General features: G+C 38.5%; 1 protein-coding gene across 1 annotated transcript; it reads right to left on the reverse strand.

Annotated features, from left to right (window-relative positions):
* Nucleotides 1-27373: 27373 nt before the first annotated feature.
* Nucleotides 27374-92166, reverse strand: TMEM26 (transmembrane protein 26). The gene is made up of 6 exons (XM_006045501.4): nt 91645-92166; nt 68978-69056; nt 62705-62818; nt 51155-51375; nt 32661-32737; nt 27374-29690 (listed from the first exon to the last, which is right to left on the reverse strand). The coding sequence occupies exons 1-6, from the start codon at nt 91833-91835 to the stop codon at nt 29266-29268; spliced, it is 1107 nt and encodes a 368-aa protein (XP_006045563.1). The 5' UTR covers nt 91836-92166; the 3' UTR covers nt 27374-29265.
* Nucleotides 92167-144179: the final 52013 nt, after the last annotated feature.

Here is a 144179-nt window from a genome sequence, read left to right on the forward strand (position 1 = left end):
GTCCCTTGGACTGCAAGGAGATCCAACCAGTCCATTCTGAAGGAGATCAGCCCTGGGATTTCTTTGGAAGGAATGATGCTAAAGCTGAAACTCCAGTACTTTGGCCACCTGATGCAAAGAGTTGACTCATTGGAAAAGACTCTGATGCTGGGAGGGATTGGGGGCAGGAGGAGAAGGGGACGACAGAGGATGAGATGGCTGGATGGCATCACTGACTCGATGGACGTGAGTCTGAGAGAACTCCTGGAGTTGGTGATGGACAGGGAGGCCTGGCGTGCTGCAATTCATGGGGTCGCAGAGAGTCGGACATGACTGAGCAACTGAACTGAACTGAAACAAATGCAATCACAGATATATCACTTTATAAAATCATAAGAAGACACTATAGGGAAAAGTTTTAAAATTTGAAAACTTGGATTTAGTATAAAAATTTATAGAGAAATGAACTATAGCTGTACATATCACGGTTAAGTTTTTAAAAAAGGGTAGAATAATACAATATGGTTTCTAATTTATGAAACATTCATATTCATATTTTAAATTTCTCAGGGTATTTTTGTCTTAGATGGATTTTGTTTTTTAGAGCTAATTTAATAAATCATGATCTTTTGTTAATTGTTAGCTTTGTTACATGTAAATCTATTATGTTTATTTTATTTTTCATCTGTTTAGTCTTAGTCCCATCATCTCATTTTGTGTTTTCTGTTCACATTCTTTTCCTTTGTTCCTTTTTCCTCCTATTTTCTTTTGAATCAATAAAAAATTTTAATCTATTTTTTTTTTCTTTGCAGGCCTAGAAGCTCAGTTATATTATTATTTCACTAGGAATTCTGGAATATTTTAACACATATAAAGTTAATTTTGTTTTCTAACAAATTCTGTAGTTATGCAACATTTTTTCCCTGCTCTCATACATAGTACAGAACCTCTCACATTAAAACTATACACTAATTGTTTTAGTCTGTCACCTCATTATTGTTAATTAGAGTTACATCTCACATTTTAAAATATATAAATTGTTTTTGCCGTCAATGAATAATTAAATTCATTGACACATTTTTTTGACTTCTGAGTTTACCCCTCTGCATGATGACAGTCTTTAATTTTTTTAAGTTCAGAGTGGTAGTTAACAGTTTTAATGTCTATATATATGAAAATCTCATTTTCATTCTTTTAGTTTAACTGGGTATAAAATTCTAGGTCACAGGTATTGACCTCAGCATTTTAAATAACACCACTGTCTTCTGGGATTTCTTATTGCTAAAGAGAAATCTCCTGACAGTTTAAATGTCATTTTCTGCAAATAGTGTTTGCCTCCTACTTTAAGATTATTTTTAATATCTTCAGTGCTTTAGTTCTAACTTTATGGTTTATCTTGCACACTTTGCAGAATTCAGTAATTTGTTATGAACATTTTTGTCTTTCTTCACTTTTAGGAAATTTATAGCTATATCTGTTCAGATATTGTTTCTTCACCATTTCTTCTAGTCTCTGATTCTGGAGCCTCTCGGATCAGTCATCAATATTTCTTTGATGTGTTTCCTTATCCCTTAGAAATTTATTTTGCTCTTTGTGATGAATTCTTTGTCAATTCCTCAGTATAGTCATATATTTCATTAATTCTCTCTTTTCTATCATGTTGCTTCATCTTTAGAATTGTTTCACCTAATGGGTGTTTTATTTTTTCTTTCATTTCAATGACTGTATTTTTCCCTTCAGAGCCTGTGATTCAGTCTGTTTCATCTCCCCCTTTAATCTATGTATGTGTTAACATACCTATATTTTATTAACATTGTATTTATGTTTTGTTTACATTTTATGGATTTTTTTCTAATTTATTTATTTGGCTGCACCAGATATTAGTTGTGGCACACAGGCTCTTTGATCCTCTTGCTGCACGTGGTATCTTTATTTGTGACATGTGGGATCTAGTTGCCTGACCAGGGCTCAAACTCCAGCCTCCTGTATGGGGAACATGGAAGCTTAGCCACTGGACCACCAGGGAAGTCCCATGTCATAGATTCTTGCTCTTGGTAAATAGGAATTATTCTTTCATTTGAGACTGCTGTTGCCTTCCCCCATCCCTGCAGTGCCCTAGCTCTAGGTAGCAAGATGGCAGTAGTTTTGTTTTGTTTGTCCCCAGCTTTATTTTCTCATGAGCGGGAGAACACCTTGCCGCCTGTTTTCAGTCAGTGGCTCTAGCTTTGGTCCTAATATCATCTAGTACTCTGAATTGCTCATCAGTAGCTGCTACAGCCTGAATCTGGACTCATGGATTCAGTCTGGCTTACTGTTTTCTATTCTATCTCTCATTTGTCCAAGAGTTTATCTTGATTAGCCTCATTGACAGATATAATCCCTAATATTGTATTTTACCTATTATTGCTGTGCATGTGGTAAAAATGTGAGTTCTGCTCCATTTTGTGTGTGCTTGTAAATTTGTTATTAGATTGAAAATTATAAATATAATCCTACTGGTACGATGTGTGTTATTCCTCCAGATAAATTAGTAGGGAAAAAATTCAGGCAAGTAACCAAGAATTCTTTCTAACAATGAGATGATCTGATATGGAAATAAGGAAACTTTATTTGCCACTTACAGTTCTGCATGCAGGAGTCAGGCAACCCTGGAATGATATTTGTATCCCTCTACTTATCTGTCAAATGGGATTTGTTATAGATATATAAAAGGAATAAATTTTGAACAACTGTGGCCTCCAAAATTCTGATTTAATAGGTATCACTTACAACATTGTGGAATTCCATGGAGTAATACCATATTTTATAAGAAAAACAACCTTCCTTGATCAGATAAGCTTGATAATTCTGTTTAAATGAAGGAAAACATTTATTTACTGCTAGAATCCCAGAAACTTTAATGTACTCATGACTGGGAGTCTTCCTGAATGAGTCATCCATGCACCATTTTACAAGGTCAATATGAAACAAGCAGGTTTCACGTTGGAACCTGCATGGAATAGGTTAGACTTGGAGCCTCCCTTCATTTGATTTTTAAGGAATACTTTTTTTTTTTTTTTTTGAGAGTTTGTGTTCTACAAAGCAAATGTTTAAAATTCAGTGTTTGATTTTTTAGTTAGAATGTACTTTCTAGAAGATAACATATTGGTATAAACTACGACTGATTGTCATCTTAATTTTGATGGAACTAACAGGGTCGAGGTATAAACTCAAAGAACAATAATAATAACAACAACAAAAATCTGCCTAGGTCTTCAGCCCACTATTTAACCTTATTAGCATCCTACTCTAACCACGTACAGGATTAAAGGTAAAAGGAGACTTGAATGGGACCTACCACAAATTCAGTGTCAGGATCTTACATTTGGAAAGAGAGGAATCAGCCAGTTAAGGAGAACAATTTCATGGGGCTATACTAATAGGCCCTCAGGTGCTAGCTTCTGTTCTTATGGATGGCTGCTCTAACCACTTAATTAGGTTAGATGAAGCCAGGACTTCTGTTTCTTAAAAGGGAGCAGATGTCATTTGCCTGTTTTTATCCAACATGATGATAAGTAACCTGGACTACAAAGAGTTTTCAAATAGCACTGGTCAGCAATTTCAGTAATTATAGAATTTGGGGGATGATTTTTAAAATGAAAGTGTACTAGATCTAAAATATATGTATTAGTAGCTATATTTTTAGTCATTGAGTCAGGCATATGTCATAAAAAGCAATATTTAGATATCAGATCAGATCAGTCACTCAGTCGTGTCTGACTCTTTGTGACCCCATGAATCCCAGCACGCCAGGTCTCCCTGTCCATCACCAACTCCCGGAGTTCACTCAGACTCACGTCCATCAAGTCGGTGATGCCATCCAGCCATCTCATCCTAGTTTGTATATTTACACCTATATCCCTATATACCTATAGTAAGCTTAATTTGCTCTATTATTGGAATTAATATTTTTATACATTTGTATCTTTCTTATCAGCTTCTGTCTGGCTACTCTCTTGAGTTCTTATATTGTACTTTCTTGAAATTTGAAATCATTTCTGAGAAACCCTTGGTGAATATCCTCATTGTTTGTGATGAATCGAGATGTGAGAACAGAGAGAGATTGCAACACAAGCTGAGACTGAGTTCTTAATTCCTTTTTCAGAGATACTTCCCCTCTGGCAATTCCTCAGACAAGAGCAAAAAAAAAAGTGAGGTTATAATTTTGGAATTTTAGAATCATTTTAAGGGACCCCAGAGGTCATTGACTTAATATTGCTGCTTTCTGATGGTAATCTGTAATAATCATTTAAAAGATGCTTGTAGCCTGTATCATTATTTCTGATGACTCTTAAATATAGCAAGCAATACCCTAATTAATTAATTTCCATAATATTTATTTCCTTACCTTTGCCTCATTTATCCCCAGGCATCATAAGAACATAAAAGAAAAAACTTCTATAGTTGAATAAAGTCATTTATTTCATTCTTAGTTGCTTAATATGCTCTGCCCACCCTCACCTCCCTTGTCTCCAAAAAAAGAAGGATTTGAGTTGGCTTAGGGAAGAATGGCTCCCTAGCAAAAGCAGAACTAAGTTGAGACATCAAATGCCCTCGTGATCTGACTCTAACTTAGCCCTCCAGTTGCAGCTATGACTCTGTCTTGAAGTTTATATTCTATCAGCACTTAATCTCACGCAACTGAGTCATGTTTGAGTCTGATTTCTCCATCTGCAGGAGTGGTCTCTCTTCCTACCCATGGCCAGCTTGTCTCTTAGCCTGGTGAACTCCCACTTGTTCTCTAAAGCTCCCTAAGCACGACTAGGGATTTCCCTGATGGTCCAGTGGTTACAACTCCACGCTTCCACTACAGGGGGCATGGGTTCAACCCCAGGTTGGGGAACTAAGATCCTACATGCCATGAGGCCAAAAAATAAGTATACAATGAAAATAAAACTGCCTAAGTGAGGTCTTGCTGAAGCTCTTGGGTTGATAAGTGCCCTTTTCTGAACTCTCATAATATCTCATGCAAAGGCCTACCTTGGCACATTCTGTAATGTATTATGTTTATGTGTTTTGTTCCTCCTTGCTTGAAAAGAACAGATACATCTCATTCTTCATGTCACCAGTGGATAGCACAGTAGGTGCCCAGGTCATGTTTACTGGGCTCATGAGTGCCATGTGGTGTAATTGCACAATAAAATATTTTGGAGTTAGGTAGGTAAACTCCACTAAAATGAAGATTAAAACACAAAGCTTTTTAAACCACGAAGAAGGTTCAAAAGATTGGAGATAGAAATTTCTGAAGACTTTAGTGAAGGATAATTGCTCTCTTGTATCACTGAGGTATTGATGTGTTCAATATAAATGAATTTATTGCATGTGCCCCAGTGGGTAAGTGACATGCTGAGTAGGATTTAGAAGCTGACTCTATCCTGGCCCTGAAATGGCTCTATTCTTACACCAAACTGCACTGCCTTCATGGTTCTCTGCTCTATTCCACAACTCCAAATAGGTTCTTTTTCTTTGGATGTATTTTCAGAGTACCTGGCACAGTACAATCTCTCTGGCTTACAGACTGGCTTGAAAAATGGATTTGCTATTGCTGTTGTTGAGTCACTCATTCGTGTTTGACTGTTTGCGATCCCTGGACTGCAGCATGCCAGGCTTTGCTGTCTTTCACTGTCTCTCTGAGTGTGCTCAAATTCATGTCCATTGAATCAATGATGCCATCCAACAATCTCATGCTCTGTTGCCCCCTTCTCCTCTTGTCCTTAGTATTTTCCAGCATCCGGATCTTTTCTAGTGAGTTGGCTTTTCACATCAGGTGGCTAAATTATTGGAGCTTCAACTTCAACATTAGTCCTTCTAATGAATATTCAGGGTTGATTTCCTTTAGGATTGACTGATCTCCTTGCAGTCCAAGGGACTCTCAAGAGTTTTCTCCAGCACCACAGTTCAAAAGCATCAATTCTTCTGCTCTCAGCCTTTTTTATGGTCCAATTCTCACATCCATATGTGACTACTGGAAAAACCATGGCTTTGACTATTTGGACCTTTGTTGGCAAAGTGATGTCTCTGCTTTTTAATATGCTGTCTAGGTTGGTCATACTTTTTCTTCCAAGGATTTGCTATAGGATAAGTTAAATTCTGAATATGGTGGTAGAAAAGGACCCAAGAGATTTTTCAAATTTACCATTTGCTGTGAGTTGACCTTGGGATTATATGAGATTTCAGGCTCTCTGCTCTCAGCCCCTGAAGACAGTGACTGGGTTTTATTAGCATTAGCTGTTAGGCTGTTTAGAACAGTTTTGGATGTTCTCAGCAGCACAAAGTCCATGCTCAATAAATGTTCAATGCCTGACATGCTCATCCAACAATTTGTGCATCAAAGAATAATTTGTTAATTATTATTACAGTGATCTCTATATTTGTTTTCTGACTCAGAATACCCAGTGTTTCCCATAAATATAGATATGAGATGCTTTGCTACTGATAGTATTTTGTTCAAAGATAAAAGATATGTTGACCTAAATTAACTACAGAAAGCCAAAAATGTCAATTGGGGCTTTAAAAAATTATCTTGCTTCCCTTACAGACACTTTGATCTTAAAGTATCATGCTGTCTGTAATCTCCTTACTTCTTAATCCCACTGACTGGAAATATCAATATTCTAGCAGGCTCAAGTGGGATCTTTCTGTGGAGGTGAAAGGGGGTCAGGGGAAGGGAAGGAAAAAGGCAGGAATAGAAACCAGATCTGTCAAAACTTTCAGATATGAATTCCCACTTGACTTTTCTCTTTGGATGTCTAATTGTTGTTTGAAATTTACCATATCTAAAAGTGAAATTTTTTGTTTTCCCCACTCCAATGACTTCTGATCCTGCCATTTCCCACTATCTCATCAGCACAAGCTTCATCTTCCTCTCTGACCTCCAATATTTACTCTTTCTTTACTGCTACCTTCTCTCAAATCCATCTCTAAACCATCTGCAACCTCAATAGCTTTTGCCTTCAATTTAAATGAGAATCTGACGTTTCCTTGTCCGTCTACAGCCACCATTCTAATCTAAGCAACCCAAATCCCTCACCTGGACCACACACTAGCTGACCAACAGATTCGCTTATTTTACCTTTGTTGCCTATTTTTAATGGCATCTCAATAATCCTTTTCAAGTTTAAGTCAAGTTATGTCTTGTCTCTGCTCAGAAGCCTCCAAGAGTTTCCTATCTCTTCCAGAGTAAAATTCAAAGTCTGTCCTATAGGAGACCAGCCACTGGAGGATCTCATTTTCTGTGCTGTCTCTCTGGTCTTCTTCAAGCACATCACATCCCCTCCTTTCTCAGGGCTTTTGCATTGGCCTCCCTCTGCTAGAATGCTGTTCTCCAGGTGTCCTCGTATCCCACTCCCTGATCTCCATCCTGTCCAGATGTTATTGCATTATTGAGGCTTTTTTTTTTAACCTGTCTACCTAAAATAATGACCCCCTCACATCCATCACTCCATGACTCCCTCCATTACACTGCTTTTTTATTCCCTTTATTATCTGTCATACAACATATTTACTTGCTGTATTTGTTTTACCTTCTGTTTCTCTTCATTAGAGCATAAATTCCACTTGGTGATAATTTCTTTTCCTCTGTGCTTTGTCCTCACATTCCGAGCATTGGACATAGCAAACACCAAGTAAACATTCATTGACAAAATGAATTTGCTTGAAAATGATTAACAAAGAATGTCCTTGTCCATTGACTCATTTGCCCCTCACAAGGAGCCCGTGATAATAATGGGTCAGGAATTCTTACTTCTGTGGTGGAAAAATTAAAAATTAAAAAAAAAAAAAGACTTCAAGATTGTCTTTAGAATTCTTGACAAAGACCCACAAAAATCTAGAAAAACAATAGAGAGCACTCCCAAGACTATGACATAGAGTGTCTCACAAAACCGGAATGCAGCAACATGTCAATAGGGTCTCAGTAGAGGCTGGAGGTGGGAACACTGTCAAGGTGATTCTGGCTTCTTTCTTAGGAAGGCATAAGAATACACAACACTCAGTCTCCTTTTCCGGTATTGCCTCCTCTCTTCTTTCTACATTATTTTCTCCCTGCAAATTAGCTTTTTCTGTTACTTTGTCCATATGACAGTATGATACTTTCCATAGCTTACCTTTTATCAACCCTGTTGGGGGAGAAAATCTGATGAATAAGGTCTAATTTGCTGTGGGTAAGGAGTATGCAGACGAGACGGACATTGCTTCTCAGAAAAATGGGAATCATTTCAAATTGGTCATATGCCCCTAAAAATATCTGTTTAGAAGTGGAAAAAGCATATCCCCAAAGTAACACATTGAAGGAGGGTAGATGCTGGACGTGAAGTGGGGTCTTCTCTTCCTAATCTCATGCTTTTCAGACTTCTCCATATGTACTCTTTAGTGAGCTACCTGTGAAACTTCTATATGCCTTTGATGACCATTAGCAAGATTGGCTAGTTAAAAAGACAAAATAAAAAGGGCCTAATTTAACATTTAAATTCAAATTAAAATTTAAGGAGGAGAAAAAAAATCGCATATAGGAAGGGGAACTTTGATATTCTGAGACCCCAACCCCAATGACCGTGCTGCTGGAAAAATGACTGCAACAGTCAGACCGTTTGCTCAGGCTGCTCTTCATATCCAGGGTGCTGGAGAGTGTGGGGGTAGGAAGTACTTGCTTCTTTTGTGTGCCCAGTGGAGCATCAAGGGCATTGGTCTGGCATAATTCCAGTACTGGTGAGCATAATCCTGCTCTGTAAAATATTTATTTTATCAAATTTATTTCAACTTCATTCCTTTCTGAGAAAGCAATGGAGGCAGCTCAGTGCTACTATTGCTTTATAAAAAATGTAATTTACTTTCCTTTCTGCCCAGAGTTAATTTAGCCCCATTGTGTCCTTGCCCCAAGTTCATGGGAATGTGACTTCACTAGGGAAGAATCCACATAAAGACTGTACATTATACTTTAATGTCAGAAAGGTGGATGAGTTGACATCTTAGAATGGAGAGTGTATCACCCTTTTACTAAGAGATGTAATAGCAGAAACAGTCTTGACTGTGGAAACTGCCATAATAACTGCTCTGCTCATTTTTTATTGATGATGGATAAAAATTCTCATAATACTGAAGCACAGTAACTTGCTGGAATATAGCTTCAGGCTGCCCCTAGGGCAGACTTTATTTATGCATCCCTACCTTCACTATTTGTAATGATAATGATGATAATAATATTAACAATAATAATAATAAATATAAGTACTTTCTGAATTACAATAGGAACTAGAAGTTTCAGCTATTTTCATCTTGACCTACTCTGCTGTATCTTCTTTTTAAAGATGTAATGCAAGAAACACCATTATAATCCTCACCATTGTTCTGGTTGCTAATAGACCTGTGCTAGCAATTTGGAACAGAAAGTGAAATCTGCCCACTGTGGGTTTTGCTGGTTTTGCAACTCTTAGTGTAGCCTTTTTAAAAATTATTAATTTATAAAGTGCCCTGAGCCTTACGGAATATAAGCAACTGAGCAGGCTGAGGGAATAAAGTTATATAAATCACTATTAAGTTAGTAGCATAAACCATAGTGGCCCTACGATGGCTCAATACAGTAGTTTTGGAGAATAGGCACAACCATAAAGTTTCAAAAATCTAAAAAAGAAGTATATTTTAAAATATGTAGATTTGTATCATAATTTATAAAAACAGTTTAAAATGGGGATTAATGGAGAACCCAAAGAATCAACAAAAACCAATAAGATCAGAATAATGTTTAAAATTCTTATATGATTTGATATTTTGAGGACTTCAGAAGTGTTATGAGTGATCAAATTGTAATCAGGATAACAAGGACAAATCACAAGTGATAATCATGCTTTCCTTGAATTGGGCTTGCAGCCCACCCAGACTTATGAAACTCATCACCGCATTTATTTGTTTGGTTGTTTTTATTGGAATATAACTGCTTAACAATATTGTGTTCATTTCTGCTGTACAAAAGCATGAATCAGCTATACGTATACATATATCCCCTCCACCTTGGCCCGCCACCTTCCCCGACCCCACCACGCTAGGTCGTAACAGAGCTCCAAGTTGAGCTTTCTGTGCTTCACAGCAGCTTCCCACTAGCTAGCTATTTCACACGTGGTAGTGTATAAATGTCAATCCTGACCTCCCCGTTCATCCCACCCTCTGCTTCCTCCACTGTGTGTCACATGTTCATTCTCTATGTCTGTGTCTCTATTCCAGCCTTGGAAATAGGTTCATTTGTACCATTTTTTCTAGATTCTACATGTATGCATTAATAGACAATATTTATTTTTCTCTTTCTGACTTACTTCACTCTGTATGACAGACTCTAGGTCCATCTGCATATCTACAAATGACCGAATTTTTTTCCCTTTTTATGGCTGAATAATATTCCATTATCTTGATGTACCACATCTTCTTTATCCATTCATCTGTTGATAGATATTTAGATTGTTTCCATGTTCTGGCTATGGTAAGTAGTGCTGCAATGAACATTGGGGTACATGTCTCCTTTTGAATTACAGTTTTCCCAGGAGTGGGGTTGCTGGGTCATATGGTAGTTCTATGTGTAGTTTTTAAGGAACGTCCATACTGTTCTCTGTAGGCAATATCAATTTACATTCCTACCAACAGTGCAAGAGGGTTTGCTTTTCTGCACACCCTCTCCACCATTTATTATTTGTAGATTTTTTCTTTTTTATGATGGTCATTCTGACTGGTGTGAGGTGATAGACTTATGAAACTCATCACCGCATTTATTTGTTTGGTTGTTTTTATTGGAATATAACTGCTTAACAATATTGTGTTCATTTCTGCTGTACAAAAGCATGAATCAGCTATACGTATACATATATCCCCTCCACCTTGGCCCGCCACCTTCCCCGACCCCATTGTAATGCCTCATTGTAGTTTTGCTGTCCAGAACACTGTGTATATAGTATAACTTTGTCAGGTGCAATGGGAGGAATTTCTGTCTAATCTTAGTACCAGCAACAGTAGTACTTCTGAGTAATGGGTTCATTTAGTATTTAATGGTCTCTGGGAGCTATCTAATTGACCACATTTCCCTTTTCAAACTGGTAATAAGAGAGAAAAATTCTCATTTACATCCTTCCCAAAGCAGTGTATAGATCCATATAGTAATGGATTGTCATTGTCATTTCTGAATTCACTTTATGTTCCTCTAACATGTTTTTATTATGTTTAGTTAGCTTTATACATCTGGTTAACTGCCTTACTTAAATCATTTCTGGAATGAATGTGGGAGTTCGGGAGGAAGAGAAAAGGGGAGAAATTTGAAAATTTTAGACTTCGACATAAATATAATTTTCTATTACAAATTGTAAAATCTATTTTTCCTGTATTTACAAAAGAGGTAACTAAATTCCCCTTAAGGGATTCATATCCTTAATGCTAAATACCTTTGATAGTAAATATCAGTTTTAGCTTGTATCATGTTCATGGATATAACCGTATTAATCCACATTGAATATTACTGTGGGGTTTAATACTGTGGGATAGTTTCTTAATAGGTTTCTTGCCTCTGTTCCAATTTATTCCTTTATAAAATGGCAGTAATTGCATGTACCTTGAAGGCTTGTGAAAATTAAAGATAATCTCTATGAAGAACAAATCTTAACCTTCTTGTCCCTAAATGTTCTAATCTGTGAAATGGGTATAAAATAGTACCTATGTCACAAGTAGGTTTGCGAAGATTAAATAAGAAGGCATAGTAACAAACGTAGGAAAATTTCCAATACAGTATAACTGCTATTCTTATTATTTCTCATATTTTTAATTTATAAAAAATTTATAAATACCCCAAATTAATTGCTCCAACTTAAAGGTTGGAAATAGAGGTTTACTGAAATAATCCATAGTAGGCTTCTTAAATGGTCTTAAAATGTCCAGGTTTTAAAAGTCACTTAGTCTACCAGTGCCTCCTTGGACTTCTCTTTTTGCATTGATCCTAAATAACACAAGCTCAGCTACGGTGGAACTGTAGTTCTCAGCTGGGTGATTTTGACCCCTCCCCACCCACTCCCTAATGCCAAATAACTTTGATCATAAATATCAACTTTAATTTGTACCATGTTCAGGGTACATTTGACAATGACTGGAGTCATTTTTCATTGTCATAGCTGGAGAGGATATGCTCATGGCATCTAGTGAGTAGAGACCAGAGAGGCAGCTGAACATCCCAGAATACACAGGATTGGCCTGACACCAAAAAGTGATCTAGCCCTGACTGTCGACCGTGCCATGGTTGAAAAATCCCGGTGTAGATTTTTTTTTCTTGGCCAAAAGGTGAGTAACAGAAGGAACTGTTAGAAAACTGGCGGAAATTAAAATCTTTTTTGTTCAGTCACTGCTGTTTCTGCATTTCCACCCAGATTTTAGTTTTCAGTTTAGTTGGCTCAGAGATTAAAGCATCTGCCTCTAATGCGGGAGACCTGGGTTCGATCCCTGGGTCAGGAAGATCCCCTGGAGAAGGAAATGGCAACCCACTCCAGTATTCTTGCCTGGAGAATCCCATGGACGGAGGAGCCTGGTGGGCTACAGTCCATGGGGTCGCAAAGAATTGGACACGACTGAGCGACTTAACTAACTAACTAGTTTAATCACAAGCTTAACAAATACAGTAAGAAAATTAGGAAATGTAGCATGGTATAGTTTAAAAATTTCTGACAACTGTCATTACCCACTTGCCTCTAAATATACAAACAGTTCTATCTTCAAAAAGTCACTTAGACCCAAATGAAGAATCTCAGAAAGAGCTGTCAGAGTCTACCTCTAGCACACATCCTAGAGGAACTCGCATGCATGTGAGTCCATGGGGCTATGCAGAACAATATTTTGGTAATGATGAAAAGTTTCTAAGGGCCCATTAAAAGGAAATGAATAGAGAAAATAAATTTAAAAATAAGTGAACTAGATATGTTTCAAAATGGATAGAGGTCAAACATGATCTGAGTGAAAAAAGTAAGTTATAAAACAGCTTGTTAGTGTACCACCATTTCTATCAGAATCTTTTTTGGTGGGGAGTGAGGAAGGCCATGGAACTTTCCTGACCAGGGATAGAATCTGTGCCTCCTGCATCAGAAGTGCAGAGTTTTAGCCACTAGACCACCAGGGAAGTCCAAGAGTCTTAAAAGAAAAAACAAAACAAAAAAACAAATATCAGCAGCTAGGACTGTGTTTAGCTATGTTTGCAGAAATTTAGTGGCAGTGGCTTAACCAAATCAAGGTTTACGATTTTATCTTGTAAGAGTTCAACTGAAGGAGATTCAGATGAAGGTAGCTCCAAGAAGCCATCAGTCAGGTCCCACAAAGTGCAGGGATGGGATGCTTATACAGTTAATCAGGTCTGGTGGTCCAGAAAGGGGACAGTGTATATGATGATCACTTGTAAATATGTTTAATTAGTCCATTTCTGATGGAGAGCTTGACAGTAGTTTTCTGGGGTCCTCAAACCTGCAACCAGAGTTCCTTCCCTAAAGCTCATTCTATCTTTCTTTTATCTTCAAAATGGTGAGAGCTCCCATGCCACACAGTGCATTCATGCATCAGGTCCACAGAGAGGGAGGGTCGAAGGTGACTCTGAATCTGAATCTGAATATATGCACTCTTACCAAGAAAATGATGGTTTTTTTCCAGAAGCTTCATCTTCTGAAATTCTGCTTCCACCTCCTTGACCAAAACTAGGTCACATCCTCTCCTCTGCTTCCCTCCCCTCCCCTCTTTAGCTTCACAAGAGCCAGGAGGGGATGATGAATGGCCTTCCTGGACCCTGCAAGACCAAGGTCCTGATAGAAGGGAAGAGGGGAATGACAATGATTAGGTGGACAAACAGAATCATCTGCCTCGAATATTACAAAATGTTTAAAGATGGGTAGTGAAGATATAAAAACATGGGCTGGGAGAATATATCCCAGATTTATGAGAGTGTGTGCCTCTAGGGAGGGAGAGAGAATCCCATTGAGTAGGCATACAAAGCGGATTTTCCCTTCTTTCCTATTTTATTTATGTGTTTAATATGAAGATTTCTGAAGCAGATATGATAGAATATTAAATTTTAAAAATCTACATCTTTAATATATTAAATGTATACTCTGTTCTATTATGTAAGTTTTCTAAGTTAAGGAAAAATCTCATAACTTTTGTTAACCTGCAAATTACTTGGGGTGGTGGTATGTATTCTTTTGTCTCAAGAGAAAGACAGACATGAGTGAATCTACCCAGATAATGAGACAAGTGAGGACTGGGATAAAAATTGGAGGGAGCAGCAGCCTCACTGGCTACAGAGCTGGTCAGTCCTTGGAAGCGCCAACCCCCAAACCCATATTGCATATGGCTTCCCCCAGGTGGATACTCTGAAACAATTAACTAGGATTTCAGCAGAACCATGGGGAAAATTTTTTAAGTATTCATGATTCATCTCGTTCTCAGTGAAAGTCAGCATAAAAGCTTGCACGTACAATGTTTCCAAATAGCTGACTATCCTAACATTTTCTTTCATATGAGGTAGGTCACACGGGATACTCATACAAGAGGTGCTTTTATGAAAGGCACTTTATCCACCCCACCACCACCACCAAAAAAAAAAAAAGTGTAATGAATTATTTTCTAAAGCTGATGATTTCGGAGCACTCATTTTCATGAAAGTCAAAGTCACCCCCACTCAGTAATGAATTCCTTTTGGATGCAATTCAGACTTTCCAAGGTTACCAATTCATATTTTACAGAAAAAAAATTATTACCAGTCTTCAAGAGACATGCATGAGAAGTTGAGGAACAAAAAGTTGAGGAAGCCAAAGTCCCAGGATGAGGTGACTGGGCATTTCCTGAGCACTTGAAGAGCTTATTTTCATGCCAAGGAAGAAGCCAGTTTAGAATAGGTTTTAATTTATGTAAATGAAGAAGTCAGAGAAAGAATAAAAAGGAAGACTTAGTGATTTTCTTTCACTTTCACCTGCTGCAGACTCATGGCCCTGTGACCTAAAGTGCTTCTACAAAAGAGGAAGAGCTTGGAAGGGAGAAGGAGGGAAAAATTCTGTGTCAGGGAAACTCAAAAGGCCCTCTGGAAAACAATCCCACACCTTCCCTGTCAGAGTGTCTTTTATTAATTCGTCTAAGGAAATATGGTAGGGGTTTCAGTATGGTAAGGAAGAAAAATGAGTTTTATTTTTTCTAACTCCATTAAATACCGAAAAGGAGACAATAAAAAGAAAACACGATATGGCATAATTAATCCCAGGACCACAGAAACAACAGCAGCAATTTCCTTTGAACAAATGTGGACAACACGAAACTCTCTTTGGGAAGAAGCAGGCAAATTATTGGGCTGTCTAAAAAGCTAATCTGGGTTTTTCTACAGCATCCTGGCTGAACAAACTTTTTGGCCAACCCAATACTTTAATATTCCTGAAGATCAGAGTTCTTGGGAGCAAATCAGTTTAGGGCCCAAAGAACTAAAGTGGTAATTTTGTCCCGTTCTGATGACGCTGACAGGTGTTCTTGTCATCTTATGGAAGAGGCTTGGACCCACTTCCAGGGACAGCAGGACAATTTTGCTGGTCAAAACTCAGTTTGGAAAATTTCAGGTCAATGGGAAAAGAGAATCTATTTAGATTGTGAAGTAGGTTTGTGCTCACTGCTGCTCATTGATGGATAGAATCATTTTGTAATGTGTTCCTGCCTGTGGAGCTGAACCTTTGGACTCAGCTGTCATTTAGACCCAAAGATATGACCTTTGCTAGCCTTTTGGCCACCCTGAGTGCTCATTTCCTCAGTTGTTTAAGAAAACAAAAAAACAAACCTTGCATCCAGAATGGTTGTGAGGATTAAAATAATTTGTGTGAAAGCTTTAGGTAAACTCTGAAATGTTGAGCAAAGAAGATTGTCTTCAGGGTGTTATAGATGCTATGTTATTAGCCGAAAACTAAACCTGCTTAATTTTTTGTTCTGTTGTATGCATTTTGCTTTTGTGCACAACTCATTTGATCTTGAATGTGCCATTCATGAGAATAAAGCTAGGATGCCCCTTCCCTTCTCCCAGCTTTCATTTCTTCGCCTTCAAAGAGGTAAGGAGATCTAACATCCCTTCAAGCTCAAAGGCTCCAAAGGTATGTGACTCAAAGTACAAACACAGACCAGAATCTGTCTTGAGTAAAATCCTTGTGTGAGCCCATTGGAAAGGAAATCAACAGGTTGACATGAGTAAAAAGCATCGTTAAGGCAACTGAAGCTAAAACATAGAAACTGGTTGATATTTGCTTTGGCTTCTCCATGAAGTTAGAGAAATGAGGTCTGTATCCTTTGGAAGATTTTGATTGAAAAGAAGATTTTTATTAAGTTTTAGAAAAGTCATGAGGCAAGGTTGAATTCCCTGATAGCTGCTCAGATAGTTCCTGAACATTCTCCCTTTAAGGGACTGGAGCTTTGATGAATGTGGCTGTCACCCCCAGAGGTGTCATGCACAGGATAACAAATGGCTCAGCACTGGGATGTTCAATCTTCTATGGAAGAACACAGAACACACAGATTCGAGGGGAAGCTGATTTTGCTTGGTGCTGAGTTTACATCTGGGCTGGTAGGTGTGCAGTTTTCAAATATGAATTACCAGCATGCTGTAGATCACTGGCACTCAGGCTATGAAGAGGGGTGTGCGTGCCGCAGATCCAGGGATGTCTGAGAGCTCAGTCAGGTCTGACTCAACAGCCTTGAGAGTAGAAGCAACAGCAGATCCAGAAATACCAGCCGCAGCAGCTCAGGCTGCTAACTCTCAAGCCAAAATAAACCGGGCTGAATGAACTTTTTTGTCACATCTGATTCAACAGCATGCAGCTTAATGGACTGCTTCCCCCGAGAGAAGTGGTGGACATCTGCTCTTAAATATGACTGACATTTTCCCCAGCTAGCGTTTTCTCTAAAGTTTTTGTGTCCTAGATTGCTGAAGTTTAATCTTAAACTTTTTGCAGAGTTAATGAAAGAGGTTGTAATCTGCAAGTATAGACCCTGTGCGTCTTCCTTTTCTGAGATTGTTTTTGCTGTGATGGAGATTGCTAGAATGTGATGTGCCCACTAAGTCTTCCTTTCAGCCCACTGAATCTGTAAAAATAAATGTCACTGCTCCCTCACATGTGACAAATGAGCATCTTTTGTCCTAGACATGTACTAAGAAACACTTTAGATGATTCTGAAGGTCTGAATAGTGCTTTCGAGTCTTCCATGGTGCTTTTGCATGAGCAGTGTCCCACCACTTTGAGCCTGGAAATATGGCTGAGTTCAGACAAATCCTCTCCAGAACAGCTACATCCTTTGAAAAGAAGAGAAAAGATAATCTCCAAAATCATTCCAGGTCCACGATGAGCTCTTGCAATGTTTGAGGGGTCCTACAATGACTGTCTCACAGTGATTAAGAGCCATCACCTACAAAACATGTTTTCAAAAAATAAACAACTTTCATTTCTTTTAAATCGGCCCTCTCAGATCTCCTTTCTTTTTTTGCATCCCCTCTTATATTTCCAAGTATATGTTGGGAGCTTGGCTGAAAACGTAGGTCCTACACAAAACCCAGAGAGAACTAAAATGAACCCTTCACAGGCATGAAGACAGGTGGTAGGACATGAATTTTTGGCAAGGTATAGTACCATTTGTGTGTGTGTGTGTGTGTAAAAGCCATAGATATAAATTTCCTCAAAAGCAAGGGTGATGACTTATTCATTTGTATGTCCCTCGCATAGCTGGCAATGGCTTATATATGATAGACTTTAAAAGAGATTTGTTGAGGCCATTGATCAGTCATAGGGCAAAATATTATTCTACAGATACCGTTTCTGCAGGGTTAGGTTCCAGGCTTCAAATTCCCAAAAACCTTAAAACAGGTACTCTTCATTTCTCCACATGAGGTTTTGTGTTCCTTCATAGAGGTAATACTGACAAGATTGAGAGCTGAAGTTGTTCATCATAAAAATATAAATTAACCCACAGTTTTTACAACTCTTTGGGTTTTTTTTTTTTATCTTTAAAGATTTAATTAGTATATTATCCCATTTATATGAACTCATCTAGCTAGCTAGTTGTCATCTATGTCTATCCATCTATCTATCCATCTATCATTTTTCATCGGAAATAAAATATTCATGAAAGAATGATTATTATTTTTAATGATTAATGATGAACATTGCAGTAAAGGGGGATCCCATGTGATTTTTACCCTCTTACATTTCCATATGTTTGAAATCATTGCATTGAACACGTATGGCTTGTATAATCAGAGAAAAGCAGCAAAATTATATTCATTATGCAAAAAAAGAAATAGGATTCAGCAAATACGTGAATGAGGCGAGTCAAAGATGACAACTAAGACTGAGCCAAAATAACTGGAAGGTTGGTGGTTTTGTTAACAAGCATTGTGTGTTCAAGAAAAGGGCTGATTTCCCTGATGGTTCAGTGGGTTAAGAATCTGCCTGCAATGCAGGAGACATGGGTTCTACCCCTGGATTGGAAAGCTATCCTGGAGGAGGAAATGGCAATCCACTCTAGTATTCTTACCTGAAAATGGACAGAGGAGACTGGCAGACTGCAGTCCAAGGGGTTACAAAGAGTCAGAATCAACTGAGCATGCATGCATACATACATACATACATTGGGAGAGGACACATTTTGCATCCAGCTGTGGACATGGTGGGCTGGGAGCAGCAGGAGATCATTGCCATGGAAACATGATAAAGATGCTTGGGAAGCAACTAGTGCTGTAGACCTAAGGTGTCGCTGATGGAAGTGGGATTGCAAAGGGAGAGATTAGCCAGATGGACGAGTTGGAACTTCCACATTTAGAAAGTGAAGGAGTAGACAGACCCATGGAAAGAAGGAACCAGTAATGAAAACAGATGAGCAATGGGAGGTGAGGATTCTCACATCACCAGGGGAGTGGCCACAAAGAAAAGGCATTCCAGGAACCCAAGGCCCAGTGCTGAGGAGGAGGATGGCTGGAAAAGCCTGTGGTGTTTGGTGAGGAGGTCTCCTTTTTAATTAATTTTATTGAAGTATAGTTGATTTACAATGTGTTAGTTTCAGGTGTACAGTTGAGTGAATCAGTTATACATATATCCGGTTTTTTAGATTCTATCCCTATATGTCATTAGAGAATATTGAGTAGAATTCCCTGTGTGAAACACGAATATCATATGATATTGCTTATATGTGGAATCTTAAAAAAAAATGGTGATTAGGTCTTTTTCTACATTCATGCAGAAGAATTTCTTGGCGTTATATTATCAAAGAATAATTAACATTAGGAAAAGCTCAAAATGATAAATGAACAAAGCAGAGTATATATATAAATATGTTTTATGTAAAAACATATTTCAATTTTATAAAAAACTATAGATGTAAATAAGCACAGAGAAGTAATGTACTCACAAGTAGTTTTTTAGCAGCTATTATGTGCCACCCACCGGGGATCCAGAGATGAACAAGATGGGTACTCTTGACCTTTAGGTTTTCATTATAGGTAGGATAGACAATAAACAAATAAATTTATAAAGCAGAGATAATTTCCCCTAGTGATAAAATCTAGGAGTAAAATAAAGATAGAGTTGATGGAGATTATTCAGAAAGGGAAAACGTGATGTTCTCTCTGAGGACCCTGCACTTAAGCTGGAATCCAAATGAAAAGAAGGATCCAGCTCTGGGGGAATGGGAGAAGGGGTGGGAGCTGTCCCAGGTAAAAGCACCAATAGAACAAAGACTCCCAAATAGAAAGAAGCTTGGTGAATTCTGTAAACAGGCAAACTTTCAGTGTGTCTGGAGCAGCGAAGTGGTTATAATAGAGTCTAAGACATGGCCCATGGCCTCGGACAGCTCACAGAGACATAAACAAGTCATTACATATATCATGATAACCGCTGGGAAAGAGACAAGTGCAAAGTGCTGCCAGTACACAGTAAAGGCGAGTGGCTTGGTCCAGGAAGCAGGCAGATGTGGTCTTCGTGCTAAGCCTTCTGAAGCTTTTGTGGGGGTTTCTACCAGAGCTGGAGATCATTGCTGGGTGAGATGTAATGCTAGAAGGGGGACGCTTCATAATTAGCAGGGAAAAACATCACTAACACAGTTTAAAGAGAAGCTGTAAGATTACAGCTACCTGTAATAAAGGAGAAACTGCCTCATTCAGCCAGATCTGAGAAGAGGGGAAGACTTCTGGGGACCATTGACCTGTCTCTTCTCCTGTAGATTATTTTCCATGACCATGATAAGTGACAAAGCCCACAGCTCTACATCCACGTTGTCTTACCTGAAGTTTTCATCAGCACTGCTGCTTCAAAGGAAACTCTAGAAACCAGGGACCCCAGACTGGATGATGTCTCTGCTTCTAGAAGATGCCTGTGCTCACTCTCTTGGGTGCCCTTAGGATGCAGAATAATCTTTGCTGATGGGGTTGTTCTTCCTCCCCTAAAAATCAACTCTGAGTGGGAAAATAGGGCACCCACAAGAGCTGAGGGGTGAGTAGACAAGGAATTAATAATGGAGTGGTTGCAATAGCATTGTTACATTGAAGAAAAGAAATAGCAAAGTACACAAACACACAGCAATGTAAAAAAGCTCGCTCAGTTGTGTCAGACTCTTTGTGACCCCATGGACTGTAGCCCTCCAGGCTCCTCTGTCCATGGAGTTCTCCAGGCAAGAATACTGGAGTGGGTTGCCATTTCTTCCTCCAGGGGATCTTCCCGACCCAGGGATCGAAACTGCAGCTCCTGCTTTGGCAGGTGAATTCACCACCTCTGCACTACCTGAGAAGCCCCAGCAAAGTAAAGCATAACAGCAAATTTAGGAGATCATGAGTAGCGTGTTATAGTGGCAGCTGCATGCATAAGTGTGTGTGTTTTTGTGTGTGTGTGAGAGAGAGAGAGAAAAAAAAAAGTGATGGGAAACAAGATTGAAAAGTCAGTTTGGGGCCAACTTGTGATAGGTCTTAAATGATTTCCTTCAGACTTTATGCTTGATCTTGTTGAAAGCGAGAAATCATCAAAGTGTTAGATAGAAGAGACATGTGATAAATTGTGCCTTTTAGGATGGTTCTGAATGCAGTTTGGAATATTTTTATGGGGGATTAAAGCAGGAAGTTGAATGACCATTTGAGAAATGACTGTGGTCAGCGAGGTAAGAAGTGATGAGACACTAAATTAGGATGGTAGCAATTGGACTAGAGAGGCAGGTTATACATTGAAAGGAATGATAAGCAATAAAACTGAAAGAATTTGGAGATCACTTATGTAGGAAGGATAAGAAAGAAGATCCAAGGGTCAAGGGTATCTCCAGTTTTAGCATGGGTACCTGAGGGGCTAGTGGCTACAGGCCATTAAGTGGAACACAGGGAGGGGGTATAATGCAATTTGAGTGTGGTACAATATGTATTCTATGTATACTGAGTGTGTGATGCTTGCAGAATATCTGGGGTCGGGGGAGGAGATGCAAATCTAGGCACAGAGTCCAGGAAAGAGGTTGAAGTTAGAGACGGATAACTAGGTATTGATAGGAGTTAGTTGAAACCAAGAGAGCTGATGTAATAATTACAGCTTTTAACTCAGCTGTTAGCTGTCACTCGGGTCATATGGGAACCCTTGAATACTAGAAAGAACACTCTTTGCCAGAAGGTAGAAACAACCCCCAAGATCCCAGAACCACAACCATCCAAATTCTCCAGCCATATACTTGGCAGAAACTGAACAACTGCCTCCACGGAGAAAACATATTTTGTCTCATAAATCCAGTTTTCCTTGCCTGAAATATCTTAGTTTAGATACAAAGACTGTATGATACCTGACATATGGTTGGTTTAGGGATTTTTGTTTTCCACAGTGATTTGATCAGACTTGCATACAATCACTTCACCACCATCCATTGTAAATTTAGTTAATATTTAACCAAAATTTAAAGAAGTTTATATAAACAAATTAGATGGGCTATGAATATGAACTTGGAAACAGATGCATAGATTCCTTCTGAAGTTTTCTCTTTTAGGGTTCCTTTAGTTGATTCTCTCTCTCCTGGGGAAATCAGCTTGACTTTCTAATTCAATGTGAAATTCCACTATGGTTTGTCTTGCCTGTATGAATGTCAGGGAGTGCGAAAGTGTCAGACTGGCCCTTGCAAAGTGTTCATCAAGTTCATCAAGACCCAATGAGTTATCTTGGTCAGTTTGACTTTTCTGACTTCTTTTAGATATATTCATTCTTTCATTTCCCAAGGTTTAACAATTCATGAAGCAAGCAGAATTTGACGTGTCTTAAACCTTCGATTTATCTAAGGCATCTAAAATAATCCTTTGTTGGGTGAAGACTATCAGTGTGCTTTCCTTTTAATTGCAAAATAATATTGGCAGCAGGCGCAGTTGGTGAGATTTTTTTTTTTTTTGTGAATAATAGCCTTTAAAATTGCGAAAGTAGTGCATAATTAAGGTGTTCAAACTATAGAAAGCATTAAGGTTCAAAAAAAAAATGAGGGGCTGCCCATGAGCATTGGAAGCTTGAGCATCATTTCATCCATGTACTAGCTACCAGTAAAGGCATGGATACCGTTTTATAAAGAGTTTGCTCATGGTTTTCTCCCTTACGTTTATGTAATAAAATATCTAAGTGATTGTTCCTTATTAGCATTTATGGATCTACTCCATTCTCTTTAAAACCTACATAGTAGTATGTAGTGTGAAAGTAAAACTGTCACTCCCTCAGTCGTGTCCAACTCTTTGAACTCTGCAGTTGCTAGGTATTTGGCATTTAGGTGTTTATTTCTATATAGGTATCATTGTGTATATATGTGTGTGCTCAGTTGTGTTCGACTCTTTGCGACCCCATGGATTGCAGCCCACCAGATTCCTCAGCCCATAGAATTTTCCAGGCGTGAATACTGCAGTGGGTTGCCATTCCCTTCCCCAGGCGATCTTCCCTACCCAGAGATCGAACTCATGTCTCCTGCATTGGCAGACAGATTCTATACCACTAGTGCCAATTGGGAAGCCTGCTATGTAGTATATATGTTCCCCAATTTAATAATAACCCTATTAATGGGCACTCTGCTGCTGTTATAGAAAATCCTACTCTGAACAGGCTTGTGTATATATTTTTGCACACATTTATCCGCAGGATACATTCTTAGAAGTTGACTTTGCTGGTCAAATGATAAATGTATTTTAAATTCTGACCGATACTGCCAAATTGTCTTCCAAAGGAGTTGTACCAATTTGCGTCCTCACCGGCAATGAAAAAGATGCCTCTTCCCTTAATCCCTTCCAATAGAGCATTTGATAAATTTTTTTTTGGATCTTCACCAAACTGCTCACTGAAAAATGGTATCTTGTAGTTTAGTCTGCATTTGAAAACGGGTATTTCACTGTGGTTTGATTTGCATTTTCTTTTTTTTTTTTTTTTAATTATATGTATGTATTTTTTGGCTGTGCTGACTCTCCATTGCTACTCAGACTTTTCTCTAGTTGTCTGGAGCAGGGCCTACTCTCCAGTCGCCGTGTGCGGGCTTCTGGTTGCAGTGACTTCTCCTGTTGCAAAGCACAGGCTTTAGTGTGCGAACTTCACTTGTGTGGCACGTGGGCTCAGCAGTTGCAGCTCGCAGGTTCTAGAGCGCAGACTCAATAGTTGTGGCGTGTGGGCTTTGTTGCTCCATGGCCTCTGGGATCTTCTTGGATCAGGGATCCAACTTGCATCTTCTGCATTGGCAGGCAGATTCTTGACCACAGAGCCACCAGGGAAGCCTGATTTGCATTTTCTTAATAATATCTTTTGCAGTGAACCATGTACTTAACATCTTTTGTTCATTTTTGCAATGGGGTTCTTTTTCTTTTGCTTATTTGTGAGAGCTGTTTGCTCATTAAGAAAACTAATGCTTTGTTACATTTGTTGCAAAAATATTTACCCAGTTTTTTGTTTAACCTTTAAACTCACTTATGGTATATTTATGATATAAAATGTTTAGGTTTACAAGTTGAAATATATGTATCATCTATGGTTACTTAATTTCATATCTTGCTTTGAAAACATCCTCACCATTACAATTGTAAAAACATAGTTCTCTGTTTTTGATTTTTAATGTTTAATTCTTTGATCCATCTGGAAATGTTTTAGATATAAGGATTGAGGTAGGGATCCAATTTAATATTTTTCAAACCTTAAACCTCTATAAGAGTCATTCACTATTTATCTTTTATTAAAGTCCTTGTGTATTTCAGTTAATTTCTTGAACTTGTTCTGTTTCATTTTTCTTCTTGACAGAATCAGATTATCTTGCTTACTGTAGCTCTTTAATAAGTCTAATGAAAGCACACTCTCTAATTTTTTCTCCCTTTTAGTATTTCCCAGCTATTATTTCATGTTTATTTAATCATAATATTTTAGAATCAATTTGTGTAGTCATTAGAATTAAAATCTTGATTTATTCTGGAGATTATATTAAATTTATAGATCAATTTAGGAGAAATTGATACTTTCTAAAATATCAAGACTTCTTACCATTCCCCAGTAGAATATATCTTTCTATTTGTTAAATTATTTGTTTAAGTTCCTCAAAGTCATTTTAAAATTTTCTTCACATGAATCTGGTACATTTCTTATTCAGTTTATTCCTATGTAGTTCATGGTTCTAGATCGTATTATTAATGGAAATCTCTTCTTCAAATTTATGTTCTATGTGATGTTTGTATATAAAAAAGCTATTGATTATTGTATAATTTCAGATTATTTGTAATAGTTTCTTTAGTTTTTTTTGTGCTTTTCCTGGCTATTCAGGACACAATCATCTATAAGTATATGATCAATTTGGCTCTTCCATTCTGATTTCTCCACCTGTCATTTCTCTCCTCTGAGTACACTGATACCCTTCTCCATAAAAGAAGGTATTAGTGATGTATTGATGATACCTTTTGCCATTTAGAAATTTTAAATCTTTGCATAGGAAAATCTGTCATTCTTTTCTTTCATAGCTTCGGGGGTTCCTAACTTGCCTTGGAAGGTATTTCCCACTCCCCAAATGCTAAAGATACATTCCATATTTTCTTCTAATATTTTAGAGTTTTCACTTTTACACTTAGATCTTCAGTCCATCTGGAATTTATTTCTATATATTGCATGAGATAAAAAATTAACTTTATTTTTTCCAGATGGTTTGCAGAATTTCCCAACATCATTTATAAAATTGGTCAATCTTTCCTCATTAGTTTGAAATGCCACTTTCATCACATTCTAAATAAGTCAGTTTTCTTTTTAAGCCAGAGCTTAAAAACTAAATGAAATGAATTACAGTAGAGAACAAAGATAGGAAATGGAGGCAAAAAAACAGATATCGATAGAGTTCTACACAAACTATTTAATGTATATAATACAATACAAATGTCATTCATAACAAAATAGTAAAAATATAAATAATTCAGAGCGAATATTCTTATAAAATATTCTAGTAAGAAAGATTCAGAGGATGGACACCCATGAAATATAAGTGTGCAGGAGTTATTTAAACATTGTTTACAGTTACTCCCATCATGTGGATTGTTATTTAAAGCCTCAAAACTATAAACATCCTCAAGCTGCCTAGTTTAACTCCAAATCAGATGTTACTGAGAGAGGATCAGAATGTACATTAAGTAAAAAAACAAAGCCTAAAATTAGGGGTGGGGGGAAGTAATGGTCTCTTCTGTTTTAATATTTCTAGATGGTTTGGCTTTTCATTGACATATCTAAGGCTCTAGATGTATGTCAGTGTGTATGTCATACATATATGTAGAGTGAAGGTAGAACAGTGGTTCTGTGCAATCCTTTTTCTCTTTTAACAGAAGAGTTAATTATGAGTCATTGAGATCAACTGCCGAAGATAACAAGAGTCAGTGTGAACTCTGAATCCTTGGTGGAAATACCAAAATATGTGTACTAAAATGCATGCCTTCCCAAGGCTTTGAAAGATCTGTGAAATAACAAGTTAACAATTACTATTATGATCCTGAATCCTGATAGTTCTCAGCTACATCCTTTTAGTCTTCAAAAGCCTCAAGTGCTCCTACCCTTCTCTTTGTTAGTGGAACTACAACAGAGCTAACAGAGGCATTTGTGAAACTATCTTCACTTTGGAAGATTAGAAAGAATATTATTGGCCAACAAAAATTGCCATTTCCTCATGTTATCTGTTCCAGCTTAAATAAAAATGAACAGAGTAGTCAGAAGAGAAAGACAGTTCACTAATCTTGCAGTGGCAAGTCATGTCCTCTAGGAAGTAAAGAAAAGCCAGAAGATGATTGTGAGGCATGTTTCTACACAGCGCCACTCTGTTTTCTCACAAATGAAATGGCAGGTTTTTAGGAAGGACATTCAGTTGAGTTCATCCAGCAATTAAATAGCAGCAACAGTAATAATAACAACAGCACCAACAACCACAAATAAGCCACTTTGTTCAGTGGTGAAGATATGGATGTTCTGTGTCTGTGAGGGGTTGGTAGAGAGGTATGGCCTGTTTTGCATTATATGAATGGTATAAGTCAGTTATGTTGCACAGATAAAGCAGAAGCCAGTCCCAGAATGTCAGCCTCTGGGAAGTAACTGCTGTCCAGGGCACTTTACAGCAAATACTATAAATGTTTTAATAATTTAAAAAACATCCATAATACTATAAATGGATGTTTTCAAACATTACAATATTTAGCAAACTACAATAAAAACATGCAATTAACTAAGTCAAGTTTTAAGTTTTCATCAAGGGTCCTAAGCATAGAACCTGAACTCAGGTTTTATTTTTCAATAAGCTAAATGAATATAGATTTTCTTGACTATGGAAAACGGTCCAAGAGAGTGGCTGTTCTGGCAGTCAGGTTAACAGATGTTTCCCTTAATAGTCTTTCCTGGAAACTCTTGCAGAGCATGTGTCTCTTTTGCCACCTCTACTTGTTGAGACAGCTTCCCAGGCGGCGCTAGTGGTAAAGAACCTGCCTGCCAATGCAGGAGACAGGAGATATGGATTCAATCTCTGGGTCAGGAAGATCCCCTGGAGAAGGAAATGGCAACCCACTCCAGTATCCTTGCCTGGAGAATCCCACAGACAGAGGAGCCTGGCGGGCTGCAGTCCATAGGGTCGCATGAAGTCGGAAATGACTAAAGTGACTTAGCATGCACGTACTTGCTAAGATTGTTTTGGGTGTTCTCTGCCTTCCTGGCAGTGGGGTAAAGCTAGACTCTGGACTTTCTTTTTCCCAGGCCTTTGGAGGACTGCTAATTACAAAATACTTAAGTACTAGAAACTCATTCACTGAGCCAAGCCAAGTCTCAGAGTCAAAAGCATTTTAAAAATATCTGCAGAACAGCCATACTTCTTCATACTTCATCTATTTTTAGAGGCCCAATATTTGTTTTGCTGGAAAAGAAAAATTAAAACATAAAAAGCATGCCCATGAGCAAATCTGAAATAATAAGCGGCACATACATGTTGTAGAGGAAAACATTCAACATAAGACAGTCAACATAAAAACACATTCAGCTGAGTATCTTTATAAATAGAAGTTATTATTTTGTGTTCAACTGCTAAACGTTTTAAATAACATGCCCTTAAAAGTTATCAAGTTCTTTATATAAATATAATTTCCTGATGTTAACTTTTCATAAAATTATTATGGAAAATTATAAATGTACTCTATTATTTTCATGTGTAATTTTGCAATCATCATATTGTTAAAATTAGAAACATGAGGAAGAAAATAAACAGAAACATTATCAAGCACCAAAGAAACTATTAACTGAAAAATATTAATTTTTCTGTATAAAAACAGTTTGTCTATGCAACTATTAAATAGTTTGAACAGATATCATGTCACACAGATTTATAGATAAAATTTGTCCCAATTGGGTGTCCCTAGGTTATATCCAATTTAAGTTCACACCCTGCCTTATCTTTAATGTCCCTTTCAATTCCTGAGCATAATAACAAGGTGGAATTATGCTTTGAACCCTAAAGGAACAGTTTTGGAGTTGTTTGCCTTATATAATTACTGCTATAAAGCCAGGTAAGTTTTCACACTGTATCTTTAAAAGCAAAAATCATTTTAAAAGGTTCTGAATCGCCTCCAACTGGAACGTACAGAGGCATATGAAAGGAAAGCTTTTTCAGTACTGGGGAAATGCAGTCCTAATGCGGGGAAGAAAAGCAAATTTCCTGATCTCCACAATGCTGTGGCATTTTCTGACCCCCGTCACTCATCAAGGGCTGTTGGTGGTGAGGAGGGCTAATGCGAGCCTCCGTCACCACCGTCTTCCCGAGACCAAAGGCTGGCTTCAGCAGTGGCAGTTCAGAGGCGCTCCCGGGACTGCAGGCGGACACCAGCGATTGTGGTAACACTTAAAGGGCCTGAAATACCTTTATTCACTGCTTCAGCGCTTTCTTGCATCAACCCACATAATTCGACTTGGCAATATAGAAAATGGTAAAGTGGAGTTCAGGGAAATCCTGACGAAGACTGCAAATCAGGTTCAAAGTGGAAACTGGGACTGTCAGCATTACCAGTATTTCCTGCCCCACAACCAGTAGATCTGTAACCAAAATGGCTTGCTGTGAATTTTGCAGCACCCAAGCCAAAGCAATAACATTTCCAGAAGAGCATATGCACCATGACAGAAGACCACAGCAGCCCAGAAAAATGCTTTTCCTGGGAAGGTCCATGCAGTGATGAATAGGGCTCTTGATGCTATGGCAGCTGGGCAGAGATTTTCACTGTTTCCAGCCCACAGTGAGGTAATTTTAAAGGCACTTTTCCCTTCATTTGTTCTACATTCACTGAATGTACATTTTTTGATGTCAGAGGGACACTGCAGAAAAGATCAGATGAGATAGTCTGACAATAGAGCCAAAGTTCAAAGATGCTCTATTTTCAGGTAACAGCCGCGACAGTTTGTCTGCATTAAATCTCTTGAGGGCATGTCACTCTAACCCTGTCCACAGCTTTTCAAACAGTTCAAAACAAACAAATCACTTAGTCGTTGAACAACTCTAACATCTGATACCATCACACAGAAGTTGTAGCGATAGCCACTAATCAAAGTTCTTTTCATTCCGTTCAAAAAAGAAATTTTTTCAGCTTTGGTTTAAGATCACTTTTTATGTTGTTCTTTTGAAAATTATTATATGCCAAAGCTAAAAAAAAGAAGATTCTGTCTGAAAGACGAACCAGAAAGTCAAGCTGTCTAGCTGCACGTTGCTGTCAGCGACTAACTATGGTGTGGGGTGGGAGTCGTCGGAGGTGACCGGCGAGCCCTGTAAAGGAATAGCCAAGGCCTCCATGGAACTGCCTGGCCAGGCCTCAGGTGAGACCCCACGCTCAGCAGGTGCATCCGGGCATCTGTCCTCTCCTTTCAGGCGTTTCCGCTGACTTTGCAAGGAAGCGCGTACATCCAAGGCCAACACCACCAGGCGGTAGAACTGTAACACCACCACCAGGAAATTCTTGGCAGCAAAGAACACTAGCATCTGGTTGATCACTTCGAAATAGGTCATGAGTATGAGCCGCACAACAAGGAAAGGACCATCTTGTATGAAGATACTGATTCCAATGTTCCATAGGTCGGCACTGTATTGGCAGAAGAACCGGCTGGAGAACCCCCTCGTTGTCATGGACACTGGGCACACGACATTCTGTACTGGAAACACAAGACAGGCCAATTAACGCAGGTCTCTGAAATGCACAAAAGAATGGAGGGGGTAAAAGCCATCAAACACTGGGGCTACGCTAGTTCACGATTGGGACTGAGCCTGTAATTTCATTCTGCGGGGCAGGGGCATAGAAACAGCTGCAACCACCCTGCCATTGGACATCCTTCATCACTTTATATTCAAAATGCATCATCTGTTTTAACTCCAATCAAACACATGAAAGAAAACCAGCCTCTACTTTCTATCCATGTTAAAAAAATTCAGCTCACCTTCAAGTCCTCACACCGGGGAAAGCACCATTAACTAGCTAGATAAAGAACAGAAGAAACTGCCCTGTCTGTCTTTGAAGTCTGCAGCATAGGGAGGCAGCAGGGCGGCAGGTTACTCTGGGCGTCAAGTCAGGGAGTCTGGCTGCTGCTTCTGGCTTCCTTACATTCTAACAGCAAGATGCTGGCCGCGTTACTTAGGCTGCCTGGGCCTCAGTTTCCTCCTTTGAAAACTGTAGAACAATGATGCCTTTGAGGAGAGGGGCCCCTATTCCCTGACTCTTTTTGTTTCCATTAGACTAACACCCTGGCAACTCTCCTTTCTCCCTGTCCGTCTTTCCCTTAAGATAATGTATGACTTACCTGGCTGCTAAATTTGGAAGATGAACCAGAGTATGCGTGGCCAAGATCCTTCTGCATCCTTTCTTTGGTACCTACCTATTTACTGGCTGACTCACTCAGGCCTCTATGTAAATTGTGTTTCGAAAATTCAAAGTGCTTCTTCAAATTCAAACTTAAGTCATGTTAAACATATTTCTCTAATGGTAGTGGGAAAAAAAGCCCAAATAACTGCCATTGTTATTATATTTTGTCTAATTCCTTATGGTTTTGTTTCACAGTTTACAGGAAAGACTGGATATAATTACTGATTTTCCAGTTGAACAAAAGGAGGTCCAATCAACAATGGAACCTTATTTGCTTTAATTTTTAAAATGTAAATTTAATTCAGGGTCAAGGGCAGAAAATAGTCCTTTTATAATAATACAGCCTTCCACGTGGAGTTTTCAAACAAAGAATGCCTTCGTCTATTGGAGCCTGCAAATACTATGAAGCCGCTTTGATATGGGTGCACATAATGTACTGTTTGTTGGAAAATACAATAGTGATTTAGTCAGAAGTAACATTTGGTCTTTGTTTTTCAAACAGCTGCATAACATTATCACCCATGAAAGTTTACAAAATTTCTTTCTTAAATAAAAATTTTCTAAGTGAGGCTATAAACCACAAGATATGGGAGGGTGAGGACGAGCAGAGGGAATGACAAAAGAAAAAACAAAATAAGATCAATAATAGCCTTTCCTAAGATGTTAGGGTCAGGAAATGTCTCCCAGAGGATCTCCTAAGGGTATCATTCAACATCTAAACTGATAGTGCCTAATATTCTGGCAAAGGACACCAGCTGATCGATGGGTATAGAGCACGTTTGTGTGTATGTGTGTGTGTGTGTGTGTGTACTTATTTGTACACATTTGTTTGCAGTTATTAACTCGTAAATAGGTTCTGAGCATTTCCAAAAAGCCATAGCCATGCTTTCCATCTATTCTGTTGACAATTTTGTTTTGCAAAAGTGGATGCTAAAGTCTAAAATGGCCTCTGAAACTTCTGTGCTTATCGGAGTGGACTGAAAAAGGATGCAGAAAAATTAAATATCTTTGTACAAAGATTCATTCTACCCCTGAGGTCATTAGGTAGGGTTCCATAAGAGAGGAATCAGACTTGAGGAAAATATAACTATTCAATCCAAGAACTTATTCAGAGTGAAATGGTATCCAGGAGAATTGCCACATCAAAATTCTAGGGCTCCTAGAATTTATAGGCTCACTCCAGGTCAATGCAGTACAATAAAACCATCTGTATTAATAAAAAAAATATATACATTCTATATCTGTGCTGACAACACAGCCATGTATGACCACTGAGCAGGCTGGTGTGACTGAGGAACTGAACTTTTAATTTGATTTAATTTTAATAACTTTAAATAGCCACATGTGGCTAGTGGGTACTGTACTGGATAACGTAGCACTAGATCATCAGTATGAAATGCCTGAGAAACAGTTTACTTCTGGCAAAGTCTTAGGAGGTTTATGTTTTTATTAAAATAAGCCCAGTGGGAGTATAAGACCCACTACTGAGGAAAAAAATCCAGTTTTCCACGTGGCCCTGAAACTGCTCTTATTCCTTTCGAAGTTCTAATACAAAGGTCTGACAAAAGAATGAAAAAGTGAAAGTGAAAGTGAAAGTGAAGTCGCTTAGTCGTGTCTGACTCTTTGCAACCTCATGGACTACAGTCCACCAGGCTCCTCTGTCCATGGGATTTTCCAGGCAAGAATACTGGGTGGGTTGCCATTTCTTTCTCCAGGGAATCTTCCCGACCCAGGGATCGCAGGGAATCTTCCCGACCCAGGGATCGAACCCAGGTCTCCTGCATTGCAGGTGGACGCTTTAACCTCTGAGCTACCAGGGAAGCCCCCAAAATATCAAGAGATAGCATGTATATGCCAGTAACTATGCTAATAAGCACAATCATTACAAACTACATCTTATTTTTGTCACCACAAGAACACTCAACCCTCACTACAACAATTATCAACCCTATTTAAAGGATGAAAAGCTGAGGCTCCTAACTAATTTGCAGAAGTGATGGAACTGTATGAAATGGACATAAGGCTGTGCTCTTATCCTCTCAACTATCTCAGGTTCACCAGGTACCCGAAGGGGACCTTCTTGTGGCTCTCCCGAGTTTCAACCCACTTTTCTTCTAAACTGACCTGGAACTAACACTGAGATATCAAAGTGATAAAAAAAAAAAAAAAAAAAGATAGTCCTCTTAAATGACTCCTTAGCTTCATTACAGTTTCATAATCAAGAATTGTTATTTTCTGTTTCTCTGAGCAAACATCAGATAATTACCAGCCAGGTCAAGTGGAAATTGTAGCATGCTCCAGGTCCATATAACAAGGATGGAATAAACCAGGGCAGGGCTATTCCTGGAATGTAGAAGAGATTTTAAATTAGCGATGAAAAATATGATCACATGCAGAAAAATATTTCCTCCTTTTTCTCCTTTTTGACTATACCCTAATAAACGAGAGTTGTCAAAATATCTTGGTTATCACCAAGATATTTGTGAAAAATCCATGCATGATTAAAATGAAATAATGAAAAAGAAGTTTTAAAAAATATGAAACTTAAAACCCAACTTCCACATGTAGCAACATCTATGTGAATCATGGCAAAACCTCTTGGTCCCATATTGCTGTATTTCATTTTACAAAATCACAGAAGCATTATAGGACAAAAGTTAGATATTAACCTGAAAATTTGGAGGGGTTATTTCAAGAAATTTCAAGGATAGAAAGTGAAAATTGTCCTAGGTTCCCAAGACTCTGACTTAAAAATCCCTCTCAAAAGGGCTGGATAAGGCTCAACAATTAAGAGCTTAGCATGTAAAAGAAACTCCATCCTCAGCTGGAGAAAAAGTGGGAAGATAAATCCAATAATCAAAGATTTACAGTGGACACTAGGAGGTAAATTATTTCATCCACAATTGAAGCTGTTTCAGTTGTGAATCAAGGAATATGATTGTTTCATTCACCGCTGGATTCTCAGTGCCTACAACAGTGCCTGGGAAATAAGAGTCACTCAGAAATATTTATGGAAGGAATTGTTGCATGTACAAAAGGATCCATACCTGGAAAATGTACAGATGTCATAGACCGAGGAGAATGGTCTCGAAGACTAAAGTCAGAAAGAATAGAGGTTACAAAAATATGAAGGATACGAAAGAAGAATCAAAGTCACTCTTTTACAGCAAAAACCCAAAGGAAGTTATCAATTTGAGGTTAGTGATGTAATAACAGATTTTGTTGCCAACTTCTCTGTCAAGAGGGATTTCCAGAATGGAGAGGGATAGAAAAACATCAGGGAAGAGTAATTGAAACCAAATTCAATGAGGTGATTGTAAGGGATGTTTTTAAATGTTCCAAGTATTGACGTCCTGAAAAATTAGATCTCAAAACTCTGAGAGAATTTGTAAATGAGATTTCTAAGCCATCATTATCTATCCTGGCAGTTGATGGTGCAGACAAGGTTGGTGACAAAAAAATGAGGTCTTAACTTTCAAAACGAAGCAAAAGTATATCTTGAACTATAAAGGCGCATTTACTCTTAATCCCTGGTTAGATTATAAAACTGGTTATTTGAAAGATTTCTGAGAGCCTGTATTGAAGAGAACAGTAATTACTAGGAATCATCACAGGTTTCCTGAGAACAAAAGCACTCATCTAAGATTATTTTCTCTCTCTCTTTCCTTTTCTTTAAAAATAGAGTTAGGATTACTAAGCAGGTAATGATATATAAATTAATAATAGACATTTGGATTTAAACAAGGCTCATGAAAAAGCCTCCCATGGTGTTCTTATTAGCAAGATGAAGAAATGTTCTGGGTGTGAGTACAGTTAGGTGAATTCCTAACTGCGTAAATGACTTCCCAAAGGAAGCTTTCTGCTGGGTCGCTGCAGGCTCTGCTTTTGATTCTGTTGCACTTCACATTTCATCCCTGAATTGGTTGCTGACGCTGATGGAAGGCTTCTCCTATGCACATATGACACCGGAGGTTGGATCGGAAACCAATACCTCAGAAGACACAACCAGGATCCCCAGAGATCTTGACAGAGTGTAACTGGGTGACCTTTAATAGGATAGAAGAGGTGGCACTTCATGGCAGCCATTCAAAAGGCTCAAGGATTTTCCCTTCCTATTATCTAATTATGAGTCCGCAGTGTGACATAATTTTTGATTTTCCAAAATCAAATGCAATCATAGATCACTTCCCAAGAAGTATAAGTCAAGAATTTTAAATGAAAATGCCGGGGGAATGTGGTCTATAATTTTCCCTTTGCAGTTTCAATGTCTATATTTAGCACACCTTCAATAAGTGCCTGGATTTTTAAATAATCTTACCTGCAGTTTCTGAGCTCGTACTATGTGCCAGGGAGTTTTCTAAGTATTTAGCTCTGCAGTCACACTTAATCCTCATACCGGCTCAACAAATGGGTACACTTATGATCCCTATTTGGCCAGTGATTTCAGCATCCACCCTTTTAACCTTTACATGATAGTATTTCCATGAAGAAAATGGAAAGTTTTAGCCCTGCTCTGTTCTACAGTGTTCAGAGTATATCTGAAATATTATGTGCTGCCTTCATGTTTTAGGAGGAACGTTTAAAATGTCTTTGGTCCAAAGGAGAGAGTCTAGGATGGTGAAAGACCTCAGAGCCATGTTAGAGGTGGCATAGTTCATGAAACTAAAAACCAGAGATGATTTCTTAAAAACTGAAAGGGTTATCATCTGGAAAATGAATTAAACTTATTTCTTGTGACTTCAGAGAACCAATTCAGGTTCAAAGGATTTTAGCTGCACCTATAAGAATCCAAATTTCATCACAATAGAGGAAAGTACTTTCTTATAATATTAACTCAAAATAGAATGAGTTGCCCCTGGGGTTAGTATATTCTCTATTAGTGAAAATGTTCAAAGAAAGTCTGGACAAAAACTTATTGAGAACATTTTGGAAAGGATTTTGCAAGAGATGTAAAATAGATTTCTCCATAGATGGTCACATTTGAAGTTTCTTCTCATCTCAGACTTCAATAATTCTACCAAAAACCTCATGTGCAATTTTGTCTGCAAGGCAGCAGAAAGAAATGGTGAGGCTGGGTTGCCAGAATTCAAACATCAGCTCTAACCCTCACCAGAAAGACAGGGCATGGGCCTCCAATCCCAGGCTAATCATTTACCAGCTATATGAATATGGACAAATAATTTAATACCTATGTGCTTTAGTTTGGTGTTTTAGTTGCTAAGTCAAGTCACGTCTGACTATTTGTGACCCCATGGACTATAACCTGCCAGGCTCCTCTGTCCTTGAGATTCTCCAGGCCAGAATACTGGAGTGGGTTGCCATTTTCTTCTCCAAGGGATCTTCTCCTGCTTTAGTTCACCCACTTTGAATGACAATAATAATAGCTACTGGATTTTATTTCATAGTTGTATTACATGTTGTTTAAATATGTTAAACATATAAAATCAGCTCTCAAAACAGCACATGATACAGACTAAGCATAGTTGAGTCCTACAAGTTATATATATATATATTACTAGGTAACCTTGAGACTGTCACAACTTCTCTTGACTACCACTGTTAAACTTATAAAATCCTGATATTGATAGTCTCTACTTAATGGTATTATTGTAAAGACTAAATAACTTATCACAACTAAAACCCTTAAAGCAGTGCTTGGAACACAGCAAGAGATAAATATTATCCACCACTACGATTAGTAGTAGTAATAGTATTTTTATTATGGGAACATACTTCTTAAATACTTTGTGTTTTAACTTCATTATTATACAAAATAGGGATAAATAATAAGCTGACCTTGACCCTAAATAAGGTTCTAACTCTATGATACTGAATATATATTTTTTGCAAGTATTCTCTGAGCACATGCAATATGGGAGAATGTGGGTATTGACAAATGTATTAGTAAAGTTATCAAACATGAATTTTGAAAAGATGATCAGAAAATCTTTGGAGCAAATTTGCATTATGAATTCAGGCAGTAAAATTTACTCAAGAAGGTTAAACGCTGGAATGTAATTAAATCACTAAGCTTAAATGGCAAACACTCCAAATTTATGAAGGAATTTTGGAATGAATTTATCCAACATTGTCTCTATTGTGTAATTGTCTCCCCCACTTGTCTTGCCCCATTTTCTCATGTGCAATCTATCTTCATAAATGTCAGCTGAGAAGCATGTAAGCAGACAATGGACTCTATTCATAGACAGACAAAAGATCTTTTGAAGTATAATTATAGATGTGAGTATCACTTCTCTAGCTGGAAAACTTAGGAGGATAAAAGACATTTGGTAGATCAGTGCACCAAAACTATTGAGTGAAAAACTAAAAATAAAGTCATGCACTGCTAGTTTTTTTAAGTTTATTGATTTACAATGTTGTGTTAATTTCGCTGGACAGCAAAATGACTCAGTTATACATATATATATATGTTCTTTTTTATATTCCTTTCCATATGGTTTATCCCAGGACATTGAATATAGTTCCCCATGCTATACAGTAGGACCAGTTGTCTCTCCATTCTATATGTAATAGTTTGCATCTACTGAGCCCAAACTCCAACTTCCATCACTTCTCCACCCCCCTTCTTGGCAACGATGTTTGTTCTCTATGTTGGTGAGTCTGTTTCTGCTTTGTAGGTAGGTTCATTTGTGTCATACTTTAGATTCCACATATAAGTGGTGTCATATGATATGCCTTTTTCTGACTTACTTCATTTAGTATGATAATCTCTAGTTGCATCCATGTTCCTGAAAATGGCATTATTTCATTCATCTTTAATGACTGAGTAATATCCATTGTATGCATGTACCACATCTTTTTTATTAATTCAACTGTCAATAGATATTGAGGTCATTTCCCTGTCTTGGCTATTGGAAATAATGCTGCTATGAACGTAGGAGTGCATTGTATCTTTTTGAATTATAATTTTGTCTGGATATATGCCCAGGAGTGAGATTGCTGGATCATCCTGTGCTGTGCTGTGCTTAGTCATTCAGTCATGTCTGATTCTTTGTGATCCCATGGACTATAGCCCACAAGGCTCCTCTGTCCATGGAGATTCTCCAGGCAGGAATACTGGAGTGGGTTGCCATGCCTTCCTCCAGGTTGCTAGTTCATAGGGCAATCCTATTTTTAATTTTCTGAGGCTCCCCATACTGTTTTCCATAGTGGCTGTACCAATTTACATTCCCACCACAGTGTAGGAAGGTTCCCTTTTCTCCATATCCTCTCCAGCATTTGTTATTTTAGACTTTTTAATGATGGCTATTCTGACCACTGAGAGAAGATACTTCATTGTAGTTTTGATTTGCATTCTCCAATAATTAGTGATGCTGAGCATCTTTTCATGTGCCTATTGGCCATCTGTATGTCTTCTTTGGAGAAATGTTTATTTAGGTTCTTCTGCTCATTTTTTTATTTTTTTTTTTTTTTTTTTTTTTTTTTTTTTATGTTGTTGAGTTGTGTGAGCCATTTGTATACTTTGGAAATTAAACCCGATTGGTCACATTGTTTGCAGATATTTTCTCTCATTCCATAGGTTGTCATTTCATTTTGTTTATGGCTTCCTTTGCTATAAAAAAGCTTGTAAGCTTGATTAGCTCCCATTTGTTTATTTTTGTCTTTATTTCTATTGCCTTGGGAGATTGACCTGAGAAAACATTGGTATGATTTATGTTGCAGAGCATTTTGCCTATGTTCTCTTCTAGGAGTTTTATTGTGTCTTGTCTTATAGTTGTCTTTATGGCATTTTGAGTTCATTTTTTATGCACGTGTAAGGGTGTGTTTTCATGCATTGCTAATTTGCTTAACTATGTCTTTTTGGAAGTGTAAATTCATCCATAAATAACAGATAATCAGTGGATAGACTTGCTCTAGCTTTTTAAAAAGCATCCAATAAGCTCTTCAGAGGAGGGCGAAAATTAAGGGGAGAGAGAGAGAAGGAATGAAAGGAAATGAAGTATTAATCTAACTTGGAAGAAATGTTTCACCAAGCAAAAAGAGCTAAATTAAAAGAACACACAGTGTGAACATAGAAAAACTCTCCTTGGTTTGGTCAAATATTCACAGTGAAGTTGCAATAAGGCTACAGGAACATTTTACCAAATGTGTTTCTTCTTTTCAACAAATGATCTATGTTCAAAAAAAGACTGCAGAGTGATCTCCAAAGGTGTAAATAACCACTTAACCAGTTCTGGCAACTATATGGAAATTTAGACTTGTTAAAATGTTGGAGGGTGGCTGTAGCAGAATGAAATGATCAGCAAACGCTATTCCCAGCAAACATACATAACAATGGAAAAATTATCAAAAAACAACTACTTCATATCTCTGGAAATAAACCAAAGGCAAATAATAAATTGAGTCATTTATTCATGAAAAGCTGGTAGAACTTTAGTTAAGAAGAGTGAGTATCTAAGACATTCTTGCCCATGGGATATTCCCTTATCCCTCCAGCATTGTATGTAAAGGAAAAATTGCATCAGACAATTAAATAAGAAATGAAGACTTCATTGAAGGCCATTGCAGTAAGGGAGAGAGACTGAATTCACCTCCACTGAAACAAAAGGCAGAAGAGTTTTTAAACAGGGGGGTAAACTAGTGGAACGGAGAAGGCAATGGCACCCCACTCCAGTACTCTTGCCTGGAAAATCCCATGGACAGAGGAGCCTGGAAGGCTGCAGTCCATGGGGTAGCTGAGGGCTGGACACGACTGAGCGACTTCACTTTCACTTTTCACTTTCATGCATTGGAGAAGGAAATGGCAACCCACTCCAGTGTTCTTGCCTGGAGAATCCCAGGGACGGGGGAGCCTGGTGGGCTGCCGTCTATGGGGTTGCACAGAGTCGGACACGACTGAAGTGATTTAGCAGCAGTAGCAGCAAACTAGTGGAAAAGTACTAGAGAACACTAAAGAGGGAAGTTGGTCGATGTGATTAGGCCATCTGTATTTGCTTATTGGCACTGATCTAAGTTAGGTTCCTATCATCCCAAAGAGTCTAGGAGACAGAAGTGCTATCTTTCTTGATGATCAAATTTCAAAGGGATAGCTCTTACATCCTTAAGAAAGATATTCCTGGATCATGTTATAAAACTGGAAAGAGGCTGAGAAAAGACTTGCATCTCAAAGGGACTTAGGAAGAATTTGGAGCCACAAGTTTTTTTAAAATAAATGCTTTAAGGAAAGGAAAATCAGAGGCCTATATGCAGGAATAAACCTTTTTAAAGTTTAGTCAAGATGAGGGAAATGTTAAGATTGTCTTGGTCAGTCGGAGTAGTGGTGTTTACTACAGGGAGAGCTTGACAATGAAAACCAGAAGCTCCTTGTAATCAGAGTATACTGACTTGATTTGGAGTAGAGTGTGAAATCCCATGGTTAAAGGTGTGGTCAGTGAAGGTAACAAATTTGGTTGGAAATGAATGGGGAAGTCCAAAACTTTGCTACTTTGAGGTTGCAATCCCAGTGGGGGTGAGTGGTTGACTAACTTGAAATTTAATGGAGAAACTCTGAAAACAAGAGAGCCAGAGAAGTGCTAGGTAACATCTCCATGTATGCCAGACATATGCAGAGATGATCCAAGAAGGGTCAGTAAAGATTTGAAACTGGATAAATATGAAAACTTTGATGTGATTTCCAGTTCATACAAAGATCCATTTGTTCACGGAAGGTGGAAATCAAAAAGGCTCGACGTATTTGATCACAATTGCTGCTCAAATCATTGACTGATCATAAGCTGTGCAGTTATAGGTGTGACTCTAATAGCCACACTAAAGACAAAAATAAATAAAAAGAAACAAAACAAGATCAAGCAGAGACATCAGTGACTGTAATCCAAGGGAAGATAGAATCCTCAGAATAAATTCAGGCAGTTTATTGAGACAACAAAAACAAGAAGATGCCTGAGGCATATGGGGAAGCCTGAGGATAATATATTGCAACACAATATAAAATGTCTAGTTTTTAGCCAAAAAAGTATGAGACATGCAAAGAAACAGGAATGTGTGGTTCAGCTCAGGAGAAAACAACAACAATCAATCACTCACTCACTAGAAACTAACTCCAATGGGGTCCAGATGTTGGGTTTAGCAGATAAAGACATCAGAGCAACTATAATAAATATCCTCAAACAATGAAAGAAAACTATGTTCCATAAACTAAAGAAGTATGACAATTATTCAACAAATAAATAACTGAACTATGAAATATAAGCTAAAAAGAGACTTAAATAGAAATTCTGAAGTTGAAGATATGGGAACTGAAATGAAAATTTCACTAGGTGAACTCTGCAATTTGACTATATATATATATATATATATATAGGAGATGGTAGACAAATCAGTGACCTGAAAGATAAATCCGTGAAAACTATCCAGTCTAAAGACTAGAGAGTAAAACAGATAGGAGAAAAAGAATAGAGTCTCAGAGACCCACAGAATGCAATTAAGCATATCTATTTGTGATAGAAGTCCCAGAAAGAAGAAGAGACAATGGAGGAGAAAACATGAAGAAATTACGGCTGAAAATTCCTCTGTTTGAGGAAAAATATTAATTTACATATACTAGATCAACAGATCACAATAAACTGGAAAATTCTGAAAGAGATGGGAATACCAGACCACCTGACCTGCCTCTTGAGAAACCTGTATGCAGCTCAGGAAGCAACAGTTAGAACTGGACATGGGACAACTGACTGGTTCCAGATAGGAAAAGGAATACATCAAGGCTGTATATTGTCATCTTGCTTATTTAACTTATATGCAGAGTACATCATGAGAAACCCTGGGCTGAGGGAGCACAAGCTGGAATCAAGGTTGCTGGGAGAAAAATCAATAACTTCAGATATGCAGATGACACCACCCTTATGGCAGAAAGTGAAGAGGAACTAAAGAGCCTCTTGATGAAAGTGAAAGAGGAGAGTGAAAAAGTTGGCTTAAAACTCAACATTCAGAAAAGTAAGATCATGGCATCTGGTCCCATCACTTCATGGCAAATAGATGGGGAAACAGTGGCTGACTTTATTTTGGGGGGCTCCAAAATCACTGCAGATGGTGATTGCAGCCATGAAATTAAAAGACACTCCTTGGGAGGAAAGTTATGACCAACCTAGACAGCATATTAAAAAGCAGAGACAATCCTAAGGTCCATCTAGTCAAGGCTATGGTTTTTCCAGTAATCATGTATGGATGTGAGAGTTGGACTATAAAGAAAGTTGAGCGCAGAAGAATTGATACTTTTGAACTGTGGTGTTGGAGAAGACTCTTGACAGTCCCTTTCACAGCAAGGAGATCCAACCAGTCCATCCTAAAGGAGATCAGACCTGGGTGTTCATTGGAAGGACTGATGTTGAAGCTGAAACTCCAATACTTTGGCCACCTGATGCAAAGAGCTGACTCATTGGAAAAGACCCTGATGCTGGGAAAGATTGAGGGCAGGAGGAGAATGGGATGACAGAGGATGAGATGGTTGGATGGCATCACTGAATCAATGGACTTGAGTTTGGGTAAACTCCGGGAGTTGGTGATGGACAGGGAGGCCTGGTGTGTTGCGGTTCATGGGGTTGCAAAGAGTCGGACACGACTGAGCGACTGAACTGAACTGAACTGACATCAACAGAGTCATAGTAAGATTAAAGACAAAGCTATCCAAACCTAGACACATCACAGTGAAACTTTCAAAAGACAAAGAGAAAAAGCAACTCTTGAAAACAGCAAAATAAATAAATAAATAAAAGATCATTTGTGCAGGGTAACAACAAAACAATGGCTAACATCTCATTAGAAAACAGAAATAATGAAGGTCAGCAGAAAGTGGAATGATACATGTAAAATGCTAAAGTAAAAACTATTGACCAAGAATACTGTACACAATGAAACTATTTTTCCAACATGAAGGAAAAATACATACATTTCTGCCAAAGATGAGAAGAATGTGTTGCTAACAGATTTGCCTTAGATGAAACAATAAAGGAAGTCTTTCAGGTTGAAAGAACAATGACAGTGAAAGTAACCCAACTCCACAAGACAGAATGGAGAACATCTTCAAATATGTGGGTAAATATAAGTGAACATAAATATATAATTATATCTTAATTTCTTTAAAAATTAATCTATATAACAGTAATGATAAAACTGTACTCTTTGGTTTATAACATATAAAGATGTGACTCATATATAACAATAATAGTAAAAAAGAAGGGGAGGAAATGGAACTATTAGAATGTGAAGATTTAAATATATACATTGTCTTCCCTACTTACATCAATAGAAAATCAATAGAGGAACTGAAATTGTTCATTGAATATATTTTTAAAGTAGTAAATAACATAAGAACAAAAAGGAAATGAGACGTAGAGAAAAATGAATTGCAAAATAGCAGATATAAATTCAACCACATCAGTAATTACATTAAATATTAATGGACTGAACACCTTTTAAAACCTTAGAAAGTGTCCACCCAAATTCATGTCTACCTAGGCTTCAGAATGTGATCTTACTTGGGGGTAGGGATTTTGCAGATGTAATGAAAATAAGATGAGGTCGTATTAGATTAGCATGGGTCCTAATCCAATGACTGGTTTCCCTAGAAAAAAGAGGAAAAATTGGAGACACAGACAGACACACTGGAAAGAAAGCCATGTGAAGACAGAGGCCAGAATACAAGTTTCTGTTAGATTAAGCCACTGAGTTTGTGGTATTTTGTTATGGCAGCCTTGGGAAATTAATATACACTCCAATTAGAGGACAAAGATTGTCTAACTGAGAGGAAAATACAAGATTCGAGTATGCTGCGGCTGCTGCTGCTAAGTTGCTTCAGTTGTGTCCGACTCTCTGCGACCCCACAGACGGCAGCCTGCCAGGCTCCCCAGTCCCTGGGATTCTCCAGGCAAGAACACTGGAGTGGGTTGCCTTTTCCTTCTCCAGTGCATGAAAGTGAAAAGTGAAAGTGAAGTCGCTCAGTCGTGTCTGACTCTTAGCGACCCCATGGACTGCAGCCCACCAGGCTCCTCTGTCCATGGGATTTTCCAGGCAAGAGTACCGGAGTGGGGTTCCATTGCCTTCTCCGAGCATATGTGGTATATAAAGAACACAGTTTAGATGTAAACATACAGAGTTTGAAAAAAAAAAATCCATGTCAATAGCCATAAAATAGAGTGCCTAGATTCATGAGAGACAAAATAGACTTTCAGACAAGAAATATTACTAGAGAAAAAGAGTGACATGTCATTATGAAAAACAACTACTACATCAGGAAGAACTTTTAAAAACTGCACATCTTAAAACAGGACCTCAAAATACATGAAGCAAAACTGACAATACTGAAAAAACAAACAGACAATTCAACAATTAGAGTTGAAGATTTCAGTGCCCCACTCAATAATTAATAGAACAACTAGGCAGAAATTCAGTAAGGATATAGAAGACCTGAAGAAATCAATCAGCCAATTTGACATTACTTAAATTTATAAAACAATCAAGCAATGTGTTCTTTTCAAGCACATATGGAATATTCTCCAGGATAGGCTGTATGTTAGGCCACAAGATAAGTCTCAGTATCTTAAAAGAGTTAATTTTGTATATTCTCAGACTACAGCAGAATTAAGATTAAAAAAAAAAATGCAGGAAGAAATTCGGGCAATCCCCATATGGAAATTAAATAGCTTTGCTTCTAAACAATTCAGAAGTCAAAGGAGAATTCACAGGAGAAATTGGAAAATAATTTGAATTGTATTAAACAAAAAAAGATAACATATCAAAGCTTATGAGATGCAGATAAACCAGTGCTTAGAGGGAAATTTATAACTTTGAATACCATACTAGAAAAGGGGAAAGAGTTCAAATCAATAAGCTTCCATCTTAAGAAACTAGAAAACAGAAGTGCAAATTAAATCCAAAGCAAGCAGAAGGAAGGAAAAATTAAATATCAGAACACAAACCAATTAAATAGAAAACAGAATAATAATAGAAAAAAATCAGTGAAACCAAAAATTAGTTATTTTAAAAGACTGAGGAAACTGAGAAGTCTAAGGAAAAATAGAGAAGACACAAATGACCAACTCAGAACAAAAAGGGCAGGACCATAATAAGTGACTCTACAGGAATAGACACAAGTATAAATGAATAACAGAATGTTCAGCTTCATATGAAAAATAAACTTAGATAAAATGGAAGAAATCCTAAAATATAAAATATAATAAAACTTGACCCAAGAGGAAACAGAATAACAGAGTAGACTTATAAGAAATAATGATATTGAGTTGGTAATAAATATCGTCCCACAAAGAAAAGCATAGGCTTAGACAGCTTCTTAAGTGAATTCTATAAAATATTTAAAGAAGAAATAACACCAGTCTTATACAGAGTCTTTCAGAAAATAAAGAGGGAATGATTCTTGAGATATTCACTGAGGGAGTATTACCCTGATAGCAAAGCCAGAAAAAATGCCATTTGAAAATATTACTAATACAGTTATGTAAAGTTTAAAAATAAAATAAAATTAAAAAAAAGAATTAAAAAAATAAAAAAAAGAAAAAAGAATAGAAAAAGAAAAAAAAAGAAAAAAGAATAGAAAAATTTAAAAAAAAAGAAAATATTACTAAAAGACAGTGTGTTTTGTGAATATAGATGTAAAATGATTAACAAAGTGTTAGCAAACCAAATTCAACAGCATACAGAAAGGATTATACACCATAACCAAGTGATATTTATCCTAGGGAGCCAAGGTTGATTTACCATCTGAAAATTAGTTAATGCAATATACTATATTAATAGAATAAAGAACAGCCACCACATAACAATCATAAGAAAAACAGGAACATATTTGACAAAATTAAATGTCCATAGAAAGGAGAGAGAAAGAGAGAGAACGGAAGAAATAAAGAACTCTCAGTAACCTAGATAGGGATTTCCTCTAACTGATCAAGGGCATCTAATAAAAATATCTGTGCAAAACCTACAGCTAGCAACATCCTTAAGTGAAAGACAGAATGCTCATCCTTTGAGACTTAAAAGTTCACTCATATTTATTTATTTATTTATTTATTTTGGCCATGCCTCATGGCATGTGGAATCTCAGTTCCCCAGCCAGGGATCAAACCTGCATCCCCTGCAGTGGAAGCATTGAGTCTTAAGAACTGGACGACCAGGGAAGTCTCCACTCATACTTCTGTTCAACACCGTATAAGAAATTTTAGCTGGAGCAATAAGGCAAGAAAAAGAAATAAAAGGCATATAGATTAGTAAGAATCAAAACTATCTTTGCTTTCAAATGATATTCTCCTATATGTAAAAAGCCCTAAGGAGTCTACAAGACTAATAAGCATGATTGATGGGTACAAGATTACTACACAGAAGTCAACTGTATTTCTATGTAGTGGTAATAAAACCATGAAAATGATATTAAGAAATTAAGAAAACATTTCTATCAAAAAGAAAAAACATTTAGGAATAAATTTAGGAAAAGTGGTGTAAGACCTATATGTTGAAAATTATGAAACATTGCTAAGAGAAATCAAGGAAAATCTGAATAAATGATGACATAGTTAACATTCATGGGTTGGAAGACTTAATATTATACAGATGCTGCTTCTTCATAAACTGATAGTAGTCATGGTGTTAGTTGCTCTGTCATGTCCAACACTGTGATGCCTCAGACTGTCGCTTATCAGGCTCCTCTGTTCATGGAATTCTCCAGGCCAGAATACTGGAGTAGGTAGCCATTCTGTTCTCCAGGGGGTCTTCCCAATCCAGGGATTGAACCTGGGTCTCTTGTATTGCAGGCAGATTCTTTACTGTTGGAGCTACCAGAGAAGCCTGAGGCTTAGATTTAATACAATCCTTATTAAAACTCCAGCAGGATTTTTTTTTTTTTTAGAGTCTGACAAGCTAATAATAAAACTTATATGAAATTGCAAAGCATCTAGAAAAATCAGAACAATTTTTTTAAAGAATAATGCTTGAGAGCTTAAGAGTATCTAGTTTCAAAACTGATCATAAAATGTCAGTAATCACAGTAGCGTGGTACTGGCATAAGGACAGACACACAGAACAGACAGACACACGATAGAAAGTCCTGGAAACTCCTTACATATGTGGTCAATTGATTTTTGACAAGGAGTGCCAAGTCATTTTAATAGGGAAGGGATAATGTTTTCAACAAATGGTGCTGAGACAGTTGGCCCAAGCTGGGACAAAAATTAGAGCTGGGACAATGCCAAAACACAAAATGAAATAAGACAAAATATGAACTTAGACTCTTACTCAAGGTACACAAAAATTAAGTCAAAATATTAGAGAAAAATATTTCTAATTTTTGGTGAGGAAAATATTTATTTTTAATTTTTTTTATTATTATTATTTTTACTTTACACCAAAGCCCTACATAGAAAAAAAAATGATAAATAGGATTTTATCAAAATTAAAAAAAAACTGTTCTTCAAATGACAGCATTAAAAAATAAAAAATTATATACTGGGAAAAATATTTACATTTATGTATCTAATAACAGACTTGTAACCAGAATATATAGACAACTCAGTAAAAATTTAATCCAGTGAAACATGGGCAAAAATTTGAACAGATGCTTTACCAAGGAAGATATATAAAAAGCTAATCAGCACATGAAAGATGCTCCATTTCATTAATCATTAAGAAAATGCAAATTAAAAACACAATACAATACTACTATGAGCCCACTAGAATGGTTATAATCATTAACACTGAAAAAAATGTGTTGGTGAAGATGTTGAGAAAATGGAACTCTCACACCTTGCTGGTGGGAGTGTTTTTACATAGGTATAGCCACTTTGGGGGGCATCCCTGGTGGCTCAGTGGAAAAGAATCCATCTGCCAGTGCAGGAGATGTGAGTCCGATCCCTGGATTGGGAAGATCCCCTGGAGAAGGAAATGGCAACTCATTCCAGATTTCTTGTCTGGGAAATCCCATGGACAGAGGAGCCTGGTGGGCTAGTTCCAGGGGATCGCAAAGAGTTGGACACGACTTAGCAACTAAACAGCAACAACAGCAATAACAAATAGCCATTTTGCAAAACAGTTTGGCAGTTTCTTAAAAAGTTAAACATGTACTTAACATAAAATTGAGTCATTCTACTCCCACGTATCTATACAAGAGAAATGAAAACAGATGCATACAAAGGCTTGTAACTGAATGTTCCTAGCAATATAATTTTCAATAGCAAGAAAACTGACTACAGAATGGATACATAAAATGTGGTATATGCATAGGATACTAGTCAGCTATTAAAACAGAGCTAGACAACCCACACAATGAACAATGGGAATGAACCACTGAAACATTATGCTATGTGAAAAAGCCAGACACGAAGACCATACACTTTATGATCCCATTTACATGAAATTTCTAGAAAAGGAATTTCTACAGCGATATAAAGCATATCAGTGGTTGCCTAGAGTTGACAGTGGGAGTGAGAACTGACTGCAAACAGACACAAGGAATATGGATTCTGGTGATAGTTACACGAATCTATAAATTTCAAAATATCACTGAACCATAGAATTACAATAGATGCATTTGTGTTGTATAAAGTGGAGTTGTTATGAAAAACTTGCAATATCTCATGAGTCCATGCAAATTCATAAGAATCAGAAAGATGAACTTTGTGTAGGTATGTGGAAGGGAACTGATTTAGATTAAAAAAAAACAAACAAACTGGATTTGAAGTATTACCCAGGATGCAGGAAAGAGAGATAGACATCATTGTGATGTAGACATCATCTCAGGTTTTCTCGTAAACCTGTCAGCTCAAATTACAGAATAAAATAAAAAAGAAAAGAAAATGTTGTAATAATAAGTGATGCTAAGTAGGTTATAATGAAGTAACCCTCTTTTCTACATTACATGGGAACATCCTTTACATGTATATTAAATTTATGCTTTATGATTGTCTTTTTGAGGCCAAAAGGGAAAGCTATGCTCCAGTGAGAGAATTTAAGTCTTTCCTTTGAAAACATGGCAATCTGCAGTGTTTATTCTTACAGTATGGAACCTGAGATGAAGTCAGAACTTGGGAGGTGGGCCTTAGGTGGGAATAAAAGCTCTGTTCTTTCTGGGCCTTGATTTTGGAGGCCTTGGGTTGTGATGGAGATATGCAGGAGTGCCGTGGAAACCACAGACGGTCTCTGACACAATGCAATTACATTAAAAATAAAATGATTTCATTTGAGATCATGAAACCCAAAAAGAAATTGAAAAATAATAACCCGAACAGAGTTGATTCAGTTCCATTCTCAGGACTGGTGTACGTTTAGAATGAGTAAAAAGATTTATAAAACACTCAGATGAATGTGCAGGTGGGAGAAGAAAATGCTGAATTGAAATTACCTGGGTGAGGACAGGATTGTGTATCCTTTCGCTCATCACTTGCTCCCTATTAGCTCCCCAATCTCCAGTAGCACTCTTTTGGCCCGCACTACATAATCAGTCAAGAGTTGGTGAATGAATGATCTCTCATGACTTTCAGAGTGTTTTTTAAATTGCCTTGGACAATTGACATTTTAGCCATTAACTTACTTAATATTCAACATCTATTTGCAAACTGATCTATAAAATGCCTCTTGCCATCACTTGTGGATGGGCCTAAAACACTGAGCATTAAAATAGCCATAAAACCATAAAGATGTGAGAAAGATCAGATGAGTCTGTCAGAACATATTCCTCCCCGAAGCCCCACCCCCGCCTTCTACCTTATATCCCTTGGATCTCACTAGATATTTGGCATTTATGTGTTTATTTCTATATAGGTATAGGTGTGTGTGTGTGTGTGTGTGTGTGTGTGTGTGTGTGTGTGCGCGCGCGCGCGCGCACGCGCATGCTCAGTCGTGTTTGACTCTTTGCAACCTCATGGACTGTAGCCCGCCAGGTTCCTCTGTCCATGGGATTTTCCAGGCAGGAATACTGGAGTGGGTTGCCCCTTCTTCCTGCAGGGGATCTTCCCAACCCAGAGATCGAACCTGTGTCTCTTGCATCTCCTGCACTGGCAGGTGGGTTCTTTCCCACTGTGCCACCTGGGAAGCCCCATAGGTATAGTCAGCTGTGTGGTGCCTGTAGTTATTTGTTTTTATATGCTTGGTCATGATTTTTTAATGTTTTTCTTGTAACCTCACTGTATTATAAGTATTCTAATGTGTCTGAAAATATGTTACACAATGTAAAGCACTGGCCACGTGTAAGGTATTAAAGCCACAAAGCTAAAATCAACATTCTGGGGACTTCTCTGGTGGTCCAGTGGGTAAGACACCTTGCTCGCAATGCAGGGGGCCTGGTTCAATCACTAGTCAGGGAACTAAGTCCCATATGCTGCAACTAACACCCTGCACAGCAAAGTAAGTAAATATTCTTTAAAAAATAAAATTGGCATTGTGAGGACAATGGATCAACTTAGACTAGATTCTTTTTAAAATTCTATATCTACTTAAGATATGAGAAAGCAGTATAAATGGAACAGGAAATGATCGTATAAAGGTAGCCTATGATAATGATACACTTTGTACTATAATTGGGATATTAAGTTTACTCAGTAGGTTAGTGTATTTTGCTCAGCTTTATGTTTCGTTATTTGAGAAACATAGCATAAAGTAAACGGTAGCATTAAAAGCCAGACTCATTGCAATTTATTTTTATAGCATAGTGCATAACAACCTGAGCTGAAAGTACATTCAGGCACTGAGACTTAAATCCCTAAAGGTAAGAAAGTAGTTCCATAAACAGATGTGATCATGGATTCTGGGTTTATCTGCTTGTGGCAAAAATAAAAGTACCAACTCAATAAGTTTTAATTTATAGGCATCTACACCAGATAGCCTTTGGGCACTTCAAACAAAACTGATTAAAAATAAAATTTAGGAAAATAAAACCTAATCTGCCCCATTCTCCATTCACACCAGGGAATATAAATTCCTCAGTCAGCTAGGGGAGAGAGTCCTCCATGCCTCCTCAAAGTACTTTCCTGAAATAGCAGCTCTGCTCTGCAAGAGACACTTAAGATTGCCTGCATTCCTGGACACTTGAGAATGTGAAAGAGGAGCCAGGGACAGTTTTCAGGTAACCATGGCTTCACCTAACCTGTGGTCATGCAAACAGGCAGAGCTTCTCTGTTCTTACCCATGGAAAATATTATCTGCCTTTTTTCTGTAGCAGCAACGTCCTTTACAGATTCAGTCAGACACGACTGAGTGACTAACACACACACACAACTTTCTTTACATATTCATATACAACTACTATATATATGCATAGCACATATATATGGTACATACATATATATATATGTATGTATGTATATGCATGTGTGCATGCTGTATCCCTTCAGTCATGTACAACTCTTTACAACCCGATGGACTAGAGCCTGCCATGCTCCTCTGTCCATGGGATTCTCCAGGCAAGAAGACTGGAGTGGATTGCTGTGTCCTTCTCCAGGGGATCTTCCCCACCAAAGGATCGAACGGACATCTGTTATGTCTCCTGTATTGGTAGGTGTCTTCTTTACCACTAGAGCCATATAGGAAACCCAGATATGTGCATACATGTATATGTGTGTGTGTGTGTGCATGTTGGGGTACTGGTACCTAATGTATACCTGAACAGCAACAAATTCTATTATTCTACCACTGGACATATGATATATGGAAAAAGCTTTATTAATGCAAATATAAATAATAGAAAAAAAAGCAGGTGTGTGGGCCTGACCTTGAAAAGTAGGTCTTTTCATTGCAGGGCCTACTTACCTCACATTTTCTTCTTCCAGGGTCTCACTTGTGAATTCCAATATGTCAGCAGCTGTCCCCACAAACATAAGGAGAAGTTGAGAGAGTTGATCCCGAGTGATCCCACTTCCAATGGGGAGAAGCCATCTTCCAATTATTAGCATTAGAAGGAATGTCTGATGGAGTCCCAAAGTCCAGACTTTCTCACATACTGTAGATAAGTTATTTACAAAAACTTTGGCCTGTTTAACAGAAATGTTATACAGACAGAGGAATTATGAACTAGAACCTTAGAAAGGCCTTTTTCACCATGGTTTTCAATGAAGAGTCAGCTTTTGTGGAAGAGCATTTCCAGAAAATGATTCTTCATTTACTAAAGAAAGTAAAACTCTTTTTAGCTGAACAATCTTATAAAAAAGAAAAAATGCTAATGTCTCTTTAAATGGGGCAGCCTTATAACTGAAAGTAAGTTAAATGTTTTACTTACTAGTGAGGTTGTACTTATATTTTAAATGCTAATTTTGCAACTTTTCACAGACAGTTTCTCATATTATTTCATTAGTCTCTGTAATAAGTATAACACATAGCAACATTTTTTAAATTCCATATTAAAAATTTTAAATTCCTATATTTTTATAGATTTCAAATTTGAATTTACAAATCTGGTAATATTTTCAGCATGGTACAGATCTTCTCCTTTGATTTTTATTGCTTTAAAATACTATCAAAGGAGAAACATATATAATGTTTATTACCTAAAAGAAACAGAATAATTATAAGGTTATTTGTATTCTGAACATTTATTATTAAAAAATCTATAAGCAAGCAACCAAATTTCTTCTGCCCTTATTCTTGGACTCTGGAGAAAATTTCCATCCCATTAATGTATTCCAAATACTATCTCTTGCCCACTTAACGTCTAGTGTTCAATATCTTATTGGCCTAATAGGTTATGATCTTCTAAAGACTACAGGGGTGTAGATCTCCAGTGGATGGACAGTGATTCCAACTGATTTATACAAGTGACTTAACTATATTTCTACAAATTTATTTACCCCTCTTGATCACGTGCTGAGGCCTGTGGCGGATTCATTTTGATATTTGGCAAAACTAATACAATTATGTAAAGTTTAAAAATAAAATAAAATTAAAAAAAAAATAAAGGTGATGGGAGAGAAAGATATGTCAGTATGCTAACCTGATTGAAACCATGCAAGAAGATCAATAATCTTTCATTTGCACATTGCATTATATGTCTTCTACGACTCCTCCCATTGCTGTTGTTAGTCACTAAGTCATGTCTGACGCTCTTGCGACTCCATGGGCTCTAGTCCTCCAGCCTCCTTGATCCATGGGATTTTCCAGGCAAGAATACCGGAGTGGCTTACCATTTTCTCCTCCAGGGCATCTTCCCCACCCAGAGATCAAACCCATGGCTCCTGCATTGGCAGGAGGACTCTCTACCACTGCGCCACCAGGGAAACACTCATGAGTCTTTCCAAACATCTTATTTGATTCTTACAGGATGTGTGTTGTAGTAGTTGCTGTTGAGTTGCTAAGTCATGTCTGACTCTTTCACAACCCCATGGAATGTAGACCACCAGGTTCCTCTGTCCATGGAATTTCCTAAGCAAGAATACTGGAGTGGGTTGCCATTTCCTTCTCCAGGGGATCTTCCTGACCCAGGGATTGAACCTGTGCCTCCTGTTTGGCACTCCTCTCTACCACTGAGCCACCTAGGATATAGGAATGTATGCTAGCAAGGTAAATACGAATGTTTTCAATTACCAGATGATAAACTGAGAGACAGTGAGGTTGATTTGTTCAAAGTGACATGAGTAAGCTGTGACTGAAGGTTGAATTAGAACCCAAAACTAGTTCTGTTAAGCTCAATAGAATCAATAGCCTATCTTACTATTGAAAACATGGTTCAGTGAAAGGGGCCTTAGTCTTGAGTGTCTCATAGGCCATAGTTAGTTTGCCAAATATCAAACATGGGAAGAACAAAGAACAGAATCTATTTTGGCTGAAAACCTTCCCTATTGTTAATATAAGCACCTAAAAATATAAAGGGCAGAGGACATCAAGAAGGCAGAGGAATAAGTGGACAGTACATCTTTCTCCACAGCTGCATCAGGAATACACTTTCAGACACAGAAGTGCATGCAGAACACTGGCTGAGAGCAGACAGGAGTATGTGACCAGTGGAAAAGAATATACAGAACCACGCAAAACTCAGTAGGATGAAGGAACTAGGGGGAGAAACAGGAGTGTTAATAGGACGGGACCTGCCCTCAGAGGGTGGGGGAACTGAAGCAGGGGTCACCCAATCCCCACATTGGGGCAATCGTCTGAGTCAGAGGAGAAACATTTAAGGCTGAGAGTGAAACAGCTGATCTGTGGCAGCCTAAATGGAAAGAGAATCAGACAGTCCTTGTTGCAGCCTACATACCCCAGACAGGAATGCTGGTCCCTCCAAATGTGCAGCAGCTGGGAGCTGGAGTTTAGGGATTGTGGAGCAATCCCAGGGCAAGGACTGCTGTTGACTGAGAAGGACGGAGTGAGGGGATGTGAGGTAGGAGATTGTGATGGGAAATGCCGGTAGAGGAAAGCCAGGCAGCCATGTAAGCAAGGGGATGCTGCTGAGTCATGCACAGTGGGTGCAGCCATCACCGTAGCCTCTCTCTCCCCACAAGCCAGCATCCGCAGCTGAACAATAGAGATGCTGGCCCATTCTAAAGCCTAATGCACTGAACTGCAGAGTAGGACCCCACCGAGGGTGCTCCTTTAAGTGACTGATGCATCAGTCTACAGAGTAGGACTCCAGCCAGGGGCCCCCCCCTCTATGTGCCTGATGCACTGAACTACAGAATAGGACCCCAGGCAAGGGAGCTTTCTAAGTACCTCAATGAGTGGAGCTACAGAGAAAGACTGGCCAAAGAGGCCTTCTGATCGCCAGCTGCAAGAGGCTTGAAAAAAGACTCTGATAGGGCCATAACTCCTGTGGCCGAGGCAGTCCGTGTTCCCGCACCCTTGGCACCGCCAGGGTCCCCACAAGACAAGCAGTGATGCCACCTTCATGCTCAACTCTCACTGGGGCAGAGCTGCCACAGGCAAAAAAAGTCTTACGTCTATGCACACAGGTTCACTTTAGTTGTGTCCGACTCTTTGCAACCCTGTAGACTGGGCTGCCAGGCTTCTCTGTCAGAGAGGGAGGTGTCCAGGCAAGAATACTGGAGCGTATTGGCCAATACTGGTTGCCATACCCTTCCAGAGTACTGTATTTCCTGCTCCCATAGCCACCAACTCCCCTGAGTACCTGGTGCTGCCAGAACCCCTCTAACTCAAGCAGCTGCCACCTCCACACCTGACCCTCACAGGGGCAAACCCGAGTCCTCCAGGGCAGCCTCAGGAGCAAACCCCAGTGGACGGCCCACATGTAGAGGTGGAAATAAAACCACAATCGAAACCCAGGGGCAGTGTGGCTAAGGAAGAAGACCCAAAACCTCCCCACCAGTTGTACAAGCTGCAGATTAAATCCACATGATCAACTAGGCAGACTGTGTGTCTATGGAATATATAAAAGGTCATTGAGAGCTCCCGCAAAAGAAAACGCACTAGTTCTGATAGCTGTGGACACTGGAGACAAGAACCCACTGGAATAGGACCAGATTAGAATCTGAGCTGCCCCCACAGCAGGTCCAGAGATCAGCAAGCACAGTGTTGGAGGGCATCCTAGGGAGGTAAGGTGGACTGTGTCTCCCAGCGAGGGAAAGAACTCTGACTTCAGTGACTCAAGAAAAACATATATTATTCTTATTTTTTGACTTGTTCTATAGATTCTTTTAGATTTTTCCCCCCTTTCCCCACTCTGTTGTAGTTGTCAATATTATTGGCACTATGAAATCCAATTAGGCTTTTGAGCTTTTTTTTTTCCCTCAGTCACATTTTTTATTGTTGTTATAAACCTCTGCCTCTATGTAGGTCTTTTGCAGTTTTGTGGAGTTTTCCTTTTTTATTTTTTGTTTCTATTTTTTTTATTTTTAATTTTTAGTTTTTTAAACTTATTATTATTTCTACATTTATTCTTTTGTTGGCTTTTCCTGCTGTTCTTTTCCCCTTGCAGTTAATCTTTAACAAATATAAATCTTCCTTATCTACTTCTGTCTAACTTTGCATATATATTCTTTCATTCTTTTCTTTCTCTCCTTTCCTCTCAACATATTTGTTAGTTTTATTTTCATTGCTTTATTCCACAGTTTGCATCTTGCTTTAGTTTTGTTTTCCAGTTTGTGCTTTAGTTAGTTTTGTTCTGGTAGATATAATTTTTGGTTTCTTAGTTTGCCAGGTCAATCTGTTGTACTTTATTTTTGCTGGGCTGTTTTGATTTTGCTTATGGGTATATATGTATATTCAGTCACACTTTTTATTGTTGTTATAAACCTCTCCCTCTACATGGGGCTTTTGCAGTTTTGATGAGTTTCCTTTTATTTTCTCTATTTTCTCTCTTTTCTTTTTTTCCTTGTCTCTTTTTTATAATTGCAATTTTTAATTTTTTAAAACTGTATTTTTTCTATATATTCCTTTGTTTGCCTTTCCTACTATTCTCTTCGCCTTGCAGTTAATCTTTAAAGTATATAAATCTTCTGCATCTACGTCTATTTAAATTTGTATATCTATTCTTTCTTTTTTTTCTTTCATTCCTTTCCTCTCAACATATTTGTTAGTTTTGCTTTCATTGCTTTATTCCCACTTGGTACCTTGCTTTAGTTTTGCTTTCCAGTTTGTGCTTTAGTTAGTTTTTTTCTTAAGTAGTAAATATAATTTTTGATTTTCTTTGTTTGCTGGGTCAATCTACTGTAGTTTATTTTTGTTGGACTGTTTAGACTTTTCTCACAGGTGTATATGTATATTCCATTATTTTAATTATTATTTGCCTGATTTTGTAACTACCATTTGTCTGGGGTTCATCTCTGGTTTCTCATTTTGGGATATTTGTTTTAATCTTACTTAATGCCATAACAAACCACTTGTGGAGTCTTCATTCCTGACCAGAGATCGAGCTCTGAGCCTTTGGAGTGGGAGAACTCACTCCAAGACCCTAGACTACCAGAGAACTAACCCTAGGGAGTATCAGATAGTGAGAACTCACACAAACGAAACCACTTGAATATCAGACCCAGCATCACCCAACCACCAGTAGCACCCTGTGCAGGATGCCTCATCTAAACAATGAAAAAACCAACAATACAAACCCAATCATCAGCAGACAGGAGTACCACCTCACTCAGCCTTGCCCATCAGAGGGAAAATAAACAAAAACTCAACACAAATCTCACCCTATATGAAGCTTACACAAACCACTGGACCAATGTTAGGAGAGCAGAAACCAAAAGGAAGATAGAATCCAACTTTCTTCTAGGAAGGAATTCAACTTTCCTGGAAGCCTGGGAAAAGGAGACCTCAAACACAAAAAGTTAAAATAATAAATAATGAGAAGGCAGAGAAATACTACACAAATGAAGGAAAAAACTAGAAACACAAAGTCCAAATAAATGAAGAGGAAACAGGAAAACTACCTTTAAAAGAATTCAGAATAATGAAAATAAAGATGATCAAGAATAATGAAAATAAAGATGATCAAAACCCTTAAAACAAAATGGAGAAAATGGAAGTACCAATTAACAAAGACCTAGAAGAATTAAAGAAAAAACATAAGAGACAAACAACACAATAACTGAAATTAAAAATACTCTAGAAGGAATCACCAGCAGAATATCTGAAACAGAAGCTGGAAGATAAAATGGTGGAAATAACGTCTGAAGAGCAGAACAAAGTAAAAGGAATGGAAAGAACTGAGGATAGTCTCAGACCTCTGGGACAATACCAAACACACCAACATTCGAATTATAGGGTTCCCAGAAGAAGAACTCTTGCCTGGAAAATCCCATGGACGGAGGAGCCTGGAAGACTGCAGTCCATGGGGTTGCTGAAGGTCAGACAGACTGAGCGACTTCACTTTCACTTTTCACTTTCCTGCATTGGAGAAGGAAATGGCAACCCACTCCAGCGTTCTTGCCTGGAGAATCCCAGGGATGGGGGAGCCTGGTGGGCTGCCGTCTATGGGGTTGCACAGAGTCAGACATGACTTAAGTGACTTAGCAGCAGCAGCAGCAGAAGAAGAAAAAAGAAAGGGTTTGAGAAATTTTTTGAAGAGATTATAGTTGAAATTTTCCCCAACATGGAAAAGGAAATAGCCAAGAGGCACAAAGAGTCCCATACAGGATAAACCCAAGGAGAAACATGCCAAGACACATACTAATCAAACTAACAAAGACTAAACACAAAGAAAGTATGTTAAAAACAGCAAGGGAGAAGCAACCAGTAACATACAAGGGAAACCCCATATGCTTAACAGCTAATCTTTCAGCAGACTCTGCAAGCCAGAAGGGAATGGCAGGATATATTTAAAGCACTGAAAGGGAAAAATCTCCAACCAAGATAACTGTACCCAGCAAGGATCTCATTCAAAATTGATGGAGAAATAAAAAGCTTTTCAGATAAGCAAAAGTTAAGAGAATTCAGTACCAGGAAACCAGCTTTACAACAAATGTTAAATGGAATTATATAGTCAAGAAATACAAGAGAAGAAAAAAGATCCACAAAATCAACCCCAAAGAATTAAGAAAATGGCAATAGGAACATATATATCAATAACTACTTTAAATATAAATGGATTAAATGCTCCAAGCAAAAGACACAGACTGGTTAAATGGATACAAAAACAAGACCCATATATATTCTGTCTACAAGAAACCCACATCAGACCTAAAGACACATATAGACTGAAAGTGAGAGGCTGGAAAAATATATTCCATGCAAACAGGAGGCAAAGGAAAGCTGGAGTAGCAATCCTCATATCAGACAAAATAGATCTTAAAATAAAGATTACAAGCTACAAGGAAGGACACTACATAGTGATTAAAGGATCAATCCAAGAGGAAGACAGAACATTTGTAAATATCTATACACTCAACATAGGAGCACCTTAATACATAAGACAAACACTAACAGACATAAAAGGAGAAATTGACAGTAACACAATAAAATAGTAGGAGATTTTAACATCCCACTCACACCAATGGACAGATCATCAAAACAGAAAATTAATAAGGAAACACAAGTCTTAAATGATACATTAGATGAGATGGATCTCATTGATATCTTTAAGACGTTCCATCAAAATGCAGAATACCTTCTCAAGTGCACATGGAACATTCTCCAGGATAGACCACATCTTGAGTCACAAATCAAACCTCAGTTATTTAAAAAAATTGAAATCATATCAAGCATCTTCTCCAACCACAGTGCTATGAAGCTAGATATCAATTATAAGAAAAAAGCTGTAAGAAACACAAACACATGGAGATTAAATAACACATTAAAAAATAATGAACAGGTTACAGAAGAAATCAAAAGGGAAATCAAAAAATTTCTAGAAACAAATTACAATAAAACATGACAACTCAAAACCTATGGGATGCAGCAAAATCAGTTCTAAGAGGAAGTTTATAGCAACATAATCCTACCTCAAGAAACAAGAAAAACATTGAATAGCCAACCTAACTTTACACCTAAAACAACTGGAAAAAGAAGAGCAACAAAAAAGAAAAACAAAAACACAAAATTAGTAGAAGGAAAGAAATGATAAAGATCTGAGCAGAAATAAATGAAAAATAAAGAATGAAACACTATTAAAGGTTAATAAAACTTAAAGATGGCTCTTTGAGAAGATAAACACAATTGACAAATCTTTAGCCAGACTCATCAAGAAGAGAAGAGAGAAGAATCAAATCAACAAAATTAGAAATGAAAAAGGAGAGGTTACAACAGATAATGCAGAAATCCAAAGGATTATAAAAGACTTATGAACAACTATATGGCAATATAATGGATAACCTGGAAGAAATGGACAGAGTGTTAGAAAAGTGCAATCTTCCAAGACTGAACCAGGAAGAAATAGAAATTATGAACAACCCAATTGCAAGCACTGCAATGGAAGCTTTGATAAAAAATCTGCCAAAAAAACAAAAGCCCAGGACCAGAGGGCTTCACAGGAGAATTCTATCAAATATTTAGAGAAGAGCAAATGCCTATACTTCTAAAACTCTTTCAAAAATTTACAGAGGAAAGAACACTTCCGAACTCATTCTATGAGGCCACCATCACCCTGATACCAAAACCAGATAAAGACAACACACAAAAAGAAAACTACAGGCCAATATCACTGATGAACATAGATGCAAAAATCCTCAACAAAAGTTTAGCAAACAGAATTCAGCAACACATCAGAAGGCTCATACACTATGATCAAATTGGGTTTATTCTGGGGATGCAAGGATTCTTCAATATACAGAATTCAATCAATGTGATACACCATATTAACAAATTGAAAGATAAAAACCATATGATCATCTCAATAGATGCAGAAAAAGCCTTTGACAAAATTCAGCACCCATTTATGATTAAAACTCTTCAAAAAATGGGCATAGAAGGAACCTACCTCAACATAGTAAAGGCCATATATGATAAGCCTATAGCAAACATTATTCTCAATGGTGAAAAACTGAAAGTATTCTTCCTAAGATCAGGAACAAGACAAGGGTGTACACTTTCGCCACTATTATTCAACATAGTTCTGGGAAGTCCTAGCTTACAGCAACCAGAGAAGGAAAAAAAATAAAAGGAATCCAGATTGGAAAATAAGTAAAGCTCTCACTGTTTGTAAATGACATGATACTGTACATAGAAAACCCTAAAGATAGTATCAGAAAATTACTAGAGCTAATCAGTGCATTTAGCAAAGTTTCAGGATACAAAATCAATACACAGAAATTACTTGCATTTCTATATGCTAACAATGAAAAATCAGAAAGAAAAATGAAGGAATCAATCCCATTCACCATTGCAACAAAAAGAATTAAATATCTAGGAATAAACTTATCTAAGGACACAAAAGAACTGTACACAGAAAATTATAAAACACTAATGAAAGATATCAAAGATGACATAAACAGATGGAGAGATACTCCATGTTCCTGGGTAGGAAAAATCAATATTGTGAAAATCACTATACTACCAAATGCAATCTACAGATTCAATGTGATCCCTATTAAATTACCAATGGTGTTTTTCACAGAAGTAGAACAAAAATTTCACAATTCATATGGAAACATAAAAGACCCCAAATAGCCAAAGTAGTCTTGAGAAAGAATAATGGAGCTGGAGGAATCAACCTTCCTGATTTCAGGTTATACTACAAAGCTACAGTCATCAAGACAGCATGGTCCTGGCACAAAAACAGAAATATAGACCAATGGGATAAGAAAGAAAGCCCATAAATAAACCCATGCACCTATGGGTACCTTATTTTTGACAAAGGAGGCAAGAATATACAATGGGGCAAAGATAGCCTCTTCAATAAATGGTGCTGTTTAGGTCTTTTTTTTTTAGCACAATAAATGGTGCTGGGAAAACTGGATAGCTGCATATAAAAGAATGAAATTTGAACACTTTCTAACACCATCCACAAAGATAAACTTAAAAGGGATTAAAGATCTAAACGTGAGACCAGAAACTATAAAAACTATAAAAACTCTTAGAGGAAAACATAGGCAGAACACTCGATGACATAAATCAAATCAAGATCCTCTATGACCCACCTCCTAGAGTAACGGAAATAAAAACTAAAGTAGACAAGTGGGACCTGATTAAACTTGAAAACTTTTGCACAGCAGAGGAAACTAAGCAAGGTGAAAAGACAACCCTCAGAATGGGAGTAAATAATAGCAAATGAAACAACTGACAAAGGATTAATTTCCAAAGTATACAACTCAATCCCAGAAATACAAACAACCCAAGCAAAAAGTGGGAAAAAGACCTAAACAGACATTTCTCCAAAGAAGACATACAGATAGCTAACAAACACATGAAAAGATGCTCAACATCCCTCATTATTAGAGAAATGCAAATCAAAACTATAATGAGGTATCACCTCACACCGGTCAGAATGGCCATCATCAAAAAGTCTACAAACAATAAATGCTGGAGAGGGTGTGGAGAAAAAGGAACACTCTTGCACTGTTGGTGGGAATGTAAATTGATACAGCCACTATGGAAGATGGTATGGAGATTCCTTAAAAAGCTAGGAATAAAGCCACCATATGACCCAGCAATCTCACTCCTAGGCATATACCCTGAGGAGGCCAAAACTGAAAAATACACATGTTCATTGCAGCACTGTTTACAGTAGCTAGAACATGGAAGCAACCAAGATGTCCATGGACAGATAAAGAAGTTGTGGTACATATACACTGTGGAATATTACTCAGCCATAAAAGGAACACATTTGAGTCAGTTATGAGGTAGATGAATCTGGAACCTATTATACAGAGTGAAGTAAGTCAGAAAGAGAAAGATAAATATCGCTCAGTTCAGTTCAGTCGCTCAGTCGTGTCCGACTCTTTGCGACCCCATGAATTGCAGTACACCAGGACTCCTTGTCCATCACCAACTCCCAGAGTTCACTCAGACTCACGTCCATCGAGTCAGTGATGCCATCCAGCCATCTCATCCTCTGTTGTCCCCTTCTCCTCCTGCCCCCAACCCCTCCCAGCATCAGAGTCTTTTCCAATGAGTCAACTCTTCGCATGAGGTGGCCAAAGTACTGGAGTTTCAGCTTTAGCATCATTCCTTCCAAAGAAATCCCAGGGCTGATCTCCTTCAGAATGGACTGGTTGGATCTCCTTGCAGTCCAAGGGACTCTCAAGAGTCTTCTCCAACACCACAGTATTCTAATACATATATATGGAATCTAGAAAAATGGTACTGAAGAATTTATTTACAGGATAGCAATGGAGAAACAGATATAGAGAATAGAGTTATGGACATAGGGAGAGGGGAGGTGAGGGTGAGATGTATGGAAAGAGTAACACAGAAACTTACATTATCATATTTAAAATAGATGGCCAAGGAGAATTTGCTGAATGGCTCAGGAAACTCAGTCAGGGCCTCTGTATCAATCTAAAGAGGTGGATTGGGGAGGAAGATGGGAGGGAGTTTCAGAAGGGAGGGTATATATGTATTCCTCTGGCTGATTCATGTTGAGATTTGATAGAAAACAACAAAATTCTGTAAAGCAATTATCCTTCATTAAAAACTAAATTAATTTAAAAAATATATATAGGGCAGATCCCAATCTTTTCATTATATCATTCCTTCAGAATTGTCTGTATCTCTCTTGGTACATAGGTCATCTGATCTAAGTGTTAAAGGTTCCTTAATACTGCAAGTTAAATATATTTATTAATGCATATAAGATATATATGCCCATTAGGCTTGTTAAATATGTTCAATAATAGTGCAAAATACAATTTTCTTGTGACTTTCTGAGCCAAACAATTGGTGAATTTCCCTAGGGAAGAATGAGCTGAAAGGTATAGAAAGTGGTATTCTCACCAAGTGAAAAGGTGATTTGTTAGATCCCTTAACATACAATGAGAAAGCACTCACCGTCTCAATGAGATCATCTGCTCTGTTGGTACGTTCAGCTGACAACAGAGTTTGATTGAAGTCTTCTTTTCTGCTGGTATTCTGTGACAATCCTCCAAATTGGCTACTGCAATACTAAGAAAATATCACAGTAGGCAACATTTAAGATGGCTTCAGTGTATCTAAGAGATTATGAGCAAAGATGTGAAGTTTCTGTAGTAAAGCATAAACATTTTCAAAAATCAGAATATAGCCTTGAGATAGAAACCATTTTCAGTTAATATGAGGAAAGAATCAACTATACATGTCTCATTTTCCCACAAGTCTATGAGGCTGTAGATGCTCTAAGTTCATTGTGGAGAGCTATAGAATTTATGAATTGATCTCTGGGGTCCCTTTCTTAAATCATGAAACAATTATAAAACAAACCAACAACCAATGAAAGCATCTATGATCTTGGTCAAAGCATTCATTCTATGATTTTATTACTTGTTCAGAGCCTCTTTATCTAAAATACCATTTTGCTAATGTAGGTAATTCAGTTACTTTCAATCATGTCTGTTAAACATTGTAACAATCCCCCCAAAATGATAATAATAAATTAACATATCTACCCATCAACATATACATTTTACATCACTCTAGAAGCCAATTTAGATTTATAGAAAAGTTAACAATAGACCTAAAATAAATGGCATTTCCCCTTCCTTATTCTTTCATTTTGCATGTAAATTTCTTTATATGAACTATGTGTGATTTTTAATCCAACCAGAAGCTGAGAATCTGAGGTAGAGAAAGAAAAGAGAAAAGTACATAAGAGAGGAAAGGTGTTGTACTTGAAAATGTAAGTGTAGCCAATGATTATTTCACAAACTCATTAAGAAAAAAAACAGACTGATTAAAAAAAAAAAACTGCAGAGCTAACATACATTTGAAGTGCACACAAACACACCCACACACACACACACAAACACAACCACCACTGCACATCCATGATCACACATTTGGATTTAGAGAGAATTTTTTTTAATGCTATCACTGAGAATTATATTTTTCTTAATTAATTCTGGATACTTCATTGATCATTCTATGAGCTACTTGGAAAAGTAGAAAGGAAAGTCTGTCAAGAAGCTATTTTTTTCCCCTTCCATCAAGACAACTAGTGTTATGGATGGGGGAAGGAAAAAAAAAAAAAAAAAACTAGTGTTATGGGTGAAATGACAAGAATAATTAAGAAAAATGGCCATGTGCCATATCTCTAAGAGCAAAAATGTAGTTGTTTGCACACTTTTTTTCTATATAGCTAAGGCTCCAGGAAAAGATAATGAAGATAACAAATTAAATCTTTGAACCAAGCAACAAATCCTCATTGCAGGAGTTCTGTGACTCTAAGAACCTAATGTTCAATAGGAAACATATTTGAACACTTCTTGGCAGGCATGAAAGCAGATTGTATATTAAAAGTGGTGACCTTGATATGTTTTTCGCATTCTTATCACTAAAATTCCATAGACATCTTGTTATTTTTTAAAAATAGTCATCCGTACTGCAGCATAAGATAACATCATGGCAAATGGCTTTATAGCTCATATTATGGTATAAAGACCCGAGTCCCTGTTCATTCTTAGAATTCTGTTTGTTATAAATTGATGCAACTTTATTTTAAGTGGCAGTTGTATTAGATTGCACAGAACAAACTCCTAAGATTTAACCTGACTTATATTGGTTTTATGGTAATACTGTTTACAATCAGCATTATATAAGTGAGTTACATGGATGATCTGGGTGCCAAAAGTCACTTTTTCATGGCCTAGTCTGAAAAGCTTTAGAAACATTCCTTTGGTTCAAACCAGACATCTTCAAGACCAGAATATTTCCATTGCTTTAATTGTGCCAATTCATAAATAGACTTGACTAAGAGTTAAGGTCATAATTGTCACAAACATTTTCTTCCCATTCATGTAGACCCAGTCAGATTCAGAAGTGAAGGTACAAAATCGATCATCTAAGAGAAATGCTGTCATGAAATAGATCAGGATGTTTTTCGAATGCCAAGTCATAGGTTAGAATGTTTAGGGTGTAGAGTAAATGGAAAATGTGAAAGCAAATTAAATTATCCTTTTCCATCATGAAACATTCAGATGATTTTGATGTAAATTCCTGTAAAACATAAAACACATTATTGAAAAAGGCAGTGTGATTTAATGAACTAGAGGTTAAGACCCAGGTTCTGAACCCCAGAACTGCTGTTGATTAGCTGTGTGGCCTTGGGAAGATTACTTAACCTTGCTGAATTTCAGGTTCCTATTCTCTAACATAGAAATCTACATACCATGTCTAACTTAAGGAGTTGCTGGGTATACGAATGAGAAAATGAGAAAAGTATCTGAAAATAGTTTGAAATAAAGAACTATATGAAAATGTATGATATGATTATTATCATAACCAAGATTTCCTACATGAATAGACTAAGAATTTCTGTACCTTCCTTTATTCTGCCATTTTTTATTTCTTTAAATGCAATTCCAATCCTTTTTTGTCTCTCTCTCACTTTTTTCTACTTCCAACTCTGCCCACCCTGCCCAATTCACAATCTGGGCATCCATTTTAATTTTCAGTGTCAAAATGAGTCAGATCCATCAGTGCTAAAGGTCCAATTTCTTTTGTAGTGTGAAAATTAGAGAGGTACTTCCCGGGGCCCAAACATCTTTTTTTTTTTTTTAATTTTATTAAAAAGAGAGTTTTTGGTTGCATGCTATTTGTTGTAATGGGATTTGACCTGTATATCAATTAACTGTGCAAAGCTTTATACTATAAAAGCATTTGGGTAAATGAATTGTTATTGTGGATGATAACCATGTCATAGAATTGGATGTGAAAAAAAAAAGCGATTCAAGTCACCAGAGCTTATTCCCATACTGCTGAAAGTAGTAAGTAGTAAGGAAATTAAAACAGTCCCTTGATATCCTAAAAGCTATGGTAACTTGAACCAACCAATCTACTGTGACAAAATTTCTTTTGCTATAAACATAGAGATAGCCTTTGACATTAATATTCTTTAGACAGGAGATTTAGGCAGACAGATGTCTTCTTCATGCCTACATTATTGGTACATGCTTGTGGAATTCTGCAAAACTAGTCCACAGAACTAAACTCCCCTCTGTGTGCCTAAAATGTTAAGCAAGCATTTTCCAGATAAGGTTTGAATATCTGAAACATGTATCAGAGGCTTAACTTTGCTATAAAGTGACCTTCTGTAGCAAAGAAATCTGTGACAGTCTCACAGATTTTACCAGTAAAGATACTACAATATTATTATATCATAACTACAGTTCATCTATAAAACATAATCCTGTAACCTGACCCCTGAAGATGTGAAGTCCAGGCTGCAGTTTAATGGACTGGACTAACTGCCCCCCCTCCAGTGTCATATAGGAGCATTGATGACAATCAGCAGCTGAATCCAGCCTAGATCCTGCTACCTAGGGTTGCCCATATAAGAAGTAATTCAGTGAAAAATCAGCACCTCTCTCTAGAGCAGGATGGGGAGAGGCATGGGAGGGAGATTCAGGAGGGAGGGGATATAAGTCTGCTGCTGCTAAGTTACTTCAGTTGTGTCTGACTCTGTGCGACCCCATAGATGGCAGCCCACCAGGCTCCTCCGTCCCTGGGATTCTCCAGGCAAGAACACTGGGGTGGGTTGCCATTTCCTTCTCCAATGCATGAAAGTGAAAAGTGAAAGTGAAGTCATGTCCGACCCTCAGTGACCCCACGGACTACAGCCTTCCAGGCTCCTCCTTCCATGGGATTTTCCAGGCAAGAGTACTGGAGTGGGGTGCCATTGCCTTCTCCGGATATAAGTCTACTTATCAGATCAGATCAGTCGCTCAGTCGTGTCCGACTCTTCGCGACCCCATGAATCGCAGCACGCCAGGCCTCCCTGTTCATCATCAACTCTTGGAGTTCACTGAGACTCACGTCCATCGAGTCAGTGTTTATTCATATTGTTGTACAAAATAAACTAGCACAACACTGTAAAGCAATTATCCTCCAATTAAAGAAATTTAAAAAATTAAATCAGTGAATCTATTTATAGATTAGGGACTCATATTGGAAGCCACTGTTTCTTTTCTAGGTCAGTGTGGTCTTAATATATATAGCCTACCCTTCCTGATCGTGGGTTCCCTGGTTCCTCTCCTTTACACTTATTTTGGGGCTGCTGCTGCTGCTGCTGCTAAGTGGCTTCAGTTGTGTCCGACTCTGTGCGACCCCACAGACGGAAGCCCACCAGGCTCCCCCGTCCCTGGGATTCTCCAGCAAGAATACTGGAGTGGGTTGCCATTTCCTTCTCCAATGCGTGAAAATGAAAAGTGAAAGTGAAGTCGCTCAGTTGTGTCCGACTCTTAGCAACCCCATGGACTGCAGCCTACCAGGCTCCGCCATCCATGGGATTTTCCAAGCAAGAATACTGGAGTGGGGTGCCATCGCCTTCTTCATATTTTGGGGCACTTGAATGAAATTCATATTTTACTAAGACAGCTCTTAGGACCTCAGAAGTGAATCTCCTGTGACCTGCAAAGCCTGTATTTTAAACAGACTATTTCAAATAGCCCTTCCAAGATTGACAGTATTTGTACGGCAGAGTACAGATGATGGAGTTTTGTTTTTGTTTTTGTTGTTCCTGTGCACGTGTGCTAAGTTGCTTCAGTCGTGTTTGACTCTTTGTGACCCTATGAACTATTGCCCACCTGGCTCCTCTGTCCATGGGATTCTCCAGGCAAGAATACTGCGGTGGATTGTCATACCTTCCTCCAGGGGTCTTCCCAACCCAGGGATCGAACCTATATCTCCTGCAGCTCCTGCATTGCAGACTTATTCTTTACCCCTGGGCCAAAGGGGAAAACATCATTTTATAGGATGCTAGATGATTGAGCCTTGCCCATTCTTTTTTTTTTTTTTTTCATAATTTTTATTTTTTTTAATTTTATTTTATTTTTAAACTTTACAAAATTGTATTAGTTTTGCCAAATATCAAAATGAATATGCCACAGGTATACATGTGTTCCCCATCCTGAACCCTCCTCCCTCCTCCCTCCCCATACCATCCCTCTGGGTCGTCCCAGAGCACCAGCCCCAAGCATCCAGTATCGTGCATCGAACCTGGACTGGCGACTCGTTTCATACATGATATTATACATGTTTCAATGCCATTCTCCCAAATCTCCCCATCCTCTCCCTCTCTCACAGAGTCCATAAGACTGTTCTATACATCAGTGTCTCTTTTGCTGTCTCGTACACAGTGTTATTGTTACCATTGGAGTATAGTTGCTTTACAATATTTTATTAGTTTCTACTGTACAGCAAAGTGAATCAGCTATATGTATACATATACATACAGCTCTTTTGAATTCCTTTCCCATGTAGGTTACCATAGAGCACTGAGTAGGGTTCCCTGAGTTATACAGTAAGTTCTCATTAGTGATCCATTAGTTATCTATTTTGTACATAGTATCAATAGTGTATATACAACAATCTCAATTTCCCAATTCATCCCACCCACCCTCCGTTCCCTTGGTATCCATATGTTTGTTCTCTATGTCTGTGTCTCTATTTCTGCTTTGTAAATAAGATCATCTATACTAATGTTTTTTTTTCAAATTCCACATATATACATTAATATATGATATTTTTCCTCTCTTTCTGATTCACTTCACTCTAAGATACTGTCATGGGGCTTCCCAGGTGGCTCAGTGGTAAAGAATCCACCTGTCAGTGCAGGAGATGCAAGAGACATGGGTTCAATGCCTGGGTCCAGAAGATTCCCTGGAGTTGGAAATGGCAACTCACTGCAGTATTCTTGCCTGAAAAATTCCATAGACGGAGGAGCCTGGCAGGCTAGGATCCATGGGGTCACAGAGTCCAACACGACTGAGCAACTAAGAACCACAGTCTGTCATACAGAGCCCTGCCCATTCTTGGTACAGTCAGTCACTGAAGCTGCAAGGGATAAAACCAGAATTGTATACCCCCATGTAAACTGTAGCATATTGGCAGGGAAGGGTTAGGAACAAGACCTCTAACCCAGATTATTAATGAATACTCTTAAATCTTAAATGAAGGCAACACTTATATTAGTTTAGACAGATCATGGATTCATTTCCTTTTTGCTGAGGGCTCTTATGTAGTCAATTCTTGATACCTCCAGTTCCTTAGAAAAGTGCATTTCTGACAGAAATTGGATTATAATAGGAATGTAGTTTATTGCTGAGTATTCAACTTTCCAAAAGTACATACCTGGGTTTCATGGTGCATTTCAAGAAGCCATAATGATGGAACAATGCTAATCAGATATAAAAATATGGCTGGTGAAAACCTGTGAATGAGGGGAAAAAAATAGTTCAGCTTTTATAATTTTTTTTAAAAGAAAGAAAACAAGTACACATACCCTGACCACACTGAGTCAAACCTTTTAATCTCCAGTATTTATTTCAAAGGGGAAAATGCATTATGTGATTCCTGCCATATGGATTATAGAGAAACGGAGCAACTGTAAAAGGCACTAGCAGCTGTCATTCTCACTGCATTTCTAATCCAATTAATAGATGTTAATTTTAATACGGTTTAATGGGACACTGCCAATTAGTCTCAGGCACAAAACGGGGTATTTTGTGTTTAATACGAAAGCAAATACAGCAACAGTAAATCTTGATTTCTGAACACTGTAATTTCGGGAAGGTTGCCTACATTTTTTAACATTAACCGGAAATTCTGAGAGCTCAAAAAATAACATTCTGCTAGAAGACAAAAATCAGTTGATAAGGAACAGGACTAAACAAAATCAACTGGCTTGGGGTGTTTCTGCTACACCCAGGAAAAATAAAAATACAGGCACACCTCATTTTATTGTGCTTTGCTTTACTGAGCTTCACAGATACTGTGTTTTTCTTTACAAATTGAAGGTTGGTAGCAACCTTGCGTGAAGCAAGTTTGCCAGTACCATTTCTCCAACAGCATTTGCTCACTTTGTGTCACATATTTCAAATTTTCTTATTATTATTGTGTTCTGTGATCAGTAATCTTGGATGTTACTTCTAAGATTCACTGAAGACTCAGATATAGCTGGCTATTTTTAACAATAAAGCATTGTTTAATTAAGCTTTGTTCATTGTTTTTTAAGACATAATGCGCACTTAATAGACTATGGCCTATTGTAAGTATACTTTTAAAGGCACAGGGAAACCAGAAAATTCACGTGACTCTCTGTATTTCAGTGGTATGGAAATGAACGTCCATCTCCAAGGTATGCGTATACAAACAAACCACAGATGAAGGGTTTGGTATTTCTTTGAGGGCTATCTATAGTCATTATTTTCAGACTCAAATTCAGAAGGCAGTCCATAGAGAGGACTCTCATTTGTACTTGGACACATCAAATTTAAATGTTAGTTTTGCCACTGACCTCTCAGTTTGCTTCCTAATCGACAAAATGGGAACAGCCACGTATTTGTCGGCTCAGGCTGCCATAACAAAAACCATAGAACTGGGTGGATTAAACAACAGAAATTTATTTTCTCACAGTTCTAGAGGTTGGAAGTTCAAAATCAGGCTTCCAGAATGGTTGGGATTTAGTAAGAGCTCTCTTCCTGGTTTTTAGACAGCACCTCCCACTGTGAACTCACATGGCCTTTCCTGAGTGCATACACTTCACAAGAAGAGAAAGAGATTTCTCTCTTCTCTTCTTATGAAGCCACCAGTCTTAGTGAATTAGGACCCCATCCTTATGACCTCAATTAACTCTACTGACTTCCTAAAAGCTGTCTCTAAGTATAGTTACCCTGGGACTTAGGGCTTCAACATATGAATTTTGAGGCAACACAGTTCAGTCCACAGCAGTCACATTTATCTCACAGGAATTTTTATTATTTAGTTGACCCTAGAACAACATGGAGATTAGGACTCTCTGTGTAGTTGAAAATCCACACATAACTCTGAGATCGACCCTCTATATGCACAGTTCCACATCCACAGATTCAACCAACCATGGGTCATGTGGTACTGTAGTATGTATTTATTGAAAATAAGATGCATATAAGTGGACTTGCACAGTTTCAACCCATGTTGGAACTTTCTATAAAGCAGTGTCTGGCAGAGTTGTACATTCTATAACAAGTAGCTGTTACATAATTATGGGATGTCATGCAATGAAAACACATCCTTCAAAATTTGAACTAAGATAAAAATTACATACTTTACAAATTTATTTCTTCCAATTGCATTTTATTTTAGATTGGACTCTTGCTTTATAAATCATCTTAAAACTGTAAGTCAGTGTAATTTTATTAAAATACTTTTAGTACATTCATGCGATGGTTTAAGATGACCTGAAAAATAGAAATGTTAATTGCTCAAAAACAGAATTTGAGATGAAATTCTACTAAAATCGTATGCTTATAATCCGGGGGAGGAGAAAGGGAGTGAACAAACCTAAATAGAGGAAAACATTTAGAATGGACTGTTTAAAGGCTGTTAACCTTTTCACTAATATCTCCTTTCAACTTCTGGGAAGAGAAAGAGAAAGGGCAAGTGAAAGCAACTCTTAAGAAAATCAGTATTTAAATAGACATTACCCTACCATCAATTTCCTGCAGAAATTAATTTGAAATAAAGGGTTATGGGTCATGATATTATTAGAATCTCACTTAGACAATGGTTGGGCTGCAGAAAGATATCCAAGGCCCCCATGTCAAACATGTTTTTAGAAAGAAAAGGAACACTTAATTCTTTGACCTCCCATATCAACGGAAACATCAGGAGAGAATATTTCCTTTGTGAAATTGGGGAAGGATATGAATTCTGGTTGGAAGGACAGTTGGAATATGTAAATCTTTTTTTTTATATGTCAAATGTTGGCTGGACTGCAATTTTGTTGACTCTCTCAGGATTAATTTTAGGATTAACTCTCCTGGCAATACTGTTAAAATAATAATCTAGGGAAACTATATACTGAATATATCATAGTTCTTGGAAAAGTTCAAGAATAAAATAAACAATCAATCACCCTTAATATCTTCTGTGCATAAAATTTATTTCTATAATTGGAAAAAAGACTATCCTGTTTCAATATGTTTCCTCTAATTAGGAATCTAGTTATATATTTTAAAAAACATTCAAAATCCAGGATTTTCTCTGTTGCCTATTACAAAGACTCTAAATTCCCTAATCAGATACATATTCAAAGCCTCCTCCATTCCTCATCTTATCTCTACTTCCCTTTCCTCTACCACATCCTATCAAGCTGAGCAACTCAGGAGTTTCAACCTGCTGTGTATTTAAAACGAAACAAAACAAAATGTTTTGGAAACTTTCCCTTGTTCCATTCCTCTTCGTCAGACCTATTTGACGTCTGTGAAAGGGGGTGGGAATCCCATTAAGCACCTGAGAATTAATCATATTCAAGTCAAGAGCATGTGAGTCCATTGTCTTCCTCCTCCCCCACCCCTGTTCCTGACCCTCTTAACCCTATACCTAAGAGGATTTGCTGGAATTCCCAAAGGCTTCCACGTAGAATTACTAAGGAAATGCCTAGTCCACAAAGTGATGAATAGCAATTCAGAATTAGGAACTTCCTCTCCTAGCCCCTCTCTCTCTCTCTCCAGTAGCAGGCTATGCTAGTTGTTCAACTGATTTTTTTTTTTTTTTTTAATTATAGAGAAAATAAAAGTCTGTTATCTAGAGAAGTATTGAAATGTATAGATACATTGCATTTTTTACATGAAGGGTACATTTCAGCTGTATGTTTTATTGGGCCATGGGTCCCTGTTAAGAGCAAAGGACTCTATTGTCCCTTCAGGTTGGTCCATCTGAGAAGAGAGGTTCTGATGTGGATTTTGGAGCAGATGTCCTTCAAATTATGTCTACTTGTTTCAGAAAGCCCTGCTCTTATATCTCTATCTATCAGTACCCTTCCTATATTTTGCAATACAGGAATTCACTGCAGTAATTAACTTTAACTTGTACTTCTCTTGTGACCCAGCACATTCTCCATTGTTTTCTTGTTGTGTGTATTTATAATACGATTCGGCAGATCCTGAGTCTCTAATTTATGTCCTTTCCCTCTTCCATCTCCTTCATCTTTTCTTCTCCTCAGTAGTCTCAGGTACCTGTCTTTTTAAATCTCTGTTGTTCAGTTGCTAAGTCATGTCTGACTCTTTGCGAACCCATGGACTGCAGCATGCCATACTTCCCTATCCCTCACTATCTCCCAGAGTTTGCCCAAGTTCATGTCCATTGAATCGATGATGGTTTCCAACCATCTCATCCTCTGCTGCCCTCTTCTCCTTTTGCCTTTAATCTTTCCCAGCATCAGGGTCTTTTGTAATGACGTGGTTCTTAACATCAGGTAGCCAAAGTATTGGAGCTTCAGCTTCAGCATCAGTCCTTCTAGTGAATATTCAGGGTTGATTTTCTATAGGATTGACTGGTTTGACCTCCTTGCTATCCAAGGGACTCTCAAGAGTCTTTCCAGCACCACAGTTCAAAAGCATCAATTTTTCACACTCAGACTTCTTTATGGTCTAACTGTCACATCCGTACATGACTACTGGGAAGACAATAGCTTTAACTATACACACACTTTGTTAGCAAAGTGATGTCTTTGCTTTTTAATATGCTGTCTAGGCTTGTCACAGCTTTCCTTCCAAGAAACAAGTGTCTTATAATTTCATGGCTGCAGTCACCCTCCACAGTGATTTTCGAGCCCACAGAAGAGAGAATAGGTCACTGCTTCAACTTTTTCCCCTTCTATTTGCCATGAAGTGATGGGACTGGATGCCATGACCTTAGCTTTTTCAATGTTGAATTTTAAGCCAGCTTTTTTCACTCTCCTCTTTCACCTTCATCAAGGGGCTCTTTAGTTCCTCTTTGTTTTCTGCCATTAGAGTGGGGTCATCTGCATATCTGAGGTTGTTAATAATCTCCCCGCAATCTTGAATCCAGCTTATAACTCATGCAGCTCAGCATTTTGGATGATATACTCTGCATATAAGTTAAATAAGCAGAATGACAATATACAGCCTGTTGTACTCCTTTCCCAATTTTGAACCAGTCATTTTTTTCCATGTAAAGTTCTAACTGTTGCTTCTTGACTTGCATACAGGTTTCTCAGGAGACAGATATTCCCATCTCTTTAAGAATTAATGCTTATTTATGAATGCTTAGAGTTAATACTTATTAAGCAAATGCTTAAATGTTTGAATGACTAAATTTATAAAGGGAAGACTGAGAAAGCAAAACAAGTGATGGCTGCTGGCATCTACAATGACCTTTTATTCATATTTCAGCAGGCCTGGTAGCAGGTACAGTTTCTTAGTTGTTTCTTTTGAGGAATTGTTACACTGCCATAGCAATTTCAGAAACTTGAGAGACCCAAATTTGAATCTTGCCTCTCCCATTCATTCATCTTTGGAAATTCATTACTTTTTCTGAAACTCAAGATCCTTGTCTATGAAATAGGTTATATCAACCTCATAGGGTGGTTATGAGGAGTAGAGAAGACAATGTTATAGGCTTGATATTGTACTGAAAAAAGAGAAGAAAGCTAAGTGGGTTTCTAACTCAAACCTTCACATATGCATTTCTCCCCCTTGAAATACCTCTCTCCCTCACTTTTCACCTTATCATCTCCTTTTCAAGGTTCATATCAGCTCTATAGGACTGCACAGAAAAACTTTCCTTGTCCTTCCAAGCTTCAATTGGGTCTCCTTGTGCAATTGGGTCTCCTGCTTATCCTAGAGCACTCTTCACTCTTACTCCATGGGTGTTAAAAGAGTTTCAACATTTATAATTATATGCATGCATACGGGTGTGTGTCGGTGTGTGTCTTTGTGGTCACTTGTCTCCCAGCAATTCTAAGTGACATAAGCACAAGAACTGTACCTGACTGCGTCTATCTGTGCATCATGCCCTCAGCTCCTTCCACAGTACCTGGTGCGTGATGGTCCATCCCAAGTATTAATAGTGATCTCATAAGGTCTAGTTGATTTACAGTTCTGACTTTCTTGACACTCTGTTGCTGGTCTGACTGGAAATCTCCTTTTGAAATATCATAAATTGATTCCTATCAAAAGTTTTCCTGAAGGAAACATTATTCTGTGCCTGGATGAATTTGATATTTTTCCTACTGTGCAGGATTTAATATTTCAAGGTGACATTGAGCCATTACATATTATTTTGAAGGTTTACCATATTCCTGATAGTGCTTTATCAGTGCAGTTCATTTCTGGAACCAAGGAGAATGTGAATCCTAAAAATTAAAAACTAAGCCTGATCCTACCTTTTTCTGTATAATGAACCAAACTGCATACCCTTTCTTAGGGGCTTCAGATCATTTTACTCTAGTTTTCATGTCTTAATTGTATTGAAAGTAAGTAGATGCCAACCATAAGCCCTAATATCAGAGACGGGTCTAGCCATCTCAGAAATACATGAAATCAGGTTTCTTGATGATTGTTTATAAAAAATAAGTTACACCAATCATAGACTGACAAAAACTGATAAATATATGAGTAAATGATTAAGATACATCCAAGTGGGATATTTTTACAAAATTGCTATTACCCTATTACTAATGAGCTATCTGCCCTTGGAAACTCAGATTTATTACAATTCTAATTACCATTACCTTATCACAATACAGAATATGCCCAACATTAATACTTTAATGCCAAATTGCTTTCCTTTTGGTCAGCTATTTTTTCTAAATTTACCTTCCTAAAGATAATTTTTCTCCACAGAAATTTTCATTTGTTTGTTTATTCACAGCCCTTAGCCAGTATGCCAGTTCTCCCTAAATATACAGCAGGAACACCATTCTTATTTTCCTTTATTTGTTATATACTTACTTGTTGACTAATATGTTTTCAGGTCTTGCTACATGCTAGATACTACTCTGAGCTCTTAAAGAACTATACTCATTGTCTTATTTTCAGTTCACTTCTTCCAAAAATAAAATATTATTTACCCTACAAAGTTGTCATTTCAACATGACATAATGTTTTTCACAAAATGATTGTGTCATGATATTTAGCAATTTAGCTCTGCAGTGGATTATATTTACTTCAATTCACCATTAGTCTAAAAGTAAGATTCCATTTTCCTCTTCCCCAAAATGGTATGTATTATTGTTTTCTTATTGAAAAAGTAACATTTGTTCATTTTAGAAATGTATAACAATAGAAATAAGTAAATGGAAGAAAATTAACCATAATATCACCTAATACCCTGCATAGCTTTTCTCTCTGCATACAATAAGGATTCTAATCTTCAAATTATATGCATAAATCTGAAGATAGATAATATTTAAATGAAGCAAAAATAATGTTCCAAATTACTCTGAGGTGAACTGCAATTTATTTTGTATTTCACTTCTCAGTATTTCCTACTCTACAAAGGCAGAGTGGAATTGTCAAGATATACTAGACCCAAGTTTCAAAATCTCATGTTAAACCGCCTCAAGGGTCCTCAAAATTTCTGGAGCATTTTTTAATAATACATTTATTTTCAAGGAAATTAAAAAACTAGGTCAAGATATCCTTTCATGCACCCCTAAATCCTATCTAACAACTTAAGGACTGTCCTCCTTACATGTAGACTGGTTTCTTGAAGTGGGCCTTAACATCCAGCGTTTGCATCTGGGCTGTTCAGGAGGCCTCCCTGTTAGCACAGGGGGAGAGGGCAACCGAGAGGATGGCCTCTAGCTACCATCTGTATCTCTGCCACCCCTCAGAATGCACCGAGTGCTCCTGCAGAACACATAGCCCCCGGATGCCTAGGAAGCCTCTTATCTGCACCTCCCACCTAGAGCCCTTTGCCTGTGTCTGCCCATGAGAGGAAGGAGTTGGGGGGAGGAGGAGGGGCCACAACCAAATGGCCATAAGCTGGTGAGAATGCCTCACAAATGGAGATCTGAATACGAAATGTGTATGTTTCAATAGGTACCAAGACCACATGATGGGTTTGTTTTGTCCATGATCTTTAGCGGGGAGGTGGCTCAAATGGTCAAAAATCTGCTTGGAATGCAGGAGACGCGGGTTGAATCCCCAGGTCAGGAAGATCCCCTTGGAGAAGAGAATGACAACCCGCTCCAGTTTTCTTGCCTGGAGAATCTCATGGACAGAAGAACCTGGTAGGCTATAGTCCATAGGGTTGCAAAGAGACACAACTGAGCAAGAAAACAACAGACTAATAATGAGAACAAAAAAGACAGGATTTCAAATCGGTCAGGAATACCTATTGTAATGGAATTTTTAAGCATTTGAAAAATGCCCACATTTAGGTTTTATAAAAAGGATTCATTTTGATATTTGGCAAAACTAATACAATTATGTAAAGTTTAAAAATAAAATAAAATTAAAAAAAAAAAGGAGAATACTTGTGAAGGTGAATACTAGCACTCTTAAATAGAGCTTTTGTGATTTGTTGTTGCTGACTTTTGTTTTTTATTATTTTTTTTTTTTAAGTTCATTTGGCTGTGCTGAGTCTTAGTTGTGGCATGCGAGATCTTCCATCTTCATTGAGGCATGTGAAATCTTTAGTTGTGGCACACGGGATCTTTAGTTGCACCATGGGAACTCTTAGTTGAGCCACGGGGGATCTAGTTCCTTACCCAGGGATCAAACTCAGCCCCCCTGCATTGGAAGTGAGGAGGCTTAGCCACTGGACCACCAGGGAAGACTGTGAATGTTTTCTTTCATAAGGGAATATTCTCAAACTATAATATCAACCACCAGCAAAATTAATATTATATACTTCACTTAAAAATTTCCAAGTGGATATCTAAGGCAAGAACAAACTCTATTAAAATTGAAGTTGCTCACATTCAAAGCTCAGGAAAATGCCTCACAATGACTAAATGAGCTGCTGCTGCTAAGTCACTTCAGTTGTGTGTGACCCCATAGACGGCAGCCCACCAGGCTTCCCCGTCTATGGGATTTTCCAGGCTAGAGTACTGGAGTGGGGTGCCATTGCCTTCTCTGACTAAATGAGCTATAGGGACAAAATATGTATATGCATTTACGATCTACATTACTATTTTTTCTCATAAAAATTCTGATCCAGAGAACATCATGGCCTCTTCCTAAATGAACTGGTTCCAGCTGAAACCCTAACTATCGCCACCATTCCCTCAACCTGAAAAGCCCTGCTCTCTTTTCTTCTCTTCACTCTTGTAAAACCACCAGCCACTTCAAAGGCCAGGACCTAAAGCACATACCTGAGAAATTTTCCTTGTCTAACAAGCCTATTGCACAGACTCTATCTTTATTCTGCAGCCTTTCTGCTCTTTTGGACTTAATTTGTCAAAAATTATTTGGTACTCAGGGTATTGTTTTGTCTTGTCCTCATATAACTGCATATGTTTTATGTTCCTTCAAGAACACCATCATAGTGCCTAGTATAATAAATGAATGTTTAATGAACAAGTGAACTTAAGTGCTAATGACCAAAGGAATTTTAATGGTCTCTCAGGGGATTCAATGGATTATGGATGTTATTTATGTGAACTTTAATTTATTTCACTCTATAAAAGACAGTGGTATTTATTTCTGTTCTGTGGAAGAGTTTGGTTGTTCACTTTAGGACCCATAAAGACAGTCTAGAATTTTTCCCCATTTCTATCTTCTTTTGCATATGCTTTGATTTTAGAGAGATGTCTGCTTATGCAAGAGTGTCTCTGAGCTGTGGCCATGTCTAGTCTAAAATTTTATTCTTTTTAAAAAAATACTTAAAGAACGAAAGAAAAAAAAGAGAGATCCTGCATGCCGCAAGTAAGACCCACATTATTTGGCTACGTGGGTCTTACTTGCAGCACGCAGGATCTTTTTTTCTTTCTTTCTTTCTTTTTTTAAGTTGCAGCATGTGGGATCTTTAGTTAGAGCATGCAAACTCTTCTTAGGAATCTAGTTCCCTGACCAGTGATTAAACACAGGTCCCCTACATTGGGAGCACAGAAGAGTGAAAGTCCCTTAAATTTTCTACATTCTCTTCTAAGCAAAACCATTCTAGTGTTCATTTAGCAAATCACCTGGGATTTACCTGCCCAATTTTGGAACACAGAAAATACTTTGACCCTTTCTGTACCAAAGAGAATCCTTGACCCCAAAAATGTCTATAGTTGTACTGTCCACAGCAAAACCCAGTTTGGTTGCTGAATGTAGAGTACAGCAACTAGGTGACAGAGTTCAATTCTGGCATGGGAATACTTCTCTGAGTTTGGCTTCCTCATTTGCAAGCAGGAACTAGCACCAGGGCTTTTGTGAGGAGTGAATGAGGGAATCCGTTCAATGCAAAGTCTGGCTCAATAAAAGTGAGGGTTCACAGATGCTAGGATTGTTTTTATGATTCATTATTGCTAGATCCCCTGGAGAAGGAAATGGCAACCCACTCCAGTGTGTTGCCTGGAAAATCCTGTGGACAGAGGAGCCTGATAGACTACAGTCCATGGGGTTGCAAAGAGTCGGACACGACTGAGCGACTTCACTCACTCATTGCTATTTGTGACCTTTGATGAGTGATCTAGCCTTGCTATGCAGCAGCATCCTCATCTTAAAATGGTAATAAAGATGAAAATGAATTCATCAGGTCATTGTGAGGATTACGTGAGATAATGGATAGAAAGCAGGCTTGGAGCAGCATCAGTTCTCCGTATCTCAGTAACTGTTACCATCTCCACGATCAGCATCACCATCATTTTCATCGTTATCCTCATCCCCATTATTAACAGACTGTCAGAAAATGGCACAGCCAATTTATTAAGAGGCTTTTCCTAATAATAAAATAGGTGTGTGGAACAGGAAACTGAGTCAGGGAGATAAGAAAGCAAAGGACCGCTACAGGACCCAACTAGGGCTGGCAAGGGCATGCATCATAGAGAGGACTTCTTTTTTCCCCAAGGTTACTCATTTTTATTCTAATAAGCATACAACATTAAGTCAGTGTTACACCAGCTACCTCTTGGACAGCCCAAAGGTAAAATATAACCCCCTTCCCTGAACAACTATGGATGGTAAGTTTATATTCAGAGAAAATAAAATCAACTCCACCTTGGCATTTTATATTAATAGTAGTGAATTGTTAATAACCATTAGTGTGACTTTGAAAGAAGGTTCATTTTTTCAAAAACTGCATGTCAAAAACCTATTTTCAAAAAAACACTGATTTTCTTTAGCAAAATGATTTATATACCCCACATCTGACACAATGATATCAGTATTTTAGAGGAATTTCTGAAATAGGGAGGGACATGCACATGGGGAAAATAAACCTGGAAGTAAAGGTGAATCTTCCTTTGATGGAATAGTGAAGGTATTCAGATGTGTCCTGATGCTGTATGGATAATAATGCTGCTGCTATGAGAAGCAGAAATACGTGAAATTTAAAATTAGATAGATATTAGATATATACGTGTGTGTTAGTCACTCAGTCAGGTCTGACTCTTTGCAAGCCTGTGGACTATACCCTGCCAAGCTCCTCTGTTCATGAAATTTTCCCGGTAAAAATACTAGAGTGGGTTGCCATTTCCTTCTCCAGGGATCTTCTTCATCCAGGGATTGAACCGGGGTCTCCTGCACTGCAGGCCGATTCTTTACTGTTTGAGCCACCAGGGAAGCCCTTAGATACATATCTAATTCTAAATTAGATATATATACTGATTCATGGGAGCTGCCCATAATAATTTGCACTTTGATTTTCTCCCAAACAAGTACAAGAAATTATAAACTATTATAACCTTAACTTTCAGCTCTGAATATATCAGGTGAACATAGTATGTGGAGAAAAACATGGGTATCATTCAGTGGTTCAGCTACAACATGGGTATCAACAGTGGTATCATTCAGTGGACTCCTAGGAGTCCCATTCTAAATGTAGGCATAATTATTGTTTTGATCCCAAGTCCCAAGTCCCCAGTTTCCCCCTCAGTCAGGCTCTCCTATCAGCAAGTTTCCATAAGCCTCTTATCGTTCTCCATCAGAGGGCAGACAGACTGAAAACCACAATCATGGAAAACTAACCAATCTGATCACATGGACCATAGCCTTGCCTAACTCAATGAAACTATGAGCCATGCTGTGTAGGGCCACCCAAGATGGATGGGTCATGGTGGAGAATTCTGACAAAACATGGTCCACTGGAGAACGGAATGGCAAACCACTTCAGTATTCTTGCTTGAGAAGCCCATGAACAGTATGAAAAGGCAAAAAGATAGGACACTGAAAGATGAACTCCCCAGGTCGGTAGGTGCCCAATATGCTACTGGAGATCAGTGGAGAAATAACTCCAGAAAGAATGACGGGATGGAGCCAAAGAAACAACAATACCCAGTTGTGGATATGACTGGTGATGGAAGTAAAGTCTGATGCTGTAAAGAGCAATATAGCATAGGAACCTGGAATGTTAGGTCCATGAATCAAGGCAAATTGGAAGTGGTCAAACAGGAGATAGCAAGAGTGATCATCGACATTTTTAGGAATCAACAAACTAAAATGGATGGAATGGGTGAATTTAACTCAGATGACAATTATATCTACGAGTGTGGGCAGAAATCCCTTAGAAGAAATGAAGAAATGAAGTAGCTATCATAGTTAACAAAAGAGTCTGAAATGCAGTACTTGGATGAAATCTCAAAAATTACAGAATGATCTCTGTTTGTTTCCAAGGCAAACCATTCAATATCATAGTAAGCCAAGACTATGCCCCAACCAGTAATGCTGAAGAAGCTGAAGTTGAACGATTTTATGAAAACCTACAAGACCTGGAATTAACACCCCAAAAATATGACCTTTTCATTATAGGGAACTGGAATGCAAAAGTAGGAAGTCAAGAAATACCTGGAGTAACAGGCAAATTTGGCCTTGGAATATGGAAAGAAGCAGGGCAAAGGCTAATAGAGTTTTGCCAAGAGAACACACTGGTCATAGCAAACACCATCTTCCAACAACACAAGAGAAGACTATACACATGGACATCACCAGATGGTCAACACCCAAATCAGACTGATTATATTCTTTGCAGCCAAAGATGGAGAAGCTCTATAGCAAAAACAAGACTAGGAGCTGACTGTGGCTCAGATCATGAACTCCTTATTGCCAAATTCAGACTTAAATTGAAGAAAGTAGGGAAAACCATTAGACCATTCAGGTATGACCTAAAACATAACTCTTATGATTATACAGTGGAAGTAACAAATAGATTCAAGGGATTAGATCTAATAAACAGAGTGCCTGAAGAACTATGGACGGAAGTTCGTGACATTGTACAGGAGGCAGGGATCAAGACCATCCCCAAGAAAAAGAAATGCAAAAAGGCAAAATGGTTGTCTGAGGAGGCCTTACAAATAGCTGTGAAAAGAAGAGAAGCAAAAAGCAAAGGAGAAAAGGAAAGATATAAGCATCTGAATGCAGAGTTCCAAAGAATAGCAAGGAGAGATAAGAAAGCCTTCCTCAGCGATCAATGCAAAGAAATAGAGGAAAAGAACAGAATGGGGAAGACTAGAGATCTCTTCAAGAAAATTAGAGATACCAAAGGAACATTTCATGCAAAGATGGGCACAATAAAAGACAGAAATGGTATGGACCAAACAGAAGCAGAAAATTTTAAGAAGAGGTGGCAAGAATACACAAAGAACTGTACCAAAAAGATCTTCAGTACCCAGATAATCATGATGGTATGATCACTCACCTAGTGTCAGACACCCTGGATTACAAAGTCAATTGGGCCTTAGGAAGCATCACTATGAACAAAGCTAGTGGAGGTGATGGAATTTCAGTTGAGCTATTTCAAAACTTAAAAGATGATGCTGTTAAAGTGCTGCACTCAATATGCCAGCAAATTTGGAATACTCAGCAGTGGCCACAGGAATGGAAAAATTTCAGTTTTCATTCCAATCCCAAAGAAAGGCAATGCCAAAGAATGCTCAAACTACCGCACAATTGCACTCATCTCACAGGCTAGCAAAGTAATGCTCAAAATTCTTCAAGCCAGTCTTCAACTGTACATGAACCATGAACTTCCAGATGTTCAAGCTGGATTTAGAAAAGGTATAGGAACCAGAGATTAAATTGCCAACTTCCGTTGGATCATTAAAAAACCAAGAGAGTTCCAGAAAACATCTACTTCTGCTTATTGACTATACCAAAGCTTTTGCTGTGTGAACTGTGGAAAATTCTGAAATAGGTGGGAATACAAGATCACCTGACCTGCCTCTTGAGAAACCTGAATGCAGCTCAGGAAGCAACAGTTAGAACTGGACATGGAACAACAGATTGGTTCCAAATAGGGAAAGGAGTACATCAAGGCTGTGTATTGTCACCCTGCTTGTTTAACTTATATGCAGAGTACATCATGAGAAACGCTGGGCTGGATGAAGCACAAGCTGGAATCAAGATTGCTGGAAGAAATATCAATAACCTCAGATATGCAGATGACACCACCCTTATGGCAGAAAGTGAAGAAGAACTAAAGAGCCTCTTGATGAAAGTGAAAGAAGACAGTGAAAAAGTTGGCTTAAAGCTCAACATTCAGAAAACTAAGATCATGGCATCTTGTCCCATCATTCATGGCAAATAGATGGGCAAACAGTAGAAACAGTGGCTGACTTTTTTATTTTGGGGGGCTCCAAAATCACTGCAGATGGTGACTGCAGCCATGAAATTAAAAGACACTTGCTCCTTGGAAGAAAAGTTATGACCAACCAAGACAGCATATTAAAAAGCAGAGACATTACTTTGCCAACAAAGGTCCATCTAGTCAAAATTCTAGTTTTTCCAGTAGTCATATATGGATGTGAGAGTTGGACTATAAAGAAAGCTGAGCACCAAAGAATTGATGCTTTTGAACTGTGGTGCTGGAGAAAACTCTTGAGAGTCCCATGGCCTGCAAGGAGATCCAACCAGTCCATCCTAAAGGAAATCAGTCCTGAATATTCATTGGAAGGACTGATGCTGAAGCTGAAACTCCAGTACTTTGGCCACCTCATGAGAAGAACTGACTCATTTGAGAAGACCCTGATGCTGGGAAAGATTGATGGCGGGAGGATAAGGGGATGACAGAGGATGAGATGGTTGAATGGCATCACCAACTCAATAGACATGAGTTCAAGTAAACTCTGGGAGTTGGTGATAGACAGGGAGGCCTGGTGTGCTGCAATCCATGGGGTCACAAAGAGTCGGACATGACTGAGTGACTGAACTGAACTGAACAAGTCCCTTGTGAAACAAAATAAGAAAATATGACTTTTTCTTGAAAATATAGCATAGTGCTAAGTCAAGAGAACATAAGAGTCTTCTTCCTAAACCATGACTCAGAAACCTGAAAACAAAGTCATTTACTGGTAGCATTCAGTACATGCCTACAAAAATGATGCAATTTTAAGTCACTCTTTTGCATTGGAAAAGTCCCTGATGCTGGGAAAGGTTGAGAGCAGGAGGAGAAGAGGGTGACAGATAATGAGTTGATTGGTTGGCATCACCTACTCAATGGACGTGAGTTTGAGCAAACTCCAGGAGATGGTGAAGGACAGGCAAGCCTGGCATTCTGCAGTCCGTGGGGTTGCAAAGAGTCAGACAGGACTGAGTGACTGAACAATAACAGCAAGGCTCAGGATAGAAAATGCCTACACACAAACCACATAAACACGAAGATAATGAGTATTGTAAAACTCTATATGCTGATAAATCCAGTGCACAGTGGAAACTGTTAGTATCATTAACTAAAAAAGTTAAGGAGAGCTATCAGGCAGTCCGTATGAATTCGCTATTTGGGCAGCAAATGTAAGCAAAGAAATAGTTTATCTCCTGGGAGAATTTCTAGTGCCCATGTTGGCCACATGGAAATCATAGGGTCTCCTTCTTTACACCTGCATTTCATCCTCTCTGATACCCCGTAAGATGGGTGGAAGAGTACTTGTATTCCTCAACTTTCTCTGTGGCATTTTTGTAAGCACTCTTAGTAGAGGGAGATACATACTATCAAATACTACAGAATTACATCTGACAAAGCTCTTCTCTGCTACTCAGAACTTGTTCATGATCAGACTTCATATGATATCTGTCAAATCTAGGTTTTTCATTTCTCCCTTTGAACCCTCTAAATATTGTACAGTTGAGTAATCAAAACATTTCATTGAGTTTTTTTTTACGGAATTGAATTGAATTTGCAATGAAATTAGGACAGAATCTCTTTTGATTCCTAATTTATCTTTCCTGTGTTTAGTTGGAGGCCACCCAGACATTTTCTAACATATGATGTTTCAAATGAGATATGGTAACAGTTACACACTAGTGTGTATAAAATAGGTAAACTATAAGGACCTATTATATAGCGCAGGGAACTATATTCAATATCTTGTAATAACCTATACTGGGAAAGAATCTGAAAAGACTATATATAGTCATATATATATACATATATATGCTCCTTCTATATATATATATAGTCTTTCTGTAGTGATTCAGTTATACATACATATAACTGAATTATGTGTTGTACACCTAAAACATTATAAATCAACTATGCTTCCATTTTTTAATAAAATGAGATATGGTAAAATATAAAATTTAGAAGGAATTTTTCACCCAGATGAATGGGACATGGTAAGAAGAGACAAAGAAGAGTTGAAGAGAAAGTCAGTACTTCTCTGTCTTCTGGGAGGGTGTCAGAAGTGACCCAGGGCACGCTTAGCTCTTCCTTCTCTCAGTCCTTTTTTTGCCTCCCTGGCTCTTCCCATGCCTGACTCCTCTCTCTAACAGACTCAGCTCCCAGATCGCCTCCCAGCAAGACATCTCACTTTCCACTCAGTAGAACCTTCCCCAAGTCCTCCATCCATCTATAACCCAGCCCATTTAGCCCTGCACTGTTCTGCTCACTCACTTGTTTACTTGCTTATTGCTATTTACCAGCACATCTGCTTTTTTTCCTTCCCATTTCTCTAGGTATAGTTGACACATGGCACTGTAAGAGTTTAAGGTATACAGCATAATTATTTGACTTATATACATCATGAAATAATGACCACAGTAAGTTTAGTGAACATCCATCATCTCATATAGATACAAAATAAGAGCAATAGGAAAAGAATATTTTTCCTTACGATGAGAACTCTTTACGATTTACTCTCAGCCACGTCCACCTGGGGCTTCCTATGTCGTGCTAGTGGCTAAGAACCTGCTGGCCAATGCAGGAGCCGTAAGAGACACGAGTTCAAGTTCAGTCCCTGAGTCAGGAAGATCCCTTGGCAGAGGGGAGGCCGTGGCAACCCACTCCAGTATTCTTGCCTGGAGAATCCCATGGACAGGGGAGCCTGGCAGGCTATAATTCATAGGGGCGCACAGAGTCGGACACAAGAGAAACAATTATCACTCATGCACAGTAGCACACGTGCGTGCACTTTCATATATAACATAGAGCAGTATTAACTGTTTCAGTCATGTTGTACATCACATCCCCCATACTTATTTGTCTCATAACTGAAAGTTTGTACCTTTTGACCATCTTCATCCAATTCCCCCTCAGCACACCTGTTTATTATTTATTTCTTATTTTCTGAGTCCTCTGACTAAAACATGAGTTCTTTGAGGGCAGGATTTTACCTGATTTATTCACCTCCACTTTCGTGGCACTAAAAAGAATATCTAACACGTTTGAGATGTACCAGGCATTTTTGCTGAGTGAAAAATAAGAAGGCTCTGTGCTTCCTCCAGAGAAAAGTGATCTTTCCCCATCCTCACTTCCCTCAGGATGTTCATTACCTACCCAGCCTTGCCACTTCTCTCTCACCCGTTTTTCCTGCTCCAGTTCAAGTGCTGTGAAGTCCCCTCCCCCTCCCTACACATCACAACCCCCACCCCGCCTCCTTCCCCCACGCCAACCCCCACCCCTGCTATCACGCCTCCTCACATCCTATTTCTGCGAAATTGTTAGTGTATTAATATCCTTGCTCTTCCAATCGCCAACTCAGTGATCTCAAGTAAAATGATTTAACAGCTTTGTGTCTCAGCTTCCTCATCTCAAAATGGGAGAAAACAGAAACAGAAAATAACTATAGCCGCTGTCAAGATCACGTGGGAAATTCTGTAAAACACTTGAAAAAGCCTGAATATCACTAAATGCTAAATATTCATAATAATTCTTATCCCCACATATTTGAACACATCATTGAACTGCTACCTTTTATTTTAAAACCTCAAATGTGTTTGCTTTCTCTTTCTTCACATAGTATCTAGCGTGTCATGCCCACTTATTAAGCAAGTGAACAAAAGTGGTTGTCTGATTCAACTTAATAAAGGGAAACAGAAATAATGAAGTAACCAAGTCAGTAAGATATTTTGTTCACTCAAAGATATGTACCTTGTATTCTTGAAATTTTGATGAAGAAAGATCGGTGCTTAAAATTCTGTACTTTCAGCAATAAATTAAACTTAGATTTTTACATATTCTCAGATACTGTCTGCTTGAAAGTGAACAGGCTTCAAATTTATCAAAGTCTTGGTCACTTTTTTTCTCTCATGAGCAATGTTTTATCAGTATTAGCTGGAAAGGAACTGGAAATCTTGTCTTCTATTGGATCTATCCTAAATGATAATTCACGGGGCTTCCTAGGTCGCACTCATGGTGAAGAACCCGCCTGCCAATGCAGGCGATATGAGAGATGCAGTTCGATCGATCCCTGGGTCAGGAAGATCCCCTGGTGGAGGGCATGGCAAGTCACTCTAGTATTCTTGCCTGGAGAATCCCATGGACAGAGGAGCCTGGCAGGCTACTGTCCATAGCGTTGCAAAGAGTCAGACACCACTAAAGCGACTTAGCACACAGGAATGCAAATGGTAATTCACAGATCCTTTTGATTGTTGTCCAGACAATAGAAAATAAAATCAAGAAAAAAATTAAGCAATAATCAAACTTAGAGAGTGAACTTATGGTTGTGGGGGAGATGGGGGAAGAATGAGGGGGAAGGAATAGTTCAGGAGTTTGGGATGGACATGCACACACTGCTATATTTAAAATGGATAACCAAAACAGGGAACTCTGCTCAGAGTTATGTGGCAGTCTGGATGGGAGGGGAGTTTGGGGGAAAATGGATACATTATATATAAGGCCGAGTCCCTTTGCTGTCCACCTGAAGCTGTCACAACATTGTTAATTGATTATACTACAATATAAAATGAAAAGTTTTTAAAAAATAAAGCATTGATACTAATTTTTATCTTAAATGAATGTAAGTGAATAGCAGATGAAATTAATAAATACTAGGGGAAAAGAACCAAATTCCACCAGCACACATTTCTTGGACTTCATGAGGAATGTGTCACTGGCTTCCCTTCTTTATCCTATATGATCCCAACAAATTAAGCTTTTCCAACTGGCAAGTTCTTAGTGCTGATGTAATGTTGCCTGTCCCTGGACAGCTGAGCTCAGCAGCTCTAGTTCCATTTTTCCTTTCCAAAGAATAGCTAAAGAAACATTCTTTGGATAAGTGTAATATGTTTGCTACGTTACAAGAAATTTTGTTCACATTTTCCTCTATAGCTCTGTTTATTGCCCCATTATTTCTATAGATTTGATTTATTTGGGGCCAGGTGCAAATTTTAATAAAAAGAAAAAAGTTCAAACCAGCCCAGAGCAGTCTAAAGGAGGCTTATAGATCTAATGTTCCAGAAAAGACACTTTCATTTCATGCATGCACAGAGTTTAGTCCACCGTTCAGACCTCAATTGATGGATTGATTTTTAATATGAGAGGGTTTTCCCTCTTCCTCCTCCTCCTTTCTCTTCTCCTTTTTTTCTCCTCTCATTCTCTCCCTCCTCCTCCCTGCCAGCCTCCCTCCCCTCCACCTCCCTCTTCTTGACTAGTAAATAGATAATGTATTCAATTGATACAAAGGATAATTCTTTGATAAGTTTGTTTTTAAAGAAACTGAGGCAATAATATATACAACACTGTTACTTTATCCTGACAGTGTATCATGGACATTCCTCAAAGTCAATACTAAAACCTACCACATTATTTTCAATACCAGCAAAATATTCTATAGTATGGGTAGGTACAATTTTTCAACCAATCTCTAGATGAATGGTCAGGTCGCTTTTAGCTTTATTTTCCACTATCAAGATGAAATTTAGTATTTTTTAATGTATGTCTTTATATTCAGGTACTTTTGGTTCTATAGGGTAGAATAAAAAATGTAAGACAAATGGATTAACAGATAACATATATATTTATATAGATCTCTATAGTAACATTTTCATAGAGGTATAGATACTGCCATAACTTTGTCTTTTAAAATATCATTTTAACATTCCATTTTCTGATTTTTTTCCTGAAATTCATGAAAGAACATTGTGTGAGCTTTGTCCATCATGCAAATGATCATATTTATAGACTCAGTTGTAGTTGATAGCATCAGTAGAACAAAGTTTTACTAATCACATTTGTATTTAGATCATTTTACAAAGATTCCTTTGTTCCTGAATTTGTACAATAAACCAAGTTTATCAAGGTTTTGTTTTTTGTTTTTTGTTTTTTTTGCTTATTCTCAAATATGGTCTAGATATTGAGTCAGCATTTTTTTTTTTTTTTTAGTGCTATATACAAGGCCTAGCTCAGATGGTAAAGAACCCTCCTGTAATGCAGGAGACCAGGGTTCGATCCCTGGGTTGGGAAGATCCCCTGGAGAAGGAAATGGCAACCCACTCCAGTATTCTTGCCTGGAGAATCCCATGGCCAGAGGAGCCTGGTGGGCTTTAGTCCATGGGGTTGCAAAGAGTTGAACATGACTGAGTGACTAACACTTTCATTTTATGCACTTTTGCTATAATATAAAATATACATCGTGGGCCTATTCTGAAATAAAGGTGAGAATTGTTTTCTACATTTTGGCTCTGAACCAATGGTTTATTGGCTAACTTCGCAAAGTTTTTTAACTTGAAAATGTGTCCGCCTGACATAGAATAATTTTTAATAAGAAAAAGTCTAGGATCTCGAAAAGACCATCTCTTTTGTATTCACTGATCATCAACATGTATCATTTCATCTAATTCATAATAACCTATAAGATATGTATTTATAGATAAGGAAACTGAGACTGGAAAAGGTTAAGTAACTTGTTCAATGCCTCACAGCAAGTAAGTAGGAAAACCCAGATTTTACTCCATTATCTGTCTGATTTTGAGTCCATACTCTTTACACAAACATGCCCCTAGTTTCCTGTTTAACTTGACACATTGACCATCACCTGTTTTGGTCCCAACCTTTTTTTTTTCTTAGTTTTAAGTTACGTTTCCATCTTAGCAGCCAGTGGTCAATGGTGAAGGTGCCATCGACTAGAGTATTTCTACACAACTGGCATGCAATTTTGACTTAATGAACTGAGCCCTCTTGTCCACTCTTGGAGAAGAAAGAGGATGTTTCAGGGCCAGTTAAGCTCATCCTTCTGAGGCTGACATTTTTCCCAGAGCTCTGATGATGGCTGCTGGTAGGACTACTTTCCATGGAACATATATCAGCCTCAGTCTTCATCCTCCCGTGACTGAAGATCTTTTCTACCCCAGCATGTTAAAGCTACTCAGTAAACACTAAATCAGTCTCATGTGAAATGCTTGCTAGATGAACACTTTTCTCCCTTTTGTTTCTTTAACCCTAAGGCTTATCTGGGAAACTAATACCATTTATCTTTGAGACTTCCAAAAGACACACTGAAAAGTACCTCAGATCTCTCCTATTTAATAAGCTGTTAATGAGGGGAGGGTTAGTGACGTGGTTCTAGTCCTTATTGTATTAAATTAAGGTTCTACTTGAATAACTTCTTCACTGATAATTCTAGAAATTTTTCACCAGTGGAAAATTTAAGGAAGAGTTTCATTATTTTAAGAGACAACACATTCTCTCCCTTGGATGGTCGTGAAATACACAGCCTGTTATAGTTTAATATGTAAAATCGTCAAAAGGATTTTTTTTTTTACTTAATATGCCACCATGTATATAAATCTTGAATTGGGTAATAGTATTTTCCTCTTTCTCATAGCAGTAGGTATATATTTTTTTTTAATATGGACATACATGAAAACACAGACATTGTTTTTTAAAAAAAATAATACAGGAAGAGGACTAACTCAGATAAGTTTGGGATGAAAATCTCGGAGTAGAGCGATAGAGATAGACGGTCTTGTAAATGGCAGGAAATCTTTCTCTCAATTCTTTGATTGCCATCCAAGTCTTTGGGGAGGAAATAAAGCATCAGACAGAACCCGTAGTATGGCACGTTGAGTTTAAGGCTGAACCACTGCCTGCTATTCCCTTCCCCAGCATCACAACCCCTCTTTGACAAGATGGACTGACCATTAACCAAGGCTGTGAAGCAAGCCCGGAGGATACCTGAAGCTGATGCCAAGCCAGGACGCCCTGGGCTGGTACAAGCGAAGCGGCTAAAACCACAGACGTGCTGCGAGTGGCTTCTCGCCCCTGGACGCTGCCCGATGCGCACAAGCTCTCACACAAGTCTGCCCAGAGAAGGGCATTCCCATAGCTGCAGGCACCCAGGCTAAACTGTGCACACTCACACCCCAAAATCAGAACGCAGAGGGTCTGACACCCCTGATGCGCTTTCCGCAGAGCAAGCAAGCGCTTCCCTTCTTTTTCCCGTCTTCCAAGTTGCCAACCCTGGGACTGGGTAGCACGTGGGTGCGACTCGAGCCTTCCCCGTGTTGCCCTGGGACCCTGGGGGCACTCCCGCGTACCCAAGAGAAGCTCAAGCAACCCGCGCTGCCTCGACGTTCCCAAAGAGGACAAAGGGGGTCTGCATCCGCAGTAAAGAATCGGCAGCCTGCAAGGAGAGGGACCCCAGGGCCGGCCGAGAGTGCCCCCCGGGGAGCGTCCCAGGGACTCGGAGCGCCCTCCCTCTCCCGGGATGCGCTCACCATTTGTAGCCTCTGCCGCGCTTGAATTTGAGGGTCAGCGCCGTTTCCAGAAAGAGCAAGAGATTAAGCAGCGCCAGCAGCCAGTACCACGGCTCCTTCTTCACCACGGTCACTCGCCAGACTCCAACCAGCGAGTGCAGCACGAAGAGTAGCCGGGTGGCCAGAGCGTTGAGCAGGACCAGTCCCTCCATGCCGCCCGGCGGCGCGCGCGCTGCCCGCGCCCCGCAGACCCGGCCCGGAGCCGGAGCCGGGGGCGGAACGTGACAGCTCCGAGACCTGCGGAGGCTGCAGTCCTCTCACCCTCCCAGAACAGGAGAGAGCCGAGCGCCCCTCCCCCAAACTTCCTGAGAACTCTCCAAAGAGAGGAGATGCTAGCCCCAGCTTTCCAGGCTTTCTGGGGAGTATGGGGCTGCCCTGCTCCGGCTCCCAGGCGTTCTGCTTTTGTCCATCTCCCCTCCCAATCCCTGAGGGTCCTCTTTCCATCCCTGCCTTGACCCTCCACCCCTCAGGCTTCCGTGGGGTCACCGAGAACTTCCCCCATTGGAAAGAGGAGGGAGGTGCACAAAAGGGCGTGAGGCTGCACACCAGGAAAGGGGAAGGGGCGCACACGGGGAGTGTCCCTTACTTTTCCACTGAAGTACTTTCATTCACTCACATGTTGTATAGGAACCGGGTCTCCTGATGACTCTAAGATGGGATGCAGGAGAGCCAGAGAATCTGCTGTCCAGAAAGACATACAGATCCAGCCCAATTTGAAGAATTAAAACTTCCCTGGGCTAGAGGAAATGAGGCGGGCTAGGATTTTTCACAGAGCTCTCAGTACCTCACTTAGCAAGATAGGTAGCTGGGGTTAGCTCTACTTTTGGGACAGGTATTATTAAAGCAAAGGGATATTCTTTATTATGTCTCCCCAACCCTCACCCACTACCCTGACTATTTTTTTCCTAAAGGAAATAGAGTGGCAAAACAGGAAGGCAGGGGGACAGTGCAGAGGAGATAAAAGATAAAGCCAGGCTTAGATTGGAGGGAGAAATTCATGGAGTGGGGAACTGTACCCTTGACATCAATGACTAATGAGGTACACTGCCTTTCCAGCATCCAAGGCAAAGAGGAAACTGGAGTCAGGGTGTTCCAAAACACCTCCATGATTTTTGTTTCCTTGTTTGGTCTCCTACCACCTGTACCACTATTTACTTAACATTTTTTCCTTAAATGAACTCAAATTTTTACTGAAATAATGTTTAAAGGAAACTTTCTATCACTTGAAAATGGAAAATCAGTGTTGTAGGCTACAAATGGGAGGTAACTGCAAAAATAAATAAGATAAAATGAAGCTAACTTACTGAGATCTTGTAGAGATTAACTATTACCTTCCAAGGCTCTGTGCCTCAGCTTCCGTCTTTCTGGGAAAATACAGACATGCTGCTGCTGCTGCTAAGTGCTGGGAAAGATTGAAGGCAGGAGGAGAAGGGGACAACAGAGGATGAGATGGCTGGATGGTATCACTGACTCAATGGACATGAGTTTGAGTAAATTCCAGGAGGTGGCGATGGACAGGGAGGCCTGGCGTGCTGCAGTTCACGGGGTCGCAAAGAGTCGGACACGACTGAGCAACTGAATTGAACTGAGTCCTGTTACTACCAAGCAGGAATACTCTCTTGCCCACATTAGTAAAATTAAAAAGTATAACTCAAAGAGAATATTTCTCGGTTAGATTTATTCAACTGAAAGTCACCCCATACCTTTCTTAAAATTTGGTTGAAATTTCTCAAGTATGTGATTACTGTCTTCATTAGGTGAAAAAAAGATCCAACTGCTTATAAGAAGTTCACTTATTTCTGGTGATGTGATTAGGGAGATTTCATTTGTTCCTGCGGGTCTACACTCTCCCATATCTTGGAGGAAACCCAGTAGTGATATCCTGGAGCTGTTTCTTATGTGCCCTTCAGTGTAGGCTGATGGCACTGTGACCAGCGACTGGACAGGAGTGATGATGAGAGCACATAGAGCATACAGTGGGAGGTGGCAGGGTATGGACACTGGAGCCCTAGCCCTGAGTCAGCTGGCTAGCAGCTAACCCTAACCCTAACCCTAACTAAAGTCAGCTGGACTCCTGGCTCAGCCACTTAGTTGCACTGTAACCTTCGTACCTCAGTTTCCTCACCTGTAAATGGGGTATGAAGCCTCTTGACTCATGGGGCCATTGTGGGTATAAAATGAGTTAATACAGGGGTCCCCAGACTCCAGGATCTAATGCCTGTTGATCTGAAGTTGAGCTGATGTCATAATAGTAGAAATAAAGTGCACGACAAATGTGGTGCACTTGAATCATCCTGAAACCGCCCTCCCTCCCACCTGGTCTGTGGAAAAATTGTCTCCCATGAAACCGGTCCCCAGTGCTAAAAAGTTTGGGGACCACGGAATTAATTCACGTAAAGCACCTGGCACATCGTAAGAGCCTGGTCAACCTTGGGACTTACTGCCTGGATCAGGATAGTTAGTCCAGAGGAACTGCTCTTTGAAGATCTGTGACAATAATAATAAACATGGAGAGAAAAATGTGACATTCCTAAGACCTGTCAAAATCCTCTAGTCCAACAGCACCAGGAACACATCTGTTGCTGAACAAACTGGTTTTATTACTATTTTAGGGAGGGAGTACACACTCCATGGAGAACTGTGGGGCATCTCACTAAGAAGTTGTTAGAGAGGTTGGAAGACTTACTAGAAAGGATTGGTCTTGTGTTAGGTTATTTTAAAGAGGGCTGAAAAAGGTACGGCTTTACTCTAAATGGGATACTATCAGGAAGTTGAATTAATAATTCTAAGGTTGGGTGTCTTAATAAAGCTAATTTACATCAGTGGGGAATTTTTGTTTTTGTGTGTGTGTGTGGTTTGAACAATGTTAATGTTTTGTCTGTGTTCAGACACGATTGCAGAGCGATCCACTTTTTGTCTCCTCCATCACGCTCACAGAGACCTCGCTTAATATTCTGTGAAATGTTTGTTCACCAGGAGGACACCAAGGCCTGACTACAGGGCCAGACTGGTCGCCTCCTTTAGGAAGCTGCTTTTCTCTTTCTCAGGCCTCCTAGGTGATGCCATCCAACCATCTCATCTTCTGTCGTCCCCTTCTCCTGCTTTTAATCTTTCCCTGTATCAGGGTCTTTTCCAATGAGTCAGTTCTTCACATCAGGTGGCCAAAGTATTAGAGTTTCAGCTTTAGCATCAGTCCTTCTAATGAATATTCAGGACTGATTTCTTTTAGGATTGACTGGTCGAATCTCTTTGCAGTCCAAGGGACTCTCAAGAGTCTTCTCCAACACGACAGTCCAAAAGCATCATTTCTTCGGCACTCAGCTTTCTTTATAGTACAACTCTCACATGCATACATGACTACCAGAAAAACCATAGCTTCGACTAGAGGGACCTTTGTTGGCAAAGTAATGTCTCTGCTTTTTAATATGCCATCTAGGTTGGTCATAACTTTTCTTCCAAGGAGCAAGTGTCTTTTAATTTCATGGCTGCAAGTCACCATCTGCAGTGATGTTGGAGCCCCCAAAAATAAAGTCTTTCACTGTTTCCATTGTTTCCCCGTCTATTTGCCATAAAATGATGGGACTGGGTGCTATGATCTTAGTTTTTTGAATGTTGAGCTTTAAGCCAACTTTTTCACTCTCCTCTTTCACCTTCATCAAGAGGCTCTTTAGCTCCTCTTCGCCATAAGGGTGGTATCATCTGCATATCTGAGGTTATTGATATTTTTCCCAGCAATCTTTTTTTTTTTTCTCCTAGCAATCTTGATTCCAGGTTGTACTTCATCCAGCCCAGCATTTCACATGATGTACTTTGCATATAAGTTAAATAAGCAGGGTGACAATATACAGCCTTGACATAATCCTTTCCCAATTTGGAACCAGTTTAGTTCTTATTTTTTTATCCTTTAAGAAGGCATCCTTCTTGCTTCGTTCTGGGCAAGGCAGTTTGAACAGGAGATGAAGGCGGCATGGCAGGCATGTTGACTGGCACACCTAGTACCATCTAGCTCTGGGGTCGACCCATGCAAACCCTACACCTGCAGTGTAGAGCTGTCCCTGCCTGATGCTGTCCAAATATCATGCAGTTATGGACCCACTTATGGCCGGTCAACAGCGATGCATACCAAAGTCATGTCTACACCAGGAGCCACCAAAGTTGCAGGCTGGTCTCACAAGTCACAACCTCCTTTTAATATTCATTTCTCCCTTAGCCCCATTTTGATCCTATTCAGACAGCACTTTAATGCACACACTCAGTAGCAGTGATGTCAAAGTAAGGAGGGTTCCCCTGAGCCTCTGAGAGCTGGTGCTTAACGTATCTCATTCAGGCCTTGGTAGAGCTGTCTTTACCCCATCTCCCAGCCCTGGTTAATGCAAAGATCCACATCCACTCTCAAGGATGCTCTGATTCCTTTACACCCTTACTGGGAGTCTCCCTCAGCCCACCCCCGTCTTTCTTTAAAGAACATTTCTCAGATTTTAGCTGGAGATCATTGATGACTTAGGTAAGGAGTAGAGATGGTCCCCAATATAGAAAGTCTGAATATAGTTACTGAATAAATATCTCACGCATAACTGTTCTTTGCACTTGCTGATGTGACTTAAACTTCTTAGGTGTTCTCATAGAAAGAACTGTGCTCACCTCTGTTCTCTTAGACTGTTTTCTTTTGCTCTGGTATCTCCATTGACCCCCTCCAACTGTATTCTATCCTGAAACTCCTCAAAATGTCCAGTCCATAATGCTTTCTAGCAGTGTTTTAATTGCATCCTTTCTGGCTTTAAAAATATTTTCTATTATTTCAGAGGTGAAGTCCTATCTCTTATTTCACAAACTTTAACTAGGAAACTCACTGATTTATTTGCTCTTCTGAAACGTATGGATTAAATAGGAACTTTGCAGCTATTGCACATTATGTATAATAGTAGGGGAAACACAGAGCTTTACTAAGTTAGTAATAACCATGATAATTACTCTTCTTAAAAAAAGTGAAAGTCACTGGTAATTGTCAATCTTCAGACACTTTAAAAGCTAGCAGGAAAGAAAAATCTGAAGTGTAGGAGAAGGGTCTGGAATGAGGCTGCCTTCAAGTTGCAGTCTTCAAGCCTTGGCATCATCTCTTAAGTGATTGTTGGCAAGTTATCTATTCTCTTTGAGCCTTGTTTTTTCATCTATAAGATAAGAATAATGATAATACCTTCATCTATTAAGAGGGTTAAATTGATTGGTATTTCTAAAGTGCTAAGAAAAATGCACCAAATATATCAGGCACTCGGTAAATATTTCTTGAATAAATCAATTAAAATATGAATGAGGGCTGAATAAACAACACCCCAAAACAGAAACATATTATTCCTCATCTGGTATCATAGCTGAGTCATCTCCTAAGGCCAGCTGGTTGTAAATGCTGGGGTAAATACCAAAGTAGTCAGTGTCACTGGTATGAGCTCAATGCTTCATTCTATCACATGAAAGGAGATCAGATCCATGGAAACATGACATGATTGATGATAAGTAAGTCTAAAAATGTTGGTGGTTTTACTACCCTGAATAGTGTGAGACTCATCCCTTAGGATAGCTAAATAATTAAGATTTTGGCTTGGGAGTCATGCAGCTTGGGTTTGAGTCACCATTCCTGTCAGGGGCTGAATTATGTCCTCCCAATATCCATGTTAAAGTCCCAATCCCTAGTTGTTGTTCAGTCACTCAGCCATGTCTGTCTCTTTGCAACCCCATGGGCTACAGCATGCCAGTTTTCTCTGTTCTTCACCATCTCCTGGAGTTTGCTCCAACTCATGTCCATTGAGTCAGTGATGCCATGCAGCCGTCTCATTTTCTGTCATCCCCTTCTTCACCTGCCTTCAATCTTTCCCAGCATCAGGGTCTTTTCTAATGAGTCAGTTCTTCACATCAGATGGCCAAAGTATTGGAGTTTTAGCTTCAGTATCCGTCCTTCCAATGAATATTCAGGATTGATTTCCTTTAGGATGGACTGGTTGGATCTCTTTGCAGTCTAAGGGACTCTCAGAGTCTTCTCCAACACCACAGTTCAAAAGCATCAATTCTTCGGCGCTCAGCCTTCCTAATGTTCCAACTCTCACATCCATACAATCCCTTTGTAGTATAACTCAGAATGTACCTGGATTTCAAGACAAGGTCTTTAAAGCGATGATTAAATTAAAATGTAGCCATTCAGACGGGTTCTAATCCAGTTTGACTGGTGTCCTTATAAAAAGAGGAAGTTTAGGGGCACAGAGACAACTGGGACGCATATGCACAGAGGAAAGGCCATGTGAGAATTCAGTGAGGAGGTGGCCGTCTGCAAGCCAAGGAGAGAGACCTCAGACAGAAACAGACCTGCCAACATCTTGATCTTGAGCCTCTGTGAACTAGGACTGTGAGAAAGTATCTGTTCTTGAAGCCACTCATTCTGTGGTATTTTATTATGGCAGCCCTAGCAAACTAAATGCTTCAAGAATATGATCTGGGTAAATTTGGGTGTTTCTTTATCTCTCTAAGCCTCAGTTTTCTCATTTGCAAAATGAGAATATTAAGTAGCACTTAAACCACAGATTTTGAGGATAAAGTGAGATTACTGTTTAGCAGAGATCCTGCCTTATCTTATAAAATGTTAGTCACTCAGTTGTGTCTGTCTCTTTGCAACGCCATGGACTGAAGCCCGCCAGTCTCCTCTATCCATGAAATTCTCCAGGCAGGGATACTGAAGTGAGGAATCCTTTCTCCAGGGACTCTTTCTGACCCAGAGATCAAACCCAGGTCTCCTGCATTGCAGGCAGATTCTGTACCCTGTAAGTCACCAGGGGATATTAGGTATTATTATTATCACTGTCATTATAATATCGATGATTATTATTGTGTTATTAATGTCCCCAGAGGGACAGTTATCAGGCCTCCTTCCTATCTGATTGAAAAATGAGCAACATTGTTACACATCCAAATGTAAATCACAAGCCTGTTTACAGATGAGGAAACAACTTCCTTTTAAGGATTTTTGAGGTCTAATAAAAAGGCTTGAGTCTTTAAGAAAATCACATATGACTATCAAACACAAAATAATCAGTTTGAAAAGGGAAAGTTCATTCCAAATATGAATTTAAATTATGATTGGTTCATGTAGGTTTTTTTTAATGTATTTATTTTTGCCTGCACTGGGTCTTGTTGCTTTGCACAGGCCTTTCTCTAGTTGCAGCGAGTGGGGGGCTTCTCTATGGTTGTGGTACACGGACTTGTCATTGTGGTGGCTTCTCTTGTTGTGGAGCATGGGCTCTAGAGTGCCCGGGCTTCAATAGTTGTGCCGCGTGGGCTTAGTTGCCCTGCGGCAGGTAGAATCTTCCTGGACCAGGGATCAAATCCATGTCCCCTGCACTGGCAGGCAGATTCTTTACCACTAGACCACCAGGGAAGTACCATGTAGTTTGTGGTTACCTGACTGGTTGATTGGACCTGTTGATCCATTTTGGATTTGTTCAGATAAGTCTAGAATCATAGCTGTAGCCATGAAGATAACATGTATCATTTAATCATGAGAATTCTTAACCACAAGAGCACTGAAATGAACATATACTTGAAAGCATTCTAAACCATTGCTTCTTATAAATGCTTCTTTTGACTGTGATTTAGAAGAAGTGGTTGAGGGTTAGGGAGAGATTGATCGAGTGCAGTTACAATGCCTTAGTTCTAGCCCCCACCTCAGGGTCTTCCTTTGTAAAATGGGGCTGAGAATGCCAGGCTTGTATACACCGTGATCCTTAAAAGAGTCACATGACATAATGAATGTGAAATTGCTCCATTAAAGGACTCTGAGATCAAGGTTAACTTTACAGTTATCAGCCAAGTTGGTATACATTCCCTTGATATGATGTGATGAGAATAGCACTTCTCTGTGGTTTTCCTCCCCCAAACCTATAACCCTCATCTATCCATGAGAAAAATATCAGACAAACTTAAATTGAGGGACATTCTGCAGGATACCCTCCCAGTACTTCTCAAAACCACCATAGTCATGAAAAACAAGCAAAGACAAAGAAACTCTCACAGCCCAGAGGAAATTAAGGAGACATGGTGACTCAATGTGGTATCCTGGATGGGATCCTAGAACAGAAAAAAGAGAAGGCAATGGCAAGCCACTCCAGTACTCTTGCCTGGAAAATCCCATGGATGCAGGAGCCTGGTAGGCTGCAGTCCATGGGGTCCCTAGGAGTCGGACGCGACTGAGTGACTTCACTTTCACTTTTCACTTTCACACAGTGGAGAAGGCAATGGCAACCCACTCCAGTGTTCTTGCCTGGAGAATCCCAGGGACGGCAGAGCCTGGTGGGCTGCCGTCTATGGGGTTGCACAGAGTCGGACACGACTGAAGTGACTTAGCAGCAGCAGCAGCAGCAGTGAAGTCCTAATGAGGGCTAAAGTTTGGTTCATAGTAATGTAAGATATTAACAAAAGGGAAGCTGGATGAGAGGTATACAGGAGCTCTGAACTATTTTTGGAAACTTTATGTAAAGCTATAATTATAAAATTTAAAAGTAATTTTAAAAAAGGAAATTGATATACTAATATAAGATTTTATTTATTTCATTTTATTTGAAAGCAGCTTATAAATTCAAAAACTCACTTTAGATATTCCAGGCAAGGGAATTATTATGTGATAATTTGAAAATACTTTTAGGATAGCAGAGTTAATTATTTTTCTCTATTACTCATGCGTAGAGTCTCTGGTTTGTTATCAATGTCATCAAAAAAATCATCTCATTACTGAAGACTCCACTGAGTTTACTAAGTCCTGTCTCCTCATTTTGCAAACGAGGCCCAGAATGGGCAGGTGACTTATTTAAAGTTTATAATAGTATTGATAATGGGAAGCAAAAGATACTTTTATTGCACAAAAAATTATGAATAAATATATAAAGAAATACATGCAGACATATGTCATATACTGCATTATCTAGAAAATATTTCTTTTTGATAGAAATGAGATGTGAAAGCATAGGATGGTCTCTATAGTGAGTCTTTTTTTTTTTTTTTGAGTGTTATTGTTTTGTTTTATTTTGTCTAGACTTAAGGAAACACATCCAGCTGAGTTTAGGAAGTAAATTGATAACAAAAAGCAATAAATGAAACTGTGTCACTCTTATGTGAAAGGCCTGCACTAGACTGAGGATTTACAAGTGAACAGTATCAGGCATCTGACCTTGAGGCCCTCCCAGCCTGGTCCAGGCAACAAACACCTAAGCAGTTGATACTAGCCTGTCGGAAGCAAAGGGTTAGATGGCTATGCCAAGAAAGCTCTGAGGAGTCACCTGACCCAACGAGGGGCCCAGCCTGATGGAGCCCTCCTAGAATGAATGACCAGTTGAAATGCTTTAAAAGAGGAGTGAAGAGTTGGCCAAATGGAGAGGAAGGAGGAAGGGACTCCAGGCAGGAAAAGGGACTTTGTGTCCTCTGAGGTTGCAAAGAAGGAGTCCCTACAGCACAGCCAATAAATAAATATATGAAATCAAAAATACAACAGGAAGGGTAGTAATAAGCTAAGTTTTAGAATACATTCAAACTTAACTTGCTATCAACTTACAATAGATTGTTACATATATACACCCTGTTATATCTGAGTCTCATGATAACCATCAAACAAAAACACAGATACCCAAAATATAGTGTGAAAGGAATCTAAGCATAACACTTTATAAAGTCATCAAACCACAAGGAAAGAAATCAAGAAGAAAGGAACAGAGAATTAGCCCGAAATAGCCAGAAAACAGTTAAGAAAACTGCAATAAGTACATGTCTATCAACAATGACTTTAGATGTAAATAAACTAAATATTCCAATTAAAAGACAGAGTTGCTGAATGGATTAAAAGACAAGACCCACATGTATGCTTACAAGAGACTCATTTCAGATAGGACACACAGACTGAACGCGAAGGAGTGGAGAAGGTATTCAACAAAATGATGTAATATTTGTAAATATTTATTCATCCAACCTAGGAGTACCTAAACCCATAAGCAAATATTAATGGACCTAAAGGAAATAACTGACATCAATAAATAGTAGTAGTGGACCTTAACGCATTCTTATTCAACATTCCCTGGTGGATCAGTATAAAGACTCTACCTGCCAAGGCAAGAGATGCATAGGAGACGAGTTCAATCCCTGGGTTGTGTTGATCCCTGGGTTGGGATGATCCACTGGAGAAGGAAATGGCAACCCACTCCAGTATTCTTGCCTGGGAAAGCCCATGGACAGAGGAGCCTGGCAGGCTGTACTTCATGAGGTCGCAAAGAGTCCAACACAACCTAGCAACTAAACACCAGCAGCAGTAGTGAATTGCTAGCAATTAGGCAGGAAAAATAAAGGCATCCAAATTGGAAAGGAAGAGGTAAAACTATCACTATTTGTGGATAACATTATTTTATATATCAGATCAGATCAGTTGCTCAGTCATGTCCGACTCTGCGACCCCATGAATCGCAGCATGCCAGGCCTCCCTGTCCATCACCAACTCCCGGAGTTCAATGAGACTCATGTCCATCGAGTCAGTGATGCCATCCAGCCATCTCATCCTCTGTCGTCCCCTTCTCCTCCTGCCCCTAATCCCTCCCAGCATCAGAGACTTTTCCAATGAGTCAACTCTTCACATGAGGTGGCCAAAGTACTGGAGTTTCAGCTTTAGTATCATTCCTTCCAAAGAAATCCCAGGGCTGATCTCCTTCAGAATGGACTGGTTGGATCTCCTTGCCGTCCAAGGGACTCTCAAGAGTCTTCTCCAACACCACAGTTCAAAAGCATCAATTCCTCGGTGCTCAGCCTTCTTCACAGTCCAACTCTCACATCCATACATGACTACTGGAAAAACCATAGCCTTGACTAGACGAACCTTTGTTGGCAAAGTAATGTCTCTGCTTTTGAATATGCTATCTAGGTTGGTCATAACTTTCCTTCCAAGGAGTAAGCATCTTTTAATTTCATGGCTGCAGTCACCATCTGTAGTGATTTTGGAGCCCAGAAAAATAAAGTCTGACACAGTTTCCACTGTTTCCCCATCTGTTTCCCATGAAGTGATGGGACTGGATGCCATGATCTTCATTTTCTGAATGTTGAGCTTTAAGCCAACTTTTTCACTCTCCACTTTCACTTTCATCAAGAGGCTTTTGAGTTCCTCTTCACTGTCTGCCATAAGGGTGGTGTCATCTGCATATCTGAGGTTATTGATATTTCTCCCGGCAATCTTGATTCCAGCTTGTGTTTCTTCCAGTCCAGTGTTTCTCATGATGTACTCTGCATATAAGTTAAATAAACAGGGTGACAATATACAGCCTTGACGAACTCCTTTAGTAAACCCTAAAAACCACCAAAAAACTGCTAAAACTAGTAAATGCATTTAAACAAATTTGGTAAAGTTTCAGGGTACAAATACAATATACAAAAATAAGTTGTATTTTTCTAGACTAACAACAAATTATCAGAAAAAGAAATTAAGAAAACAGTCTCCTTTACAAAATACCTTTGATTACATCAGAAGAATAAAATACCTGGGAATGAACTTAACCAAGGAGATGAAGGACCTATACACTGAAAAGTACATTAGTGAAAGGAATTTTAAAATACACGGATAAATGGGAAGATATTCTTTGTTCACGCACTGGAAGAATAAATATTGGTAAAATGTACAAACTACCCAAAGCAATCTACAAATTCAATACAATCCCCATCAGAAGTCCAATGGCATTTTCCCCAGAAATAGAAAGTCAATTCTGAAATCTGTATAGAACCAAAAAAGATCCCAGGTAGCTAAAGCCATTGTGAGAAAGAAGAACAAAGCATTAGGTATCACACTTCCCAATTTCTAATTATACTACAAACCAAAATAGTATGGCACTGGCATAAAGACAGACATGTAGATCAACGGAATCGAATAGAAAGCCCAGAAATAAATCAATGCCATATAGTCAACTAGTTTATGTCAAAGGAAGCAACATACATGGGTAAAAGACAGTTTTTCAACAAATAATGTTGGGAAAGCTGGGCCGCCATCTTACACTATACCAAAAAATTAACTCAAAATGAATGAAAGACCAGAAACCGTAAAACTCCTAGAAGAAAACATAAGCAGTACACTCTTGACCAACCTTGGTCTTAATTTTATATATATATATATATATATATATATAGTTAAGTAGTTAAGTTATATATATACATAACACACATATGTTTATGTATATATAAATTAGGATCTGTATATAAAATTTGGGATATGATTCCAGAAGCAATGGAAACATAAGCAAAAATAAACAAATAGGCCACATCAAACCAAAAATCTTTCCATACAGTGAAGGAAATCATCAACAAAGTAAAAATGCAATCTACTGAATGGAAGAAGATATTTGCAAATGATATGTCTGATAAAGAGTTACTAACCAAAATAAAGAAAGAACTCATACAACTCAGTAATAAACTAACCATCTGATTAAAAATGGGCAGAGGATCTGAATAAACATTTTTCCAAAGAAAATGTACAGGTGGCCAATAGGCACATGGAAAGATGTTCAACACCACTAATCATCAGGGAAATGCAAATCAAATCACAATGTTATCACCCCACATGTGTCAGAATGGCTGTTATTAAAACAAGAGAGAGATTCTGAAAAGGATGTAGAAAAGACACGTTTGTGGATTGTTTATGGGAATTTAATTTGGTACAGCCACTATGGAAACTTGTATGGAGATTCCTCAAAGAATTCAAAATGGATTTACCATATGGACCCAGGAATTCCAATTCTGGCTGTTCAAAGCAAAAAAAAAAAAAAAACAAAAAAAAAAAACAAAACAAATGAAGACACCGACTCAAAAAGGTATATGCACCCCTAAGTTCACTGTAGCAGTATTTACAAGTCACAAAATGGAAACAACCCAAGTGTCCACTGATGGATGAATGGATAGGGAAAAGTGGAGGTCTGTGTCTATGTGTGTGTACACACACAGTGGAATACTATTCAGCCATAAGAAAGAAATCTTGCCATTTGAGAGAACATGGATGGATCTAGAAAGTGTTATATTTCATGAAATAATCAGAGAAAGACAGAAACTATATGATTTCATTTATATGTGGACTTCTAAAGTAGACTTCTAAAAAATTTATATGTTTCACTTCTAAAAAGTGCAAGAAGCAAACTCATAAAGAGAACAGATCGGTGGTTGCCAGAGTGGCAGGGGGTGGTTGGGAGAAATGGGTGAAGGGGATCAAGAGTTACAAACTTCCAATTATAAAATAATTGTCATAGGAATATAATGTACAGCATGGTGACTATAGTTAATAATACTTTATTGCACAACTGAAACCTGCTAAGAAAGCAAATCTTAAGAGTTCTCATTACAAGAAAAAAATGTTTCTGAAACTTTCTATGATGACAGAGTTTGGTAAGTAGACTTATTTTGGTGATCATTTCACAATGTATACAAATGTCAAATTATTACGTTGTACTCTGAAAACTAATGTTCTTTCTCAACTATACTTCAGTAATAAATTTAAAATGTACATAAGTAAAAAATATGCAAGATATCATTTCCATCAGAAAACTATATAATAGAAGTATTTAGCATATCCATATATATATATATATATATATGGATATAAAGAGATATAAAGAGGACAGATTGGTGGTTGTCAGATATGAACGGGGTGATTGGGAGAAGGGGATCAAGATGTTTACACATATGTTATTATGTATAATGATATATATGATACATATATTATTTATATAAAGAACACCTATAATTAAGTAATAAAAAGACATACAGCACAGTTATTTTTTAATTTAGTAAAAGGACAATGATCTTCTATATGGTGCTCCAGGAGGTCTTATTGAAGTTGGAACAAAAATTGACCCCGCTTTGTGCCAGACCGATAGAATGGTGGGGCAGGTACTTGGAGCAGTGGAAGCTTTACCTGAGATCGTCACAGATTTGGAAATGACCTGTTTAGACGGCTTCTACATATAGGCACTGAAGAAGACGAGGAAGCACCAAAAGTGCGAAGGCTGTCTAAAAATGAAGTACGTGTGGTGAACACAGGATCCCTGTCTACAGGAGGAAGAGTGCAGTCAGGCCTGATTTGGGCAGAATTGACTAGTCCTGTGAGCACAGGAGTGGGAGGGGAAAAAAATGTCCTTATTTAAAAAAATTGAGAAACACTGGCATTTAATTGGTTGGGGTCAAAAAGAAGAGGAGTGACAACCAAGCCAATAGTAGAGATGACTGAAGAATTAAATAACAGATTTGGATGAGGCCAGAATTTCTCTTAACCTCGGGGTATATTTTCAAAGCAATAGTGGGGAATTAATTTCACAGCTCATTACCTTAGTAGTAGCTATAAGGTTAGTCTCATTTTTTGGTGATGAAAATTTAACCTCTAGTACTAAAAGGGTCTACAATAAATGTAAAAATTGGTGTACTACTAGATTGAATCTACATTTTACCAGAAATTAATCATTCCCAAATAATGTCTAATTTATACATCAGTGCAGGTTTGAAAAGAGATTGCTACAGTCAGCCTTTGCTATAGCATGCATACCACTGAATCTGGTTGAAATAAAGGTTTTCTTCTTAAAAAAAAATTAGTGAAGGGATACCCACATGCAAAAAAATAAAATGAAATTAAACCCTATCTTACACCACTCACAAAAATTAACTAGATACGTAAATGTAAGGCCTAACAACCATAAAACTCTAAAGAAAACCTAAAGGAAAACTCCCTGACATTCGTCTTGGCAATGAAATTTTGGCTATGATACCAAAAGCACAAGTAATAAAAGCAAAAATCAAGTGGGATTCCATCAAAGTAAAAAAGTTGCTATACGGTAAAAGAATCAACAAAATGAAAAGGCAAATTGCAGGATGGGAAGAAATATTTGCAAGTCATAAGTCTGATAAGAGGTTAATATCCAAAAAATATAAAGAGCGTATACTAATCAATAGCAAAAATCCAAAATAATCTCATTAAAAATCAGACAAAGAAACTGAATAGATGTTTTTCAAAGAGAACATATAGGCCAACAAGTGCAAGAAAAGGTAATAAACATCACTAATTATCAGGGAGATGTAATCAAACCTACAATAAGATATCACATCGCTTAGAATGGCTGTTCTCAAAAAGACAAGAGATAAGTGCTAAGGAAAATGTGGAGTTAAAGGAAATCTTTTGCACTGTTGGTGGCAATGTAAACTGGTACAGCCACTATGGAAAACAGTATGGAGTTTCCTCAAAAAAATTGCAAACAGAATTACCATATGATCTTAGTTCCTGGTATTAATATATATCCAAGGGACAAGATATCACTACCTCAAAGAGATCTTTGCACTCCTGTGCTCACTCACTGCAGCATTATTCACTGTAGCCGAGAAGTGAAATAACATAAGTGTCTATCAAGGGATGAATGGCTGACTGAAGAAAATGTTTTATATATATATATATAAAATATATATTATACATTTATAACATATATAAAATTATATAATATATAATTGTATAAATTATATTTATAAAAATAAATCTATAAATATGTAATATAAATATAATTATTTTATATTATATATATATAACATTTTCTTCAGCCATTCATTCCTTGATATATATATACACACATACATATATACATATATAACATACCTATATATAATAGAATACATGTATATATATTTTTTACCTATAATTACCTGAATATAATGTGTGTGCTAAGTCATTTCTATCGTGTCCGACTCTGCAACCCCATGGACTGCAGTCTGCCAGGCTCCTCTGTCCATGGCATTCTCCAGGCAAGAATACTGGAGTGGGTTGCCATGCCCTTTTCCAGGGGATCTTCTGACCCAGAGATCAAATTCGTGTCTCCTATGTCTCCTATGGGCAGGCAGGTTCTTTACCACTAGCACCACCTGCTAAGCCCCCCTATATATAATACATATAAATATTTATGCAGCCATAAAATAATAACAAAATCCTGTCATTTACAACAATATGGATGGACCTTGAGTGCATTATGCTAAATGAAATGTCAGACAGAGAAAGGCAAATACTATACGATCTCACTTAAATGTGGAATCAAAAGAACTGACCTCATAGAAATAGAGTAGATGTTTTGTTTCTAGGGGCTGGTGGGTGGGGGAAATGGAGAGATGTTGGTCAAAGGGTACACATTTTGAGTTAAAATATGAATTTTTATCTTTTATACAATAGAGTGTGTATATTACGGTGTATATTATATAATATACAGTACAGTCACTATAGTTAACAATACTGTTCTGTATACTTGCACGTTGCTCAGGAAGTAGATTTTAAATGCTCTCACCACCATAGCAACAAAAATTGGTAATTACGTGATGTGAGGGTGATAGATGTGTTAACTTCACTGTGGTAATCATTTTGCCATATATATGTGTATCAAATCACCATGTTTTACTCTTTTAATTTACACAAAATTATATGTCAATTACATCTCAAAATAGCTGGAAAAAATTTAATTTGGTAAAGGACTGAAATACTTCAAAAAGGAAGATAAGTGAATGATTAATAAGGATATGATGAAGTATTCTATATCATTAGTCATCAGGAAACTTCAGACTGAAACTTTGGTGAGATAGCACTTCCTACCCTCTAAAAAGCTTGAAAATTTTTAAATAACTGGCATAGCAAAAGTTAATAAAAATGTGGAGAAGAATGAATTTTCATACATAACGGCTGAGAACATAAAATAGTAAACATCTTTGGAGAAAGTTTAGGTAGTTTCTGAGAGAGTTAAACCTAACCTTACCCTGCTGCTGCTGCTGCTGCTGCTAAGTCGCTTCAGTTGTGTCCGACTCTGTGCAACCCCAGAGACGGCAGCCCACCAGGCTCCCCCATCCCTGGGATTCTCCAGGCAAGAACACTAGAGTGGGTTGCCATGTCCTTCTCCAGTGCATGAAAGTGAAAAGTGAAAGTGAAGTCGTTCAGTTGTGTCCGACTCTTAGCGACCCCATGGACTGCAGCCTACCAGGCTCCTCCATCCATGGGATTCTCCAGGCAAGAGTTCTGGAGTGGGGTGCCATTGCCTTCTCTGAACCTTACCCTATGGTCCAGCAATTCCACTCCTAGCTAAGCATCAAAGAGAAATGAAAATACATGTTCCCTTAGCTCCATAAAATGCATCATCAAAAACTACACTAATGAAACCTGCGTTTAGTATATCTGAGATTGAAACATGTTTTAAAACACTGCCTTTTCAAAATAATCTTTAACTTCAAATAAGTATAAAAATTTCATGTCTACTGGGAGATTATTTCTGACTGAGTCAAAGCAAAGTTTTTTTTTAATTAACTTATTTTAATTAGAGGCTAATTACTTTACAATATTGTAGTGGTTTTTGCCAAACATCGACATGAATCAGCCACGAGCGCACAAAGACTGATTTTTCCCAGTTTTTCACAGCATTCATTCCACTCAACCAACATAATTTAATGTCTCCTATGTATAGCCCATTGTATCAGAGTTCAAAAACAATTAGCAACCTTCACTGTACCCATACTTTAATTGGGCAGATGAACACAAATATCTCATCTAAGGTAGACAATGACAAATGGTACAATGGTACTAGGCCAGATTTATTATAACTGTGGAAACAGATTAATTTGTCTGAGAATACAGGGAAATTTTTATTGGACAATTTGGAATTGGAAAACTTTAACAGGCAGATATGGTGGCAAAAATAAAAGGCAAGTACTCAAAACCTACTCCAAAGTTGTCTTAATTTCTTAAAGCTTAAATACTGAATGAATTCATAAAATAGATATTAAATCAAAAAATATTTATTATCTGACAACTAACATACTCGATACTTAATAAATACTTACATTTCATATACTTCTTTCCATTTCCATTCTATGGTCTCCTGCCTGGACTGGATGACTTTCTAAGTGGCTTCCCCTTCTTTTCATTTCCTTTGCATTCTCTTCATAGCAGAGTGATCCTTTAAAAATCTAATAGGAACCTGTCATAAGGGCTTTGAATAAGATACTTGCTCTTGGAATGGTCTTTCCCTGCTTTTATATGACTGTATCATTCTAACACTTCAAATTTTACCTAATGTTCACATCCCCAATGTACCTTCTCCTGACAACATGAATTTGGTCTTTCTAACACAAAACACATCTTTTCTTTACTGCCATTTCCATTGTTAACTTGTACTTAAGTATTGGTCTGTTTCTGAATTTTTGTCCATCTAGAGAAGGAAATGGCAACCCACTCCAGTGTTCTTGCCTGGAGAATCCCAGGGACGGGGGAGCCTGGTGGGCTGCTGTCTATGGGGTCACACAGAGTTGGACACTACTGAAGCAACTTAGCAGCAGCTGCAGTCAAAGCTATGGTTTTCCAGTAGTCATGTACAGATGTGAGAATTGGACTGTAAAGAAAGCTGAGCGCCAAAGAATTAATGCTTTTGAACTGTGGTGTTGGAGAAGACTCTTGAGAGTCCCTTGGATTGCAAGGAGATCAAACCAATCCATCCTAAAGGAAATCAGTCCTGAATATTCATTGGAAGGGTTGATGCTGAAGCTCCAATACTTTGGCCACCTGATGTGAAGAACTGACTCACTGGAAAAGACCCTGATGCTAGGCAAGATTGAAGGCAGTTGGAAAAAGGGACAACAGAGGATGAGATGTTTGGATGGCATCATCGACTCAATGGGCATTAGTTTGAGCAAGCTCTGGGAGTTGGCGATGGACAGGGAAGCCTGGCGTGCTGCAGTCCATGGGGTCACAAAGAGTCGGACCTGACTGAGCAATTAACTGAACAAGACTGTCAGCCACTCAAGGGCAGAGATTTTGTTTTTTCAGCTACCCAAGGTACATCTAGCATCTTGTTTGCAAACTGGACATAGTAGACACTGAATAAATATTTGCACAATGTTGTATTGTGGGCAAAATCAGACATGATCCCTGACTTCATGGCACTAGCAACCTAGTGAGACAGGCAGATAGTCATCAAATAATCACAGAGATAAGTGGATAAGATAAGTGCTTAAAATAGAGCATGTGATTTTAATAAGACCATAAAATAGAAGGATGAGACTTACCTTGAGGTCTCAGGAAAGACTTCCCCAAGGAGGATGCAGTTGAGCTGGGATCTGAAAGGTGAAGAAGAGTTACCAGGAGAGGAGAGGTGAGAAGATCGTTTAGTAGGTGACAATAGTTGGTGAAAAAGCTTTGTTGTGAGGTCAGACATGATGCATTGGAGCAGTAGTTCTCAGCTACTGGATGTGTGGCAAAGTCTGGAGGTATTCTGGGTTGTCATAAAAGAAAAAGAATGTACTACTAGCATCTAGTGTGTAGAGGCCAGAGACATTGGTAAACATCTTAAAGACCAGGACAGCTCTCCACCATAAAGGATTATCCAGCCAAAGTATCAATAGTGCCAAAGCTGGGAAATCCTGAGTACTCCTTCTCAAACATGTTTTACTCCAGGAAGAATTACATTTCACACATAATCCAGTAAAGAAACACATAAAATGAAACACGTTACATAAAATAACATTTACCCTTTTACTTGTGATGTTCTTTATTTCCTATCCAGTTTTGTTCTGTTTCATTTTTTTAAAATGCTCATTTCAGTTCGCTAAATTTGTTTCATGAGACACTTGAAGTCTCCATCTGAAGTTAGAAAAGTCTTATGTTTAAGGGCCTGAAAGAAGGCAACTGGCTGGACCTCAGAAATCAAGGAGAAGACTGGAACATAGTAGAAATGGTGAGATAGGCAGGGCTAATATTATTCATTGGCTCACAGGCCACACTAAAGAGTTTTGTTCTTGTCCTAAGAATAATAGGAAAACACTGAGAGCTCACAAGCAGAGGTATGACATAATTGGATTTTTACTACAGTAATACAGCAGCACCGTCCAATGGAAGAATAAAGCATGCCACATATCTAGTATTACATTTTCTGGTATCCTCATCTTTTTTAAAATGGTAAAAATAAATGGGTAAAATTAATTTTAATACTATGAGTTATTTAACCGAGTAAATCATTTCAACTTGCTATCATAATGTATATCATTTGATACTTGTATCAGAGTTTGAAAGTCCCTTAGTTACTGGGTATTATGAACCAATAGCATTAGTCTTTCCTCATCAGCTTTCCCAAGCTTCCTTGGCAGGCAGTTTTTCCCTCTATTTATGTACATATATTTGTGTGTTCTAGATTTAAAAACCTATCCATGTTCCACCCAAATACAAAATGTCTTACATTTCTTATCTTTGAGATGCATTAAAACAGATGAACTTTCAGACTACATGATCACTCTGGGCTCTGCCTCTGGAGCTGTAGTTTACCCATAGGTCATTCTATCTCAACAAGAACAAGCATTCAATTATCTTGAATGATCTTTCCTATTGTTACATTTTACAGTAGAAGTTCTTACCAGAAACTTTTCAAATATAGTATGAAATAAAACATCTTTTAAAATAGTTTTATTGCAGAAATTGTTTTATTAATTTATAGAATGCAGATACATTATAGTTATGTATATATGAGTATTATATATACATATATATATATGAGAGAGAGAGAAGTAAAATGAGATGACACAATATAAATTGCTCTGAACCCTTCTTTTTCCACTTAACAAGAGCCATCACCATCCTTCTATGTTAATAAGGCATTCTTTGGCATCTGCATGTATCTATCAAAGGGTTGAACAAATTCCTCATCCCTGGGATTTCAGATTGCTTACAGATTTTTTGCTCTTACAAAAAATGCTGCAATAAATGTTTATGTTAGTGTTTCCACACTTATTTTGTTATTTTTATAAAGAAAAGAATTCCCATGTTAAAGGTTATGCAAATGCTAAGGCTCTTAATACAGTCGAACTGCTTTGAGAGAGGTTGTGCCAAGTTCAACTCCTCCCAGCAGTTTGCAGCACCAAACACCACACATCTGTCCAATCAAACTCAGATGAGGAAATGTCATCTCATCTTTATATTAATTTGAATTTATTTTATTACTAGCAAGTGTGGATGAACTTTTCTCCCATGTGTATGCTGGTGATTTGAATTTCCATTGCTTTATTTGTGCATCATTTATTCATGTACATTTTCTCTCAGAAAGATTTTATCATCCATTTATAAATGCTCAGTTTATTAAGAATATTAACTGTTAAAGAATACATTTGAAGTAGTTCTAATGAGATGGATGAGCTGGAGCCTATTATACAGAGTGAAATAAGCCAGAAAGAAAAACACCAATACAGTATACTAAAACTGGAAATAGAACTGCCTTATGATCCAGCAATCCCACTGCTGGGCATACACACTGAGGAAACCAGAAGGGAAAGAGACACGTGTACCCCAATGTTCATCGCAGCACTGTTTATAATAGCCAGGACATGGAAGCAACCTAGATGTCCATCAGCAGATGAATGGATAAGAAAGCAGTGGTACATATACACAATGGAGTATTACTCAGCCATTAAAAAGAATACATTTGCATCAGTTCTAATGAGGTGGATGAAACTGGAGCCTATTATACAGAGTGAAGTAAGCCAGAAAGAAAAACACCAATACAGTATACTAACGCATATATATGGAATTTAGAAAGATGGTAACAATAACCCTGTGTACGAGACAGCAAAAGAGACACTGATGTATAGAACAGTCTTATGGACTCTGTGGGAGAGGGAGAGGGTGGGAAGATTTGGGAGAATGGCATTGAAACATGTAAAATATCATGTATGAAACGAGTTGCCAGTCCAGGTTCGATGCACGATACTGGATGCTTGGGGCTGGTGCACTGGGACCACCCAGAGGGATGGAATGGGGAGGGAGGAGGGGGAGGGTTCAGGATGGGGAACACATGTATACCTGTGGCAGATTCATTTTGATATTTGGCAAAACTAATACAATTATGTAAAGTTTAAAAAATAAAATTAAATTAAAAAAAAAGAATATTAAGTGTTAATAACATGTATTTTAGATATCTACCAGTTGGCCATAAACTTGGATAAAGGAGGCCTTTTGCAATATTGTGATATAACTTTCTATGTCTTCAATGCTATCAGTGTTTTTATGTAGGTTCTGAATTGATATCACATAAGGAAGTCATTCCTTATCATAGATTATAAAAATTCATCAATATTTTCTATTATATTGCTTTTATGGCTTCATTTTTTATATTTAAATATCTAATTCATATAGACTGAAGTTTGGTATACAATGTTCTAATGGCTAGCCAATTAGAACAAAGGCATAATTATTTGTTCAATGACCTGATTTTCCAACTTTATTATAGAAAAATGTTCCATTGCAGGACATAAAATCAACACACAGAAATCCCTTGCATTCCTATACACTAATAATAAGAAAATAGAAAGAGAAATTAAGGAAACAATTCCATGCACCATTGCAATGAAAAGAATAAAATACTTAGGAATATATCTACCTAAAGAAACTAAAGACCTATGTATAGAAAACTATAAAACACTGATGAAAGAAATCAAAGAGGACACTAATAGATGGAGAAATATACCATGTTCATGGATCGGATGAATCAATATAGTGAAAATGAGTATACTACCCAAAGCAATCTATAGATTCAATGCAATACCTATCAAGCTACCAACAGTATTTTTCATAGAGCTAGAACAAATAATTTCACAATTTGTATGGAAATACAAAAAACCTCGAATAGCCAAAGCAATCTTGAGAAAGAAGTATGGAACTGGAGGAATCAACCTGCCTGACTTCAGGCTCTACTACAAAGCCACAGTTATCAAGACAGTATGGTACTGGAACAAAGACAGAAATATAGATCAATGGAACAAAATAGAAAGCCCAGAGATAAACCCACGCACCTATGGACACCTTATCTTTGACAAAGGAGGCAAGGATATACAATGGAAAAAAGACAATCTCTTTAACAAGTGGTGCTGGGAAATCTGGTCAACCACTTGTAAAAGAATGAAACCTAGAACACTTTCTAACACCATACACAAAAATAAACTCAAAATGGATTAAAGATCTAAACATAAGACCAGAAACTATAAAACTCTTAGAGGAGAACATAGGCAAAACACACTCCAACATACATCACAGCAGGATTCTCTATGACCCACCTCCCAGAATATTGGAAATAAAAGCAAAAATAAACAAATGGGGTCTAATTAAAATTAAAAGCTTCTGCACAACAAAAGAAACTATAAGCAAGGTGAAAAGACAGCCTTCAGAATGGGTGAAAATAATAGCAAATGAAGCAACAGACAAACAACTAATCTCAAAAATATACAAGCAACTCCTACAGCTCAACTCCAGAAAAATAAACAACCCAATCAAAAAATGGGCCAAGGAACTAAATAGACATTTCTCCAAAGAAGACATACAGAGGGCTAACAAACACATGAAAAGATGCTCAACATCACTCATTATCGGAGAAATGCAAATCAAAACCACAATGAGGTACCATTGCACACCAGTCAGAATGGCTGCGATCCAAAAGTCTACAAGCAATAAATGCTGCAGAGGATGTGGAGAAAAGGGAACCCTCTAACACTGTTGGTGGGAATGCACACTAGTACAGCCACTATGGAGAACAGTGTGGAGATTCCTTAAAAAACTGGAAATAGAACTGCCATACGACCCAGCAATCCCACTGCTGGGCATACACACCGAGGAAACCAGAAGTGAAAGAGACACATGTACCCCAATGTTCATTGCAGCACTATTTATAATAGCCAGGACATGGAAGCAACCTAGATGTCCAACAGCAGATGAATGGACAAGAAAGTTGTGGTACATATACACAATGGAGTATTACTCAGCCATTAAAAAGAATACATTTGAATCAGTTCTAATGAGGTGGATGAAACTGGAGCCTATTATACAGAGTGAAGTAAGCCAGAAAGAAAAACACCAATACAGTATACTAACGCATATATATGGAATTTAGAAAGATGGTAATGACAACCCTGTATGCAAGACAGCAAAAGAGACACAGATGTATAGAACAGTCTTTTGGACTCTGTGGGAGAGGGGCGGGGGGATGATTTGGGAGAATGGCATTAAAACATGTATCAGATCAGATCAGAAGAGTCGCTCAGTCGTGTCCAACTCTTTGCGACACCATGAATCGCAGCACGCCAGGCCTCCCTGTCCATCACCAACTCCAGGAGTTCACTCAGACTCACGTCCATCAAGTCAGTGATGCCATCCAGCCATCTCATCCTCTGTCATCCCCTTCTCCTCCTGCCCCCAATCCCTCCCAGCATCAGAGTCTTTTCCAATGAATCAACTCTTTGCATGAGGTGGCCAAAGTACTGGAGTTTCAGCTTTAGCATCATTTCTTCCAAAGAAATCCCAGGGCTGATCTCCTTCAGAATGGACTGGTTGGATCTCCTTGCAGTCCAAGGGACTCTCAAGAGTCTTCTCCAACACCACAGTTCAAAAGCATCAATTCTTCGGCACTCAGCCTTCTTCACAGTCCAACTCTCATATCATATAAGAAATGAATTGCCAGTCCAGATTTGATGCAGGATACAGGAAGCTCGGGGCTGGTGCACTGGGATGACCCAGAGGGATGGTATGGGAAGGGAGGTGGGAGGGGGGTTCAGGATGGGGAACATGTGTACACCCGTGGCAGATGCATGTTGATGTATGGCAAAACCAATACAATATTGTAAAAAAAAATAATAATAATAAAAAGAAAAAAAGAAAAATGTTCCATTTAATGAAGTAAAAGATGACTGAGAAAAAGAGGAAGATACTTAAGAGAGAGCTAAGAATAGTAGAAAGCTCTCTAAATATGGTACATAAGGCTAGTTTTTCTAAAACTTTGTTAGGCAATGTGTATGCAATTGCCAAAGTCTAGATTAAATATGAAATTAAACCATAAAACAAATTTCCAAAGTTATTTCTTATCTCTCAATTATAATTTCTAGTCTCCTTAGCTTTCTTGAAACAACTTTTATGAAGCAGAGGAAATTAATTGGAAAGAAAATTTGCCAGTGTTAAGCTCGAGCAGATAATTGAGTTTCTAACTTTAATGGTATCTTATTAACTTCTTTGAAATATTAATCAAGAAAAGTCGAGCATCTAAATTCTTCTCTTGATAAAGGAGTTCTCATAGTTGCTCTTAGAAACTGTACAAATTTGAATTAATGGAATCATTTTTTAACTTTTTATTATGGAAATAAAAAAACATAAACAGAAATAGAAAAAATAATATTATAATATGATAAACTAACTATTCCCAACATCTAGCTTCACCGATATTTTAAACTTAAGGCTCTTGTCTTAACTGTAAAGATGAAACCATCATTTTAAAATAATGTAAAACATATTCTCAAAACCTTCAAATATTCATTATTGTTCACAGGTCTGCAGTTATCTTCTTTTCCCTTTTAAAAGAAAAGTTTTTCTTTTCTTTGAAAGAAAAATTATTTTCTTTTCCCTTTTCCCCTATTTGATTTGCAGTCCAAATAGGTGCATACATGGTGGTTCTTTCATACGTGTCTTGTCTCTTCATGGATTCTCCTTCAATATCTTGGGTTTTTATCTTTGCATTTTTGTTATTGTTAAAGAATCAGGCTCTTTTGTCATACAGAATTCCTCCACAATTTGAATTTTGTTGACTCTGTTTCTTTGATGAGATACAGAGGAGTAAGATTAAAATTTAAATTTTTGTGTATGGCGTGATTATTTTATACAGGGTTTTGTGTATTTCTGTCAGGAGACAGATAATATCTATTACTCCATTTTTTAATGTTACCAGCCATTGAATATCATTACCAGTTCAATATTGATGATGTTTTGTCATTTCTTCTTTATTACCTGGAACACATAAATAAAGAGAAGCTTGACTTCAACTACTTGAATTACTGTAAGGTACAGCTCATACTGGAAAGTTGGGGTAAAAATTTTTGTTTACGTTGGCTTACTAGTTTTGAAAATTATGAGCTATTCTCTAGCATCCAGAAATCAGAAATTTATCCTGATTTTTAATTATCTGAAATTTTAAACGTTTCCACTCCAATTGGTTGTCCAGTCTTTGTCCAATGAGAGCTATTCAGGTTAACGACTGAGTCCTTTTGAATAGAGCCTGATTGGTAGGTTCCTTCCTATCTGGTATAATATGTGCCAATACTCCTTGTATATTTACTAAACCAGACCCAGAAATCAGTCATTACATAAAACTGATTTCTTTCAGTGGAAAATGATATTTCAGGATTCCAGTCTGGGTGCTGATGGGACTTAACTGGTTTGCCCATCATTTGGCTTTTTCAGAGGGCCAATCTAGATAATCTAAGAAATATCTATTTTATTAGTCCCAGCTTAGCTCCATTTGATAACATCTACCAGATATTAAAATACATATCGACAGAAGCAGAAGATATTAAGAAGAGGTGGCAAGAATACACAGAACTTCAAAAAAGATCTTCATGACCCAGATAATCACGATGGTGTGATCAGTCACCTAAAGCCAGACATCCTGAAATGTGAAGTCAATTTGGGCCTTAGGAAGCATCGTACGAACAAAGCTAGTGGAGGTGATGGAATTCCAGTTGAGCTGTTACAAATCCTAAAGGATGATGCTGTGAAAGTGCTGCACTCAATATGCCAGCAAATTTGGAAAACTCAGCAGTGGCCACAGGACTGGAAAAGATCAGTTTTCACTCAAATCCCCAAAAAAAAGGCAATGCCAAAGAATGTTCAATCTACTGCACAATTGCACTCATCTCACACACTAGTAAAGTAATGCTCAAAATTCTCCAAGTCAGGCTTCAACAATATGTGAACTGTGAACTTCCAGATGTTCAAGCTGGTTTTAGAAAAGGCAGAGGAACCAGAAGTCAAATTGCCAACATACACTGGATCATGGAAAAAGCAAGAGAGTTCCAGAAAAACATCTATTTCTGCTTGATTGATTATGCCAAAGCCTTTGACTGTGTGGATCACAATAAATTGTGGAAAATTCAGAAAGAGATGGGAATACCAGACCCCGCTGACCTGTCTCCTGAGAAACCTGTATGCAGGTCAGAAAGCAACAGTTAGAACTGGACATGGAACAACAGACTGGTTCCAAATAGGAAAAGGAGTACGTCAAGGCTGTATATTGTCACCCTGCTTATTTAACTTATATGCAGAGTACATCATGAGAAACGCTGGGCTGGAAGAAGAACAAGCTGGAGTCAAGATTGCCAGGAGACACATCAATAACTTCAGATATGCAGATGACACCACCCTTATGGCAGAAAGCAAAGAAGAACTAAAGAGCCTCTTGATGAAAGTGATAGAGGAGAGTGAAAAAGTTGGCTTAAAGCTCAACATTCAGAAAAGTAAGATCATGGCATCTGGTCCCATCACTTCATGGCAAATAAATGGGGAAACAGTGGAAACTGTGGCTGACTTTATTTGTTTGGGCTCCAAAATCACTGCAGATGGTGACTGCAGCCATGAAATTAAAAGACACTTGCTCCTTGGAAGGAAAGCTATGAACAACTTAGACAACATATTAAAAAGCAGAGACATTACTTTGCTGACAAAGGTCCATCTACTCAAAGCTATGGTTTTTCCAGTAGTCATGTATGGATATGAGAGTTGGACCATAAAGGCATTGAAACATGTAAATATCATGTATGAAATGAGTTGCCAGTCCAGGTTCGATGCACGATACTGGATGCTTGGGGCTGGTGCACTGGGACAACCCAGAGGGATGGAATGGGGAGGGAGGAGGGAGGAGGGTTCAGGATGGGGAACACATGTATACCTGTGGTGGATTCATTTTGATATTTGGCAAATCTAATACAGTTATGTAAAGTTTAAAAATAAAATAAAATTAAAAAAAAAAAAAAAAGAAAGCTGAGCACTGAAGAATTAATGCTTTTGAACTGGGGTGTTGGAGAAGACTCTTGAGAGCCCCCTGGACTGCAAAAAGATCCAACCAGTCCATCCTAAAGGAGATCAGTGCTGGGTGTTCATTGGAAGGACTGATGTTGAAGCTGAAACTCCAGTACTTTGGACACCTGATGCAAAGAGCTGTCTTATTTGAAAAGACCCTGATGCTGGGAAAGATTGAGGGGAGGAGGAGAAGGGGATGACAGAGGATGAGATGGTTGGATGGCATCACCAACTCAATGGACATGAGTTTGGGTAAATTCTGGGAGTTGGTGATGGACAGGGAGGCCTGGCGTTCTGTAGTTCATGGGGTCACAAAGAGTTGGACACAACTGAGTGACTGAACTGAATTTACAGCAATCAAAATATAATACCAGAAATAACAAAGTCTGATAATAGATCCATGTATTTTTAAGAATTTAACATAGTTTTCAACTTTCATGCAGCACATTCTTCTGTATTTTGTGCACTGACATCGAAGGTAGTCTGCATCAGCCAAATTTGGGTTTATATACGTTTGCTGAAGTGAAGCATGTGAAAGTGTAATACACTCAGTCATGTCCAACTCTTTGTGACCCCATGGACTGTGTAGCCTGTGAGGCTCCTCTGTCCATGGAATTCTCCAGGTAAGAATACTGGCGTGGGTAGCCATTCTCTTCTCCAGGGGATCTTTCTGACCCAGGGATCAAACACAAGTATCCTACATTTCAGGCATATTCCTTACTGTCTGAGCCACCAGGGAGAACCATATTAACATATATATGCTAATCACCAGCTACTTTGCTGTAGAGTACTTTCTCTTAGTTTACAGTGCAATCAGTTCAGTTCAGTTCAGTCGCTCAGTCGTGTCCGACTATTTGCAACCTCATGAACCGCAGCATGCCAGGCCTCCCTGTCCATCACCAACTCCTGGAGCTTACCCAAACTCATGTCCATCGAGTCGGTGATGCCATCTAGTCATCTCATCCTCTGTTGTCCCCTTCTCCTGCCTCCAATCCCTCCCAGCATCAGGGTCTTTTGCAAAGAGTCAACTCTTCACATGAGGTGGCCAAAGTATTGGAGCTTCAGCTTCAACATCAGTCCTTCCAATGAACACCCAGGACTGATCTCCTTTAGGATGGACTAGTTGGACCTCCTTGCAGTCCAAGGGACTCGCAAGAGTCTTCTCCAACACCACAGTACAAAAGCATCAATTCTTCAGCACTCAGCTTTCTTCACAGTCCAACTCTCACATCCATACATGACCACTGGAAAAACCATACCCTTGACTATACAGACCTTTGTTGATTAAGTAATGTCTCTGCTTTTTAATATGCTGTCTAGGTTGGTCATAACTTTCCCTCCAAGGAGTGTCTCTTAATTTCATGGCTGCAATTAACATCTGCAATGATATTGGAGCCCAAAAAAATAAAGTCTGACATTGTTTCCACTGTTTCCCCATCTATTTCCCATGAAGTGATGGGACCAGATGCCATGATCTTACTTTTCAGAATGTGGAGCTTTAAGCCAACTTTTTCACTCTCCTCTCACTTTCATAAAGGGGCTTTTTAGTTCTTCTTCACTTTCTGCCATAAGGGTGGTGTCATCTGCATATCTGAAGTTATTGATATTTCTCCCGGCAATCTTGATTCCAGCTTGTTCTTCTTCCAGCCCAACATTTCTCATGATGTACTCTGCATATAAGTTAAATGAGCAGGGCAACAATATACAGCCTTGACATACTCCTTTTCCTATTTGGAACCAGTCTGTTGTTCCATGTCCAGTTCTAACTGTTGCTTGCATACAGGTTTCTCAAGAGGCAGGTCAGGTTGCCTGGTATTCCCATCTCTTTAAGATTTTTTCACAGATTATTGTGATCCACATAGTCAAAGGCTTTGGCATAGTCAATAAAGCAGAAATAGATGTTTTTCTGGAACTCTCTTGCTTTTTCAATGATCCAGCAGATCTTGGCAGTTTGATCTCTGGTTCCTCTGTCTTTTCTAAATCAAGCTTGAACACCTGGAAGTTCACGGTTCACGTATTGCTGAAGCCTGGCTTGGAGAATTTTGAGCATTACTTTACTAGCGTGTGAGATGAGTGCAATTGTGCAGTAGTTTGAGCATCTTTGGCATTGCCTTTCTTTGGGATTGGAATGAAAACTGATCTTTTCCAGTCCTGTGGCCACTGCTGAGTTTTCCCAATTTGCTGGCATATAGTGCAATAGGGAAGAACAAATCTGCCTCCATACTCGATCTGTTTCTATTACCTTAACCTTTGTATTCTGTTGCCTTTGCTACAAGAATGTTGCCTTTAGCTTGAACTATAAGGGACAGTCCATCCTCAAGGCTCTGACTTTAAAAGGTATAACACTTTTACATTCATATACAGATAAGAAGTTGCAAAACAGAGAATCGCATTCTAGTTGGAGGTTTACAGAACAGTGTAAATAGCAGAATACAGCATGTGAAATGCCAGACTGGATGAATCACAAGATGGAATCAGGACTGCCAGGAGAAATATCAATAACCTCAGATATGCAGATGACACCACCTTTATGGCAGAAAGTGAAGAGGAACTAAACAGCCTCTTGATGAAAGTGAAGGAGGAGAGTGAAAAAGTTGGCTTAAAGCTCAACATTCAGAAAACTAAGATCATAGCATCCAGTTCCATCACTTCATGGCAAATAGATGGGGGGAAAGTGGAAACAGTGTCAGACTTTATTTTTGGGGGCTCCAAAATCACTGCAGGCTGTGAATGCAGCCATGAAATTCAAAGAAACTTCATCCTTGGAAGGAAAGCTATGACCAAGCTAGACCGCATATTAAAAAGCAGAGACATCACTTTGCTGACAAAGGTCCCCCTATTCAAAACTATGGTTTTCCAGTAGTCATGTATGGATGTGTGAGTTGGAGTAAAAAGAAGGCTGAATGCTGAAGAATTGATGCTTTCAAACTGTGGTGCTAGAGGAGACTCTTGAGAGTCCCTTGGACAGCAAAGAGATCAAACCAGTCAATCCTTTTTTTTTTTTTTTTTTTTTTACTGTTTATATGTGGAATTTTTTTTTTAATTTTAATTTTATTTTATTTTTAAACTTTACATAACTAAATACAAAAACAAAGTTTTCCCTCAAACCAGTCAATCCTAAAGGAAATCAACCCTGAATATTCATTGGAAGGACTTGTGGTGCAGTTCCAATACTTTGGCCACCTAGATGTGAAGAGCTGACTCACTGGAAAAGACCCTGATGCCAGGAAAGATTGAGAACAGGAGAGAAGGTGATGGCAGAGGATGAGATGGTTGGATGGCGTCACTGACTCAATGGACCTAAGTTTGAGCACACTCTGGGAGATAGTGAAAGACAGGGAAGCCAGGTATGTTGCAGTCTGTGGTGTAGCAAAGAGTCGGACATGACTGAACGACTGAGCAACAGCAACACGGAGGTCTTTTTTAAAAAGAATTGCACATATGACATATTGGAAATGTAGTATTGAATTATACTTTGAACTTGGATTGAATTTTTCATTTACTAACAGTGGGTTCCAAAATCTAGGCAGGAATGTAGGTTGACATAGACAACACTGTAGTACAATTTTATACTTAAAATATTCCTAATTTGAGAACTATTGTGAGAAGGTCTACTAGCAATAAAGAGCACGTTGTTTTCCTCATTTGTGTACATGTGTATGAATGCACACACTCACAAAACTAAGTTTTCATAGGTTCCCAGCATTCTCTTGTCTACTCTACTCATTGAATTTTATGCTCTGAACTTATCTTCAACTGCTTCTTGCTACCAAATTTACCTTTCTTGTGTTTCATTCTTGTTTAGTTGCTAAGTCATGTCTGATTCTCTGTGACCCCTTTCATCAACTCACTCAAGAAATATTTACTGAATACCTACAATGGTATAAGAATGGACTTCTCATTCCAGAAATTTGGATATGTACCATATTTATTCCCCCATCCACTTTTGTATTCAATGAAATCAGCTGCCTTAGTTGCTGACACCAATGGAATTGCACTGTATTTCTTGGCTATAATTTTAGTGGGGAAGACACTTGCAAACAACTCTATGGGCAATTAGGCGACTTTGAAGAGTTTCAGCATAGTAGTGACATGGTCAAAACATGATGGCTGCTATGTTGACAAAGAATTAAAGGCAAGATCAAAATCAGAAGACTAGTAAGAAGACTGGAGGAGATATCTAGTGAGATATGCCTAGGGTGGTGGGATGAGATGCCAGACATTAAGTGTGTGGATTTTAGAGAGACTCAGAAGTTAAAACTAATAGGAGTTGGTGGTGGGATGATGAGAGCAAGGGAAGAACTGAGGATCACTATAGGCAGCTGTGTCGATAGTAGTAGTAAAAACTACAGATGTGGGGAATATAGAAGGGGAAAGCATCTTTGTGGAGAAAGATGATGAAGTCAGATGTAGAAAAGGTTACCTGTTTAAATGGAATGAAGGGCGATCACTAATCAACATTGATACCATAATGTGTCGCTACTGTCTGAAAGAGCTTCTATCACTGGGCTTCAGAAATAATTCTTTCGTCTTTGTCAGTTAACTCAAAGAAATTATAAATAACAGAAATGCTAAACTAGCACTGAGAATTTAAGACTAACCTGAAGAAAAGGTCAGAGCAGGTACAGAGTTCCTTTTGGAGGCAGAGGTGATTTGGGGAGTTCTTCATATTATTGACTAGAGTCAGAGACCCACCCCACATAGTTGCTGGATAAACCTAATGTATACTTATCCCCACATATGAGCCATAAGGTATCCCTGGACAAAGCAGTGACCTGAATTATCTTCAGTGAACCACAAGCTTCATACAAATGCAGACTATTTTCCTTGAGCTATTCTGATTGACTGCCTTCTCAGTGCATTAGTGACTGAAATCTCTCATTTGACTTTGGTTGTATAGACACTTCTGAAATGCATCATTGAAACCTAACCTGGAACCTGTAAGTATGCATGCTTCCTGGGCAGCCCAGGAGAATTAAATACAAGAGCATCCTGGACAACAGTAAAATGATATATCTTTTCATCACCCTGACTCTTATTCTGAGATACACTCACCTCAAATTAATCAGTGAGGCCTTCATCGTGAAAAAGTATTATTTTTGAGCCTTAAACTTGACAGATTCCTGAAAAGACTTAACACAAGGCTGGTGGATTTTTCCAAACATAATCCACTCTGGGGAAACTGTGGGAGGAAAAGAACTATCGATCTGAGGAAATAACATAAAAACAGAAATCCCAGGGAGAGTGAAGGCCGCTGTGAGTTGGTCTGGGAGGACCTGGGAATCCCCTTAGGACCCAGGCAGCCTGAGAGCAGCAATGAAGTACAGATCAAAGCAGATTTTGAAATTTCTGCTGTAGTATCACCCTTAATTGTGTTGGGATAATCACTGCTTGCTCATTTGCATCAGAAATCAGCAGTAACCACCAAGCACCATGGGTGTTGCTATTTTAGAGCAGCCTTTTAGGGTGAGGAGCTAATACAGGTATAAACTGACCAGTCACCCTTGGACATTCGTTGATCGAACCTCTTCTCCACTAAACACAGGGCAGGAATGTATATACCAAAGAGACTGCCACCTCATAGCATTGTTCCTCTATTAAGAATTTAGAAGTGAATACCAACGCAGAATTATTGCTCAATGGAGTGGAGCAAACTAGTTTAATCTGAGAGATCCTGTGTTGCCTCGAACTCTAGGACTTATTCCTCTTATCCCTCCTTCTTAACTATTGCCTGACCTTCAGTCTTGCCCTCCCATATCCTAAAGATTCCAAGCAATAGGTGTTGACCCATTAGTGCATGATTAAATGAATGAAGTAACTAATGGCTAATATTTTTCCATAAAGTAAAATTGACCAGGAAATATCAGAGTGCATTGCTCATCATGAAATAAGTATTTTTAGATACATATAGCAAGGAGAGCGGAGAAGGTGATGGCACCCCACTCTAGTACTCTTGCCTGGAAAATCCCATGGACAGAGGAGCCTGGTGGGCTGCAGTCCATGGGGTCGCGAAGAGTCGGACACGACTGAGCGATTTCACTTTCACTTTTCATTTCATGCATTGGAGAAGGAAATGGCAACCCACCCCAGTGTTCTTGCCTGGAGAATCCCAGGGATGGCGGAGCCTGGTGGACTGCCGTCTCTGGGGTCGCACAGAGTCGGACACGACTGAAGCGACTTAGCAGCAGCAGCAGCAGCAGCAAGGAGAGATAAGAAAGACTTCCTAAGTGAACAATGCAAAGAAATATAGGAAAACAATAAAATGGGAAAGACTAGAGATCTCTTTAAGAAAATTGGAGATACCAAGGGAATATTTCATGCAAAGATAGACAAAATAAGGCACAAAAACAGCAAAAGATTTAGAAGAGGTAACAAGGATACACAGAACAACTGTACAAAAAAGCTTTTAATGAGCCAGATAACCACGATGCTATGGTCACTTACCTAGAGCCAGACACCCTGGAGTGTGAATTCAAGTGAGCCTTAGGAAGCATTACTATGAGCAAAGCCAGTGAAGGTGATGGAATTCCAGCTGAGCTATTTTAAATCCTAAAAGAAGATGCTGTAAAAGTACTGCACTCGATATGCCAGAAAATATGGAAAGCTCAGAACTGGCAACAGGACTGGAAAAGGTCAGTTTTCATTCCAATCCCAAAGTAAGGCAATGCCAAAGAATGTTCAAATTACTGTACAATTGCACTCATTTCACATGCTACAAGATTATGCTCAAAGTCCTTCAAGCTAGGCTTCAACAGGATGTGAACTGAGAACTTCTAGATGTACAAGCTGGATTTAGAAAAGGTTGAACCAGAGATCAAATTGCCAGCATGCTCTGGCATAGAAAAAAGAAGGGAATTCTTCTGCTTCATTGACTATGCTAAAGCCTTTGACTATATGGATCACCACAAATATTCTGTGGAATATTCTGAAGAGATGGGAATACCAGACCACCTTACCTGCCTCCTGAGAAACCTGTATGCAGGATAAGAAGGAATACTTAGAACTGTACATGAAACAACGGCCTGGATCAAAATTGGGAAAGCAATATGTCAAGCCTGTATATTGTCACCCTGTTTATTTAACTTATATGCAGAGTACATACGAAATGCTGGGCTGGATGACTCACAAGCTGGGGTCAAGATTGCCCAGAGAAATATCAACAACCTCAGATACGCAGATGATACCACTGTAATGGCACAAAATGAAGAAGAACTAAAGAGCCTTTTGATGAAGGTGAAGGAGGAAAGTGGAAAAGCTGGCTTAAAACTCAACAGTAAAAAAAAGAGATGACCAGTGAAAATTTGATGCATGAAGCAGAGCACCCAAAGCTGGTGCTCTGGGACAACCCAGAGGGATGGTGTGGGGAGGATGGCGGGAGGGGTTCAGGATGGGGGGACACGTGCATCTGTGGCTGATTCACATTGATGTAAGGCAGGAACCATCACAATTACAATATTGGAATGCAATTAGCCTCCAAGTAAAATAACTAATTTAATTTTTTAAATGAATATCATAGCATTCAGTCCCATCATTTCACAGCAAATAGATGGGGAAAAAGAGGAAATAATGTCAGATTTCACTTTCTTGGGCTCTAAAATCACTGCGGAGGTGACTGCAGCCATGAAATTAAAAGATGCTTGCTCCTTTGAAGATACGCTATGACAAAACTAGACAGTGTATTAAAAGCAGAGACATCACTTTGCCAATAAAGGTCCATATAGTTAAAGCAATGGATTTTCCAGTAGTCATATATGGATGGGAGAGTTGGGCCATAAAGAAGACTGAGCACCAAAGAATTGACGCTTTTCAACTATGGTGCTGGAGAAGACTCTTGAGAGTCCCTTGGACAGCAATGAGATCAAACCAGTCAATCCTAAAGGAAAGCAACTCTGAATATTCACTAGAAGGACTGATGCTGAAGCTCCAGCACTTTGGCCAACTGATGTGAAGAATGAACTCACTGGCAAAGACCCTGATGCTGGGAAAGACTGAGGGCAGGAGGAGATGGAGGCAAGAGAGGATGAGATATTTGGATGGCATCACTGACTCAATGGACATGAGTTTGAGTATACTCAGGGAGATAATGAAGGGCAGGGAAGTGTGGCATGCTGCAATTCATGGGGTCACAAAGAGTTTGACATGACTGAGCAACTGAACAACCATCAAATGGGTCATATATATAGAATATATTTCTTACTGTAGGATAAGGTAAAGTAATGAAATGAAAGTCACTCAGTCATGTCCAAATCTTTGCAACCCCTTGGACTGTAGCCCACCAGGCTCCTCTGTCCATGGGATTCTCCAGGCAAGATTACTAGAGTGTGTAGCCATTCTTTCTCCAGGGGGTATTTCTCAACCCAAGGGTCAAACCTAAGTCTCCTACATTGGAGGTGGATTTTTTTACTGTCTGAACCACCAGGGAAGTCCAAGAATACTGGAGTGGCTTGCCATTCCCTTCTCTAGGGGATCTTCTTGACTCAGGGATCAATCTGGGATCTTTTTCAATGTAAAAAAGCCCCTGCTATTCTCAGGGAAACATGACTTCAGAGACCTGAGGGATGTAACTTACAAAATAAAGATAATAAACTGACCAATAACTGTGTGAGGAAAAAATGCTGGACAGATCATCCAAAGAAGCATAACGAATATTCTTTAATAGAAAATGGAGGATTTGAGGGGTGTTATGCACTCATCTCACATGCTAGTAAAGTAATGCTCAAAATTCTCCAAGCCAGTCTTCAGCAATATGTGAACCATGAACTTCCAGTTGTTCAAGCTGGTTTTAGAAAAGGCAGAGGAACCAGAGATCAAATTGCCAACATCTGCTGGATCGTGGAAAAAGCAAGAGAGTTCCTGAAAAACATCTATTTCTGCTTTATTGACTATGCCAAAGCCTTTGACTGTGTGGATCACAATAAACTGTGGAAAATTCTGAAGGAGATGGGAATACCAGACCACCTGACCTGCCTCTTGAGAAATTTGTATGCAGGTCAAGAAGCAACAGTTAGAACTGGACATGGAACAACAGACTGGTTCCAAAGAGGAAAAGGAGTTCGTCAAGGCTGTATATTGTCATCCTCCTTATTTAACTTCTATGCAGAGTACATCATGAGAAACTCTGGGCTGGAAGAAACACAAGCTGGAATCAAGATTGCCAGGAGAAATATCAATAACCTCAGATATGTAGATGACACCACCCTTATGGCAGAAAGTGAAGAGGAACTCAAAAGCCTCTTGATGAAAGTGAGTGGAGAGTGAAAAAGTTGGCTTAAAGCTCAACATTCAGAAAACGAAGATCATGGCATCTGGTCCTATCACTTCATGGGAAATAGATGGGGAAACAGTGGAAACAGTGTCAGACTTTATTTTGGGGGGCTCCAAATTCACTGCAGATGGCGATTGCAGCCATGAAATTAAAAGACGCTTACTCCTTGGAAGGAAAGTTATGACCAACCTAGACAGCATATTAAAAAGCAGAGACATTACTTTGCCAACTAAGGTCCATCTAGTCGAGGCTATGGTTTTTCCAGTGGTCATGTATGGATGTGAGAGTTGGACTGTGAAGAAGGCTGAGTGCCGAAGAATTGATGCTTTTGAATGGTGGTGTTGGAGAAGACTCTTGAGAATCCCTTGGACTGCAAGGAGATCTAACCAGTCCATTCTGAAGGAGATCAGCTCTGGGATTTCTTTGGAAGGAATGATGCTAAAGCTGAAACTCCAGTACTTTGGCCACCTCATGCGAAGAGTTGACTCATTGGAAAAGACTCTGATGCTGGGAGGGATTGGGGGCAGGAGGAGAAGGGGATGACAGAGGATGAGATGGCTGGATGGCATCACTGACTCGATGGACGTGAGTCTGAGTGAACTCCAGGAGTTAGTGAGGGACAGGGAGGCCTGGTGTGCTGCAATTCATGGGGTCGCAAAGAGTCGGACATGACCGAGCGACTGAACTGAACTGATGCAGCACCAAGAAGAAAGATAACAAGGTGAAATATGAGTTGTGAAAAATATGATAGGTGAATAAAGAGCACCAATTTGTAAAACAAATTAGTGAGCCAAAATATCAGATTGAGAAACTATCCTGGAGGGCAGTAGGAAAAGATAATGATGAGACATATAAAAAAAAAATAAAGACTTCTAGAGATTAGAAATTGGAGAAGGAAATGGCAACCCACACCAGTGTTCTTGCCTGGAGAATCCCATGGACAGAGAAGCCCGGTAGGCTGCGGTCCTTGGGTTCACACAGAGTCAGACACGACTGAAGTGACTTAGCAGCTTAGCAGCAGAGATTAGAAATAGAAGCAAAAAATATGGATAATAAAAGTACTAGAAGGGTATGTTCTAAAATATAGATGATGAAATACATGATGAAATAAGGAAAATAAATTTGCCCAATTTAAACAAAGATGAAAATTGAAAAGAGATCTTTATAGAGCACAAAATAACAGATAAAAGCCTATACCTAAACATGAATCAGTCATAGGTATACGTAGATATCCATATTCGTGTTGAGGTTTGACAGAAAACAACAAAATTCTGTAAAGCAATTATCCTTCAATTGAAAAATAAATTTTTAAAATGTAAAAAAAAAAAAAACCTATACCTCGGATATATTTTAGTATAATAACATCCAAAATAGTAAAATCTTCCAAAAATGAAGCAGCAAAATATTTAAAAGAAACAAAAATTATACTGAAAAGAAAGAAGCAAGAGGACAATAGAGTATTATTTGTAAGCTGTAGGAACAAAATGTTTGTGATTGTAAAATTTTATATTTGCCAGTATGTAATTTAAACCTGATGAGAAAAAAAATCCTTGGACTTAACAGACCTCATGAGCTTTGCGAAAGTCTGACTTCAAACCCTTCTAAGGGAAAGTACTCAAGCAAGAATAGAGTTAAACTCATGAGGATAATTGAAGATACTGGGAAGTAAATATAGTCAAGTCATTTTTTAAAAAAGTACTGCTGTCTTTACAAGTAAAGACAACATAAGTAAAAATTCTTATGTATTTACTTATGGGCTTCCCTGGTGGCTCAGCAGTAAAGAACCCCCTGCCAATGCAGGAGACTGGAGTTCGATCCCTGGGTCAGGAAGATCCCCTGGAGGAGGAAATGGCAACCCACTCTGGTATTCTTGCCTGGGAAATCCTGTAGACAAAGAAGCCTGGTGGGTTACAGTCCATGGGGTCTCAAGAGGCACGACTTAGCGACTAAACCAAAAAAGTAAAAATACATCTAAAACAAGCTGGAGGTAAAATTCCAGAAAAATCAACAAGAGATTTAATGATGCATGGGAGAGTATTTATCTTTTGAAAGGAAGATATACATGTTCAAGGAATCAGTATAAAATGAATAGTTTTTTTTTGTTTTTAGAAAACGACAACTTACCAAAAATAACCACAGTGGAGACAGAGTCTAAACACATCATTTTCCACTGAAGAAATAAAAATAGTAGTTAATGAGATCCAAAAGCACTAGACCCAGAAGATTTCATAGGCAAATTCTACCAGTATATAACATGATAAGAAAACCTGGCAAAGATTGCTCCATAAAAATACAGACTAGTTCCATTTATAAATAATGCTGCACAATTCAAATGTAGAGTATATATTAGCAATCATTAGACTGAAGCATCACATTAAATCATGGTAAATATTAGTAAGTAGGGTCAACTCAAGGAGTATAAGTGTGTTTCAACATCAGGAAATTGTTAATATAATTCATCATTATAATCAAGTAAAAGAGAAAGATGAATAATATTTATCTTCATAGACACAGGAAAGGCAGTTGACAAAATATCCATTTTTAACATAATATCCACTCATTTAATAGGAATAAACGGAGATCCATTCATCTAATAGAAATAAAATAGGAACTGATGGAGATGTTTTAAAACACGGTTTAATCTACCTACCTACCTCAGTCAGTTCAGTTTAGTCGCTCAGTCATGTCCAAATCTTTGCGACCCCAAGGACTGCAGTACACCAGGCTTCCCTGTCCATCACCAACTCCTGGAGCTTGCTCAAACTCATGTCCATTGAGTCTGTGATGCCATCCAACCATCTCATTCTTCTCCTGCCTTCAATCTTTCCCAGCATCAGGGTCTTTTCAAGTGAGTCAGTTCTTCGCATCAGGTGGCCAAAGTATTGGAGTTTCAGCTTCAGCATCAGTCCTTCCAGTGAATATTCAGATCTAATTTCCCCTAAAATTGACTGGGTGTTTCTCCTTCAGTCCAAGGGACTCTCAAGAGTCTTATCCAAAACCACAGTTCAAATGCATCAATTCTTCAGCGCTCAGCTTTCTTTATAGTCCAACTCTCATATCCATACATGACTACTAGAAAAAAAATTGCTTTGACTAGATGGAACTCTGTTGGCAAAATAATGTCTCTGATTTTTAATATGTTGCCTAGATTGGTCATAAATTTTCTTCCAAGGAGCAAGCTTTTTTTTATTTCAAGGCTGCAGTCACCATCTGCAGTGATTTTGGAGCCCCTCAAAATACAGTCTGTCCCTGTTTCCATTGTTTCCCCATCTATTCCCCATGAAGTGATGGGACCTGATGCCATGATCTTAGTTTTCTGAATGTTGAGTTTTAAGCCAACTTCCTCACTCTCCTCTTTCACCTTCATCAAGAGGCTCTTTAGTTCCTCACTTTCTGCCATAAGGGTGGTATAGTCTGCATATCTGAGGTTATTGATATTTCTTCCAGCAATCTTATTTGTGCTTCATCCAGCTTGTGCTTCATCCAGTCCAACATTTTTCATGATGTACTCTGCATATAAGTTAAATAAGCAGGGTGACAATATACTGTCTTAATATTTCCTTTCCCAATTTGGAACCAGTCTGTTGTTCCATGTCTAGTTCTAACTGTTGCTTCTTGACCTGCATACAGATTTCTCAGGAGGCAGGTAAGGTGGTCTGGTATTCCCATCTCTTTAAGAATTTTCCACAGTCTATTGTGATCCACACAGTCAAATGATTTGGTGTAGTCAATAAAGCAGAAGTAGATGTTTTTCTGGAACTCTTCTGCTTTTTTGATGATCCAACAGATGTTGGCGATTTGATCTCTGGTTCCTTTGCCTTTTCTAAATCCAGCTTGAACATCTGAAGTTCACGTACTGTTGAAGTCTGGCTTAGAGAATTTTGAGCATTACTTTGCTAGCGTGTGAGATGAGTGCAATTGTGCAGTAGTTTGAACATTCTTTGGCATTCCCTTTCTTTGGGATTGGAATGAAAACTAACCTTTTCCAGTCCCATGGCCACTGCTGAGTTTTCCAAATTTGCTGGCATACTGAGTGCAGCACTTTCACAGCATCATCTTTCAGGATTTGAAAATAGCTCAACTGGAATTCCATCACCTCCACTAGCTTTGTTTGTAGTGATGCTTCCTAAGGCCCAATTGACTTCACATTCCAGGATGTCTGGCTCTGCTGCTGCTGCTAAGTCACTTCAGTCGTGTCCGACTCTGTGCGACCCCATAGACGGCAGCCCACCAGGCCCTGCTGTCCCTGGGATTCTCCAGGCAAGAACACTGGAGTGGGTCGCCATTTCCTCCTCCAATGCATGAAAGTGAAAAGTGAAAGTGAAGTCACTCAGTCGTGTCCGACTCTTTGCGACCCCATGGACTGCAGCCTACCAGGCTCCTCCATCCATGGGATTTTCCAGGCAAGAGTACTGGAGTGGGTTGCCATTGCCTTCTCTTGTCTGGCTCTAGGTAAGTGATCATACCATCATGATTATCTGGGTCATGAAGATCTTTTTTGTATAGTTCTTCTGTTTATTCTTGCCACCTCTTAATATCTTCTGCTTCTGTTAGGTCTATATCATTTCTGTACTTTATTTTGCCCATCTTTGTACCTCTCACCTACCTACCTACATGCATGTATAGCCATCAAAAAGCTGGTATCTTGCTTAATAGGGAAACACTAGAGACTGTCCTATAAAAGACAGGAAAAGAAAACCCTAGCCACTAATCCCCCTGCTTTTAAACATTGTAATGGAGTTACTGACCAATGCAATTGGGCAGGAAGAAAGTATGTATTATGGACTGAATATATGTGTCTATCCAAAATTCAAATATTGAATCTTTAATCCTCAATGTGATAAGATAAAATGGAACCTTTGGGAGATAAATAAATTATGAGGTAATTAAATCCTCTCATAACAGGATTAAAGCTCTTAAGAAGAACAAGAGAGAACTTGCTTCCTTGCTCTCTCCACCATGCTTGGACACAACTATATAGAGGGCCTTGACTAGTAGCCAAACTGGCAGACACCTTCATCTTGGACTTCCCAGTGTCCAGAAGAGTGAGAAAAAAGTGTCTATTGTTAAGCTACCCAGTTTACTGCATCTTGTTTTAACAATGTGAACTGATTAAAAGAGTTATGTATAGTATGCTACCTTTTATTTAAGAAAGTGGGTGGATACATAATTTTTAAATCCTTAAGTACAAGGGAATGGAGGGAACAGAATGGAGGGATAGAGTCAAAAGCTAGACTTACATAAATGTAGCCAAGTGATCTTTGACAAAGAAACAAACAGAGAAACAAATAAACAAAAAGAGGAAGAATGCTCTTTTCTACAAATGGTGCTAGAATAATTGGACTTCCATATGCAAAAAGATGAATCTGAACACAATCCATACTTCCTTTCACATAAATTAAGCGTAAGTTTTAACATATAGTCAAGCCATTGCTCTGTGTCTGTACACACACATATATGTATATATCTCACACTGTCTTTATCCATTTACCTATTAATGGACACTTTGGTCACTTCCATGTCTTAGTTATTGTAAATACTGTTGCAGTGAATATGGGAATACAGATATCTTTTGGACATAGTGATGTTTTTCCTTCAAATATTTACCCATAAGTAGAATTGCTGCATCGTATTGTAGTTCCTCAGGCTTTCCAGTTGGCTTAGCAATAAAGAGCCCACCTTCCAGGCAGGAGATGTGGGTTCAATCCCTGGGTCAGGAAGATTCCCCCATAGAAGAAAAATGGCAAGTCACTGCAGTATTCTTGCCAGCAAAATCCCATGGAGAGAGGAGCCTGGTGGGCACAGTTCTTGGGATCACAAAAGAGTCTGACACAACTTAGTGATTAAACAACTATGTAATGGTAGTTTCTTATGTCAGACTTCTATTAATTAGTTTTTAAAATCAAATAAAATGAAAGAATGTATGTGTATATCCAGATAGTGGCATTACCACACATAGAAACAGAGCTCCATGTGACTTTAAAACAGTAATTTGACTATATAGTTCTAGTGAATAATTTATAAGGATAAAATAACTGAAAATCTTTCACTGTTTTAATAATCATATTGCTGATGGTACAGGTATTGTTCTTCTGATACTGTTTGTGTAATACGAGATCCAAAAATAGTCATTAATTTGATACACTAATTCTATCAAGGTCAGTGTTATTGGTAACTGGGATTCTCCTAGTAGGACAGAGAACATATAGATGTAAATATTAAAAAAAAAGAGTGAAAAACATAAAACAAAAATTTTTTTCATTCTGAATTTGAATAATGAGAATTGCATATCTGCAGATTTATCTATGGAAAATATTAAAAATAATTACAACCAAGTAATAATTAATGTGCTCTGCTAATACCCAGATTATGGCCTTGAAATAGCATTTTACTCTATAAAGAGAAGCAGGGTTCCTTACAGAAGTGACTGATTCAAATTTAAAGCAAGCAATGCCCATGATAATTGTGAATATCACAACAAAAAGAAGCTAACAAAAACTACTAGAACTGTGTCAAAATGACTTAGGAGCCAAATGGAAGAGTCCAGAAATGGAACAATTTGAGCACCAATAATGAAAACAATTGCAGTGGGTAGAAACACATCAAATATATTTAAATCCATGAGTTCATGATGATTCTTTTTTTAGAAAAAAACATAAAAGGGATTGAATAAAAAGGAAATGATTGCTGTTTGAGGAGGGAGGATATTATGGTTAATATTATGTATCAACTTGAATGGGCCTTGAGGTACCTAGATATTTCATCAAACATTATTCTGGATATGTCTCTGATGGTGTTTTGGGTGAGATTAACTTTTAGATTGGTAGACTGTTAAAGAGGAGTGTCCTTCCCAATTGTTGTTCAGTCGCTAAGTCATGTCTGACTCTTTGCAACTCCATGGACTACAGCATGCCAGGCTTCCCTGTCTTTCTTCATCTTCCAGAGCTTACTCAAACTCATATCCATCGAGTCAGTGATGCCATCCAACCATCTTGTCCTCTGTCATCTCCTTCTACTCCTGCCTTCAATCTTTCCCAGCATCAACACCTTTTCTAATGAGTCAGTTCTTCACATCAGGTGGCCAAAGTATTGGAGCTGCAGCATCAGTCCTTCCAATGAATATTCAGGACTGATAGGACTGATCTCCTTTAGGATGGGCTGGTTGGATCTCCTTGCTGTCCAAGGGACTCTTAAGAGTCTGCTCCACCACAGTTCAAAAGCATCAGTTTTTCAGTGCTCAGCCTTCTTTATGGTCCAACTCTTACATTCATTCATGAATACTGGACAAACTATAGCTTTGACTAAACTGACCTTTGTCAGAAGAGTAATGTCTCTGCTTTTAATTACGCTTTCTAGGCTTATTATAGCTTTTCTTCCAAGGAACAAGCCTCTTTTAATTTCCTGGCTGGAGTCACCATCTGCAGTGATTTTGAAGCCCAAGAAATTAAAGTCTGTCACTGTTTCCATTGTTTCCTAATGTGGGTGCTGCTGCTGCTGCTAAGTCGCTTCAGTCGTGTCCGACTCTGTGCGACCCCATAGACGGCAGCCCACTAGTCTCCTCTGTCCCTGGGATTCTCCAGGCAAGAATACCAGAGTGGGTTGCCATTTTCTTCTCCAATGCATGAAAGTGAAAAGTGAAAGTGACATTGCTCAGTTGTGCCTAACTCTTAGCGACCCCAAGGACTGGAACCTACCAGGCTCCTCTGTCCATGGGATTTTCCAGGCAAGAGTACTGGAGTGGGGTGCCATTGCCTTCTCCGGTCCTCATGTAATTAGTTGAAGGCCTGTATAGAACAAAAAGACTGACCCTCCCATGGATAAAAAATAAACTTCACCTGCCTGACTGTTGACTTGGGATGTCAGGCTTCTCCTGCCCTTCTGTTGGAACTCACACTATAAGCTCTCCTGATCCTTGAGCTTCAGACTCAAACTAGAACCCCTCTGGCTCTCTCGGGTGTCAGAGCTTGTTGACTACAGATCTTGACTTAGCTGCCATAGTCATGTGAGCCAATTTCTTAAAATAAATCTCTTATACACACATTAATACATGGTCTATTGGTTATGTTTCTCAAAAAAAAAAAGTTGTACCTAAAAAAAGACATTTATCCTGCCTTTCTATATGAATAATATCATTGGATAGCCAAATAGTAGATGAGAAGTTTGTTTCACTTTATGGCAGAACTCCAGTTAAACACGAAGGAAGTAATGATAGAATTAAGTATCATTTCCCAGCCCCTAAAATAATGGATCAAGGAACTGGTCACCACAGACAGAGAGAGAGAAGAATCATGTAGTATATGCCTCTTGATTGAAGAATAAAATACTACCTTTGAAGAAGTCTTAGCAAGACCCTATGTCCAAACTTCAATTTACAGAGAACAGACTGATCAGAGAAACACATTAAATGGTATCACAGGGACACAATCTGTAAAATACCAACTATCAGAAAATCTGCAGAACAAACAATACAGCTTTATTAACAAATGAAAAAATGACACCAAAAAAAAAACCCTATGTAAAAGGAACCTGTAGATTGAAAATGTTTTTAAAGAAAAAACTGGGATAGACCTTATTTGTATTCTAGTTCAAAAAAGAGAATTCTGAAAATAAGTGATGACATGTAAGTTTAAACTCTGTATTTTGCTGACATAATAATTGTATTTATTTTTGAGATTCCTTATCTTTTGCTTACTAAAGTATTTATAGATGAAATAATTGAGAATTTCAGATTTTGCTTCAAAATAATGCAAGAAAAGGAAAAAATGAGTATGGGAGACTGTATAGATGAAAAACATGAGTCTTTAGCAGATAATTATAAGGTTGGTGGTGAGTCCAGGGCATTTTATATATATTTTTTTCTATGTGCTTTTAGTATGTTTTTAAATTTCCATGATCAGACATTTTTATTTATATTACTAATGCATGGTAAAGAACAAGTGTTCTCTGGGCTATTTTTAAAAATAAATCAGCAATTTGTCCAGCAATTAAAAAAAATATGTACTTGTATAAGTGAAACGGAATAGTGGAAAAACAGGGATAGAAGCCAAACTTCTTTGATTTGTAGATTTAGTGTTGGAGCCATAAAAATATTTTACATGATTATAAAATAAAATTAAACAAAAAGAAATCATTAAAAATCTAAAAATGAAGCAAAGGAAGCTAACTCAGTCTCCAATTAGTGGCATAACCATACAGAGAAGAGCTATTCCAAATGACTTTAAGGCATAGTAATTTCATTTTACACTCTCAGTGGGAAATAATCTACAAATAAACCATTTTTGGTAATCATATTTTTGGTGGTAGTAATGGTATTATCATTCTAAAACTGGTGTATTTGTAATCCAAGTCAGAGTAAATGAGTAATTATTTTTTTGTCACTGAGAACTGAGATTTTCAGCATGTGAGAAAACAGATACTGATGGAAATTTGATAATGGTAAATCATATCCAGTAGTTCAGAATATGTATTTCATATTATAAAATAAATATATTTCTCTGCTCTAACCATGAAAAGTCCTAGAAACAGTAAGTATCAACAATGTATCCCTATTGTTGCTGTAACAAATTTGACATAAACTTAGTAACTTAAAATAACACAGGTTTATTCTCTTATATTTCTAGAAGTCAGAAGTCCAAAATCCTAAACCAAATTCTTATTTGTGAGAGTGGTCAGAGTAGGTCAGAGTGGTTCTTTCCAGAGGCTCTAGGAAAGGAACCATTTCCTTGTTTCCAACTATTTTTAGAGGCTGCCTGCATAACTTCATGACCCAGATAACCAAAATGGTGTGATCACTCACCTAGAGCCAGACATCCTGGAATGCGAAATCAAGTGGGCCTTCGGGAGCATCACTACGAACAAAGCTAGTTGAGGTGATGGAATTCCAATTGAGCTATTTTCAAATACTAAAAGATGATGCTGTGAAAGTACTGCACTCAATATGCCAGCAAATTTGGAAAACTCAGCAGTGGCCGGAGGGCTGGAAAAGCCAGTTTTCATTCCAATCCCAAAGAATGCTCAAACTACTGCACAATTGCACTCATCTCACGTGCCAGCAAAGTAATGCTCAAAATTCTCCAAGCCAGGCTTCAACAGTATGTGAACCATGAACTTACAGATGTTCAAGCTGGATTTAGAAAAAACAAAGGAACCCAAGATCAAATCGCCAACATCCATTGGATCATCAAAAAAGCAGAAGAGTTCCAGAAAAACATCTACTTCTGCTTTATTGACTATGCCAAATCATTTGACAGTGTGGATCACAACAGACTGTTGAAAATTCTTAAAGAGATGGGAATACCAGACCACCTTACCTGCCTCCTGAGAAATTTGTATGCAGGTCAAGAAGCAACAGTTAGAACTAGACATGGAACAACAGACTGGTTCCAAATTGGGAAAGGAGTATATCAAAGCAGTATATTGTCACCCTGCTTATTTAACTTATATGCAGAGTACATCATGAAAAATGTTGGACTGGATGAAGCACAAGCTGGACTCAAGATTGCCAGAAGAAATATCAATAACTTCAGATATGCAGATGACACTACCCTTATGGCAGAAAGTGATGAACTAAAGAGCCTCTTGATGAAGGTGAAAGAGGAGAGTGAGAAAGTTGGCTTAAAACTCAACATTCAGAAAACTAAATCATGGCATCAGGTCCCATCACTTCATGGGGAATAGATGGGGAAACAATGGAAACAGTGACAGACTGTATTTTGAGGGGCTCCAAAATCACTGCAGATTTTGAAGTGCAGCCATGAAATTAAAAGACGCTTGCTCCTTGGAAGAAAAGCTATGACCAACCTAAACAGCGTATTAAGAAGCTGAGATATTACTTTGCCAACCAAGGTCCATCTAGTAAAAGCTATGGTTTTTCCAGTAGTCATGTATAAATGTGAGAGCTGGACTATAAAGAAAGCTGAGTGCTGAAGAATTCATGTGTTTGAACTGTGGTGTTGGAGAATACTCTTGAGAGTCCCTTGGACTGCAAGGAGATCCAACCAGTCCATCCTAAAGGAGATCAGTCCCGAATATTCATTGGAAAGAGTGATGTTGAAGCTGAAGCTCTAATACTTTGGCCACCTGATGTGAAGAACTGACTCACTGGAAAAGACCCCAATGCTGGGAAAGATTGAAGGCAGGAGGAGAAGGGGATGACAGAGGATGAGATGGTTGGATGGCATCACCAACTCGATGGACATGAGTTTGAGTAAGACCCAGATGTTGGTGATGGACAGGGAAGCCTGGTGTGCTGCAGTCAATGGGGTTGCAAAGACTCAGACACACTTGAGCAACTGAACTGAACTGCAATACTAGGTTTGGAGGTTCTTTTTTACATAATTCCAACCTTTAATTTTCATGATCACAACTCCTACATCCGATTCTGATCATCTTGCCTCCTCTTATAAAGACCTTTATGATTACATTGAATCTAACTGCATAATTTAGGATAATATCTTCATCTCAAGATCCTTAGGAGAAGGCAATGGCAACCCATTCCAGTACTCTTGCCTGGAACATCCCATGGAAGGAGGAATCTGGTAGGCTGCAGTCCATGGGGTTGCTAGGAGTCAGACTCGACTGAGCAACTTCACTTTCACTTTTCACTTTCCTGCATTGGAGAAGGAAATGGCAACCCACTCCAGTGTTCTTGCCTGGAGAATCCCAGGGACGGGGGAGCCTGGTGGGCTGCCATCTATGGGGTCGCCCAGAGTCAGACACGACTGAAGTGACTTAGCAGCAGCAGCAGCATCAAGATCCTTAATCACATCTTCAAAGTTCCTCTTAGTACATAAGAGAATATAGTTGCAGGTTCTGGGAATAGGGTATGAACATATTTTTGGCAATCCATTATTCAGCCAATGCTAATATTCCCTCTATCCCCTAAGATTCATATCCCTCCCATATACAAAACTACATTTACTCCAATGCCAAAATTATCAAAAATCTCAACCCATTACAGCAGCAACCTAAGTCCAAAATCACATCTAAAGTCTCTTTGGGCTTCCCTGGTGGCTCAGAGGGTAGAGAGTCTGCCTGCAGTGCGGGTGGGAGACCCAGGTTGGATCCCTGGGAAGGGAAGAACCCCTGGAGAAGGAAATGGCAACCCACTCCAATATTCTTGCCTGAAAAAATCCCAAGCAAAAAAGTCTCATCAGTTCAAGTTAAATATCTCATCTAAATTAGGCATGGGTGAGGTACTAGGAATTTTGTGGCAAAATCCCTCTCCCCTTGTGAGTCTGTGAAACTCAGGAACAAGTTATTCTCTTCCAAAATACAGTAGTGTTACAGGTATTAGGTGATAGTCATAGATAGTCCTATTTAAAAGGGGAGAAAATTAAAGAAAGCAAGGGTGTCATTGGCCCCAAGCAATTTTGAAATCCAACTGGCCAAACTCCTTTAGTTTTCAAGTCCTGGAAATAATCCTCTGTTGCCCACGGCTCCACCCTCCAAACTTCCAGCTCTTCTCTAAGGTCATCCTTCCTTGCTCATGAAGGGGTGCACATGTGCACATGTTGGCAAATGAGTAATTTTATTGCCCTGTTTCCAGCTTTGTGGAACTTCGAGAATTTTCAGCTTTCTTTCACTTTATCCGCTCGCTATCCCTTTCAGTCCAAGTTGGCAATGTCTTTGGGCTTAACACTCTCAAAAGATGTGTGCATCCTTCATGTATTTCACAGTGATTCGCTGTTAGACAACAATGATTGTATAGGTAAGCCTCACTAATACTCTTCCCTGGTGGCTCAGCCGTGAAGAATACACTTGCAATGCAGGTTCAATGCAGGTTCAATATCTGAGTCAGGAAGATCCCCTGGAGGAGGCAGTGGCAACCCACTCCAGTATTCCTGCCCAGGAAATCCCATGGACAGATGGAGACTAGCAGGCTGCAGTCATGGGGTCACAAAGAGCCATACATGACTGAGCAACTAACACGATGAGTCGGATCCGACTGAGCGACAAAACAGTAACAGTACTCAGCTTGTAGTCTTGAAACCATTTCACACCAAAAGGCCCCAGATTCATTGTAGAAATGGCTACTGGTTTGGGATAGGAAAGTTTATGAGACTAACACATCAGAAAGCTTATCATACCAAGAAGCAGAGAAGTTACAAAAGCCTACTATGTTTAAACCAAAAGGATTGAGAAGCCAACCTGGTCTAAAGTGGGACTATTTGAGCCTCAATAAGGATAGTAATAGAAATGGTTGAAATACACAAAATGTGGTTAAATCCATGAGTTTATGATTACAAAAAGAATGAGCAAATGAATGAAAGAAATAAAGCAAACAAAACAATACAAAATATAAATTTCATTGGTCCTTTTAAGCAGATGCTGTTGATAAACCTCATTCTGAAAACTGGTTTACTTGAAAGAATAAATATTCTATTTTTCCCACATGATCAGTATCTCAGTTAACAGGCTTTACAAAACAGACACTATTAGACACTGTGTATCTCCAAATGAAAGTACATACTATCATTTATAAATTCTTTTTTATAATTGTACTTGAATATAATCCAACTCTAGCTCTATCAATTTATATAAAACAGGAGGTTGAGAAAAACATATTAAGAATACCACAGGGAGTAACCATCAAAATCTAAAGTCTATGGGCCAGAGGACTTAGTTACTGCAATTAAGAAATGAGGGAGAGAAACAGGAGGGACTGATACTGCTGATATAGTTTAATATGCAGTTTTCACAACTGGAGTCCCTATTAAAATGCAGATTCAGATTTGGTTGGTCTCCTGTGGAGCCTAAGATTCTGCTTTTCTACCTAACTTCCTTCTGATGCTGAACCTGCTACAACTTGGAGGAGCATGGCTAAAAATGTGAAAGACTTATAACCAGTCAAATGTGAGCACATGATTCAGATTCTGATTCAAACAAACATATTGTCAAGAAAAAAATTATAGATCATTAGGAAAAAGTGAACTCTTGAATATCTGATTATATAAAATAATTATTTTTTTAGCTTTTGATAATAGAATCATGGTTAAGATTTTGAGTTCTTATTTTTCAGAAATATATTCTAAAATGTCATGGGTAAAATAACATGACATCTTGAACTTGCTTCAAAATAACTTTGGGGGTTGCAGGGTGGGGGGCATGAGGATGACAGAGATGAAATAATGACAGTGTGTTGCTTCTAGGACAAGAAGGAGGTTGGTGGTATATTGGTTTTATTATTTTCTCCGTTTTTAACTTGATAGAAATTTTATATAATAAAAAAAATTTTACAAAAATCACTAGGGATAAATGAGTATAGTTCAGTGGCTCAGTTGTGTCTGACTCCTTGTGAACCCATGGACTGCAACATGCCAGGCATCCCTGTCCATCACCAACTCCCAGAGTTTGTTCAAACTCATGTCCATTGAGTCAGTGATGCCATCCAACCATCTCATCCTCTGTCATTCCCTTCTCTTCGTGCCTTCAATCTTTCCCAGCATCAGGGTCTTTTCAAATGAGTCAGTTCTTCATGTCAGGTGGCCAAATTATTGGAGTTTCAGCTTCAGCATCAGTCCTTCCAATGGATATCAGGAATGATTTCCTTTAGGATTAACTGGTTTGATCTCCTTGCAATCCAAGGGACTCTCAAGAGTCTTCAACACCATGGTTCAAAAGCATCAATTCTTCAGTGCTCAGCTTTCATTATAGTCCCACTCTCACATCCACACATAACTACTGGAAAAGCCATAGTTTTGACCAGATGGACCTTTGCTGGCAGATTACTATATCTCCTCTTTAATATTCTGTCCAAGTTGGATATAACTTTTCTTCCAGGGAGCAAGCATCTTTTAATTTCATGGCTGCAGTCACCATTTGCAGTAATTTTGGAGCCCCTCAAAGTCTCTCACTGTTTCCATTGTTTCCCAATCTATTTGTCATGAAGTGATGGAACCAGATACCATGAGTATAGTTTTTTGAATGCTGAGTTTTAAGCCTACTTTTTCACTCTCCTCTTTCACTTTCATCAAGAGGCTCTTTAGTTCTTCTTCACTTTCTGCCATAAGGGTGGTGTCATCTGCATATCTGAGGTTATAGATATTTCTTCTGGCAATCCTGAGTCCAGCTTGTGCCTCATCCAGCCCAGCGTTTCTCATGATGTGCTCTGCATATAAGTTAAATAGGCAGGGTGACAATATACTGCCTTGACATACTCCTTTCCCAATTTGGAACCAGTCTGTTGTTCCATGTCCAGTTCTAACTGTTGCTTCTTGACGTGCATACAGATTTCTCAAGAGGCAGGTAAGGTGGTCTGGTTTTCCCATCTCTTTAAGAATTTTCCACAGTCTGTTGTGATCCACACAGTCA

Source organism: Bubalus bubalis, chromosome 4 (assembly GCF_019923935.1).
Source record: "Bubalus bubalis isolate 160015118507 breed Murrah chromosome 4, NDDB_SH_1, whole genome shotgun sequence".
In the NCBI taxonomy this organism is placed as follows: Eukaryota; Metazoa; Chordata; class Mammalia; order Artiodactyla; family Bovidae; genus Bubalus; species Bubalus bubalis.

Bases quoted from the DNA above. Each gene is read 5' to 3' on its own strand.
- TMEM26 (XM_006045501.4), bottom strand. From the start codon at position 91,835: ATGGAGGGACTGGTCCTGCTCAACGCTCTGGCCACCCGGCTACTCTTC. The intron at 51,376-62,704 runs GTGAGTGCTTTC...TCTGTTAAACAG, and splicing joins CAGATGATCTCATTGAGACG to GCCAAAGTTTTTGTAAATAA. The intron at 29,691-32,660 runs GTAATTATCTGA...TTGTGTTTCCAG, and splicing joins ATTTCCACTTGACCTGGCTG to TACAGAATGTCGTGTGCCCA.